At 46.3% G+C, this 141,596-nt stretch overlaps 7 protein-coding genes across 10 annotated transcripts in view; 5 read left to right on the top strand and 2 right to left on the bottom strand.

The window, feature by feature from the left end:
* LOC149358545 (medium-chain acyl-CoA ligase ACSF2, mitochondrial-like) overlaps positions 1-18,893 on the top strand; it is a 22,225-nt gene extending 3,332 nt beyond the window's left edge. Inside the window, exons 2-16 of the mRNA XM_089568853.1 lie at positions 1,928-2,096; positions 2,891-3,019; positions 3,844-3,897; positions 4,276-4,394; positions 4,845-4,892; positions 5,911-6,028; positions 6,105-6,200; positions 6,536-6,684; positions 9,081-9,172; positions 9,934-10,010; positions 10,825-10,932; positions 15,875-16,020; positions 16,677-16,818; positions 17,906-18,016; positions 18,725-18,893. Coding sequence (XP_089424979.1) covers positions 1,928-2,096; positions 2,891-3,019; positions 3,844-3,897; positions 4,276-4,394; positions 4,845-4,892; positions 5,911-6,028; positions 6,105-6,200; positions 6,536-6,684; positions 9,081-9,172; positions 9,934-10,010; positions 10,825-10,932; positions 15,875-16,020; positions 16,677-16,818; positions 17,906-18,016; positions 18,725-18,844 — 1,678 coding nt within the window. The 3' untranslated portion in view covers positions 18,845-18,893. The remainder of the gene's footprint in view (positions 1-1,927; positions 2,097-2,890; positions 3,020-3,843; positions 3,898-4,275; positions 4,395-4,844; positions 4,893-5,910; positions 6,029-6,104; positions 6,201-6,535; positions 6,685-9,080; positions 9,173-9,933; positions 10,011-10,824; positions 10,933-15,874; positions 16,021-16,676; positions 16,819-17,905; positions 18,017-18,724) is intronic.
* A 12,785-nt stretch (positions 18,894-31,678) lies between these two features.
* LOC149358544 (medium-chain acyl-CoA ligase ACSF2, mitochondrial-like) lies at positions 31,679-62,963 on the top strand. Of its 3 annotated transcripts, XM_089570638.1 has the most exons (16): positions 31,681-31,915; positions 38,466-38,634; positions 41,123-41,251; positions 41,999-42,052; positions 44,484-44,602; positions 45,049-45,096; positions 46,290-46,407; positions 47,410-47,505; positions 48,817-48,965; positions 52,740-52,831; positions 55,857-55,933; positions 56,332-56,439; positions 57,974-58,119; positions 61,022-61,163; positions 61,269-61,379; positions 62,231-62,963. In XM_089570638.1, exons 1-16 carry the CDS (start codon positions 31,821-31,823, stop codon positions 62,348-62,350), a joined length of 1,773 nt encoding a protein of 590 aa, XP_089426764.1. In that variant the 5' UTR covers positions 31,681-31,820; the 3' UTR covers positions 62,351-62,963. The 3 variants fall into 3 exon arrangements, with proteins under 3 accessions (XP_089426766.1, XP_089426765.1, XP_089426764.1); XM_089570640.1 differs by lacking the exon at positions 41,123-41,251 and having other exon boundaries at positions 31,679-31,915; XM_089570639.1 differs by lacking the exon at positions 45,049-45,096 and having other exon boundaries at positions 31,679-31,915.
* Positions 62,964-64,967: 2,004 nt separating this feature from the next.
* Positions 64,968-68,270, top strand: LOC149358543 (neprilysin-2-like). The gene has a single exon (XM_089570634.1). It carries the CDS (start codon positions 65,063-65,065, stop codon positions 67,364-67,366), a length of 2,304 nt encoding a protein of 767 aa, XP_089426760.1. The 5' UTR covers positions 64,968-65,062; the 3' UTR covers positions 67,367-68,270.
* A 1,775-nt stretch (positions 68,271-70,045) lies between these two features.
* LOC149358542 (ras association domain-containing protein 1-like) lies at positions 70,046-83,531 on the top strand. Of its 2 annotated transcripts, none has more exons than XM_089570636.1 (9): positions 70,046-70,236; positions 70,740-70,911; positions 71,234-71,486; positions 72,658-72,779; positions 75,550-75,651; positions 77,627-77,811; positions 79,379-79,491; positions 81,835-81,944; positions 83,274-83,531. In XM_089570636.1, the coding sequence occupies exons 2-9, from the start codon at positions 70,741-70,743 to the stop codon at positions 83,508-83,510; spliced, it is 1,293 nt and encodes a 430-aa protein (XP_089426762.1). In that variant the 5' UTR covers positions 70,046-70,236; position 70,740; the 3' UTR covers positions 83,511-83,531. The 2 variants fall into 2 exon arrangements, with proteins under 2 accessions (XP_089426762.1, XP_089426761.1); XM_089570635.1 differs by having other exon boundaries at positions 70,046-70,370.
* Positions 83,532-89,262: 5,731 nt separating this feature from the next.
* Arf4 (ADP-ribosylation factor 2) lies at positions 89,263-99,414 on the top strand. Its single transcript, XM_089570633.1, has 4 exons — positions 89,263-89,475; positions 89,822-90,012; positions 93,302-93,499; positions 98,290-99,414. Exons 1-4 carry the CDS (start codon positions 89,409-89,411, stop codon positions 98,377-98,379), a joined length of 546 nt encoding a protein of 181 aa, XP_089426759.1. The 5' UTR covers positions 89,263-89,408; the 3' UTR covers positions 98,380-99,414.
* A 57-nt stretch (positions 99,415-99,471) lies between these two features.
* On the bottom strand, positions 99,472-111,837 carry LOC149358540 (interleukin-1 receptor-associated kinase 4-like). The gene is made up of 9 exons (XM_089570632.1): positions 111,025-111,837; positions 110,805-110,968; positions 110,635-110,727; positions 109,148-109,376; positions 108,970-109,084; positions 108,779-108,888; positions 108,020-108,257; positions 99,722-99,874; positions 99,472-99,641 (listed from the first exon to the last, which is right to left on the bottom strand). The coding sequence occupies exons 1-9, from the start codon at positions 111,225-111,227 to the stop codon at positions 99,579-99,581; spliced, it is 1,368 nt and encodes a 455-aa protein (XP_089426758.1). The 5' UTR covers positions 111,228-111,837; the 3' UTR covers positions 99,472-99,578.
* A 9,286-nt stretch (positions 111,838-121,123) lies between these two features.
* On the bottom strand, positions 121,124-136,770 carry LOC149358539 (zinc metalloproteinase nas-27-like). Its single transcript, XM_089570631.1, has 12 exons — positions 136,573-136,770; positions 132,383-132,474; positions 130,776-130,883; positions 130,477-130,651; positions 129,598-129,736; positions 127,707-127,779; positions 126,943-127,161; positions 126,196-126,340; positions 125,149-125,277; positions 123,943-124,028; positions 122,976-123,100; positions 121,124-121,870 (listed from the first exon to the last, which is right to left on the bottom strand). The coding sequence occupies exons 2-12, from the start codon at positions 132,452-132,454 to the stop codon at positions 121,744-121,746; spliced, it is 1,398 nt and encodes a 465-aa protein (XP_089426757.1). The 5' UTR covers positions 132,455-132,474; positions 136,573-136,770; the 3' UTR covers positions 121,124-121,743.
* Between the last annotated feature and the right edge of the window lie 4,826 nt (positions 136,771-141,596).

Genomic DNA, 141,596 nt, shown 5'->3' with positions numbered 1-141,596 from the left:
TCTGTTAACTTTTTAATTATGTCAGTTGGATGTTTGGTTTTGGTGAGGATATTGTAAGGGACCGTCAATGCATCCCCCGTTTTTCTCTGGCTCGAGCGATGGCAAGAGCGCGCTGTGCCACCGTCTGATGCAACCTTCTCGCCTACCGATATATGACGTCATCACAAGCGCCGAGTGACGCTGCGACCCGCGAAGCGTTTTGCTGCGCTTTGTAATTGGAGTGTTTCCTTTTTTTTTTTTTTTTGCAACGAGCAGCTACTCCTTTTCTCTGAGGAAGTGGCATCCGACACTTGATAAGTGTTTGACTAAACGCCGCAAACTATTTTTTCTTTTCTTTAAAGTTGACAATGTTCCTATTTTCTCTAGTCAGCTGATGCCCAATAGCAGTGTCGATTAGCAAACTGACGCCACCGTTAGCTTTGCTACAAACTGCATTGGAACGTTAATTATGAAAAGCTTTTGAGTTACATACTGCGGAATTTATGCACTGATTTCGCAGAACGCAAGCAAATTGAGCACTATGGTATAGTCGTGAAACTACATTATGAACGATGAGGAACGATGAGTGGCTCACAGCACATGCTCAACATCTCCCAATTTTTTGTATCATTTCTGCAATAATGAACAATCAGGGACGAAATCCTTGAGGTTCATAACTTTTATAAGTCATTTTCAGTGCATTACAAGGTTAATGTAATACTGACTGAACACGCCATTTCATTAATGTCAGGACAGCGCGTGGGTCCATTACAGCAGGTTTTTTTTTTTTATTAGGGTTTAACGTCCCAAAGCAGCTCAGGCTATGAGGGACGCCGTAGTGAAGGGCTGCGGAAATTTCGACCACATGGGGTTCTTTAACGTGCACTGACATCGCACAGTATACGGGCCTCTAGAATTTCGCCTTCATCGAAATTCGGTCGCCGCGGCCGGGATCGAACCCGCGTCTTCCGCGGCCAGCAGCCGAGCGCCGTAACCACTGAGCCACCGCGGCGAGTACAGCAGGTGTGGGTGCGCCTTTAATTCCACTGATGGACATTCTGCTGAGTTACGTACTGTGAACTTTGCAAGAGACTGCGGAGACCTATCGTAGTTTGAAAAGAAAGCGGTCATGTTTAAACCAGCCTTTCCTGGCATCCACACAGATTAAATCTAGCTCTTGAAACGTGATGGAAAAAATTCTTCTGGCGGATGAGCACGGATACCAAGGTACCGTTTTGTTAATGACCGGCCCTTCTACACCGGCTGGTCAGCGCGACGTACATACACCCTTCCAATTTTTTAGCGGTATCACGCGAGCATCGACCGTACGCTTGATCAGCGCCCTAAGACGGAACGAATCGGCAAACTGGCCGAGAGTTGCTGCATGCGCACGAAGACCAGCTCGCAGTGGTCACCGTCTGCTAGGCTATTCCAGGAGCTGCGCGCTGCCGCGACACTTTCCTTCGATCGTAAGAGTGCTGGCATACGCGCCGTCGATATTCAGGAGAAGCCACGTGCCGCCCACCTGCGAACATCTTTGCTCAACGTTTCTCGAACGAACCTTGCGATCAATCTTCCGTTTGCTCTTGTTTTGTTTGCAGTTCTATGCGAATATGGCTGTGGCGCACGATTTTGTTAAGCGGGAGATAAAAAATGCCATGTAGTGCGGTAAGCGAAGACAAGGTTCGGGGGCAGCGCGCCGCTCCTGGCACAGCCTAGCAGACGACGGCCGCCGCGGCCTGGGCTTCGGGCGCATGCGGCCACTCTCGGCGAGTTTGCCGATTTGTTCCGTCATAGGGCGCTGATCAAGCGAACGGTCGATGCTCGCGGGTAACCGTTAAAAAATTGGAAGGGTGTACACCCAATCCTTGGTTAAAGGAATCTTTTAGACCACCCACCCCTCTCATGTATTGCTCTTGTTACGTCATCATCACTTACGCTCTTCCAGGAGGGCCCTGGGAGGTCTCAGCTACCACCACACACCAGGCAGGCAACCCCTACTACCCTTCACTCTCGGCGATGTGGTCGACCGGGTGGCCGACAAACACGGTGACAATGTGGCCGTCGTATCCTGCCACCAGTCCATCAGGAAAACATACACGGAGTTCAAAAAAGACGTGAGTAAAATGGTGCCCGTTTTGTTGGTGGCATTTTGGGGCACACGAATTGCGAGTTCCTTAAAGATGGAAGCCAACAGTCAGTGAAACCAAAGAAAGCCATGCAGGATTGAAATAGAGTGCTTTTAGTTTAAATGCAATTTAACGGAAAGAAGAAGAGAAGACAATACATGGGGTCCGTGAAATCCGAACCCACGACCTCCGTATGTCGTGAACGGTGCACTACCAACTAAGCTCTGGCGGCTGCCTAACATTCTACTTTCCAGTGGTTTCACGTAGAAAAACCCTCAGCGTTCATCAGCGTCGCGGTCGTCGGTGGGCCCAACCAGTAGTTCCTTGCAGCACTACCAAGCTTCAGTGAGTGCACAGATGATGTTCTGACTCTGCTGAGTGCAGTTCCAGTATAAAATGGGCATATGGGCATATGAGATAGCGTGCTTTAAAATGTGCATGCGTCGAACGCTATTTCAAATCGGGCCTTTACGTATACTCGCGTTACGTATGTTGTTTTCTGAGTTTTGTTTTGTTCATTGGGGTTTAACGTCCCAAAGTGACTCAGTCTATGAGGGACGCCGTAGTGAAGGGCTCCGGAAATTTCGACCACCTGGAGTTCTTTAACGTGCACTGACACCGCACAGTACACGGGCCTCTAAAATTTCGCCTTCATCGAAATTCGGTCACCGTGCCCGGGATCGAACCCGCGTCTCCCGGGTCAGCAGCGGGGCGCCGTAACCACTGAGCCACCGCGGCCGGGTCCTCCGGGAATTTATGGCGTGCGTTGTTTGCCTTCGCAGATCGACCGGTTGGCGGCCGCACTCGTGTCGCTGAATCTCGGCGTCGGCTCCAAGATCGCGATGATTGCACCGAACATGTACGAATGGAGCATCGTCCAGTTCGCGACTGCAAAGGCAGGGCTGGTACTGGTGAGGACGTCTTGTCAACTTCCAGCGATGCACGCTGACCTACTTAGCTTAATATGAACTGATCTATGGGCTATCTATGGATCTATGGACCTTAGTTGAAATCAAGAGGAAGAAATGGGCTTGGGCAGGGCATGTAATGCGAAGGCAAGATAACCGCTGGTCCTTAAGGGTAACGGAGTGGATTCCAAGAGAAAGCAAACGTAGCAGGGGACGGCAGAAAGTTAGGTGGGCGGATGAGATTAAGAAGTTTGCGGGCATACAGTGGCGGCAACTGACAAAGGACAGGGTTAATTGGAGAGACATGGGAGAGGCATTTGCCCTGCAGTGGGTGTAGTCAGGCTGATGATGATGATGATGATGGACTATATGCGACCATATGTAATTGTGTCCATCTATGACATTTCACTTTTCAAAGTAAAAATATCCTCATATTCGAAGAAAAGTTTATTTTTCATCAATTGAGATACGTCGAAAGTTTTATCAGTGCTCAGGAGCGTGAATCAATTGGTATAGTTTTCGGTTGTTCTACTTGTCCTCGGCAAAATCGAGAGGACACAGACGCAGTAAATCGATTAAATTTCAATTGTTTTTAACAATACGAAACCCTTGTTTACTGAGATTCTTTATGCACACTATATATATTTTACGTATACAGCTACGCAGTGTTTTGTGTACCAGTGTTTGCAAGAAGCATGCATTTGTTTTCAAATAGGTTTCTGTAAAAGGCCTTTTTTGAGTTATCTAAAAGCAGCACTGTGCGAAAAAGTCTTTACTTGAGATTAACTGCCGTTACTAAAGTTTTTGTGCTCCGTGTTTGCGCGTAGGTCAATATTAACACGGCATATCAAGTTCCTGAGCTCGAGTACTGCCTGAATCGGGTAAGTGGAACATTTTATGTCTTTTTAAAGGCTTCCTTTTGATTCAAAGTGCCTTTTTTGCAATTAGAACGCCGTAATCCATCGACACAGGCCGACTTTAATTTGTCGTTAGTATCCCTTAAAAGTTAAAGAGCATAAGGCAAAGTTCATTCACTGGAAGCTTTTAGGATGTTAACAGAGACGTCAACACTAAATGAGAAAGCTGCTTATTCACGCAATTAAAGACAGGAAGTAAGTCTTTCACGGGATTTGTAGGAGGAACATTTCGCCTTCCCAGTTAATCTGTTTACCTATAAATTGTGTTTCTGAGTACTTGTTTGCAGCTGGTTACTGTGATTCGCAGCGCCATTTGCTGATCGTCTTAACGTATTATTGCAGATAGACTGTGAAGCCGTTATTCTGTCGCAACGGTTTGCAAGGCAGGACTACTACAGGATGCTACTGGAAATAGCACCCGAGCTCGAATCTTCAGCCCCTGGGTGTTTGAAAAGCGCAAGGTGGGCGGAAACAAATAAAAACATGTACTCATATACAAAACACTGCTTGGACCGCGGGCATAAATTACTTATTGGCAAATAGCACTTTAGACCTTCAAAGCGCTGTCCAGAATTACAGTTCTGCTAATTGTTCATGCTATTGGATTGGATATGACATGCTCCCGCTCAAAAAATAACTTTTTACATTGTGTGCCCATCAACGGTAGCAGATTCATCACTGCTACTGCTTCAAGCTTTGAATTTAATACAGTACTAACACGACGGCAGCGCCAGTTCCTTTCCTTAACTTTGGAACTTGTAACGTACTAAGCGCATGAAGCGCTTGGAATGAAGAGTGCCAACATCATGCAGCAAGGATAACTCAGCGTGTGCTAGCTCATTTGTTCCCTCTCTTTTATTCGCGGGTTAGTTCATTCATGCACACGCTTGTTTACTTGTTTCCACTTCCAGGTTACCCAAACTGAGGCACATTATCTGCATTGGTGACGAACCAAGACAGTGAGTACGCATCCCTGAACCTCCTTGTGCTTATTTCTGTCCAAACAGTCCTAATCCTGAAAAATCTTCCATGCCTGCCGGAACGGTCGTTTTTTCGTCTTAATCTTTATCGTAGTCTTAGTTGGCGTATTCTGGTAGGTCTCTATACAGGATGGGAATAATGGAGGAAGAACTCGTGGATGCGTCTTTCCTACTTTCGAAGCTCTCGCTTTTCATCGGTGCCGTAGCTTAAACCGCGACTGTGTCCACCTGTCCCAGGGGACCAGTTAAGCACCTTTCCTTTCCTTTGTTTTATCTGAAGGTCAAATGAAGGTAAAATCTCCAGACACGGTGACCTTATTTTTACCTAGCGTAGTGAAGCTATCATTTCAAAAGAAATCGCACAACAAACGTCGCCGCTATACATGGCCCACTTTGCCTCAACAGCGGCTATCTACCATTAGAAAATGTGACTACTATACTTAAAAAATTCTGGTCTAAATTGTTCTGCTGTGTTTCTCTGCGGTACAGCTGGGTATTCGTTTATTCGAGAAATGACCTTTCGATTACCGCAAGAAAAATTGAGTCGATAAAAGTCAATAGACTGTCCCTTTAATACGGACTGCTGCAACGCTAAACGCGTACTGTAATATGCTTCTCTCGGTTAAACCGCACTCTTAATCGCGCTGGATATTTGACGCATAGGTGGTATACGACAGTCTTGCTTTTACAATACCAAGTTTGGAATATGTACTTTCCTGATCTGATCGGAATTAATTATAAATCCACGTCGTCTGCAGCATTGGCGACGCCCCATAACAAACAGCTTTCGCAAAGTGCGCGTTTAGCGTTGCCACAGTCTGTATCGGCTAGACGCTGTACTCCAATGGTTGTCATCCTACTGACAGAGGTACAAAGAGAAAGATGAAAAGGAAAGTGCACGGGCCTGCCGACTGGCTCCAGCCGAGCCACCACCGCTGCCACGTGCAGATAGAGGAGAGTTAAAAGATACGTCTACAGAAGCGCATGTTCCCTTCAGGGGCGCTGTCTTGTTTGCCGACCTCATGGAGTCTGTTACGAACGAGCACCTCAGAAACATGCAAGTGATTTCGTCAAAACTGCAATTCGACGATCCCATCAACTTGCAGTTCACATCTGTAAGTACACACGCCTTCTCAACAGCAGCAACATAATAGGCGCCTGCTATTTAGATGATTCTTATTATTCCTGCAGGGCACGACAGGAAAGCCTAAGGCCGCGCAGCTGTCTCACTTCAATCTCGTCAACAACGCCTACTTAATAGGCCAGAGATTTGAGCTGGACAAAGAGGTGAGGTCGGATCCCTGTGTTGCAATGTGTTATGTGAGCACTGTTCAGGCTTTAGCGCTAGCAGGACTGCAATAGCCTGATCGCACTTACCATGATGGCTTAATGGCTACGGCGTTTGGCTACTGAGTCCTGTGGATGTAATGGCGGCCCACCGTTGCCGCTACGTGGCCTATGTTCACTGTTTTCACTGTCCTGAAAGGATATAATGGTGTTCACGCATCGCAGAACATTCGTAACTGTCCTTTGCGTTGCAGGGTCAGGTGATCCGCTTGAGCGCGCCCGTTATTCACTGCGTACGCATCGCAGAGCATTCGTAACTGTCCTTTTCGTTGCAGAGTGAGGTGATCTGCTTGAACGTGCCCATGATTCACTGTTACGGATGCGTCGGCGGCACTTTGGCGGCGACCATTTTCGGATCCACCATCGTGATGCCAGCTCCGAGCTTCAAAGCGGAAGCCGCGTTGGACTGCATTCACAGCGAGAAGTACGTCTGGTGACAGGGGCACGTCAAATGGCATAACAGGGTCTCGGAAATAGGTGCGGCTTTCTTTTCACACTTAGATTGGGCATGACGCGTTAGTTTCGTAAGGTAACGTTTAGCAATACGTGACGCGTAAGAGTACCAAGAATCCGATTCTGCCATAGCGCCCGATACGTTTAGAGGTTGGCCTAGGTGCTTAATGGTTATTAGCCTACGTAGTAAACCGTGCCGGCTGTGGCTTGTGATAACAGGCAGCTAACTTTCCTCGACAAGTCTTGCAGGAACGATGCAGCAGTGGTCCCTCAAATGAGGCCCTCCAGCCAGTGGCATCGACCGATTGTCGTGACCAGGAGTTTCCCCAGATATTAAAATATAAGGGGGGGGGGGGGGGGGGGGTTATAAATTTCGGCTGCCATTTTTAATATTTCATTTGCGTCTTTGATGTGTCGCGTATGACTAGCAATATTTATGACTCCAACACTCACGACAAAGGTTACAATTATTTTCTTTTACACAAGGATTAAAGTATTTACGAACAGATAAAACTAAACAGCTAGAGCTGCATAATATGTCTTGAGAAACTGCACGGCAGTTCATACTATTAGCAATAAACATCGAAAAAAAAACTAGCCATCCAACATCACTCTCAAAACGCAGTTGTGGATAACGCTGTTGTGGATAACGCTGTAAAAGAAGCGCACCTGTGAACTAGGCATAACAGGTCAACTCAACAATTAAACACATACACCAGGAAATCGAATTCATACGTACACCAAAAATACCAAATCTTCCGCTGGTCTTGAAAGCACGGGCGCGTTGAGAAATGGCAGAATTTCATCATTGGAGGGCACTTCTCGAAGTATCTGAGTATTCAACGATGCGACAATTCATGCGACACATCGCGAAATCGTTACGATTGCAAGCGCGCTGTACTATGCCGCCGCCAGGCAGCACGCCACAAGTTTCCGTTGGGTGTCACCACGCGGCGTCATCGTCTTTCTGCACGCTTCCCATGCTTGCACCCTGGCTTTGGCGCTTCGAAGCCCGGGCGGTCATCGTAATCGCCGCACCTTCTTTCGTGTGGAAGTCGTGGTTTCTTCCACCACTAGCCAGCTATGAACGACGTGTCCCTTCACTTACACGCCCTTCTTCCGGCGCTATTAAACAAAATTATCCGTGGTGTGTAAAAATAAAAAAAAAATGTTACGAATAAGGGGATATGTCTTTAGGAAGACAAAGGGATGTGACACCTGCCCCTAGGGGATGTGTAGAGAGAGCACTGGTCATGACGTCGGGGTTGATGCAGTTAACCCAGAGTTAATCTTCTTGAACATACCAGCCAGCTGCGATGTCAGGCTAGCAGATCCAAGGGGATAGACCACGACGTCATGATAGTCGGTCGACGCCATTGGCTGGACGGCGTTCTTCGAGGGCCATTTGTCGCTTCTTTCTAGTTGTATCAGACTATATACCTGTCGCGATTGATGTATTACAAGATGGCGTCAAAGAGCATTTAATTGAAAGTGGGTCTGCTTTGGTGCGAGTGAGCGGTAGTGACTCAAGAGCCCAGGAAAGGCAACTGGTTCTCCGCATCCATATTCTGTCGTTCCAGTGAGCGCTTCCATACGTGTCATCCGAGCCGCCGTTTGCCGCCGCCGGCATTGGAGCTCTGAGCTTTTAAAGCCCTAGCAAAGCTCAGCTTGATGCTGAGTCCTTGCCGGATATAATTTGTGAGGCTGCTCTCAGTGAACCCAGATCACGTGCGCAAAGCAACTTAACGTTCACCAGTAGTTCCCTACGAGGTGCGTTCACGTTTCTGTTATCCGACTGCTGCAGTTCTTACATTTTAATTTCTTGTACCTCATATTTGATTTCTTTTTTACATCGACAGTTCTGTGGTACTTCCCGTGACAACCGAGGCTTTGTCATGGAAAATTCTAGGTCGTCTGCTTGCCGATGTTTAATATTTAGCGCACAATGCTCATGCCATTTTTTTGGCCCATTCAATTCACAGATCTTACTCAGCATCTGTCAACATCGCAGTGTCGTGGCAGTGCGGAATCATCATGGCGATAAAACATATCGTAACAGTACCGCAGCATACTCCCTAAGCACGAATACGCCTATATGGGAGTAAAAAGGGACTAAGCTATCCTCTATACATACTCCCTCTTATTAAAGGGATTGCGCTAAAGGACAGTTTACTCCTTCCTGTTTAGAGACTACAGGCATCCGTTTCCGCAGACGCTCGATGGCATATAGCGTAACGGACCTGTATAGTTCGGATTTCGTATTCTCCTTTGCAAAATGAAACCTTTAATCGGCTTCGGCAGAGTCAAAAAGTTACTCTGTCAGCTTTATAAACGACAGTTCGGTACTATTTTTTTTATTCATTGCAGATGCACATTCATATTTGGAACGCCGACAATGTACATCGATATTTTGCATCATTTGCAAAATAGTCAGCACGACATTTCATCCGTGCGAAGAGGTAAACACTTTTAATCCTTAAATTACTGCTAGTTTGGTCCGTGTGCTTTCTCTACATTTACCTCTTATCAATGCTTCGCGCACTTGCGCGTGACATCACGCTTGCCGCGTGGAATTCCGGCCGGTTTTCCAATTCACGTTTGAAATCCTGGACCCAGATCTGAAGCTCCGGCTTCCATTCGGCCTACCACGACGTGAAGAAACTTTGCTGTGTCGCCTGTGGCTTGGTGTAGCTTTCACCAAACATTACATTATGGCGAGACTATAACCCACATTCTTTGTGACTGTCCTGCCTACAGCGCCGAAAGGCAGCCTCTCAGCTGTGCGCTGGAGCGTCTGGATCCACGCCCACTGACGAAAATGAAGATTTTCGGCCACTGGCCGCGACGATCGTCGGCGGCGAAGGCCTCCAAGGCACTGCTCCGCTTCTTGAGAACTTGTGGCCTGCACGATAGGCTGTGTCTAACGAACGCCGACTTTTCATAGTGACTTCAATTTTCTGCTACTCTCCTTTGTTTTTCATTTTTTTATCCTCTCACCCCTTTCCCCTCGTGTAGGGTAGCAGACCGATGTTTCTTCCGGTCAACCTCCCTGCCTTTCCTCCTCCTCCTCCTCCCCCTCCTCCTATCTACGTGCAGCTGTGTTAGGTGCCCAGTGCCGCTGCCTTGTTGTGTAATTTATTTATTTTTGTCACGTGCATTCAGTTCAAGTGGACAGTTTTCTGTGCCTTCTTTGCACTCGGAGTACAATTTCCTATCACAGCTGTCATGTCGGGATCACCATGCCCGCCGGAGGTCATCAGGAGGGTAATGACGGAGCTCAACGCTCGTCGTTTCCACGTAAGTATAGAACGCGGCAATGCAAATTGCGGTAGGCACTCATCTCTAATGGCGGAATACCGTTGAACGCACTCCAAAGAATTCTGACAAGACGAACCGGAAGCCGTCCTATGAATCAATGCCAGTTTGGCCGACTTTTTTTGGTGTGACAAAAACGCTCAGCGACGTCGAAAGCTGACCTTTGCGTTGTCATTTTACATTTTAATGCGTCGGCTTTAGAATTCCCATTATTGCAAAAAGTGTCCGGAGGTTACGTTGGCTTGTGAAACCTCGGTTGGCAGGAGGCAAAGTGAAGGGTTGCAGATTTCTGTTACAAAAAAACTGGAGGTTATATTTATACGATAGCGTTAATCGGCTGATACGCATATATGTGGTATTGGTCATTCTCTAGTTTGGAGAATTAGAGAAGACCACAGTCTTCTGTTTCAGCGCTCCATCTGTTCCATTACTGGCTACCTTAATAGCTGCAAAAGCGTAAAATGTGCTACTCATTAGAATTTTCGAGTTCTTGTTACCATAATCACTTTCTTTGTTTACGACTTCTGTGGTAGTACTTAGCAGTAACAAGAAATGTACAATTTGTTCTTCTCGCTCTGTGTATTTTTTTTTGTCGTTCATTTAATCACGTCAGACTTCTCGCGCTCCTATGCGAAGCATAAGCAGCGTTACTCAACGGTTGCTGCTTAGAGTGGCGACAAAAAAAAGCTTTCTTCAAACCGATGTTAACTATTGATCGTGATAGTCGTAAATAATACCATACGTGCTAACATCGCGTGTTTGTGGATGTTACAATTGTAGTGCTGGTTTCTTTCAGATACTCTACGGTACCACAGAGACCAGTCCGGTCATAACAGCAACAGATCCAAATGACCCTATAGACCAGTGGATGCATTCTGTCGGCAGACCTCTCCAACACACCGAGGTGAGCTGGGCATCCTGCTATGTTTCACGAAATTTACTTGCTTACAATCAGGAGGATGAAGAGATACTTTATTTCAAGCTACTCTCGTCCGACCAGCCGACGAAGCCTGCCGTGATGGAGTTTTGAGTCGTGTGTGTATCGCTTGAAAGGCATTTAATGGCGTATGCATTACGGGGCTGGTTATGTGTGCCATTGATCCCGGCCGCGGCGGTCGAATTTCGATGGTGGCGAAATTCTAGAGGCCCGTGTACTGTGCGATGTCAGCGCACGTTAAAGAGCCCCAGGTGGTAGAAATTTCCGGAGCCCTTCACTATTTCGTCCCTAATAGCCTAAGTCGTTTTGGAATGTTAAATACTCATAGACCATATGAAATACTCCTTTGTGCGATCAGCAATGCGTGGTAGTAGCATAGCAGTATTAAGAGCGCAAGGAGAGGACACATTGTCAGTGTTTATCCTTTATATGCTCTCCGCATACTTGGCACTATAGGTTTGAAGGCCGCCATTATGTGTAGTACAGTGTCACGTCAACGCAAGCGAATATTTGAGTTTGACCGATGTTTGCAAGTACGCTGTTCTGTACATCTTCATTCCAGAGCCGGCATATAGAACTATTGTAATCCGTTGTCTCAAACTTCTCTGTTCTGTGGAAATGTAGGATCGTTATGGAAGCGGCAGTTCGTATCACAAAATCAAGCGTCGCGCTGCAAAAGCTGTGCGCGCGTTAGGACTGACACTGGCTATTGACCGCTCGGTTATCGAACGCGAGGTTGTCGTGATTGCTAAGGTCAGGACCGGGGGCCACGAGCCGTCCTTTTGAATACGAGGTCTGTTAGAAAAGTATCCGACCTTTGGCCGAAGAAAAAAAACTGGCATAACTGGAGCGTTAGAAACCTAATAACCTTCAAAGTAGTCTCCTTGGGGCTCCATATGCATCTCCCAGCGGTGCTGCCATTGTTGGAAATATTCCGAAAAGACCCTTTTCGGAATAGAATTTAGCTCTGCTGTCGTTGCAGCCATAATGTCCTTTCTTTTCTGAAATCGCGCCCCTTTCAATGACCTCTTGATTTTAGGAAACAGCCAGAAGTCGTAGGGAGACATATCGGGAGAGTAAGGAGCCTGTTGAACTACAGGAGTCTGGTTTTTCGCCAGAAAAGTCTGAATCAAATGCGAGGAATGTGCAGGAGCAATGCCGCGAGGGATGCGCCAATTTCTTGTTGACCTCAATTCCGCTCTATTGCGCCGCACAGCACCACGTAGGCGATGGAGGACATCCCTGTAGTACTGTTTAGTCATTCTTTGACCCTGTGGGTGCGTACTCGTGGTGTGCCACACAGAGGGAGTCAAAAAAGCAGTCAGCATCACTTTGACATTGCTGCGCACTTGTCGGGCCTTCTTTCGTCTTGGTGACGTGGAATGCGTCCTCTGTGACGACTGGGATTTGGTTTCCGGGTCGTACCCGTACACCCAAAACTCGTCACTAGTGATTACGGCGTCGGTGAAGTCAGGGTAACTGTTTGTGGAATCCAGCATCTCCTGTGAGACTTCAACACGAAGCTGCTTTTTCTCCACCGTCAGCAGCTTCGGCACGAATTTCGCCGCAACTCTCTCCATGGCCAAATCTTCGGTGATAATGGAATGTGCAGAAAAATTGCTGATGTCCACCTCTTCCGCAATTTCTCGGATAGTACACAACAGTCCCGCGTCACCACAGCGTTCACTTCGGCAATTACCTGGTCATTTCGGCATGTTGGTGGCCGACCGGAGCGTGGCTATCTCTCCACGGATGCGCGGCCGTCTTTAAACCAGTTGCACCACTGCTTAATCTGTGTGCTGCTCATAGCGACATCACCGAAGCCGTCTGAACATTTCGAATAATTTCCACTTGGCTATAGCCAAGTTTCTGGCAAAATTTGAGGTAGTAGCGCTGCTCCTCTCGCTCCGCCATTTTCCTTGCAACAAAAAACCGACGAGAGCACTGCGCACTCCCTCACTCAAACGCTGCTTCCCAGCGACTGACGCTATCGGCAGGCAGGAAAAAATTCGTGCATGCGCACGAGGGTTCAAGGTCGGCTGCTGTAAGCGCGCTTGTTTCATATCCATCAGGTGTTCGCAAAAAAAAATAAAATAAATAAAGTCGGATACTTTTCTAACAGACCTCGTATATAGTTGCGAGTCCTCTTCCTCTGATTTCTTTACGTCGGCAATACCTTCAACAACTCTGAAAGGTTTGGTTTGGTTTATTGGGGTTTAACGTCCCAAAGCAACTCAGGCTATGATGGACGCCGTAGTGAAGGGCTCCGGAAATTTCGACCACCTGGGGTTCTTTAACGTGCACTGACATCGCACAGCACACGGGCCTCTAGAATTTCGCCTTCATCGAAATTCAGCCGCCGCGGCCGGGATCGAACCCGCGTCTGAAAGGATGGAAAGACACCACGTTACAGAAACGAATTGCATACTGAAAACCACCTCAATCGTTCGTGCAGTTAAAAACTGCTCTGGAACGGCGAAACACCGTAGAGGCATTTCATGGGTAGTATATGCGAACTAATACTATCGCTAGACTAATAAAAAAAAAAAGAGTAAAAATAACAGTCTCGTATGTAAATGAGATAAAGTTGACTGATGCGTCAGCTTATGGTCGGACTATTAAAAAAAGAGTAAAAATAAAAGGGTCCGTCTGTAAATGAGGTGAAGCTGGCTGATGCGTAAACTAGTACTATGATTGGACTAATAATAATAAAAAAAGATTTGGGGGCACTTTGGCTCTCTAAAGTGCTGCAAGGCGAAAGCGTTTCCTGGCGCACTGTTTGTTTTTTATTTATTGTTTATTTTTCATATTTTTCATTTTATTTTACTTTTGTTTCTTTTCTTATTCTTTTTAATTTTTCATTTGTCATACTTTGTCATTTATTTTTTATTTTATATTTTGTTTCTCTTCTTATTTTCATTGTTTATTTTATTTTTATTTTCCTATTTTTATTATTTCTTTTATTTTATTTATGAAGCCCATGCATTCACTAGATGCGCCTTTATTCATGGTCAAACCTTGAGCCTTCGTGGCGGAGTGGTAGCGTGGCTGTTTCAAACGCCAAAGGCCCTGGTTCGATTCCCAGCCTCGACGCAGTCTCTTTTTAAGTAGTGACGCCGAAACGCGGACAAATCTGCTGACACGGTTGCCGACACGGCTGCTAACGACAGTATGAGGCATTAAAGGCTTTCGTCTTAAAAAACAGCAAGAATAAAATGGTCCCATCTGTAAATGAGATAAAGTTGACTGATGCGTCAAGGGCTAGATAGAAGAGTTTGTGCGCTATGATGTCCGTTCGATGGAACACATGGCCTACTATTCGGTGAGAAACTTCCATAGCAGCCTTTCTTTACGGTTGGGTCTCATAGTTGCGCCAAACTGGAGCTAAAATATCAACACTGCCAGGATCGCGCTTCTTATCCCATGGCATTTGCTGAACAAGCAAACTGCCGCTGCTTCCGCAGTCCCTCACCGCAAGCGTGTTTCATTGTTTCAACGAAACCCAAATAAAGCGGACAGCTTTTGATGCCGCGCAAGAATTAGGAAAATGGTCTACAAATGCTAACATCTTTGACGGTAGTGCGACAATGTTTCGGGGCCAACTCGGTCCATTCTTCAGCGGCGACCAAATGGAAAGCACGCAGCAGTCAGCAGACCCCTCTCTTTCTCCGTGGTCACGTACCATTCACGTAGGCGGAGAACAGAGACGATGGACACCTGTTCACGCTTCCTTTTGTGTTTTAGATATGCCATTATTCGACATCGTCTGAAATGGGATATGCATTCATACGCGCAAACAGTCGCGACTGACGGCGGACACCCCAGCTGGTGTTCGCAGTGGACAGCACGATATATGTGGTGCGGGTGTCGTTGGTCCTGTCCTTACCGGCACAATCTTGTCGTTTTTTCGCTTTTTTTTTGTTTGTTTCAGTTCATCTGCAGTACCTAAAAAAAAAAAGAACCATTTTCAGCACTCTTCGTAACTGCTGCCCGCGTTTTAAAATCGAGATGCAACTTTCTTATGATTGAGGGAAAATAAGAGCTTGAGGCAGAGACTCAGGAACCCCCTATAACCTTAAAAAAGCTTGACCATTTGGCTCTCTTTCTTAAAATCGCCTGTTTCAAATTCTGTCAGTCTATTTGGAACTGCCTGTTCAGTGCCTTCCGCAGACGCGCTGTATAGCATGTCTTTTTTACGGTAAAAGGAACACAAAAGGTGACAGTTTTTACGGTAAAAGGAACACAAAAGGTGACAGGTTATTGACCTAACAGATACAGTCTGACAGCTGACCAAACAGATGCGATCAATCGCCTTATACCGTAGTCACTCTTTATAGGGTAGTTTGCAAAGGTCGCTGTCGCCGATGCATAGTTCGTCTTTGTCCAAAAGTTCTACCAATGAGTCGTTTCCATCGATGTCTTCTTCTGTTCGTCTGTACATCGTCACAGCCAAGTTAATCTTAAGACTACAGGCGCCAACAGAAGTCTTCAGAGCATGTAAGCTACGAGGAAATCTGATTTCCTGGCACACTAAGCGCGCATAGGCGAAAAAATTAACGGTCTATGCGGCACCTCCCTGCACGACCTGCTCCATGCATCCCTAAATGTACACTATAGACGGAAAGGACTAAAAAGGGAGTAAGAGGGCGCTAGATGACAGTTTGCTCTCTTTTTGCTTCCATATAGGCGTTTTGGTGTTTGGAGCGTATGGTTTGGGTTCGTTCATGTATTCGTTCATGAATTGCAAATAATAAATACTTCAGTTCATAGATGAAGGTTCACAATTAGTAGCATAGTTGTTAGATCGTAAGACAGCGGTTTCACCAATGCTATCGATCACATTCCTGAAGTGATGACTCTCGAGTTTATGCATGCGGAGTATGTTTTCATTTTCTTTTCTTTCACCAAGGTGAAAATCGTCGACAAAGAAAACCGGGTAGTGCCCACCAACGAGAGAGGCGAGCTTTGCGCTCGCGGCTATCTGGTCTTCATGGGCTACTACAAGGATGAGAAGAACACGCGAGAAGCTGTCCGCAACGGCTGGTACCACACGGGGTAAGTGGCACCGCCGCTAGGGTTCTTTAACGCGCACATGAGCAAGTGATGGTGCGAGAACTTATCATGCCTAGTGCCCGATATGCGACTGGCTACTCGTCGATGTCATTCCTTGGAATCCACTAATTTTGGTTCTCGATTACTCGATTAGTTTCACTTGTTCAGGTATAAGTGCATGCAGGTAGTACCCTCTGTATCAACGGAGGGTACTACCAAGTGGAAAATTGTGATAGGTGGCTGGGACGAAAGTTGCCCAGGCGGCGAGCGGAGAGTTGTGCACGTTTCTCTGCACTCTCGCCTGATGGCGCTACTGAAGCGGGGACCTTAAGGGGCCTAGTTTTTAAACGTACACGCTGCACGTGATACAGAAAGCTTCGATAAGTCACGCCGAGGCCATTCGCCATTCAAAAATTGCGCGACTCTGTTGCGCGCACAGTGACACCCACCAGTACGCGCAACTCCGTGGCGCGCCTGCCGCGTGACCATCTCTGCCCGGCCCAGGCTGGAGCAGCGAGGGCCGAGTGTTATCCCTGCGATGATTCCATCACTTGGAATCATTGCAGGGATAGCACAAGAGAGCACATGCACATTTAGCGCTTTGTGTTGGCGCTACGTGTGTGGTTGGGAAGGTGTAACTGACCGTACGACTGACACAGGGACGAGGCCGCCATGTCGGAGGACGGCCGAGTGACTATCATGGGGCGCATCAAGGACATGATCATCCGCGGAGGGGAGAATGTCTACCCGCAGGAGATCGAGGACTTTCTCTACTCTCACCCGGCGGTCGAAGAAGTGCAGGTGAGAGGCTACAGCGACGGAAATCTCAACTATTGGGACATAGTTAAGCGGGCTGACAAGGCAGGGGTGCTTATATGATCAGTCAACGACACCAGTGAGAGTTTCGGCAATCACTTGTCGGTACCTGCTATTTCGCTTTCGTGAAGTTAGCCCTCAAACCTTTGATTCACCAACGCAAGTTCATCCGTTCTATGCTGCGATCCAGGTGTGCGCCCTCGCACCACTGATTGCCTCTTACGAAGAAGGTGCGGGGTTTGAATCTTCCTATCGACAGGAATCCACGGAATCGCCAGGAATTTTTCGATCGGGTGATAGCGTATACCGTGGCCTGGTTCACCAGACGTTCATCTGGTCTTACGAGCCGAACCAACTCTGATCACTCGAAGACAGCAGGGTTTTAACTTATTGTCTGCCGCACATGAGACACATGATATGGTACTAGAACATCGCTGCAGCCTTCTTGAAGCCAGTTTCACAACCGCGAAAGCTTGCTAGCTGCAGTATTCACCACTCCGCCACCGGAAAAAACAAACGCAATCAATAAGTCACCAGTTGATGGCTATCTTATTGCGCACAGACTTTATGAGAAGTTTGTTGAGCTCAGTGACCGGCTATGAGTCGCTTTTACATAAAAATTCTGGTACCGTTCCACTCTGCATATCAATGAGTACGATCCGCAAACCGAGAAAACCCATCGCAGGTTGCCGCAGTAGGTGCTCGTTGATGTGGAATTCCGCTCATGAATAGCACAGCGTTCAAAAAGTATGCGATAAAGCCGCCGCGGTGGCTCAGTGGTTATGGTGCTCGGCTGCTGACCCAAAGGACGCGAGTTCGATCCCGGCCGCCGCGGTCGAATTCCGACGGAGGCAAAATTCTAGACGCCCATCTATTGTGCGATCTCAGTGCACGTTCCTCAGGTGGTCGAAATTTCCGGAGCCGTTCACTACGGCGTCTCTCGTAGCCTGAGTCTCTTTGGGACGTTAAACCCCATAAAACAAACCAAACTAATTCTTCGAGCTAATGTCGCTGCACTGTGGAAGCTGGTGGCTCTGTTTACAGAACCATTGCCCTTTTGCATTACCCTCAGGTCGTTGGCGTTCCTGATGAGAGGCTCGGCGAAGAAGCCTGCGCTTGGGTAATGCTGAAAGCGGGATGCAACGCGACCGATGAGGACATCAAAAATTTCTGCAAGGGAAAGGTGCGTTACCTGAATACCTAATCTTTCATGGGAAGAATTTTCTCTCCTATGCTTGGGTTATGCATCCTGCTGGAATCAGTCGTACCGGTGAAAAGTTAGAGGAAAAAATAACATAAAGGATAGCCAACTTCACATCTTAAGTTACCATACCAGTAATTGTTATCATCTAAAACCCGGGCACCATTACTTTCTACAAATTCTTGTAAGTAAATTTATTAATTTTACTGATGCGAAGGAGGAAGAGAAATGAAATAATCATTGCAATGATTTCAACTCGCTGTGCCACTGCTATTAAGCAGATAAATGAAGGTGCTCGTCACATGACGAAAGCAAACAACCACCGAAACCAAAGAGCGTAAGAGAATTTTATTAATTAAAGAATAATCGTGTAATTAAATTATTGGTTAAAGATAATTGATCAGAAAGCAGAAGAATAACGCCGTTGGTGGGATCCGAACCCACGACCTCTGAATTTCGCGTCCGATGCTGTGCTAAGGGTATAGTGGGGAAAATTGTTAAGACCTGCACCATTTCTCTAAAAAGCCTTTAGTTCTAGTTAGTTACAATTCAGACTATACGTGTCTGCGCGTAGATAACAGCAAACGTCGCAAGGAATTGCGCACTACTACTGCGTATCATCCCGCTGCGGCGTGTGACGATCGTGCATGCATATGACATGGTTATTAATTTATCTTTTCTCTCCTACAGCTCAGCCATTTTAAGGTTCCAAAGTACGTTTTGTTCGTCGACACATTCCCGAAGACCGTGTCGGGGAAAGTTCAAAAGTTCGTCATGAGGGAGGAAAGCCGCAAGATTCTCAACCTATGAGTGTTTACACCATGGACTCCTAAAGGTGTACGCTGTATAGTGCGCTTAAATAAACATAATTCCGCAGTATTTCACACTAGAACACTACACGAGGTACACTCTGGGACCCAAGCCCGGCGGCGCAGGCCTGCGGCTTCAAACCCAGGCCCAGCCCGGGACAGCAAGATTATTTCTACTGAGCTTGGGCCCATTTCCCCAGCAGCTCAAGAGGTAAATTTCTCATGATGTGCACGCAGTCTCTTGCTACATTATTAAGTTGCTGGCAAAGGCGCCCAAATCGCAATAACGCTTGAAAGAATGAGCCCCGCGGTGGCTCAGTGGTTATGGTGCTCGGCTGCTGACCCGAAAGACGCGGGTTCGATGCCGGCCGCGGCGGTCGCGTTTCATCATCATCATCATCATCATCATCATCATCAGCCTGACTACACCCACTGCAGGGCAAAGGCCTCTCCCATGTCTCTCCAATTAACCCTGTCCTTTGTCAGTTGCCGCCACTGTATCCCCGCAAACTTCTTAATCCCATCCGCCCACCTAACTTTCTGCCGTCCCCTGCTACGTTTGCTTTCTCTTGGAATCCACTCCGTTACCCTTAAGGACCAGCGGTTATCTTGCCTTCGCATTACATGCCCTGCCCAAGCGCCCATTTCTTCCTCTTGATTTCAACTAAGATGTCATTAACCCGCGTTTGTTCCCTCACCCACTCCGTCCTCTTCCGATCTCTTAACGTTACACCTATCATTTTCCTTTCCATAGCTCGCTGCGTTGTTCTTAACTTAAGCTGAACCCTCTTTGTTAGCCTCTACGTTTCTGCCCCATAGGTGCGTACCTGTAGGATACAGCTGTTGTATACTTTTCTCTTCAGGGATATTGGTAAGCTACCATTCATGACCTGAGAGAACCTGCCATATGCGCTCCACCCCATTCTTATTCTTCTAGTTATTTCCCTCTCATGATCAGGATCTGCGGTCACTACCTGCCCTAAGTAGACATATTGTCTTACTACTTCCAGCACCTCGCTACCAATTGCGAACTGCTGTTCCCTTGCTAGCGTTTCGATGGAGGTGAAACGCTAGAGGCCTGTGTACCGTGCGATGTCAGTGCACGTTGAAGTACCCCAAGTGGTCAAAATTACCCGGATCCCTCCACTACGGCGCCCTTCATACGCTGAGTCGCTTTGTAACGTTAAAACCCATAAAACAACAACAAAACAGGTTGCCACCTGTCACGGTGGACATGTTGTGATGTCACAAGGTCACGGCGGCAGGTGGGCCGACTGCTTTTTTGTTCACAAAGCCGCCGGCACCGGATTTTCTGCAGAGAGGAAGCTTTGACGCTATCGCGTGAAGTGTAAAGTATTTTTTTTTCACAGATAACACCGTGGTCATGTTTTATCCGTGTCGCTGTTAGAACGCCCATAGTGTACTTCAACCTGCTTTAATAAATCGAAAGCCGTATACAGCGCCTCTATATACGGCCCCCCGCTTGAGTCGGGCCCGCATCCCTTAGAAAAATGGTCAATAGACAGTCTGTATATTTCTTATAGACTCTATTGCCTTCCTATAGATATTTGTTTTTGTCTCTTCATAGTCTATAGACAAAGGTCTGCTAAAAGTGTATGGCCATAAATCTATAGATTGTCTATAGACTCTCTATAGCATTTTAATTGCCCATAGACTGTTCTCTAGGATTTGTCTATAGAGAGTCTATAGACGTTATAGACAGGAATCTATGTACAGTCTATAGACAGTCTATAAAATTTTGTAAGGGCAGCTTCAAGTCGGGTCCCGATCCAGGCTCGAGGAAACATTACATTTTCCGGCCTGAGCCCATGCGGTTTCCAGGTACTTCGGTTCTTTAATTTCGTAACTGTAATAAAACACAGACGGAAAATGTATTTTCTCGTAAAGTGCTTATATGAACGCCGTTGAATTCCCCAGCGCGGGTAGGGAGACGTAAAAGTGCTGCAAGTACCTAAATCTGATGTTTCAGGGTGTGTACACTTGTTAGTGTACGTGAGTGCCTGCCCTTAAGCGGGAGAATGCAGTACCTTATTACTAGTCCGGCACAAAATGGCGATGACCAAAGTGCATCAGTTGCGACAGTCTGCGTGGGGAGCGCATTGGCTTTGGGACTTCAAAGCTGAACAGTTGTCGCATGCGGTTGCAGTCCGAAGGCTTGTTAATAAAGAATTTCGCATTGAGTGCACGCCTGCTCGATAGCTCCGACCATGTGAACGACTTGTAAGTCCCTCGTGTGCGCACTAGGTATGGAGAGTGCATTCGATCATGTTACGTTTCTTCAATTCTGAAAGTGTTGCCTGGAGAAATTTTATGCGAAGCATACTACTTTAGCTACCACTTCAGCACTTCACCGTGGTTATGCGCCTCCAAATCACGTGATACATGACGTCACACCACGTGACACGATGACGTCACTACAGTAGAGAAACGGGGGCCCACCTCGCGCCGTCGCTGTGGTTGTGCGCCTCCAAATCACGTGATACATGACGTCACGACAGTGGAGAAACGGGGGCCCACCTCGCGCCGTCGCTGTGGTTGTGCGCCTCCAAATCACGTGATACATGACGTCACACCACGTGGCCCGATGACGTCACGACAGTGGAGAAACGGGGGCCCACCTCGCGCCGTCGCTGTGGTTGCGCGCCTCCAAATCACGTGACACGATGATGCCACACCACGTGACACGATGACGTCACGGCAGTGGAGAAATGGGGGCCCACCTCGCGCCGTCGCTGTGGTTGTGCGCCTCCAAATTACGCGACACGATGATGCTTCGCATTCTCCAGGCTTAACCAAGTTAAGCCTCAGACATTTTTTAACTTCATTAGCCGAAAACGAGTAAACAATTGTTTGATTACTTTTTAATCTAACAATTTTAGCTAACAATGTATGTGTAGTAGTCATGTTTGTACTTTGCCTGTTTAACTCCTGTTTGTTAAATTTCATTTTTTGTAACCACTCTTCTCTGTAATGCCGTAATGGCCTTTAGGGTATAATAAATAAATAAATAAATCCGTTAGTCTGGTTCAAACCATGACATACTTCACTTGAGCAACATTGCTTGTATGTTGCTGCCAGCCACCGGTCTGTGTCCTTCAAGCCTTCCCAAGCCAAACTCGCGTCATTGGAATTTTGGCTTTTTACCAAGTGCTAAAGGAAACATCAGAGGAGTACGCGTTTCGTGTTTGACTCAGAGGTCGCTAGTGCAATGCACCGTTGCGTTCACAACAGGAGCCCCCCCCTCCCCCCCCCCTGTTGTTAAAAGCGGTGTGCTGCGGTTACTCCCCCCTCCCCCTTCTCTCTCTCTCTCACGCGCACGCACACACACACACACACACGCACGCGCAAGCACACACGCACGCACGCACACGCGCACATACAAACACGCAGGCACGCACGCACATACAAACACGCACGCACGCACATGCAAACACAGGTGAGAAATTTCGCATAGGAAAACTATGCTGAACGCCTTTTTTTTCGACAAAATTATCGAAAAAATACGTGGTTCGAATGACCCCCCCCCCCCCCCCCCCCCTGTTCTCCCTCAAGTCACCCTACCAGAGACCGACCCATAAATCTGCCCCTGCAGTCACCCGCCTTTGCATGCACAGCCCTAACGCCACGAGGACATAATATGTTCCTAGAAATAATAACATTCCTTCATAAGAGTAATATGACGTCAAGGCGGCACTGTAAGTCAGTCCCATGCATTGGTGGGGCTGACTTACAGTAGTCAAAGTCACCGCTCTGAAGTCTCGATACACGCGCAATTACTCATTTTGCTTCCATTCAAAATGCAGCCTCGATACTGGGATTCGAACCCGCCACATCGGCCTCAGCAGTCGATAGCCATTATCAGTGAGCCATTGCTGCGAGTCGAAGCATGAGCTCATGACCGTAGCGCTGCACTGAAAGTTTCCGCAAGACCGAATGCAACAACGTCCAGTGGATCGATATATGAGCGGTGATTTGCTGTCTCCATAACAATGGACCAAAACGAAAAAGCACACAAGCTTGCATTCTGTTTTTCGTCTTTCCCCCCTTTTGATTATTAATGACATATGTGCGTCCCTCATAGTTTCATAGTACCGCATTTTGCCGATATTTTAAGCTTAAATAATAAATTTCCATGACCAATTACGATTCGTTCTGTCTTCCAGTTGGGGAAAACGATTATTCGACGTTATTACCATGAGACTACGAAGAAACGTCATTAGGTGCCTGCGCCCATTCGAAAAGCATATTCGTAGACGCAGACAACATCTACAGTGACGTGCGCCGATCCATTCGTATTTTCCCTTTGTAGTCGTACCGACCGGAATAAGTGCTTGGAAAAGAAAATGGCTAGATGTTTTTTGAATGAGTAGCACATTAGAAACCAGTCGTCATTATAAAGTTTTATTTAGTGGTATTAAGTCCAGGATTAGGTTCATGAGTACCGCATTAATGGCCGCTTCGACTACGAGACATTTTTCCAGAACCATTTACGGAAGGAAAGGAATTGACAAAGACACATTAGTGTAAAAAACGCTGAAACTCATACACTGTAAGTGAAGTGACTGTGATCCCGGCTGATAACTGGTGCGTTAATTTTGTTTTACAGTAGATATGTGGAACTCTTATCGATATGTTTGTTTACACTGATTTTTTGTCGAAGCTGTTTCTCGTTACCCAAGTAATTAAGGGATCTCTTTTGAGTACTTCTGAGCCTTCACGCCTAAGGCTGTGGAAGTGGTATATCTGTTCAGCTTTAGCTTCCGGGGATATTCTAGTTTTCTTTACGTAGTAATAGCAGACACAGCAACAACCGCCAGTCGTTGTATCGATCTGGGTATAAATTCTCTACTTCAAGAAACAAGGAAGAATAATGTAATTAAGTGACCGCAGGGAGCAGAATGTTTTTTTTTTTTGGCAGGCAATATTTATATGTTACAGCATTTCCGGGTAAACTCTGCGGAGTTTGCTTCAATTAAAACTGATAACCGCTGCTCTATCACTCAGAGAGTAAGGGGTGTAGAAGAGTAATAGGTGTAGAAAACAAGCCATGAAATAATTATTAGACGAGAAAAACAGGAGGCTGAGGGTGGTTTAGGGCGCGCCACCGAAAACGAATGTGTTCAGAGGGAAGGTTCGCCTAGCATAGTGAGGATTGCATGCCCACAGCCCCAGCTCTCGGCGCGGGCTTGCTCTGTATCTTTCAACACACTAAAAACATACATATTTCATATGAAAATGCTGGTTTGGTGTATACCCTATTTGTTTACATTTTTGTTGGTGTCTTTTACGTGCGCGGGTTACCTCGGTGGTGCAGACTGCGGCAGCTTCGCAGCCTCAGTTACTGCCTCTTGGATAGGACACTTTGTGCAGACGAAGAAACGCCCGCGTCTGAGGAAAGTGCACCAGCGTCGCTAGAGATATGCTGCATAACCAATGGCGCGTAAATGCAAACATTCCGCGTAAACAAAAGAATTTGTTGAACGAGGAAGTTGCCGGTGTAAGCGCGCCGGGGGTCATCCATCGACTACGACGAGCCAAGGAGACTTCGGAACGACCGGAATCTCGTTTGCGAACGCACACAGAGGCGGAATGTAGCCAGGCGGCTCGCAGAAAGGAGGAATAGCGGCTCCATTGAACTTTGCTTCATTGTCTAAGAACACTGGAGTGATCGTTCACCTTAGGAGGCATGACGTCACGTGGCACCCTGTGTCTTAAACGGAAGTAGGGAACAATGCAAGTGCGAAAAGCGTAGCCATGGAAACGTCGCTATGAGCACTAAGCGCTAGGAGCGCTAAATAATTTATAATTGAATTTATTCGCTCATGCTGCTTACGTTTGAGTGTCACCAGCCGAACGACGGATCCGACGTTAAGGTTTACCGTAAGTGATGCGAGGCATGCGAAATACTGCCGTACAATTGCTGCTTCGTCGTTTTGATTCACTACAACGTTATGGTAAAAGTTATGATGCAAGAGTTATGATAAAAGTTAATGAAGAATACGTAAGCGATCTCCGATTGGCCGATGATATTTGCCTTGCTAAGCAACTCAGGGGCCGAATCATAAAACATGATTGGGAAACTATTGGCAGGAAAAGCAGAACGTTGGATATAAAAATTAATCTGATAAAGTCTAAAGTTCGTCTGGGAAGGAAAAAAAAAACAGTTTACGATAGGCGGAAAAACATCGGAAGTTGACAGAAAATACATATATATATACTTAGGTAAGGTAGTGACCGCAGATCCTGGCCACGAGAGGGAAATAAGTAGGAGAATAAGAATAGGGGGCAGTGCATTTGGCAGGTACGCTGTATGAGTACAATGAATAACAGGCATGAATAAGAGTTTACCATTAGCTCTCAAGAAGAAAGCGTGTAACAGCGGCATTTGACAGGTGGGGTGGAAACTTGAAGACTAACGGAAAGGTTCAACTTAAATAAACGAAAGCGCCGCGAGCTATGAAAAGGAAAATGGTAGGTGCAACGTTAAGACTTTCTTGGGATGGCGTTGTGCACACGAACAAACATACACAAGAAGGGGCAGAAGACAGAAAGAGCGCTCTTTCTGTCTTCTGCTCCTTCCTGTGTATATGTTTGTTCGTGTGCGCAACGCCATCCCAAGAAAGCTATGCACCAACTCGCCCAGCAAGAAGTTCTTCTACATTGCGTAACGTTAAGAGACGGAAAGAGAGCGGAATTAGTCAGGGAAAAAACGATAGCTAGTGATATCCTAGTCGAAATCGAGAAGAAATGGGCATGGGCAGCTTGGGCATGGAAGTTTTCAGAGGTGAGATGGTCGCATCTGGCACAGGACGGAGTTAATTGGAGGGATGCGGGAGAGGCCTTTGTCGTGCAGTGCACGTAGTGTGGATGATGATGATTACGTTTCCAGAACGAAAAAAATACTGCTGATTAGGCCATGCGGCTCTCAACAGTACTCGTGTGGTTCAAAATAAATTTTGATCTATTTTTGACTAGAGCATCTGGTATAAACCCAGTGTAAAGGAAATCCGTTTGATCACAACATTTTAAAAATATATAGCATTATTGTTGTTGCACTGACGCTTTCTAAATTGTTCCTTTTTTTTTTCAAGGACCGTAAGCACGTGGAACAGAATTACAGCCAACGCTGCGGAATGACCTACCACCGAGTCACTCACAAAAGGTTCAAAAATGTACACGTCAGTGTTTTATGCGCCTATTTTTTTTTTTTGTTCTCTTGCCGTCTGTGTCAGCTGCAACCATTGAGCTTCTGGCCAAGTGGCCGGTGTTAGGAAGCTTTTTAGTGAGGACTAGTACTTGTGCTGTTCCTATCGGGGACTGCGACAGAACAACTGTCGGCGATAGGCGAAAAATGAAACGCGACTTTTCCACTAATTTCTCCCATTGGGTGAATCTGGATCAGGCCTTTGTCTTGTGATGAACTTAATTCAGCTGATGAGACTGTCAAAGTCACTTTTGAAGTTGGACCTTTGAGTTAATGAACCGGTGATTTGTTCCGTAAAAAAAAAAAAAAGCGCTCTGAAAGAATTACTTGGGCTGGAATTATTTCGTGGTTCTCCGTCCAAATACCCGAGCCAGCCGAACTTTGTTAGCGGCCATTAGAAGAAGTGGTATGTTGTTAGCAGCCTCGGTACTCGAACTTAGTACCTTCTGTATTGGATCCAGATTCCATACCGCAAAGGTTTTTTTAACAAGAGTCCTGTCTCAGACCCACCATGTGTGAGCGCCAGCGCAGGCCGCCTAAAATGAATTGGCGTTGAGCTAGATGGCCTGTCATTGTGTATACAAGGAGGCTAGTGCGAACGAGATATGCAAATGGAGAACAAGCGAAGCGGCAAACGCAGCTCGCAGCTTACTTAATTCGCTACTCCAGGCATCAAGTATGCACTGCACGCTGTTTGGGCGCACAAGGCAGTAAGCTGATCCTGTCATTATTACGCAGAACTTCATGTAAAAAAAAAAAAAAATTACGGAGTGCACTTAAGGCTACTTAAGTGCTTTGAATGCCAAATCATTGTTTTCTTGTATGTTTAAAATTATTTTTTCCCTCCTTCCTAACGACACACTTACTCATTGCACAGTCTCCTCATACTCCTCATAGCACATACTAATCCTGAGCAACACGTCTCCGATATTTGTATGCTCTAAGACCGCAAACAAGAATTCGCGACGAAGTTTGTCCAATACTCTTATGATTAAACTGCGCGAAAAAAAAAAAAAACACGGACCGAGACAGAAAACACGTCTCTGTCCGTGTTTTTTTTTTTTTTTTCGCGCAGTTTAATCATGAACGACAAGCACCAACTAGCCCGCCAGGAAACCCAATACCTTTGCAAGGTCAGTCTGAATAAGAACTACTTGGCTGGTCTTAGCTGATTCCGTCTCCAATACTGAAAGTGCAATATAAATATGGGTTTGAATCCCGCGACCTCTGATACCGCAGACCTGATTCGAGCCTATTAAGTGAGCGACAACTTGCCGCAGAGGGACACTAAAGAACCTGCAAAAAGTTTGTAATCTACATTACAGAGGGAAATGGGACGATATCCTTCAAGTGCCGCCGCGGTGGCTCAGTGGTTATGGTGCTCAGATGCTGACACGAAAGACGCGGGTTCGATCCCGGCCGCGGCGGTTGAATTTCTTTGGAGGAGAAATTCTAGAGGCCCGTGTACTGTGCGATGTCAGTGCACGTTAAAGAACCCCAGGTGGTCGAAATTTCCGGAGCCCTCCACTACGGCGTCTCTCATAGCCTTAGTCGCTTTGGGACGTTAAAACCCATAAACCAACCAACCATATCCTTCAAGTGAATTCAACAGATTAGTACCGCCGCAACCGAATACGCCTCGTGTTTAACTGCACCACACTCTCGCGCTGTGCTTTGAAGAGCATCGTCTACATCAGCTTCTATCTGCTCCGTCCCGCGGAACTGCCCGCTGATCGTCGTCTGCTACGTAGAATTAATCCGTGCTTTCGCACTGATTCGAATGTAGTAAACGTTCTCTGCAGTTCTCTCCTTTGCTGATGACGTCACCGGGCTTCTGGACGCCAATTTCTCTTATGGTCTACCGCTTTCGTGATGCCATACCCCGGCGACGTCATATGGTATTTTTGGGACCACTGCTGCCGATCAGCGGCGAAGCCAGGTTTAGTTGCCGATGCGCCATACAATAATGCTTTCGCATTAAAAGTCGTAAATAAGCAGCGAGTACCGCACCGGAACCAAAGCAGCCGTAACAAGAGCTTGGAATGGAAAAAGAGAGGATGGGTGAAACTGCCGCGTGTGATGGGCGCCCGTAACAGGGTACCCTTCCAGAGGCAAGGGTGAACTCGTGAACAGCAGAGCGAACTGTCCGTTAATTGCTCTAGCGCAGCTTAGTGGCGCTAAATGAGAGTGAACGTTGCACTCTCCTTGGCTGCCTGAAATTTGGGAAATTAATTTGAAAGAAAAAAATTGGAGGGACACTCAATTGGTTAATAAACGGATTCACAACAGCGCTACGGAACAAGGACACAAGGAACACGAAAAACACAGGACGGGCGCTGACTACCAACTCTTTATTGCGTGAAAAACCAGCACAGATTTATACTATTTCCTGGACCACGTGATGCACTGTCAGCCACGGGACACAGCGAAGGAACGCTTCACACGTTTGGGGAGTCATCACACAGCTCGACAGAACTCATAAAACGTGCATGCACTATCAAAAAATATAGCATTACCAAGCTAATGATAAAGGGACTAACAGATACAAAGATGTGCATGGACCAGCTACAGCCAATGACAACTGCAGCTCAGATAGACAAGACAATGAGTACTTCAAAGCAAAGCGGAATCTTTGGGCTACGTTAAAAACATTCAAGAGAGCGAGAAGGCGTAAAAACATGAGAAAAGCATGAGCAAAATGGCGATGAAAAAAGTAAAAGTTGCTGGGCAATAGGCACAGTCAGCAGGCTAAAAGCGAAAACAAGAAACCGACACCAACAAATAACACGGTAAAAGTAACAATCGTTAAAAAGGGAAACTAAAAGAAAGAACAAAAACATGAACCACCACCGGCCAAGCAATGAAGACGGTAAAACAACTAAAAGTCTTTAAAAGACAGAGGAGCAAAGTTCCGCATAAGGTCAACAAACAAAACAACGCAAAAATAAAACACTATAAGGTGAGATGCAGGAAAAACCGTTTGTCAGGATGTCTAGCAGTTAAAACGCAAGAATCGCGTCCGTTCAAGAAAGGACCTTTCTTTCTCCTGTAAACAGACAGATGAGCTGCTGATGCACTCGTCCCCAGCCTTTTCAATCAAAAAACCTTCAATAATCTCCCTTTCTACTCTACTCCTTGCGGTCGCCAGAAACTTGGTGTCTGAAAACATAGGTCGACAATCGTGACGGGGTTGGTTACAATGTAGTGCCATGTGGCTCCCAGACTTGTTTTTTACATTCAGGAAGTGTTCGCTTGCTCTGTCATTGAAGCAGCGTCCGGTCTGGCCGATGTATACTTTTCCACAAGTGAGGGGAATCTGGTAGACAACTGCGGATCGACATTCGGTGTACTGACGGGAATGTTTTACTGAGCAGGTCGCCCGCTTCTTCCGGTTTACCATCGGACACACTCTTGCCAACTTACATGGGGCAGAAAACACAACGTTCACATCGTACCTGGCTGCAACCTTCTTAACATTGTGCGATAGCTTATGGATATAAGGAATAACGGCAACACGTTTCCTTTCCCTGGGCTCTCTCCTTCCCTCTCCTAGCTTCATTTTCTGTAGTAAGGCTTCGCACAGGCCTGCTATGAGGAAAGGTGAGTAGCCAGCTAAAAGAAGGCGTTCAACCTGGTTATCAAAGCTGTAATCAGCCATGTGCTCGCAACTTTTTGTTAGTGATGCATGAAGTGCGCTAGTTGCGACTGCCCGCTTGACAAGTTTGGAATGCGCACTGTCGAAGGGGAGCAAACCTTTCTTCGATCTAACGTTGTACGACCAACACACTCGCTTACCACTAAAAACCAGCAACAGATCTAAAAACTGGATCCTGTTCTCTTTTGGCATTTCCCACGTGAAGTTCATTCCACCAGAATAGTCCTTGAACACTCCGACGATGTCCCTGACGGCTTGTGGCATGTCAATAGCAGCAGCACTGTCTAACACTATGAGGAAATCGTCCACGTACCGATAGATCTTGACGATGTGCTTGTCATGTAGACGTTCTTGAACTGCCCGGTCCATGGTGGACAAGAAAATATCCGAGAGCACCGGGGCAACGGAGGAACCAATACAGATTCCCGATTTTTGTATCAGGAGCTGGTCTTTGTACGACACTACTGTGGATTGCAGGTAAAACTGAAGTAGGGTGATGAACCTGTCTTGACCTATTCCGGTTGCATTCTGAAAGCTGATGGCTCCGATCTCGTCTATCCTTTGGATAACAGCTGTGAAAAGTCCTTCATGGGGAATGGAGTAAAAAAGGTCTTCTACGTCAATTGAAAAGGCCGTAGCAGCATCTTGCATTCCTTGGCGTAGGTCCTCGACAACTTCCAAAGAGCTGCGTACTTGAAATGGGTCAGCTCCAGTCAAAAGGTTCAAGCTGTCACGAAGGAAATGTCCAAGGTGTTCCTGCCAGGTGCCTTTTTCCGAAACTATACTTCGTAGCGGACAATCAGGCTTGTGGGTCTTGCCTGAGAAGAACATTTCAAGGCATCCACTTTTTGCTTTTTCCACTTTTTTTGCTACTGTTTCCAAATGACATTCTTTTAAAAGACGGATCGCGGCTGATTTCTTCCTTGCCTCTCGAGACTTTACGTTCTTAAAATTCTTTGCTATGGCAGCCAGTGCCTTGTCATTATAAACACCACTCGGCATTACAACAAATCCGCCTTCTTTGTCTGCCTGCATCACATTTAGGTTGTTGTCTTCCATAAATTTCGTGACTTTCACGAGAGGCGGACGTAGCTTCCGGCCGTGACTCACGTTTTTGATGACGCAATCCACACCGTCTCCGATGAGCCGTTCCTTGTCCTGGGTGTGCGTTCGGTTGTGAATCCGTTTATTAAGCATGAACCAACTAGCCCACACCAGAATCCTCTTAGAATCAATTGGTTAGTTCCTATACTCTACGTAATGGGCGAATTCCTATATATGCAGAATTGGTCGTTCTTTACATTCATAGATCCCTGGGAGTCTTCATACCACTCCTGGCGCAGTGGTGCAGCGGTTAAGCGATGCGCCACTGCCCTGCGATGGCAGGGGCTGCCAGCTGTGGGCCTTGTGCGATCCAGGTTGCTCTTCCCGAGCGGCCATTCATTAATTTAGCTGCAACCTGCCACGGTGGGCAGTTTTCTCACTATCCGGTGATGACGTCGCAAGGTCACGTGACCTAGGCGGCCCACCTGCCTCCTGGGTTGCTCTCTGGGCGCCACCTGCCAGAGCCGTGCTCGCGATTTTTCGCTAACAACGCCGACGTCAGATTTTCTAGACAACGGGGCCCTATCGCGTTAAAGGTTTGCGGAGGGAGGCGAAACAGCGGCAGCGAAGGATTAAGTGATCCAACGTTTCAGGTTCGTTGCGAAACATTTGAGCGAAGATGGAAAAAAAGAAGACCGAAGGGGTGTCCTCCTCTGATATCGGAAACCTAGCCTTGTGACGACACCCTTTAGCCGCCGTCTCCGTTCGAAACGCAAGAAGAAACAAAATCAGCTGCATAAAAATACGGAGCGACGTCGCTGGCATTGCACAATCTGCGAAGAGGAAAGCCGTCGAGCTCCGAGGGCGGCAGCAGCTGCTCTTGGCGCGTACAAGCAAGCCGCCTGGCCTCGCATGAACCTGCGTTGGCGGCGGTGGCGAGGGCAGCGAGGCGTCACTCTTCACTCGCGCCACCGCCGCCGTCGTCGTCGCTGCAGCGACCGGAGTGCGCCGACTATCCGTCAACGACGCGGCGAGCCGACGTCCGATTTCGCGATGCTTCAGCGGTGTTGGCGGCGAGCTGCCGCGCCGATCTCGATCGCTGTTGCACGGACGCCCAAGGAGCAGACGAGAGTACGTCACCTTTCACGGTAAGATTCCCCTTTTATCGCAATCGTAATCGGCGACGGGGTCGTTTGGGAGCTTTTGATACAGCGATGGTTGCTGACTCACGTCAGGCTGTTGGCGTATAGCGCGGTGAATGATACGTTTATGAGGAAGGGAACACGTTTCCGGGAGGTTTCAGAGCAATTAGTCAACTCTCCCATCCGCGCCTGCAACATGCTACGTCACGCGCAGTTGCAGGGAGTGAAAGAACGGGGTTCAGGTGATGTACGATGCTGAAGCTGTCGTTCGGAATGTGTCTCAGAATATTTTTAATTCCGCTTATTTAGTTAATTAGGTAAGAAAAAATTACGCAGTTTTCTAATAGCCAATTTAGGGTCACGCGTTTCGTTAAGTTGCAGAGGGTCCCTCAGTAAAACCAATCCAGTTTTTTGCAGCTACTTGTCTTAGTCGAATAATTCGTTTCTGAGCTAGTTGGTGGCATATGACCACAAATACAGCCGACAAATAAACGTCACACAGGAAGAAAGGACATTGGTCCTTTTTTTCCAGCGTTTAAAGGAAGCCCCCGAAATAAGAAGAAAAAAAAAGAAACAGCGATTGAGCTCTTGCGCTACCGTATTCTAGCGCTACCAAACACGTTCTCCAAACAGTCTCAAAGTGAGCGGCCGAAGCCTCTCTCGGTGTGCATGGCCGTTAAAGTGCGTCAGCATGCACATTCTTTCGTAGCATGGAAAGCTTGCGGCGCGACCTGCAGCAAGTGGCAAGTGGGCCACCGACAGCCAATTCCGACGGAGCTTTTACTGAGCCGTCACGCAGACAAAAAAAAAAAAAAAAAAAGGAAAGCAGCGAAGTCGCGTATTTGAATGTAGCCTCCGTTTTCTTTATGTGTATTATAGTGAAACCCGTCAAACTGGGCAACGGCCGCTCTCTTGGTCACGGTCAGCGCGCGCGTTTAATTCGTTCAAAAAAGGGTTGGGAGAGCTCGAATGTGGTAGCGCACGAGCGCAGTCTTGCGGATTGTTTCATATCTCGCTTCTTCAAATGGCGGAAAAAAGGACCACGTAGGAGGTACGTTGCCCCCCAAAACTGGATTGGCTGTTTCTTCACCTCCTCTGTAACTTAACACGATTCTTGTGACCGTAAAGTGAACATTAAAAATTTTGCTTAATTAATCTGAGCTAATTGACTAAAAAAGTGGAATTGGAAAAATATGCCGAGGAGCGCCACACGATAGGAAACAGTATGCCGAGTTTTCAACCAGCTCCAATGCGCTTCTTTCTTTTATTCCTTGTTTTAAATTACATGAAACACGCTGTATAAGCGGCATTTGCAACTTCAATTTCCACTTTCGGGCCTCAGCCTCCCCGTCAGTGTCGCTGCCAGCTGTTTCTGTCTCGCTTATGCGGTGTCGTCATGGTTGTAGCGCATTGTGAAAGTTGTTGATGTTTAGCCAAACCTTTAATGCATGAAACTGTGCTGGGCGTGTATGGCTTGCAACGTTGTGATCTGAGCACTTAGCAGGCGCTGGCGGGGATGATTTCGACGACATGCGTTTTTTACTCATGCCATGCTAGCTACTGTTAAATGCAAGTGGGGCCACTTTCAAGTGCACCTGTTCCATAAACCAATGTCTCCGCTCATCAAAAATTGTCTGGTGAGCCATCACAGCGGCTCATGGCTTTGGCATTCGGCCGCTGATTCCAAGGTCGCGGGTTGAATCCCCGGCTGCGGCGCCCGCATTTCGATAGAGGAGATATGCAAATGTTCTGTACAATATCAGTGCACGTTAAAGAACGCCAGGTGGCATATATTTATGCGAAGCCCACTACTATGATGTCCTTACAGCCCATGTGTCACCTTAAGACGTTTGTTCAAGCCACGGCCGTAGCGGCCGCGTTTCGGTGGAGGTGAAACGCAAAAGGCGGCCGTGTGCTGTGGCGGACAGATTCCCAGGTGGTCGAAATTATTCCGGAGCCCTCCACTATGGCACCTCGTTCATCTTTCACTCCCACTTTCCTCCTTTTCCTCACGTCGTGGTTGAGGTTTCCACCGAGAAGCGAGAAAGTCACTGCGCCTTTCATTCTCTCAGCCCCCCTAACTGTTAAACCCAACATAACGTTAAGCTTATCATGGTCAGACTACGTCCTTATACCTAAGCGTAAAATATTAAGGCGTTATCTGCCCGCCTTCTCATTTCAAACCGTGTTTCTTCCCTTTGACAAATCTGCTATTAATTTGTTCTGAGAGATGCTGTTTAAGAAAGATACCGCGTCTGCGTCGTGAGCTACAACTGCAATAGGTACGCGCACGACGCGACCGTTGCGCCCTCAGCGGAGCCCGCGGCGCGCGCGCGCGCTGGAATCTCACAACCGTTATGAGGTCAATCACAGCCTCTAGACAGGTTTTGGCTGCTGCATGTCTGGACGGCGGAGGCATGCGCGAGCAATTTGCACGTATCCCGTTTTCGTAAGTCGACCGCTGCCGCTCCTACCGTGCTTCGATATGTGGGTAAGGTAAAATAGAGACCTTTATAATAGGGGGACCCTATCGTTTAGGGGTATACAGGGGAATAGCCGGGCGCTATGTGCGCAGGCGCAGTACGGTAGCGCCCCTAGGGTAATTGTTCTGCGCCTGCGCACTGGCCGCTCCGCTATTCCCCTATATTTATACCCCTATTCTAAATGTTTCTAATGGGATGGTCTCACGGGGTTCCTTTGACGACGACATGAACGTTCTGGAAGTAACACTTGGTATCCTAAAGCCACGCTTTTAGAACGCCGAAAAGTAATTTAACCCTGCCGTTCGTAGGCGAGGGTGGCGAGCGAAAGAATTTAGCAAGCACGCGACGCGTTGCTAGCGACTGTCAACACGGGCACGTAGGCGCGATGGCCGGCAGTCGAACTGTCTTCATCGAGCGCGCGCCGCCGCTCCTGCCGCCGCTGAGGGCGCTAAGGTCGCGTCGTGCGCATACCTCTTCCGGTTTAAGATCACGACGTCGTGCGCAGAGAATGAGTCTTTAAATTAAGGTGCAGATTGTCGAGCTGCTTATAAGCAGGAAGGAGGATACGATGGGGGTATGGAGGGAGGGGTACTGTCTTACGCTTGCTCGCGGATTTTCTGACAAGGTGTATAAGCCGCTGCAGGGTTGTTTGTTTCAGGCGCAATGCTTTATTTCAATTTTTTAAGCAGTCTCATTTCATCTGTTTTCTCTTGGGACACGTCCCAGGTTACGAGACATAAGGCAGCATGATGCGTACCGATGCAGCGGCTCCTCGTTCATCTATTGACGAGGATCAGCTCGAACTCTCGACGTTCGACAAGCGGGAGTCCTAAAGTCGATGAACCGTTCTGACGTGCACAGTGCAAAAGCATATTGACGAAGTCGCAGTTTACGAAATGACGCTGAAATTGATGGCTGAGGTCATTAGTTTGCTTTATGGGGCTTTGACGTCCTAAAGCGACTCAGGCTATGCGTAATGGACGACTCCGCAAATTTCGACCGAATCCGTGCCTTTCGGGTCAACAGCCGAGCGCCATAACCACTGAGCCACCGCGGCGGCTCGTTGAGGTCGTTAGAGACACTGTTGGAGAACACACACTTCGCATTAATGCAAGAAAAAAAAAGGAGAAATTTCGAACACTACATCGATTCGCGAAGTTTTTATAACGAAGTTGTAAATGCACGTATTCGCTTTCAAAGTTAGAACTCTTTCAAATAAAGCAGCAGAAAGAGCACTTCCGCCGATCTGAAGAGTGCGCAGACCCCATATTGGGTTATTTGTAGCTGATATAAGCCCCAGCCTTTTGTCGGACAACAACGTGTCAGCCTGCGCTCATGCTTGTGGGATTTTGTGCCAAGGACTGCTAGGAAGGAAGCAGCCTAGGTTGACGCCACGCCATTAAAACGCTTCGGTACCGGGCCGATGCGTAATGCGCACCTAACGGGGTCACCGGCAGGTCGCCATCTGCAGTCGCTATCCTGCAGTCGTCAGGCTTACTGCAGCGTACCTACGGAGTTTGCCACCGACAGCGCTCATAGGCTGTTGGAGCGGCAAAAAAACAAGGATGTTCGTTCACATTCAAAACAAATTTTCTTGACCGATACGAGGGCTGACACGGATGTAAACGGGACGAGGTATGGCTGTGGTGAGCTGGGATAACTAGATATCTAAGGCATAATTACGCTAACATTCAAAGAAGAGGATTGGGATGCACCAGTGCTAGAGATATAAAGAAAAAAATTTAAAAATCGCTGAACAGCCGACACCCATTTACTGATTATAGTTAATCCGTATTCTGGCAAGTATTATTTTGTAGAACATGAATCTCTTTTCAGTAATTGTATGAAAACTTTCCTGCTGAAATCAGCCCGAAACACTTTTCTGGCTCTGAATTTCGCAGCAAAGCAATCGCAAACATTCTTCATAAAGTATGCATTCTAATAAGGGCGCTTTGCAGAACGATAATGTAACAATAAGGAGCAAGAACTTGAGGATACAAATTTTCCCCAGTATGCCTGGCTCCTTTCTACTCGTCATGGAAAACTTGTACTATACTAATAATCAAAAATGAAAAACACTAGTTTTTCACGCGCTTTGCCACATAAACCAATTCGACACGGAGATCCGCTATTTTGCTACGACATGTCTGACGATGTGCATGACGCTTTGTACACGTCGTTTATACTCTTTTGTCCCTGTCTTGTTTGCCTAAGTACGTATCTTTGTTGAAATGAACCAACTCGCCTGAACTAAAATGCTCATGTATCACGAGTCGGTACATGCGTGTCTGGCTCTGCCTAAATTAAGGCACGCCAGCAAAACATGTCCACCTGTATGCCAATGCATGTAATTAAATAGTTATCTCGATGCTGGATACATTTTGTCGGCAGACTTTGTCGTGTAGGATCATCACAGCCCTAAAACGCTGTATACATAAGGTACGAGAGCATCAGTGCGATAATGTGCTCTGCCAAGAAATATCTCGCGTAAAGCAAATCTAGAAAGTAATACTGTCGAGTTGTACCTGAGCCTATATTGACTTACCATTTAAAAGTCATTATGGAATGTGCAGCGCTGGCAGACATACATAGACGGACATAGATAAGGACTCATAACTGCGCAGCTGTATGTCCTTCTTATCATATCCGTCGTATGTTAGCGTTGTACATCCCATATTGATAGAACCTAAGCACTTAGCCCAGCAACGTACTATTCTCAGTTAAAAGTGCATTTTCACATCCAACAGTTGAGATTCACATGCGGAAAACTCGTTGTCTTAAAACGGGTATACAATAATTTACAAACGCGGGTTAATGACATCCTAGTCGAAATCAAGAGGAAGGCATTGGCTTGAGCAGGGCATGTAATGCGAAGGCAAGATAACCGCTGGTCCTTAAGGGTGACGGAGTGGATTCCAAGAGAAGGCAAACGTAGCAGAGAGCAGCTGAAAGTTAGGTGGGTGGATGAGATTAAGAAGTTTGCGGGGATACAGTGGCCGCAACTGGCAAAGGACAGGGTTAATTGGAGAGACAGGGATACTGTGGCCGCAACTGGCAAAGGACCGGGTTAAATGGAGAGACATGAGAGAGGCCTTTGCCCTGCAATGGTCGTAGTCAGGCTGATGATGATGATGACGACAATACTTTCTTGTGGAGTCTGCGCTATGATATAAAATTGATATAGACAACAATAAATTAACAATTTGTATTTCAAACAACACTAAAATTATAAACATTAAAATGACGTTAGAACGTTTAGCAGATAAGTTAGGAAAAAAACATTGGTGGGCACTCTTAAGCTTAGCTTTAAGGGTATGACACGATAGCGTAATGGTTTGATTCCAATATATGCTGAAGTTCATTCCATACTTTACATCCATATATCCCTGGGTGAGCCGCAAGGTCACGTGACCTGAGTTGCCCACCTAAGTTGCTTCTCTGGGGCTGGCTGCCTAGGCCACCCTAGATCAATCACAACGCCGACAGCGCCGACGCCGGATTTTCTGATTAATGGGGCCTTTAACGCTACCGTTTAATAGGGGCTCATAATTGCATATATATCAAGCAGCCCACAGAAACCAAGGAAAACATAGGGGAATGTTATTATTATTTTTGAAATTGCTGTTGATAAATGGGAAATTAGTAATAATTTTATGGCTTAAAGCTAACTGATTAGAGAGTACAAGAAAAAAGAACCTCATGCTGCCAGAGCGTTCAGTAGCGCCATCATCGTCCACATTGTCGTACATAAAACTCCTCTATTATCATGAATGTCACGTGGAACGTGACCGAACGAACCGAACGGTGAGGGCGGCAGCTTTGCGAGAACCCTCGCTCGCGTGCTACCTATGGCATCTGTCTGTCTATAGGTTTGCGCTGCAGTCTTCAAAATTGAAAGGTCAGCTTGCCCACTTCTCCATAGGCACAAGTCGTGTTAGCTCGAAATACTATGCATAGTCTATTTTCTTTAGAACCTAGCTGCTGCGCACGGTGAACAGAAGGTCGTTATTTTTTTTTTTGTACCTCTTTCTTTCTTGTTCCCTTCGTATTACAACGCTGCCTGTCCATCGCAGGCGCGAAGCGAGCCGCCTCAGTTACTACCACGGGACAAGCCATGTTCCTCTGTTGCCACTGGTCGCCGGCGAGGTGGTCGACGGGACAGCCGACATCAAGGGGGACAACGTGGCCGTGGTGTCCTGCCACCAGGGCATCTCGAAGACCTACGTGCAGTTCAAGCTCGACGTACGTGCTCACGACGCAGTCTGACGGGCTATACAGACCCCGATGCTTGCTCAACCCTGATGACGGGGCCGAAACCTTTAGACTAAACGAAAGGTTTGAAAGTAATCGAAAGGAGTGCAGCTAACTATGGCGAGAAATATGACAGGCGTTACCTTAAGCGGCAAAGAAGAAAGCAGCATGAATTGGAGAACTAACTTGTGTTTGTTAATGTTGCTTTAGACTAAATAAAGGGAACTAAGTGAACTCGGGTGGCGCGCGTAATGTGGAGAGCACATCACCGATGGTTTCTTGCGATAAAGAGAGTGGATTACAAGGGAAAGGGAGCGTTGTCGGGGCCAGCAGAAGAGTTAAGTGGGCAGTTACTATAAAACGGTCTGATTAGATAAGAAGGCCGGGGTTGGCACGGAACGGGGCTAAATGGAGATAAAGGGGGAGGCCTTTGCCCTGTAGTGGGCATGACTGAGGCTGATGATGATGATGGTGGTGGTGGTGGAGTTGATGCCCGTTCGACTACTCATTAAAAAGGCGCCCGAAAGAAATGATGTGGGTTCTGAATTCGTCAAGAATTTCACGTGCGTCAGTCAGTCAGATGGAATCTGATGTCATTTGGTTATGGTCTTCAGTTATAATGTGTTGCCTGCGCTTATTATGTCATTTGATTAATCGTTATGTTCTTCAAACAAATGACCGGTGTTGTTCATATATTCTGCTACATAAGGGCAGCGATGAGGGTTGGTCGATTTCTTAGCGTCAATGGGATGAAAAACCTCCGTGTTTCCTGGACGGGTGTGTGTGTGCTGTGTGATTTGAAATCAGGCTATATTTACGTAAAGGCTCAAGCTACTGCTGACTTGGACTAAGGACTAAAAAAAAAAAGCCCCAACTAGGCACCTTGTAGCAGAACGTTAAGGCACAGGTTATAGAAAAGGGCGCATTTAAGGATGCAGAAGTAGAAATTAGTGCTTGCTCTGAATTTCGTGCTAAAAAGCGATATCGCTTGTACAAAGCAACGAAAGCCTTACTTAAGGTAAGTAAGTGGCATTTCTGAGTGACTTCGAAGTAAGGGCTCTTTCGGTAATGGCATACTTTGCTCGGCGAGAAAAAGAAAGATAATAAAAAAATTTAAGGGGAATGGCAGGAAAACACGGCGTCATAGCAATGTACCTTTAATACAGACACACCTGTACATTGTGTCTGCGCAAAAGATCAACGCGAACAGGATGCACAGACGCATCCCTTACATAATTCAACCTCTCCTGGCTTCAGAGGAAGCAGCTGCGATTTCAGCGTAATTTTCCTCTTGACAGCTGCTCAGGCAGGATGTTAACATTCAGCTGCTCCAATTTGTGCTGACTGAGTTCCATTTTAATTTTTACTTTTTGTCATTGGCGTACGATTTATAGAGCAGTTAGCCGTTCATTCACTTTTCAGTTCGCCGTGCATTCACTTTTCAGTTCACCGGAACGTTGCAACAAGACCAGCAATTAGTGGCAGTCATTCCCCTTGGGTGAATACCTTGTTAGCGAACTTAGGTACTCGCCCTAATCATAAATTGTCCACAGGACTTCCCACGGGACTTCTCAAAAACCTGTGCACTAGTGGATAAGGACGACGTTGACTGCTGACTGACAATCTCTGACGACAGCCGAACGCGCATTTTTTTTTGTGCTGACTGTTTATTTATAGTCTGTTGTTTTCGATAGAAACATTGTGAAATAAGCTATAAGGATTGGCCATAAGTTCCAAAGCGCCCTTTAGAAGTAACAGAGCCACCTCTCATCTAACCCAAACAGCGGCTAACCAGCGGTGCGATGCATCGGCTACGGTGCCGGCTCTTTAGGGGCTGAAACTGACATGTTATGCGTAGTTTTTAATAAAATAGAATTGCTATAGTTCTGTAACATTGTTGGAATGTTCCGTACTATTTTGTGAAAATTTCAGTCGCTATGCATATACGTCTTTTCTATCTTGCACTGTACCGTGGAACGTGTCAGTAGTCATTAACAGCCATCGAGCAGAATTTTCTGGAAACAAAATGGATCGAATAGAATTCGAACTGTGAGAGCATCAGTCCTGGTTATGCTACGGAGTCATCTAGAACTGCTTAGAATGCTATAGGTTGTTTTAGGCCGTCAGACTTTTTTTTTTTCGCGAGTAGTTTTACAGAACAAAACAAATCGTTGAAGTGAGTGTTTAGAGCTTTATTGAACATCGCAACCCTTCTTAGGGTGCCTTGCTCTTGTAGCTACCGCACTTTTTTTTTTTCATGCAACAATATTGGCCTTTCTTAATAAGCAATGTAGCGCAGACGTCTTTTGAGTACTTGTTTTATTGACTGAGCTGGCTCACAGAATTGTTATTGTTCACATCGAACTACCGGCACGATTGAGATATTGACCAAACGCAGGAGCATCGTATTCCGAGCAGCTAGGTATTTTTCTTATTTTTTTTTTTTTCATTTAACTTGGGCGTCACCCGCGTTTCCCAGATTGACCAGCTGGCAGCTGCCTTGGTCTCCATTGGACTGCCGCTGGGTTCCAAGATCGGCGTCGTATCGACGAACATCTACGAGTGGCCAGTCATGCAGTTTGCGACTGCCAAGGCTGGCCTAGTCCTCGTGAGTTCTTTCATGACCTTCCTCGACGAAAGAGAGGAAAGAAATTAATGCTCATGCGCGCACGCTACACAATCCACTTATTCGCTCATTTTGCCACTCATCTTCCATTTCGTTCTTTTCGTGCGTCTCTGTGCTTTGGCTGCAACAATAGACTCAACGTAGCGTCGTGTGCGAAATGTATGTGGGAAGCCGTACTTTGTTGTCATTTTTTTCCCTTCCATAATTTTGCCTCGTTGCCTTTGTTCAGCTTCGCTTTTTGAACCAGAGCCGGCTGACGACATTCGTAATGTGAACAAAAAGCGCGACAACGACGGAATACAGGGACCTGACATCAACAAAACAAGTATTGTAACGGCACTGCTTGCTGGCCATAGGCTTTGGAGTCGCAGGGGTCAGCTGTCGTTAGTACAAACAGAAAATAATGACTCGGGAAATGAATGGTTATCAAAGTGCGGTCCCAGTTATCAGCTTTAGAGTGTCGCAAGCACGGTTGATTCTCACCTTGGTGAAGACACGAAAAATTAAACTGAAATCTTCAGTGGGCAATGCTGAATCGTTTCTGTTTGCGGAAAATGACCAGTTGCATACTTTTCTGCAATTATCAATTACGAATGCTGAAAGAATATTAATAACAACGCGCCCTAGAGAAAGGTTATTATTAAACTACACATTCATAGGTAGTTGCGAATTAGAGATTTCTCGAGGTCCTTCCTTCTGCTTAAAATCCTGTCGGGCTGTTTCATGCAGGTCAACGTCAACACAGCGTATCAAGTACCAGAGATGGAGTACTGCCTGAAACTCGTGAGTCTGAAAGCATTTCAACGGACGTCTTTTTACAACCGGTCCTTTTTATAAACGGGCACGTAGCCTCAATATTAAATGGAACATGTGAGCACTGAACCAATTATTGCGCTAAATTTATGAGTCACAATTTCTTTTCTAGAGAAGTAATTCAACGCTACTATTTTATTTTTCAGACGAGTGCACAGAGACATGACAATGCAGCACCCATCCTGTCACGTATGTCTGTGTGCTCATCTGAAAAAAGAGTAGTGCTAAATTAATTTTCTAGAAAAAATGCTCCACCAACTAGCTCGAAGTTTGTTCTGTTATGAGAGCGACAGTTTTTTTTTTCTTTTCTAAGTACTTCTCTCCTGGATGTGTATAATCATAAAACATTTCAAAATTAAGAGCACAAATTATAACATCAATCATTATCTTCTTTCATATGGCAGCTCTTTGTACTTCATATGTTGCGAGTTATCTTTTGCCTGCTGTAAATTTTCGTGGCGAGCAGGACAACATTGTTCGGAACGCTGTGTGTCAAGTGAATCTAAGCAACTGTTTCAAAACCTCAAGTTCAGCAGCAACCACACTCGAGGATTTAATTACGCAAGACTAGTTATTCCCTGCTTGCTAACCTAGCATTATCGACATTGAAGCCCTTCAGATGACGGTGCAGTTGACGGTGCCTAAGACATGCACACTTCCACGGGCTGTAACCAACGCATTTAGAGTCATCTAAAGTGCAGATGAGCGGCAGGTCCTGTTGACAGAGAAGAAATGTTGTAGGGAACCTAATCCGAGCAAGGCTTCAGCGTAGGCTATGCAAAGGCCGCAGCTATAGGCCGCAGAGGGCGCTGCGCCGCCCGTGCGCTAGCGCCCTCTGTGGAAAGCACCGAAAAACTTTAGCCCCGCGCAACCGCGTCGTCTGCTCCGTGCTTGAGTTGTCTGGCCCCTTGTCCGTGCCTGGACCGCCCACGGAGCCGGCAGCGGGGACAGCTTTTTGTTGAATGGTTCGCGTTAGATAATACCTTAGCCTTTTAGTTTGTTTATTCTTATTTTTTTTTTCCTTTTTGCTCAAGATGATCGACGTCACTCCACTTTAATCTCTACCGAAAGTGCGCAAGCCAAATCGTCATAGTGCTGAGAAGTCTCTTAAGCCTTTCAGTCTATGAAAGTGAAATGTATTCTCTAGCAGCCTTTAAATAATATGATCACTTTTACGAAGACTGCGACAGCAGGATGCCGCAGGAGCCGAATGCTGCTATAATATAAAGATCATATTCCTTCGATTAAATTCCAGTGTTATCGCCACCAGCTTCTATCGGCAGATCCAGGTGATAACGGGGTCGTTGTTACGCTCCAAGCAGTGCCCCCGTTCAAAAGGGTGGCAGAATGCGAGCGTACCCCCCCACCGTAGCCACCAGTAGTAGTAGTGCTGGGCCGACTACGTAGACCGGAAGGAATCAGAATGAAATAGAATCAGTGGCATAGTTATATTATCTCGGTGCAAGTGTTAAAAAAAAAAATGTCAGGCCCTCAGCTTAACGAGGTGCCTCGAAGCCCACTTTATTGCTCTGAATTCTAACAAATACTCTTAATGCGTCTAAGAGCACTTGCTGCTGGGCTAGTTGGTTTTGGTTCACAATTAAATAGTTTGGTTTTGGTTCTTGGCGAGGCCAAGACCTAGTCAGGAGACCAATAGTCTCCTTTTGTCTTGCCTCGTGGGCAATACTTGTATTGCCTAAAAAATGAATAAAAAAAAATAAATAAATTAAATAGTTTTAGTTCCAACTGATTTTACTGAGTAAAATCAGTTGGAAGTTGGCGCTTCGTCCTTTCACCTACCTATGCGTCTTGTCTGTTTTTTGCGCCTTAAAACTATTTAATTGTGAACTCTTAATGCGATAGCACCAGAAACCTCATCGGGAAGAAAATGTGTCGTGGAAAGCTAAATTCGCTTATTGGCTGTAAGGAAGTGACGTCATGAGACCAGATCATTTTCATTGGCTGGAGGGAAGGACGGCTCCCGACAGGAGTATTCCCATTGGCTGCAGGGAATTGACGTCACTCCATGGCAGGGCATCAACAGCTTCTGGTGGTGTTGCATTGCCAGCGACATAATGTAATTAGGTGTCCGTGTGAATTTTAGTGTGTGTGTCTGCTTGTCTGAAGCCTGGTCTTATAGCAGGCAGAAACCTCACCATCGGCTGCAATATGTGCGGCCTAGGTCGGCTGTAACATTTGCTGGCGCACATATTCGTATTTGACCTAACTACGCAAATCGCCAGCTATATTTTTTTGTCTGCGTCGGTTCTTCTGGGCCGTTTTTATGCGGATAAGGATAACTAGCGGATAAGCAAATTTGTTGTTTACATTAAATATAAATTTGCGGGCGCGCTTCGTAGCCGTCCAGTGTGGAGGCCTACTCTAAGCGACTACGACGCAGGTGGACTGCGAGGCCCTGATCCTGTCGGAGAAGTTTGCTCGTCAGGACTACTACTCGATGCTTCTGAAGATTGCTCCCGAGCTCGAACACTGCGATCCCGGTAACCTAAAGTGCCAGAGGTGGGTACTATAGCAGTAATCGCCTCTCGCCTAACTTGTCATTTAAGTGAGAAATTTATTCATGTCGCTCCAACTGACCATGTGTGTGCCTTGCGTCTTTTCTTTATCGGACATAGATTTCGGTGCGTCTCTGTCACGGTTCAGACAACTGCGGTCCGCGCAAAGCATATTTCCTGGTTGAGCTTGCATCACTTGCTGTCGGGTATAGCTGTGAATAATGTAAGACTGTCGCTGTTTCGGATTCAGATATATTCATAGCCACACGAGAATGTTGCCATTTTCATTTTTATCGGTTCGATCCCATATTTTTTTTCTACATCATATTTACTAATGCGCACCTAAACGGGCAGTGAGTGAAGTGGTAGGCTAATTCGGTTGTTTTGACTCCACAGCACATACGTGTCTTGTTAATGCCGCTTTTGTTTCCGCGTGTTTATTTCTTTCAGGCTACCACGTTTGAAGCATGTTATCTTGCTTGGAGATGAAGCGAAACCGTAAGTATGATGCGATATATTATGCCTCTAGCTTCCATATATTACACTCTCCTGTAATGGCTCTTGGCTGTTACATCCATCAACTATAATTGCGTCTGAGGGGTGTCGGCTTGCTTGGCAACCGTTATTGTCAAATAGGAGTCAAACATAACGAAACTGCGTGAAAATCGCTTGAGTACGCTTTCCTAAAATCCAAAGGAATGTTAACCCAATTTAAATAAAACGCTTCCATTGGCGGTTACCGAAAAAAAAAATAAATGCAAGGCGCGGGGAGAAATCTCGAAGTCTTGCGAAGAACATCGTTGTGCAGCGCAGATTTTGCTTTATTAGAAATTCGATTTGAAAGCGCTTACAAATGAGCTCACAACCGGAGTCTTTTGGCTCTTGTGCATATTTCCATGTTAAGCACGCTAGAAACGCCATCGCTCTTGGCGAGCTTTCAGCAAAACTGCGTCCGCATGCACGGCGTGGGTGCATCTGTATGCTTCTGGGATTACGTTTATACGTGATTTTTACAATGCCGCAGCCAAGGTTTAGCGCTCAAAAACATCTGGAGAGAAAGGCGATTTAATCTTGTGCACGTAACTTTTGCGCTGCATATTGTGCTGAATGAAATGAAGAGGTATAGTGCGTGGTTTTAATACTTATCGTCCAGTGCCCGAGGGAATGCTAACGCGAGCGGGACACATCTCTCGGCACAGATCTCTGTACTTTTTCAAGCAGTGTTCTATCCCACTCCTACGTACAGTCGTGAGCAAAATGCACTGAAACAATGTTCGAGCAGAAGGGTTGAAATGCGGGCCAGTTGGTACATTGTAAACGGAGAAAAAACCAGTCACACAAGACGCAGTGATTAGTGATGATGCTGTTGCGCATGCTCTGCTGGCCTTCCTCGGACCATGTATTTTCCAATAAACTTCAGTTGTTAGTCCAGTCGTTGTGGTGTGTACACTCTTCTTGTCCGTCGTCTTGTGTGACTAATGTTCGAGCATTCATTCATTGATTACTCCATAATTATATTTGACAGGCACAGTTTTTTTCTCTGATTTCTAGCTATAGTTGTCCTCTTGGCGTATGTGATCCAGAAGCGCACTTTAGTTTAATGTAGAAATGTCTACAAAATTCGCAACTTTGCGCTAAATGTTTGTTCCCTCTAGTATTGCTGACGAATGTATGTTCTCTTATTCGTCCAGGGGCACAATAACCTACGACGAGCTGCTGACCCTGCCAACGAGAAACGATTATGCTGCTGTCGACCTGAGAGCCTCTCAGATTCGCTTCGACGCACCTGTTAACGTACAGTTTACTTCAGTGAGTATAGCGTTTTTACAGCACGGGTTGTTGTGCAGAAAAAAAAGTAGCCTCGTGGTGTAAATGGTTGTTTGCTTGTCGGAAACTCGACCAAGAACGAAAGCACGACAGAAAGGGAGCGCCGGTTCCATCATGTCTTCGTTCTTCGTCCGTACTAAGACTAGTTTTTTTTTTGGGAGCTGTAGGAGAGATTTTCTGCATGGTGAGCGGTGTCAGCTTTGTGCTATGACGTCACATCCGCGTTTGCGCGCTATTCGATGAGGTAGTTTGGAGAGAAGGCCTTCTGAAGAGCTTGCCTTGAAGTTCTGGCAGATCTATAGAATGGGGATGTTTCATGGGAAAACCGCGCCAAGGGGAAAGCCAAAGAGAGAGAGAGAAAGAGGCAGCGCAGTGGAGGGCTCTGGATTAGCTTTCGAACACCTGGCGTTCTTTAACGTGCACCGACTTCGTAACTGCATGCTGTGCGAAGTTAGGTTGCGTTCAAGAACTCCAGGCAGCGTTTCCATGCTTGTTCCTCATCAGTGCAAGGCCCAGGCGGATATGCCGCTTTCAAACATGATGACTGGACCCGGCTGACCCCCGGGTTCTCTCTTGAAGGTCTATTAGGTCTTGGAAACTATCTTCGTCTTGGCAGAGCTGCGCTGGCTGCTTTCAGGGGAGGCTTGCTGTCGCCGCTGCCGTGTCTACGCCGGACTAGAGTGCGCGTTTTAATCCACTCAGGCTGGACGGCATCCCAGGCATACCAATGGATATGGTAGAGGCCTTTATCCTGCAGTGGGCTTAGTTACACTGCTACTGATGATGATAATGATCGCTTCATGATGTTGCGAACTAAAGCATAAGAACGAGAGTTATGTCTTGCGACAGCCACTCTTCGCTGCTTATTCCATTAGCAAACACGCCGTCCTTTTGTCATTCGATTGTGGTTACGCTGTTCGCTTCTTTGTGATGATGTTTTCAACGCACTTTTATTGATTTGGATCTGTTTCAACCTTTTCGCAGGGTACGACGGGAAAGCCTAAAGGTGCCTTGCTGTCGCATTTCAACATTGTAAATAACGCGAACTCTCTCGGACACAATATGGGACTCCATGAGCAGGTAAGAATTCGGGAGGCAAATGTTGACATAAAAAGAGCTTTCGAGAGGCCGTGTTCAGGCGATCCATTGAGAACCAGTGAGAAGCGTTTTCTTTTTTCAGATGTATTTCCTAATCACATAGCGGCGAAGCACAGAGCTCATTGCTAATGCTTGACACCAAACTTTGCACACAGCTCTTCGTTTCATCCGGGGAGACAAATGAAAGATACTCACGCAGACTTACGCTACGTGGTGTTTCAATACCTAGCGCAGCAGGACGTATGAGACAGGTTTTGTTGAGAGGTACTTGGGAACTTCTCGTCCAAGCAGGTTATTCAGCAGAGTAAAAAATGCAGCATTGAAACACTTGGTTACCAGTAGCGCTGTGTGTTTGTGTACCCTGCTTTCCTGCTTTGCGCGGTGTGTTCTACTTCTTAGCTTGATGCGCCGATCGGCTCGAACTAGATTTTTCAATCCGGAAGATGTTCTTGTGAGAATCTCCGAAGAGACGGAAGGCACCTATTGGCGGTTATGATATCTAGATCGTATCGGGTGCGCTTAGTAGTATACGCTTCGCACTGGGAAGCGGAGTGCAGTGAAGACACGAGGAGTATGCGAGCCCGAGAGAAGCAGTATGCATTTGATGCTACCGTTGGTCGTACGTCGCGGTCAGTTTGCAGCAAGACATAACAGCAGATCACCCCAGACCGGGAGAGCGGAGCCGAGGCGCACTTGACCGGACGTTGACCGGCTGCGTAGGTGACTCATCAGTGGACTTATGACGTCAGTAGCACTGCCGCATATGCTACCACGGCGGAAGGCGACAAAAACAACGTTTTTAGAACTCTCACTCCGAAGTAATCGTTAATCGTGACGTCGTGAAATTCCGCACGGTTCTGCAGCGATCAAACAATGTATAATGTGCTTACCTTTTTGAAATGAATATTTTAAAAGAAAATAACAGCCGGCTTTCGGGAACATACCGCGTGAAAAAGAAAAAAAAAAAAAAACGACCCGCATCATTGCTGAAACTCGGCTGCATAGATTGGCTCGCAGTAACACCCAGAGGCTCCGAAGTTCGGAAACCGAAACTATGAAAAAAAAGTGCACTCTTAGCAAGCATGCGTTTCATAATTAATTTACACTCTTGTTCTATAGGAGTGATGTCTTTCAGCTTAAATATCACGCTTTCTAGGCGTTGCTGTTCGCTCATTCAAAGTGTTTCGTTTGCGTTGTTTCGTTCTCCTTAGAGGCTAAACCACCTAGTTGCCACGTGCGCTGAGCGCTCGCTGGTCAGTTTGAGATCATTGGTGATTGTGCCATTTTTACCAGGACGAGGTAATCTGCCTGAACGTTCCGATGATCCACTGCTTTGGCTGCGTCATCGGCACCTTGACGGCTGCATTGTTCGGCTCTACCATTGTGATGGCGGCACCCGGATTCAACGCACTAGCGAGCCTTGAAGCCATCCAGAAACAAAGGTGAAGGTAGTGGCCGCGTAAGTTATGCGGTCACAAACACGTGACCTGTGCCTGCCACTTTTGCGTTTTCTTCGACTCCGCTTGGGGTGCTTACAAAGCCGCCGGCTTCTTATAAAGGTTCGCCGACGTTCATGCCGTAACTTTGAGCAAGGAAATGTCACCACTTTTGAAGAAAGCGAGAAGACGAGAAAGAAGAGGTGGGGAATGTCAATTTTAAACGTTTACAGCGATAGCTTGCAAGGCCACTTTTCCCGTTTCTGCGGCGTCGGTTTCGCCGGCGTAACACACCAGGTTCAACTCGTCACGTCGATTGGTCAGAATAAAGTGACGTCGCACATGACGTCATGACAATGCTCCACACTGATTGACCAGAATGCCTTCACGCTGATTGGTCAGAATAAAGTGACGTCGCGCATGACGTCATGACAACGTGCCACACTGTTTGGCCAGAATACCTTCACGTTGGTTGGTCAGAATGAATTGACGTTGCACATGACAAAGTGCCAAATTTTTTGGCCAGAATGCCAATGACTGATTGATTCGAACACGCAGCAGCAGCAAGAGGCTCTCCTTACCCAGCTTTAGTAAACACTCCAACCGGCATTGACATTTCGCGCTACTCTAGGTGTCGCTGAAGTTATCATTGCCACAACGGTAAATGTCCGATAAAATTCGTTTTCTTTTCGCGCCACCTCTAGAGAGAATACGATGGAACAAGAAAACTCTAAATTTAATGGGCATGTCGAAAACAGGATGGCTGCTCGAGAAGAGGAGAAAAGAAAAGAGGAGAAAAAGAGTTTCTTTTAGATCCATGACTCTCTCTACCGAAGCCTGCTTCTCCTCCATCGGTTAAATGTTGTGTATGCGCTGAGGCACAGCACCTCGTATTGGTTATAGAGACGCTTGCGGAACGCGCTTACTTCGTTAAGCGGTTCTCGCACTCGCTGTTTTGCTGTAGATTAGAGTAAAAAGCAGCCATTGTTCGTGTAACGGGCCGAGACTCGAAACACTAGAGAGCGCAAATGTCAGGAAATATCCTGTTAAGAAATGTCAAAATTTCTATTATATTTTTGCTCGTGAACATGAAGTTGCTGGAACCTGAAGGGTTCGCAGCAGGTGATTCTGAAATGCCATACCAATCCCGTTCGAGGGTTTCATCTCTTCTCGAATTTTAGCCGCCACAGTGGCTCAGTGGTTATTGTGCTCGGTTGCTGACCCGAAAGACGTGATTTTCATGCTGCGTACGGAAGACAATACACTGTCGCAGAAAAAAAAAAGAGTACCAACATGCGCATTGGCTAGCATAAAATATGTCGCGAACGAACTGAATTTTCAGACAGAAATGGTATGGTGTCTCTAAATGACTTCCAGTAATATGCTCACGCACTTTCGTGAAGTCATAAAATGTCTGACGCGTTTCTACGGACAAACTTTCGTTGGAAGACTTTATTTGCTTGCAACCTTTCGTGCAGTGCATGAACAGAAGTATATCTGTCGCAAAAAAAAATAAAAGATGAAAGGCGCATCCGACCATACAAACGGTCGCAAGCGAATTACACGCCCCTTCGAAAATGGCACGGCGCTTCTAAACAATTTCCAGTAATCTGTACAGCCACTTTCACAAAACTTCCGTCTCTAGTTTTATTGCTTGAGACCATATGTGCTGTTAATTTAGGCCAGAACTTGCTTCACGGGGAGAAAAAAAATGAAACGGCTCATTCACCTGTGCAAAATATTGCGAAGAAATTAAATGGTTATCAGAAGTAGCGCTCCCTGCATGGAATGAAATGAACGTTTTTCGTAGCTGAGCTGCTCTTTGACGGTTTTATTCACTGGCGACTTTTTGTGTAGCGAATGAACGGCAGCGCCTTTGGCATGAAAAAATATTCACTCACCTTAATTCAGTAAGATCATTAAGGATAGTTTGGTTTTTCCTGCGCTGAGTTAGAACTAAACTAGAAGGATGCGACGAAGAAGGAAAAGCGTACAAGGACATGGTCACAATAGTGTTGCGGTCATAACGAATTTGTGATCGTGGTACAAGGTCAGTCACACTTAGTGGGAACATCTGAGCGCGTAGTCCTGCGGCTCACACAGCGCCACCTTCGGGCGCTTTGAGCAGGTGTCGCACTGTCACATTGTCCTTATCACATTGCATTGTCACACTGTCCATGCGAGGCGCGCGCAGCTGGTGCTTCACTAACTGCAAAGACAAGCACTCAATCGTTCCCGCTATGAGTGATCGACCCTGTACATTTTTTGTACTACGGGCTCTGCAGTAGCTACTACAAGTACAAATGCAGCAGTCACAAGTTTCGGTTGCACCTTCCCGAGTTATAAGGGAGTAATTACTCATTAGCATCCACCCGAGCGCAGCCTTACGGCTACTAAGGAAAGCTATACAGCTTCATCTTGTGTTGTATCGGTTTCTCCTTCGTTGGTGTTCTCTTTCACGCAAATAGGCTTCACTGAAGCAATTGAGAGGTGCTGCCATCCGTGTAAAGCTCAGTGAAGCCATTAAATGTCCAATCAGAAACGGTGTGGTGTTTCTAAATGGCTTTCAGGCCCGAGATTAGGCACCTCACTAAAGTAATTGCAAAATTTACATTTCATCCGCTGGTAAACAGCTGCGGGCGCTTTTCATGGTGAACAACGACGTAATCACTTTAAATTCGTCTAGAATTTTATTCCCGCATTTCCACTAGATTTCGAATATATCTCATTGGCAGCATGATCGAGTAGAACCAATTACAGATCGTCTTAGATTAGCGTAACAAAACTCTGCAGAAATTTATGAACGCGGTGTTTTGCTTTCAGTTCACGTATAGCTACCAGGATAACTCTGGGCTCTATGGTTTGACAGTGAGTTTCACACAGAACCTTGTACTGGTGTGCGGTTGGCTCAGTATAACTTAATCGTGCCAAAAAAGCTGACAGTGAGAAGCGACAGTTTTGGCCGATTGCTCAGAAGCCATCGCATTATTTCTCTTCGCAAAAAAACATTTCATAAATCGACTGTTTTGAAAGGTTTATTCATGCTGTTATCAATTTGCAGCAAAATTTATTTACAACGTGACTGAGCAGTTTGTCTGCACAACTATTCTTCCCTGCAATAGTTCATGGTTTAGGTCAAAGTTTAGGGGAATCCCCCAAGGTGGAGAAGATTTGTAAGAAGGGAGTAATTAATCATTAGCATCCACACAAGCGCAGCCATACGGCCACAAAGGAAAACTTTAATGCTTTCACACACTTCGTAGTTCAAGAAAAATTTGTCCTGGTCCGGGATTCGAACCCGGCACCACCGCCTCACCGGAGCAATCGCTGTACCAATGGAGTTGACCGGGACGGCTAGCATACGGTAGGCCGAGAGCGAATTGATCAGCATTTAGGAGTGGGAACGGTGTTGGTCCGATGTTAAGGGGAATCCCCCAAGGTGGGAAGATTTGTAATAAGGCAATGATTGCGTGTTAGCATCCACAGGATGAATCTTTCTTCAGCTACGAAGTCCCTGTGAAAGCTGCATAGCTTTCCTTTGTAGCCGTATGGCTGCTCTTCGCTTTATGCTGATAAGTAATTACTTCTTTATCGTAACTACATTTTTTTGGCAATTTTAACCAAGCTCACAATATCCCGCTCATATGTGTTCACTTCGTTCTACATCGGCTATCATCTGTTTAGCCTTCGATTGCTGCTACAACCTGAGCTGCTACCTGTGCGAACTGGGGTCGCTGCTGCAATTACCAAATTCTGTTCTCGCCTTCTCGAACGCTGTAGGTGTACTATGGTGTACGGAACCCCGACAATGTTCATCGACATGATGCACCACTTGGAGCAGTCAAATTTCGATGTTTCTTCAGTGCGCAAAGGTGAGAGGTCGTCTCGGTAACGCCTAAGCTCTCGGGGCTGCCGGCTCCAAATACGACGCAATTGTATACACCTATGGCAAGTGCCTAAATATACCGCGTGTACGCGACATTCCCTGCCGCCTCTCTTTCCCTCGAGAGAACGACCTCGGCCTGGCGTAGGAGCAATCTCTGGTCAGCTACGTCCTGTTATCTACCGTCCGTCTGTAAAACTGTGCACGGTACTCTGTATACGTAAAGCAAGCTGCATTAGTAGACACCTTTAGCATGCCGTGTACCGTGCTACCGTTACCGGAGTACCGCGAGCCCGCCCACCGCCGGTGAGCGTGCGCTGATTGGTCCCGATGCTGCAGGCGCGCGCGCAGCTCCTGGGTACCTGGCGCCATCTGGTGCCGTCAAGGTGATTTGCGCATGCGCATTGGCTGCGCGCGGGCTCCCGGTACTCCCATAGCGGTAACGGTAACACGGTACACGGTGTGCTAAAGGTGTCTAATTTCGTCCAAGCTCACTCCTTCACTTGCACTACACGTGGCAGCTAGCGGCAGTTAAAATTAAACCTGTTGGATTAAATCAAAACATTATGGGTCACTTGAGCTATTGCTTCACAAGCAAGACAGGAGCAACTGTAGGTACTGCTGAGCGTGAAATTGTCGTGAAATCAGCGTGGAGAGGCGCGAACTTTAGTACCGTTTTGCACTCTAAAGAGGAAGGAGTAATAAAAAGGGAGTAATTTGTCGTCCTCTAGTGGACTCTCTTTTATAAACGCATATGCGCTATAGTAGGATACAACTTAAAAAAACAGCAGTTGCTAACACTGGGCCACGGTCCGCGGCGTCTTGTATTACTCCGCTGGCCAATCGCTAGTGTAAACGAAATCAGCTTTTTAATGTTTGACTATATCAAACAATTAGTGAATAAAAATTCTAGAGCTCATAACTTTTTTCTTGTCATAAGCTTCTTGTTAACGTAACAAGAAGCGTTTAAGCAGCGGACTACTTTTTCGTCGTGGAGGAATTCTGTGCGCGAAGGCTGAATATGGGCGGAGCTTCACTGCAGACTTAAGTTGTATCCGACTATAGAGGACAGCTTACTTCCTGTTTTACTTCCGCGTGGGGAATAAAAAGCTACTCCCTTTTTACTCCATATTTGCTCCTATATTTGTGTTTAGAGTGTGCGCGTAACGTCGCTTGCCGAGAGAGACGATCGCTCGCACGGTATTCCCGCACCCCGTCCACTTTGGACGTAATTAAAAAAAAGCTGATGCGCGTGCGTGCGAGAAATTTTCAGTAATAGGCAATTTATAAATGCCTATAGCTGCCGTCGCTTCCGTTCAAGAGCCCCTTTTTGCTTGTGCTCTGATTGGTCATAAGTGGTGTGAACGGTCCGTGGCAGCGCCGCTCTATTGGTAATCTGGCGTATGTCATATACCAGAATGACTACATAATGGCGCTTGTGAAAACGCGACTACCGCTATGAGCGTGACCGCGGACGCCGCGGAATTCACGGGCAGAATCACTAACAGCTATTGCAATAGAAATTTAAAGTTCGGTGTAAATAGCGCTTTGGTTCAGACTTTTATGAATATACGGTTTAGTTCCTAATTTTTATGCATTGTGGCCAATGTTGTCTTGTACGCGTTTTTGTGGATGTTTGTACTAAGCCATTCGTCGGCAGCGACCAAGGTCTTAAACTTGCTCTGAAGGCATCGGTTAAGGCTTTTTGGCGTATTAGTCGACATTAATTTACATTTAATTTACATAGCATCTAACATATCATCTAACGTGCGACTATTCGCTGACGACTGCGTAATCTATAGAAGGATAGTTGCCCCCCTTGATGCAGTTATTCTACAGACCGACTTAGTGCGCCTAAATGAATGGTGCCAGCTATGTCAGATGGAAATTAATATTAAAAAAACAAAGTTGATGACCTTTTCCACGCGCACTAATACACCTTCTAATGTCTACACAATTAATTAGAATATAGTTGAAAGAACGGATTGTTTTAAGTACCTTGGTGTTCATATCAGTGCTGATTTAAGCTGGAACGCCCACATAAATCACATCACAAACAAAGCATTTAAGAAACTGGGACTCATCAAACGCCGTTTATATCTTGCCAATCCCGAAACAAAGCTTCGCGCGTATACTACTCTCATAAAGTCAGCTTTAGAATACGCGTCTTCAATATGGAGTCCAAGCAGCGTTTCATTAATTAACCGTCTTGAGTCTGTGCAAAATAAAGCTGTGAGGTTCATCCTTTCTTCATACTCACCGTATGAAAGTGTGTCATTACTGAAGCAAACTATCAATATTCCCGACCTTATCACTCGACTCAAGTCTCTCATAGCCTGAGTCGCTTTGGGACGTTAAACCCCATAAACCAAACCAACCATCAAGTTCTCTCGTTTATCGTTCTTTCATTCTTTGTACTACGATGACTCCCCGTTCACAGCTGATCGCATCGCCCCTGCCCATCATGTTTCATCCCGGTCTGATCATTCCCACAAAGTTCAACCCATCTTCGCACGAACACTGAAATATCAAACATCACCCTTACTATTATCTATAGCAGAGTGGAACTCGTTACCGGCTGACATAAATGCTGAAACTGAATTATCACATTTCCAAACAAAACTTTCAGCGCACCTTGGCCTACAAAACTCACTGTGATATTTTCAGTATCGTCGAAGCATTAAGTCTTATACGCTCAACCTATGTATCCTTCAGTGACTGCAGTGCTGTGTACTTGCAATTTGTATATATAGTTATTCTTTGTATTTGTTGACTGCTGTGTGCCAATAATCTGTATTGTGTTGTTTTCATGCCCTCCCCCCCTATGTAATGCCCACTTGGGCCTTTAGGGTATTGAAATAAATAAATAAATAAATAAATAAATAAATAAATAAATAAATAAATAAATAAATAAATAAATAAATAAATAAATAAATAAATAAATAAATAAATAAAAAACTCGTGCTTGCGTCGATGGATGACGAACGCTGAAATTTGACCCCGTTCTATTGCAGGTGTGATGGCTGGCGCTCCTTGTCCGCCTGAAATTATTAAGCATACCATTGAGCGAATGAACACCAAACGATTGCACGTACGTATAACATAACTGTTGTGGTTTAGATGCTATACGTAACGATTTGTTGTTCAGCAGAAACAACTGCTTTGTACTTGGTACTGGAAAAACTGCGAAGCACTATATGGAAGCGAAGGTGGAGGTCAACTAATCCGGGCCTGACGCCACACAACATTTCTCACGTAGGAATGATCGGTGATCGCCCTAAGTCCACTACCAATCACGACCGCCAGATATTCAAGAGCCACTGTATTGATAAATAACTAACCGTTCATCTTAGAGGCAAGCAGATTTAGTAAATTCGTCCACGGGTTTACTGATGACAGCCATATAGCTTCCATATAGCTACGCGGTTTTAAGGAGAGTTCGCACACTATCGCCCGAAACGTCACTTCAATCGGGACCTATTGCTGCAGATATTTTACGGCTCGACGGAATGCAGTCCTGTCGTTACGGCCTCTGATCCCGACGAACCAATGGAGAAGTGGATCCACACAGTCGGGAGGCCTTTAGACCACGTTGAGGTAACACCTCTACTTGCCTTTGTGTCATGGAGTCTATTGACTGTTTAGCTATTGGAGTCTATTGACTATTTAGCACAAAACATTAGAATACAAAATACAGTGTAATGCAATACAACAGAATAAGGTACAACACAGTGTTTATTGTGCGTATCGTTAGCGGATACAAATTGCAGGTCTGCCGAAGTCTCAAAGGACTTGGCTTGCAGTGTCTGGCAGTCAGGTAATAGAAAACTGCATATAACTATTATCGGAATATTTAGTTGCGTTTACTGGCTGCTTTGGAGTGTGTGAGAGAGAAGTTAGGGCAACAAAATTCAAGGATCTTTCTTCTGCGGTCCTTTCGTGCTATGCTATGTTCGTTCAAGGCGAATCAATTACAGTGAGCAGCAAATTCTTATGACGACCAGCGACCAAAATAAATTGACACTAGCCACAATAAAAGCTAGCTGTCTCTTTTCCATGTCTCGAAGGCATAATAAATGGTAGGGCCTGATGAACCTTCTATAAAGGAAACAGTAGGATGGGGTTAACGTAAAAATGAGAACTACTGCAGCTTATGCCAGGGCGTATCTGAATTAGAACGGGAGCTCACAAAAAAGCCAGTGTCTTCTATTGAGCGCACTTTATTTTCCTCTACACCAGCATCATTTTGAGGGGTCTCTTACAGACACCTACGTGTTTACCGAGGCTATTTTATTCTTTTTCGTCCACTTTTGCAAGCTCATCCTGATAGCATTGCCTGCTATTGCTGCCATACTGGGCACCACAAAAGCATTACTGGTTGAGCCTATCAATTCTTCGCATCTAAAAATAACGGACGTTCTTGTTGCCTCGCATAAGCCTTAAGCTAGGGATTCTGTTAGGGACCTACGGAAGGCTAACTTCTTTCTCCTCGAGGTTGGCATTGTTGTACCTTGCCGCCATGGCCTGTGCCAGCCACGGCTCCACGACTCCCTTTATTCATAAATTTCTTCACGCTGTTAGGAAAACGATTCTGTACAACGTACGTGTGGGGACGATCTATGAAATGCACCCTTATGGTGCATCTGGTTCAAGTTTAGTGTAGCTGCGTTCGCATATGAAACTTAGTTGCACGGTTGATGAAGTTCACTGACCATGTTCGTAAAAAGAATGAAGTTTCGGGAGCGCTACAGATCCCTTGTTCACTAATCATCAACCATGATTCCTGACCAGACGGTATACCGTCAAACCATTAACTACACTTGTGTGGTTGTACCTTGTAGCTTGTAACTACAGGACCTGTTGACAGTTTTTGTCCTTGAGACTTATACCCTATTTGTCAAAAGTAACCGGGCCCCTTATTGCACCTCTCAAGCCCTAAATGACTTCAGGGGTAACGAAAACCCTCGCTTTTAGCTTTTGACATCCTTTATTCCCTTTTGGGTGACTTAAAGGCTCCATAAAACGCCTGAGAAGCAAACCATGCAGCCTGATTACTTTTGTCAAAGATGATAGCTTACAGATGGTGCACCACTTCCTACAAGGAGACACACAGGCTGCATCTTCCATGCAGGTGAAGATAGTGGACGACAAAAACAACATCGTACCTACGGGTACCCGCGGAGAGCTGTGCGCCCGGGGCTACCTCGTCTTCCTCGAGTACTACAGTGAGCCCGACAGGACCAAGGAGGTTGTGCGCGATAAGTGGTACCACACGGGGTAAGCATCGTTCAGTCATTGCTAGAAATAAAAAAATAAATGCCCGTACACATTCGAAATGCGCATTAGTCCCCACTGGTTGCCTCCGGAAGTCCATGTATCTTATCGAGGGTACGTTGTTGTTAGCCTTTCAAAAGATGGCACATAGCAACACTGGGGGATCGGTCAAGAATCGAGAGGCATAGGTTGCTATACACCTGTACATAATAAAGGGAAAAGAAACGCACGCGGGAGAGCAACACCACTAATTCTACTTCAAGTAGGGCAGGGACTGGAAAGGGATAAGAGTTTGGATGAAAAAGAGAAAAAAAGAAGATTAATTAAGACAAAATGTAATAATGCATCTTCTTCGCTTACGGCTTCTTTCTCGTCTTCACATTCCACTTTTTCGTATCTGGAGTGTTAGCCCTGGGCGGGCCGAGTGACGGGAGTTGAGACTCCATGGTTTGAAGAACATGAAAGAGCCCCTTTAATCACAAGAGACGTGGATATTCATAGGAGAGATAATTTAATGCACATACGCGTTAGATGAGGACATAGAAGAAGCTGAATTTAGCTAAATTAGAAACAAATTAAAACTAAACAAAACAACAGTATCATTATACCTGTGCTGTCATGTATATAGTATACAGTCGGAACCAGTGATCAGGTGAGGGCAAACCAGCTCGAATAGAGGGTCCTGCGGCAGTTCATATTTGGGAGGAGGCCAGAAAAAATGCGTCATAATAGCTGGCTCCGCCCTCCTTGTCTCCGTCACCGTCTCTTTTCTCAGAGACCGAGGGATCGTCTCAGAAAATTTTACAGACGATCAATGCTCTTGATGCGGCAAAGTATGCGTTAGCATTGCTGTTCCCTCCCCTGGCAGAGCAGCCGCTACCGCTGATTGGTTCAGATCGTGCGAGTGGGTGGCGTGATCCATTCGACCAATCGCCGTGTGACAGCCGTAATCCCTTTCCACTCTCCGCAACCCCCCGTTTCTTATCGGCTACCGCGGCGTCCCTCTTGCCACCCGTCGCCTCTAACCCTCTCTTCTTCTTCCCTCCTTCCTCCTCACCTCGTTGTCTTTTGCCATCCGAGGCTTCAGACGCCAACGTCGGACAGTATTTTGCGATAATGAGCGTTCTAATGCTAACACATTAGAGATTATTCGATAACCCTCATAATGGGCTAATGAAGACGTACTCTACTGAAAAAGGCTGTATGATGAAGTAATTAACAGCATACAGGCTTTGTCGTACAAATGTGCAATTGATATGTTATCGTATGACATTTGTATGAAAAATGTATAATTCTTTACCAATGATGGACACCTGTATGATAATTGAACGGTATTTGTATGACAACCTATGTGAGGTTACTGCATCATACGGCTTTTTTCAGTAGGGGGGGTGCTCGTAATTTTTATCTAGGTAGGCTTATCCCTGGACCGATCGTCATCTAGGTCAGCTAAGTAGTGCCGGCACGAAAGTGTGTGCACTGAAAAGTGGGCAGAAAGTACGTGAAAACAGGGCGTGCATGACCTGGAATGCATTTTTGCATTTAAGCGCAAAAAGGGGTCTCAGACCGGAAACAACGTTTCTACATGGTTGCCCTTGGCCTGTTCCCGTTACCGTGAAACAGATGCGCAAAGTTCCTAAAATGCACTGTAGGGGGCACTGGGGCTCCATTTTAGTTCAAGGATTGTCGCAGTGAACCCCATTTTCTGTGTCCTTGTACTCTTTACGCGTTGTGGGCCGCCGTCATGAGAGGTGGCTGATTTCATTCACCTATTGATGCTATGCCTGCTGTTTTCTCGATTCCGTACAAAACTGTTCTACAGCCAGATAGCCCGAAACATTGAAAAAAGCCTTGAAAAAATCTGTGCTCTGATGACTTCCAAATGCACGAAAAGGAAAATTTTTGTCAGCAAGAGGAAGACGCAGTAACTGTCGCACTTTCGGTGAACTGTTGAACGGCGTCATGAGGGAAAAATGGAGGAAGGAGGGAAAGAAGGCAGAGAAAATTAGACGAATTTGCTCTCCACAGCCTCGTTTCACTCAGATGTTTCGTTGACCTATTGATGCGAAGGCATTAAATTTCCAGGATCGAAAGTGACGTCACCAGTACGGAAGTGACATTTGTACGTTTCAATGTATCTTGATTGCATCTGTGTTGGCACCTGTAGACACCTTCGGGAGAACCTCTAATCACCAGTTAGATGATCCGAAGAGATGTTCGGTTATGTGCATACGGGCGGCGTGTAGGTGTCCGCATAACAACCATGAAAGAATGACACGAAACTCGATCCTCTATGATGGACAAAGTTTTATGGGTGCAGTAAAACACTGCGATGCGTATTTTATTCCCACAGTGTGTAAAAGAACAAACAGAAGAACCTTGCTTAACGTGCAGTATCATCAGCTTAAAAAGAAAACTGCAAAGGAAAAGAAAAAATTGTGGATGCTGACTCAGTTGGTTAAGTTGAAACTAAAATTAGTTCACGTTTCCATGAGTAGGTCTGCCTGTGATCATTTTCTGTTCCGTGCATTTGCGCATTTGTATGTTTTTTTTTTGCTGTTGTTGTTGGTCACCATCGAATCGTTTACATCTGCGCTATTCGCTGTTGCCTTTTTCACGATAGCGTTATCCGCTTTGCGCTGTCTTCTTTGCGCTCTTTGTTCTGCTTGCTGGGTGCCTTGTTCGTCAAGCGCCTGGTCTCTGCCGCACCCCTTCTTGCAACCCCGTGAGAGGGCCCTTCTTCGTTGCGTCACCACACTGGGCATATATTCAAGAGTATCCACTTAAGGCTTTTAAAGGCCTCATCTTCTGTATACATACTCTGTGGGTTCGTCTATCAGGAGCGCCCATTACGAACCTATGTTGAGGTAGATAGTGATGTTTGTCTGCTGTAACGATCATGCAGGGACGAGGCGATCATGACCGATGATGGCCACGTGATCATCAGCGGTCGCATCAAGGACATGATCTGCCGCGGAGGCGAGAACGTTTACCCGCCCGAAGTGGAGGAGTTCCTCTACACGCACCCAGACATCGAAGAGGTTCAGGTACCGGTGGCGACGTCGCGAACGGGCACACAAAACTTTCTGATGTCACGAAAACTTGTGAACACGTAAAACAGCCTTTCTTTTCCTTACGTTCTTTGTACATAGGTTGTCGGTGTCCCCGACAAAAGGCTTGGAGAAGAAATCTGCGCCTGGGTCAAGTTGAAAGAGGGAAAAAGGCTGACCGAAGAAGAAATCAAAACATTCTGCGATGGAAAGGTATTTTGCATGACGGCTTTTCTTAAAGCTGCCATTTTCCAACATGGAGTGCTTGGTGGTGTTGTCACAGTTTTTATGCGAAGCATACTAGCCGCACAACCGAGCTCTTCCTTGCTGCGCCGCGCGCGGCCGCGTAGCTACCACTTGACCTACATCGGCGCACCACGTGATATGACGTCACAACAGCTGTGAAAGCTGGGGCGCAACTCGTGCGCTCGCTTGCGGACGCGCAGCCTCCGCCGGCGGTATGCTTCGCATCCTAGGCTTAACCATAAGCTAAGCCAGGCCATTTATTTCTCCAGTGAACACTTCTCACGTGAGCTCAAAATGTGCCGCGTTACACCATGTGCTAATGAAGATTCCGAACACCACTTTCGGAACGGCTGGCTAGGTTGTTTAACACGGAGCATTGGACGACTAGGTCATGGAAATACTCTCTAGAATAGTTGCCTTTAATAGGAACACTACAGCAACGACGTAATATGAAAGGCGGCTACGTTTTCTTTCCATTTGCGTTAGAGGGCGCTCAGCTGATCACCGCAAACATTGTTTGCTTCCAAATCCACTCCTACACAAAATCGATAGCTAGGAAATCGAACTTAGGAAGTGTAGGGTTCAAATCACTGTTGGTTTTTGCGATTGGTAAAACGCAGCATTGCCTGGTGTCCGGCGGTCTAATAAGCGTTCAGCTGCATAAGGAACTTTGCTGTTGTTTTTTGTGGTGTCTTTTATTTGCATTATCTGTTCAAAAGCGCTTTTTATTAGAGATACCCAGAGACACTCTTGTTAGTTTCACAGTTCTGTTTATTGGATGTGTGACGTCGTTAATTCTTGTTTCCTTTTTTTTTCAGATCAGCTATTTCAAGACGCCAAAGTATGTTCTGTTTGTCGACTCGTTTCCGAAGACTCTTTCTGGCAAAATCCAGAAGTTCAAGATCAGGGAGCAGAGTCGGAAATTGTTAAACCTGTGAACACTCCATGTGCATATGCTATATCGATCTCAAGACTATACCGCATGGAAGCGAATGACTTCAGGCGAAATGATACGCTAATGATTCTAACGTTACTTTGATGGTATTGCTGCTTTGACTTGGAGGAAAAAGATGGGTTTCAATTTAGTGTGTTCGCTGCAGGATGCACTCGTTTTACGAGCACGTTAAACGGTCGTAAATGTGAATGGTTATGCTGGCGGCGAACTCTTCGGCGTACGAGAACTATTTACGTTTGCGCATTGTGTAGTAAATTATCTGGAAGACGCGGACTGGCGAAGGGCATGTGGTGGGGTATAGCGAATTAAGCCTGTTCTAACGGCGTTTAGGAGAATAGATAACTAGGGATGAAAAACAAGACCGAAGACGTGCAGAGAATTAGATGAAGTGATGGCGTCAGGAAATAGTAACTATAAGGTTCGGGAAGGACAATGGAGACTGTGGTCTTCACTCGGCTCAATACCATGACGATTATTGTGTCAGCGCTTGCGGAGCGGATGTCTCCTTTCGTCAGAGCAAAGTAGTCTGGAAGACGGCGCATGCCCAGACGTGCTGCATTTGTGGCGTTGAATAAATCTATTTTGGTGCTTTTGTCCGCCTGTTTGGACGTTCTTGAGTTGACGTTATCAAAGACAGCATGCTGCCGCAAGCAACATCACTTGTCTGTAGTGCTGCAAGAATCGTACTTTTTGGTGAGGGAGGCTCCTGATCAGTAGTGCTTGTTTAATATACAACATAATGAAAGTGGTGTGCTATGAATAACCACAATAACGTCGTAGCAGGTATGATGCCAGAGTTATCCATTTCGGCCAGGGAGCATTTTCAGCGGTTTGGTCGGTTGGCGTCGTCAGGCAGCCGTACAGATTTATTACGTCAAGTAGTGCGTGGTTCATCAGCGCGCCGTCACTCATTCAGTATAGCGCGCTGTGGCACAGATCGGTCGCCCAAATCGGTACTTTCGAGAACTTTGCGAACGTTGCGGCGAACGCAAGTGCAAGGGAATACTAAGAGAAGATCCAGAGTTGCACGCCCATAAAGCGGAGCCAAAGCTTCACCGGAGGGAGGATCGTGATGCAGAGAGGATCAAACAATGCACGCCCAACAAGTGCACGCCCTCGGTGCGGCAGTCGGCGGACTCTCGACGCAGGCGAAGTAGGAAGATGCCATTGGGGCGTTTGTTCGTCAATTGATCGTCAACCCGTTTCGCTTTGCGTGTTGGGTCAGCGACAGACTCTCAAAGATGCTGCTGATTCGAACGACAGCAGAAAGCTTAATCACCATATTCACTAGTGACGTCATAGGGAGGCCACGTTAAGCTATCAGCTAGCGCGGCAGTTGGCCGAGTCTTTGAAGGTCACCAGGTAATCTTTTTAACACGTGCATTGGAACGTATGGAGCCCGCGAAGAAAACACGTTTAAGTGTCAGTAACAGCTCTGGTGTGCTCAAAGGCATGGGTTTAGGATATCGCTGGGTTGCGACTATTCGGATTGTATACGCACATTCACCATCCAATGAAAGCGGAAGAAAAATATAATGAAGATGATTGCTACACATTTGTGACGGTCAAGCCGCGGGGAATACCGCGCGATGATGGTTTTGGTGATGATCATGCTATCGTGCCTTTGGAAATAAGAGGAGACAAGTTCTGTTCCCTTAATGAAAACAACAAGGAAGTTGGAGAAAAACTAAAGCAAGAAAAAAGAACAAGGTAAGTGATAACAAGAAAACAACTGCAGTCAGACAACTGTTTTCGTACGGAGCACCGTGGCGTGTGTCAAAATGGTGACGATAATAGTATCAATGGTTTTGCGCTTTGAATCTGACAGGAACCGTTTGTGTGGCACGTGGCCACAGAAGAAGAGCACACAATAGTTCTCACTTTCTGCACAGCCCATCTGCAGTTTTTGTCAAAAGTATGCAGCCTAAGGGGTCTGCTTCTGAGACCCGCAGCGCGGCTCCTCTTGCAAATTCAGAGACCTTAATCTCACGAAGGCGGTAGTAACTTCAAACCTCAAACCTCCCAAGCATAGTACTATCAAAAGTCCTAAAGAGCCGCTTTACATAGCTTGAAAGCAAGCCCAGTAGGCTGTATATTTTTGACAATGACTGTGCATACACTTATGCACACGCACACGCACAACAGAAATGCAAGTTGTACACAAATAAAGGAAGCAGCGACGTGCGCCATGTTGTTGTTGCCTTAGTGGCATCGTACACATCCACGACGGGGGATAGGCCAGGGTTTAGTGAGGAGAGCCAAAATAAGGTAAATAGGAGCCAAGCTAATGATTTAACTTTGATTGCCATGGTTACTCATTTGTGGCAGAAATAAGACACCGGTGGGTGCTGTTTGTTATTTTACTTTAAATATTTTTGTGTAGTTTTTTATCGATAAACTTTTTCAAAATTCACGCTTGGCGCTAATATGTTGTCGTAATCGCCTATGGGAATTTCCTTGTTTATGCCACTACACCTTGGCCAATCCCCCCTCCCCCCATCCCACCTGCGGGTATGTGCCATGTTTTAAGAAGAAGAAGAAGTAGAAGAAGCGCGTGCCTTGCTCGAGCACCGTCTACTGTTCTTGTCTGGGGCAGTGTCAGTGGACGCCATTACGTGCTGCCCCGTCTTCAGGTTCCGGCGTTCTGCGCGAAAACACAGGTGCCTTCCAGTTGCTCACTGCGTCGTCTCTTGACATGCCAAGCACGCTCATTCTAGCGTCCGACAGCATGGTGCTGCTAAACCGCGGCACGAAGCGCATCAGCGCGATACTGAACAAGAGAGGCTACTGGATCGGCATCTCGGCGTTGACAGCCGCCGTCTTTGTCCTGCTGGGTGTCATCGCGCTGCCGCAGCTGGAAGCATTCTTCGCGCCGATGCGGCTCGCCGTGAACGTCACCGACGACTTACAAGCCGAGGAGCAGCGGGCGAATTGGAGCGACTCCATCGGAGAAGAAATGGCTTCTTTGGCTGCAAAGTCACGCCCCCAGCCCCGCCCCTACGTCTGCAGCACGACCGCCTGTGTCAGAGAAGGCCAGAAGGTTCTCAAGGCCGTCGACAACACGACGAGCCCATGCGACGATTTCTATCAGTATGCCTGCGCCAACTGGATGGCATTCAACAAACCCGGCCCCAAAGATGCCAGAGCATCCGTGGACGACCGCCTTCTCTACAGCTACGCGGAGTTAATGGCTCGTGTCCTTACTAAGAAGCACAGTGTCGTGCCGTCGGTAAAGGTCCTCTTCGACAACTGCGTCAACCCTACCGAGGAACTCTTTGAACACATCCGCAGCGTCTATTTCTACCTGCTCGGGTTTCAAGACTGGCCCTACCTCAGCACCAGCTCTTCGCGAATCGGGGCGGACGAAGTGTCTTCCAAGATGGGCGACCTCCACCGCCACTTGGGCATCGACAGCCTCTTTCATTTCTCACTCGTCGAAGAGTTCGAGAACAATGGCACGCTCTCTCCAGTAGTCGGAGAGCCCCGTCTGCTCATCGGCAAGCTGCAGGGCCCTTTAAGGGACTACCGCTTTCTCAGCGACGCCTTTGCAGCTCTGATGCAGTCAATGGGCAAGTTCGCCGACACCGACGTCGCTCAGTTGGAACTGGACCTCGCCCAGAGGAAGGCTTCGCACACGCACGATTGCATGCTCTTTCCCAAGCACTGCGGCGCTATGAGCCTGTCCAACCTGCCCGGCAGTAGGATTTTCAACTGGCGCATCTTGATGGATCGGGCCTTTGGTGATCGCATTTTATCTCTCGCCGGGCATAAGGTCAAGTTGACCAGTTTGGAGTACCTTTCCAGCTTTGCAAACCAGGGAGCGCTGCCGCGAAAGGCAGACGTGCTTAATTACATCGTGTTCCGTGTCGCCATGGCTCTCTCGCCGTTCATCAAGGACGTTGAGCTGCGGCACAAACTGGCCTCCATCGCATACGCCGACCAACCAGAATTCGCGAAGCACCTGCCCACAACCCATTACTGCGTCAGGCTACTAGATCGCATGGAGCCGTACGTTCCGATGATACTGGCCTACAGCGGCTCTGTCAAACTCCTCGGCTACGAGACTCTCAGGGACCTGCTGCTGAAGCGCCTCAACAACAGCTTCTATGAGTTCGTCCGCAACGATTCCCGCTTTTTTGGCGCTTTCAAGGAGAGCTTGCTGAGGAAACTTCGAGCCCTTTCCTGGGAGCCGCTAGTTCCGCGCAGCTTCTTCGATAAGGCGTTTCGCAACAAGTACTTCAGCAACATGTACAGCAGCAACCCTACGGCGCCGCTAAATGCGTTTTTCTATTACTGGTTGAAGAACGCCATGATGAGGAGAAACTGGCTCTCGTCAGACTGGTACAGGCAGTACAAGACGGGCTGGAAGGGAGGCTTTCTGCGGGCGTACCCGTCTCTGGAGGCACCATACAAGAATCTGGAGATACCACTCCCCGTGTTCGACTTTGTGATGTCCAGTCACGACTCGATCCAGCTCTTGCACGTGCCCAGAGTCGCCAGTCGCGTCTATCGCAGCCTGTACCGATTTATATATTACTGGGCGTACACATTCTATTTTCACACAACGGCTACGGACCCAGTGTCTGTTTTGGAGAACATCCGAGGCTGCCTGCAGCTCGACTATGCGTCCTTGAAGCCCCCGTTTTCCAATACCACGTTGAACAGCGAGCAGACTTCGCTGTCGGACCTGTTCGACGTTTTGGCTATTCCTGCGGCATTCGGTGCTTTCCTCGCCGAAGCTTTACAAGGCTCTAGCGCTTTTCGGCTGGCTGGAGCGCTGTCATATACCCACGAACAGCTATTTTTCCTGTATTACGCCTTTGGACACTGCGAAAACAATAACCCTGACTTTCTCGCCAAATGGATGAGCCAAGGCTCGGATAGTCCCGCTTGGTACAGGGTCAACGGGCCACTCCGTCACTTCAAACCATTTGCAAACGCTTTCAACTGTCCAGAAGGGAGCTTTATGAACCCTGTCAAGAAGTGCATCCACTCGTGATTCTAATTAACTTCCTGCTACGAATAAACATCTTAATATGTTGTGCAGAGTATGCACAATGACGTTGGCTGGGTACTTAATTCCTTGTTGTTATTGGCCTCTTCAGACATGGCATGTACCCACGAGAGGGTACTGGCCAGGTTGTGGAGATGAATACCATCATGTGCTCTTCTTCTCTTAGGTGTCCAACACCTACATTTTTTTCTAGTGGTTTTCGCTGCTTTAAATTCTGAGAGGGCAAACCAACTATACTCAGAAACTGCAATCGTCTGTTAATCATGCTAGTTAGTCCTAATGTGTGCTTACCATGCGCCAGTGGATATGCCTTTTTCAAAGGAAGGAGCAACATTGAGGATTATAATGCATTTTTTTTATAGTGAAATTGTTCGTTTCCGTTCTCGACAAACTCGAACGTTGTCCGGGAACCACTGACAACCGGAGGGAGAGTATGATGACGGATAGGGAGAACGTGCGACCTGGTCAATCGCAATGCTAGAGGTACATCAGTGATGTCCCATTCGGAGAATTTTACCTTCTTTAGGGATCTTAGGGGTAAATTTGGCGAAAAGAAAATTTTTACGAAGCTTCAGGGAATTTTAAGAATCGAAATTGACTCACCTTTTCCAAATTTACAGTTTTCAAGCTGCATGATATAGGGAGAAAGGGGCTGAAATAGGGATTTCTGGGTATAGTTCAGGGAACTTTCAGTTACGGCACGGAACATCACCGACTCTGTTCCTGCAAGATGTCGGGAAAGGACATTACCAGTGCTCACGTGATCAGCCAGATGATTGTGTGTGAACTGCGGCGCGCGTTAACTCAGGAATTTGCCCGCCGGAGTTGCAATCAGAGCTTATTTCGCCGGCGTTTTCCAGTTCTCCCAAGCTCACATACACCAGCTTCAAGGTGAGCAGTTACCGCGAATTCGCATTTCCACCCTCACTGCTCTCTGCGCATGCTCGGCGTTGCTATAGCAACGGAGAGTACGACGCCTCTCAGCCTCACCGGTTTTAAGCGGCAGTATTTTGTGCAGTGACGTTTTTTCGTGATAGTGTTGTGTCCATTCATAGTGTGATCGCGCTTCCATACTATGGGATCTCGTGTGTCCAAAGAGCTGTTGTGGAAAAAGGTTTTACTGCGAAAGCAGTAATCGCAGATTATACTTATTCTTAATTAACTCTTATTACACGCTATAAACCCGGATTTCATCAAATGAAAATGCAAATTTTGCGGGGAGAACGCAGATCAGTACCATATGGCACGGGCCTGCCAATTAAAAAAACCAAGTGATTGATACAACTCAGCCAACGCGGGAGGGGTGGGAGGTGGCACTGTCTAGCTCGGACGAAGAACGTTAACGTCAGCTTATCGAACGATCAAGGGCAGCAGCTTACGCCAATGGAGTCCTTCCCAGACTAAGGACCCCGCCCTTCTCTTCCCCGACCTCTAACTGTGCTGCAATAAATATTTTCATCATCTCCCTTCCCTCACGGCGCGGTTGAGGTGTCCACCACGATGTGAGACAGTTACTGCGCCATTTTCTTTCCTCTAAACCCGCAATTTTTTTTCCTCCGCCAGCCCCACCCACTCGACCCCTCCGCCGAGTGCCGATGCGCGCGGGAGTTCCCCGATGAGGGGGCGGAGCTTCCTGACCCCTCTGAAAGTGCACTTAGATAGTATTTAGTTGATACTAAAAGGGAGGGCGGTTTGTTTATTTGCACAGCTGGTCAAAATTTGTTATGCAGTGGATATACCTAGCTTCTGATCCTGTGCACTGCCTGTGTACTTTATTTTAATTATTTTTATGCCCTGTACGTGCTATGTACCTATGCACACTCCTCTACTAGGGCCCCTACCGCACCTAGATCTATTGATGGTTTTTAGAGACCAAAAAATTGTCCGCTTAAGCTAACATGTGCGTCTACTCTAGTCTGCATATTTTCTTAAGTATAAGGAATTTTTGTGAGCTACTACTTTTCTTCCAGCATTCGGACAGATTTTAGGGCAATGCCGCAGCCACTAATTAAAAACTACAGGGAATATTTACTACATTCGAATCGGAGCGAAAACACGGATTTGTGCTACGTAGAAGACGACGGTGAGCAGGCAGTGCCGTGGGACGGAGCAGATGGAAGTTAATGAAGACGACGCTCTCCAATGCATTGCGCGAGAGTGTGGTTCTTGGCCGATCCCTCAGTGTGGGTACGTGCCACCTTTTCAAAGTTTTTCAAAGGTTTCAAAGGTTTCTGTTTTTCATGGTTTGGCCTATAACTCAGCTGAAGGTCAAATTTACACGGTCTGCGATTGAAGCCCGAGGTCCCGTAGTGAAACTTTCGCTTCGAAAGACCGAAACCGAAAGCTTGATTAGTCAAGTTGAGTCCAAGTCAACTGATCCAAGTTGAAACTGGCTTTCGTGCTTCGAACATATGAAATCCGATACGAATCCGGTCAGCTGTTCTTGTGAAAATGTGAAAACTGCCGCACAGCCTAGGATTCTGATCTCCAGCTGACGGAAGTCCATCAAAATTGCATAGAATCTCTCAAGTTAAAAGTTGGTGTGAGTTACAATTTGTCTCTTATGTTCATTTGACTCATTTTGCAGAAAAATGCAGAGCTGCTCGGGCTACGCTTCTCTGGGAAGAAGGTTTCTTTTTCTACCTGTTGATATATAACAAGCAGGTGGCGCTACCTGCGAGGTAATGCAGTGCGTCTGTTTGGTGCGTGTAATGCGTAGCGTACGCTCGTAACGCTGGCTCTTCTTCTTCTCCTCGCAACGCTTTTAATGAGATTTACTTTTTTCCCCTCTCAAAATGTTGGGTGCTCGAAACGCTTCCTGGTTGGCCACGCACGGGCTTTCCCGGCTCTATCAGGTACTGTTGATAAGACTTCGAAACCCTCTTTAATCTGTGCCCTGTGTCGGTTTACTATTGCATTTGTCCACGCTTCGTGCGGAAACACGCGAGCTGCGCAGAGACTCTGTCCCTACGTTTGGCGAGTATTACAGGTAAGGATCGTCTTTCGCGATCCCGTGCCGCGCTGCATCCCGAGTTGGAAGTGCACTTGCGGTCGTCCGAAACCTGATCACGCTTCGTGGGTTGTTGCTTTCGACGCCCGTTCGCTGCGTCAGCATGTTTTGCTGGGGGCGACGTGTATGCACAGAATGGTGGTGGAAAAAAAAGAATACATATGCACGGCTGAGCACAACTTGTCACCCTTTTAAGGAGCTTGCATCGTGTCTTGTTGCGATGCTGCGAACTGCCTGCGGCACGTGTATGACTTGTAAGCGAAACCGCCTTGCTCGATGTGGCTTGGTTGTTTGTCGCTTTCGTTTTGCTTTAATTAATTACAATTTGTTGTTTTTGTTGTTGCGCAGCATGTCGAGAGCCGAGAGCCAAAGGGAACACGTTCCTAAGTTTCTGACACCACCTGCGACACCTAAAAGGGTCGTTGCGTACCAAGAGAAGCTGAAACAAACCTTCAACCCAAGCTTATTTTTGCAAAATTTCAACTTTCCAATACCGTTTCGGAGAAAACCAAAACCCAAGGTAAGCTTATTTACTGTACAGTAATGGATGTGTGCTATATTATGTTTGGTAGTTCTAAGGCGAAAAAACAAAAAGTGTGTTCAAGGCACCTGATCTTTGCATTTCAAACACATGTATAGAGTCTAAATGCTTGCAGTGCCACTGGTATTCAATAACTTTCACACGTTACTGAATGCTACAAGTCACAAGGCCAGCGGACAGTCTATTTTTTTGTTTACTGTCGAACTTGACAATGATGAGGTTTCGCTGGTGTTTTAAATCTGAGCCTTGAAAACTTGGTGCTTGCATTGATTGTGTATGTGTGTTCAATGCTGATTTTCAGGCAAGGGAAGACACCACAGTCTTTCCTACTCCGTACAAGACTCTGTACCACCCGAGGGCGGCCAGACACCAAGCGTTTCGAAGGTCCGAGTTCATCGAGCTTGCCAACTTTGGAGTTGTTGAAATTGACCCTACGGAAAGTGGCGTGGGCCACGATTTTGAACCGGTGGTGTTTAAAAACCCAACGTGGTGTGATCTGTGTGGTGACTTTGTGTGGGGAGCCTGCAGCTTGCAACAGGGGCTTCAGTGCCAGAGTAAGTGACCAATTAATTGTTTGACGAAGCAGCTTTCAAATCACGAGCTCTTTGAGTTTGAACTTTTGCTTTTAGAGTTACTCGCGGCTAAGCATCCTCGCTTGAGCATTGAATGGATTCTTATTTAAACTTGTTTTGAGTTGGTGAAAATTGAAGGAAAGCTTCATTTCTTCATTTGTGAGCAATTTTAGTGGTAACTGAACAAGGTGACTTGTCAAAACAGAAACTTGATTGGTGCGGTCACTAAAGAGTGGAAGGTCACAAACTGATGTTTAGAAGCATTGCGTGTGTTGGCTACCAAAAGGTTTAACTTGATCCACAGCTATTGGTACTAGTCTTTGTGCATTTTCTTCTAATAATAACGCTTTTGACCCCTTACGCGTTCATGATGACCTCAGCTCATCATGAGCAATCGCCACTTTTTCGCTCACCTCGTCATGGGCATTTTTCTACTGTCTAAACGGCTTTTAATGAACTGTGCTTGTCAAATGGTGTTTTTACATTTAAAACATAGATGGCAGCGCCTGTTCTTCCATTCGTGCTTTTATTAAGCGAGAGTTTTCACAGTAGATGGCAGAAAGTATTCCTTTTGCTTTCCCTTTTAGCATGACACTTTCTCACGCTTTCAAACACGGCATCATCTGTGGGGCATTATAAATGTGTGGAAAAGTGTTATTTGATGGATGGTGAAAGCACGAGCAATGAAGATATTGACTTCCGAGTTTTATTCTTGAAGTGAAGAATATAGCGACAATACTCCAGTAGTTTGGAGGGAATCAGTGGACAAATAGTGCGTTTTGTGTATTGCTACTCTAAACCAATCCTGAAGTTCCATGAGTGGAGAGTACATAATGGCTAGTAAAACATTATTCTCTGTAGTAAAATGTTTTCGCATATATGTTTGTTTTTTTAAATGTGTTGTTGAAGCATAAAAAAATGAGCCATTTTGGTACCTTTTTTTTTTATTAATGAACCCCTAAGGGGTTAAAAAGGATATTTATTGTCTCGGGGCATAATGGGAGGTGATTCACATTGTAAAGTTTTTAGTCAACCAATTGCTCAGTGGTGATTACACCTTCAAATCTATTCTACATCTTGGCAGCATTGCATGCTGTTACTCTTCGAAAACTGCTTTTTATGTACAAACGCTTCTTTTTCCTTGCCTTTTCAGACTGCAATTTTACTTGCCACCTAAGGTGTCGAAGCCTTGTTGCATTGGACTGTAAAGGCAAGGGAGAAATGGAGACTGCCGACTTAAGTGGTCAGAAGAAGGACGAAAAGAATGAGGAAAATGTGAGGTTTATTACATGAATATTCTTGGCATCTTTTGGGTGAATGTCAGGATACAGTGGAGCCCACTTGTAACAAACCTGATGGTTGCGAGGATATCGTTCGTTTTCTTCTGAGGTTCGTAGTCAGTGGACTTCGCATGTTATATTTGTATATTGCGTATATATGTAGATACATGCATGCATACATACATAAGTGTATACAAGATACAATACAAAATGAACAAAGCATAGGTGTTAATGACATTCAATGGCAGCCAAAAATTGCGGAAGTGCAAATGAACGAATTTCGCCAGGTATGAAGTTCCAGCTTTCGATGGTACTTGGGAAGAAACTGTATTTATTCGTATCAGTGCGTGCGTAAAGTGGAGAAATATTTAAGCCGTGATGGCGTCTAGGGGATAATGGAGTAAAAATTTGGACAGTATAAGTCCTTTATGCGCATCTGCTTATTCAAATTATACTCTTTTACGGCACTCTCCTAGCTGTCCAGCACAGTCACATGCTTCTCGCCGATTCCCTTGCCACCAACAAGCTTGCTTAGGGACACAATTATCTAATCGCAGTGGAAGTGCTCACGGTAGCAGATGGCAGGACGGCCGCCTCGTCATCATTTTCATCAGATTCCTTGTGGTGCAAAAGTTGTACTTTGCGTACTGTTATTTTCGTCATTGATGGCTTACCGATGTCGGCGTCGTCATCCGCACCAACGAAGTTGTGCCAGGTGACATCAGGTCGGGCCAGCTCCGCATTCATGACGCGTTGCCACAAATCGACATGCCTCCTGTAGCTTGGGTGTTTGACAGCGTCCTCCATTGTCCGTGGAATCGTAAACTCTTCTCTACGGAGGTAATTTTGGATGTACTCTGCAGTGGTGCCTGGTCTGTCAATTGCGGTCAGTCTTTGCTGGTGACGCACCGTTGGCAGGGCACCTTGAGCCCATGAGTTATGCCCATGTCAAGTTACCGGTCTTGCTTGTCGGGTTCAGTGGTAGCAGAGCGTAGTCACTGCTGCGAGGGAAGGCAGCATAGGTGTGATATGTGTGGTTATCGAGCACGAGAAGGACCTTCCTATTTTTTTTCGCTATGTCATTCATGGTCGAACTCATCAAGCCACTCGGCGAACAAGTCGCCTGTAATCCCCATGTCTTCTCAGAACTTATGCCGAGTAGAACACTCATCTAATATAAAACAAGGTCACGCATCATTCTGCCTGTGGCTTACGAGAACATAGCTTCCAAAGCACTCTGCCATGCGGTCTTTCCGATGACAAACGGTGACCATTGGTGTCTGCTGTTCACGCTCATGCACATGTGGCCACTAATGCTAAGCTTACTGTGCTTTCTACCAGTGCTAGGCGTTGCCTTTCAAGGCATGCATTTTTGACGGCCACATCTGGGAAGAACTTTTGTCAGCATCCTATACATCCTATATTTCTTATTTAAATTTATTGTTTTTGCTTTTTTGGGCTGCCACGTTATTTCTGTGGGAAAGGGGGAGAAGGTGACATCAAGGCTATGGACGCTCTTCGCTCCAGTGCGAAGCGGTGATTTTCAACTGCAGGGCAAAGTTTATAGCTCCTCCTCGTTCGCTGTAACTGAGTTGTGCAGCTGCTGTTATAAGTGGGCTTGACTGTACTTACAGTGGTAGTTTTTAAGTGCATCACTCGGCAGATAAAAATGAGGTGGGAGGGCTCCTGTAACTAGAGATGTTTATCTAGTCATAGAGCTGCAGAGTTTAAGGGGACAGTTAAGCCATGTGAAGCTTGTTACAATCATACTACCACTATTGCAGTCGCTTTCAAACTATGAGCATGTATTTTCAAGGCATGTTTTCTGAGGGCTGTGCATTATGGATGTGAGTATAATTAACGATGCTTAGTTACTGAGCTTTGCTTCTTCTATGCTTTATCACAGTCACTCAGCCCCTGCATTTTTGGCAAATTTTCACTTGCGGCTTCGTGCAAAACTCTGTATCAATGGTGTGCTGCAGTGTGGTGTCGTAACTTAAAACTGAGTAGTCCCGTTGTGCATCTTAGTTGCCCTATGATTTATTACAAGCGCACAAAATCACTACGAATTTAGGTGTCCATAGTGTTCCTCATAACATTGTGGCAACATTGTTGTTGAGCCTCCATCTTTTATGCAGCAGGTGCAGGGTTTGATCCGCCCCTTCCACAACCTGAAGAGTTTGACTGGTACCCACCAGTTTCTCAGAGGGTGGATTCTTTTCCCTAGTCTGGAGTTCCTCTTATGTAGAGTCAGGTGCATGGTCTGTGTAAATTGGCGTAAATGACACCACCTCATGCAGACCAAACACGTTAGCCTGGCACTATTTGGCTAAGCTGCCCTTGTGTCTTCAAAAATCGGATCACTGTTAGTAGTGCTGACCATCATCTCACTAGGAGATGCAATGCTGGGAGAACAAGCAAATAAGAGAAGGTGATAAAGCCAGAGGTGGTAGCATCTTGACATATGTCAGTCTGTTTCATGTTACATTTGAATGGTAACTTCTGAATTTCTTAGGTTATCATATTTGTCATGTTTTGTTTACATATGACTCACCTGGTAAGCTATTTGCGTTATGGGAGTTTAAATTTGAGCTGCATATACTCTGCACTTTAGAGAATGGATGCTAAAGGATTGTGAGTTTCTTGCAAACGTGCAACTACGTATAACATTTGTTATTCTTTGTAGCAGTGTTACACTAATCGCCGTGCCTTTTAAACTATATGCTTCTCTAATGGTGTGTTTTTGCCATCCCTTCTGGGAACAGGGCCGTGTCTCACCTTTATTTCTCGAGGACCTGCCCAAGGACGAACTTTTGTCACGAATAGAATCCTACAATCACCAAGAACCAGGGCTTGACATGGTTCTGGTAAGGGAACACATTGATGAAACTGTATCAATAAATTTTTCATTGCCATTTGTCGGTGAGCAGAAGCCAGCGTTTTATCTTTTGCTAGTGAACTGCCATGGTTACCTTGATCTATGAAATGTAGTAGCAGCCATGCAGAGCACCCAGCTCGGGTGCAGGTTGCAATCGGTTTTTATTATGATACTACCGGTAACACACTGATTTTCTGACAAGTACGACTGAGTGCTGGCCTTCGTGGGCTCTGACTGGAACTGCGGGCATAGTATTGCCCAGCAGAGATTTCACTTTAAGCTAATCCGCTATAAACATGTGAAAAGGGAACAACCTTGGGCGTTTCAGTTCTGCACATTAAAATAACGAATTTTTTAAAACCTCATCAGCTTAGCCAAAGCCATCATCTTAAAAGACTTCCTGAAGTAGTTTGTCTACTTCAGGAGCTTTCAGAACAAGCACGCCCCCTAAGGACTTGATGTTGAGGTCTCTACTGCACGCAGTACTTACTGGCACACATACAATTATTTTTTCTCTATTGAAGCCTGGGCTTGCGTATTTGTTGTGGAGACCAAGGGCCGTGTTTCATTGGCCCATATGGCAGCTCATTAATTTAGCTGGCTGAATCAGTTGAACAGTCGCACTGAACTGTTCGCGCTGAACAATCCGATTATGATGAGCTCACAGTGAACATGGGAAAAACCTCTTGTGAAAATGGAGGAAAAAAGCATAGCAAAGGCTGCGCAATTACCAAGTGCAGTGATGTGCAAAAAAATGTATATATGGTTCACCAATGAAACTTTTGAAAAATAAAAATGCAGCAATACATACCGTAGGTTGTCATTTCATGCCATGTAGCCGCTAACAAGATGTTGTAAACATGCACAGCTTTGTTTCACATCTGGCGATCATAGAAAAGAAGAAAAGCTACTGGTATTAGTTGACAACTGAGGCAGGCAGCATGATTGAGCATGGGCCGTGGTAAGCAAATAAAAACAAACTTCATGGAGTTTTTTATCACACTTTGGCTGTGAGTGATTGTAATGGTTGGGGGTGCTACATTTTCCTTGTGATTACTTTCTTAATGTCTTCTCGTTTGCACTTTCACTCATGATAACAAAATGGAATCCGTCTACTGAAACAAAATGAACGAGAACATGCGCTAATGTGTGCTGTAATGTTATAAAACCACTGTGTGGCTAGATTGAGTACTTAACTCGAATTTGGCACACACCTAATATATAGCTGTTGGTGAAAACTAAATCTTGAAGGCCTTCCCCCCTTCCTCAGAAATCACACACATGTTGCATGCTTATTTGGCTATTTTTAGCAGCGTCAGTTTTCGTTACTTCTTTGTCTTCTTTGTTGATACTGTCAGCCCTGTTGAAGGGCCATTACAGGAGTGGAAACATAGCACAAAACAAGCAGTTCCAACAAATCTGATAGGGCCAACACGCAGTACATGCATAATAACTGATTACACTAGACAACAGAAGTATATGTGGTAATAAATATAAATTAACTACTGATTACCCTGAATGTACGCAGTTGATACAGTACATTGTAGAAAAAAAAAAAAAGAATAGTGCCAAACTCAAGCATACTTAAATACATGTATGAAGGATAACAATATACACAGATACAAATAACAAAAGAAATGTGCAAATTGGTTAGTACACAGCACTCCTAGAATATATACCAATGTGTAAATTAATCGAAAAAGCATTTAGGGAAGAAGAATGAACTAGTGAATCAGGAAGCATGTTCTATTCCTTTATTATTCTGGGAAAGAAGCTAGACATAAATGCACAGTGACAGGTAACCGGAAGTGTAATATACGTGCTGTGGCAGTGTCTAGAGGATTCTCTAGTAAGAATATCAAAATAGTTGCTCCTGAAAATGAGGAGGGCATACAGGGAGCTGATATTCGTGAGTGCCAAGTGCTAAACTGCAGCTTTGTTCTGTTCATTTCTCGTGACTGCAGCAAGAAGATGGGTCTGTGCGGGGCTTTGTGCGAGTTCGCATGAACCTGATGCGCCCCATCAATGTGGTGGCAGGAACGAGGCCTCCGTCCATTTACAACATCCTCAAAGATGAAGACAGTGATCGCAAGACACTTACCTCCTTTTACCTACCCAGGGACACCATAAAAGCTCTTCACATTACTAGGTGAGTGCAGGCTGTGTTTGAAGCAATACAGGCACCGAAGTTGGGTTGTATGTTCTTTGTTTGACATGCACAAGACATTGATAATAAATGCAAATTGCCATGTGGAATTCACCTGTGCCCAATAAATAATTTATAATTGAATTTCTGCTTCCAATTGCTTTAGTTTCAACAACTAAATGGCTGCTGTGACATCAGAATTGAGGTGGTAATGTAGTATGTGAAGTTTTATACCCTGAATCAAAATATGGGCTGCGTAAGAGATACCTTAGTGGAGGGCTGTGGATTAATTTCGATCACCTGAGCATCTTTAATGGGCACTGATATTGCACAGCGCACGTGCTCCTTTTCCATTTCGCCTTTATCGAAATGCAGCCATCAATGTCAGCATTATGAAGAAAATGGTAATATAATCCTAAAACGGATTTTACATTGAGATTAAAGTGAAAAATTCAAACAGTAGAATACATGCACTTCGTTCATCAGCATAATTTTTCGTTACAAAAGCAAAAAAAGAAGTTAATAAATATTATAGAACTGCTCTTGACTGAAACCTTTTATCATGTATTTATTGCACTTTTTGTCACTCTGCTGCAATGAGTTCTTGCAAACAAAGGCGAATTTAGACATAATGAATAGAATTGCTGTATTCTGTTGCTGGCCTAATGGTTTTAGCTCCGATCCTGTACTGTGGGTTCTGTGTTTATAGGTCTTGGTCGCAAAAAGAATTCTCCCAAACTACTGGCCTTTTGCACTCAAACATGGACCACAAGGTAGCTAGTGTTGGTTGTTGTTTTTTGATAAGTAATTTAGGTAACATTGGAACTTGCCTGGATTTTCCAGAATCGGCGGAAAACTGCAGCTGCGACAGAGTTTTAGCCGAGGTGAACAGAGCAGCCGATTTGACAGGCTGCTGCACCTAGCGAATTACGAGGCCCACCACCGCTTCAAGCCGGGACATTGTTGTCTCACAGTTGGCCAGATGGCGCAGCCTGTCAAATCAGCTGCTCCGCTCACCATGACAAAAATCCTGCCGCAGCTGACTGCAGTTTTTCGCCAATTCAAGAAAATCCAGGCAAGTTATGATGTTATATTACTTATCAAAAAACAGATCATCTTAAGCTACCTTGTGGTCGGTGTTTGGGTGCAAATAGCCCAGTTATTTGAGCAGGAGAATTTTGTTAGTACCCGGACCGATAAATGCGGAACTCGCAGTGTGTGAGAAGGTAGCTACCGGTTTTGTGATGAGTGCAAGCTTTTCCCGGGCTTGGTGCTTGTCTTTGGGGCTAAATGTTTGAAAGAATGGGTCTCTTGCCCAACCTCGAGCAGAACAAAACACTTCAGCCATGGCACTGTTTGTCCAAGTTGCCCTTGTGCCATTGAAAATCAAATCATCATCATCATCATCGTCACAAGTGCTGCAACAAGCACAGTTTGCACTAGTTGGGTCCCTGCGGTGCATACCTTATAGTGCAAAGAAATATGTGGGTGAGAATTCCCGAGCAGATTCAGCTACAAGGCATTTGCATCCAAGTGCTCTGATGGTGTGAATTGCATGTCTTCTGTGCAGTGAGTATTCTGTACGAGAGCTGATAGTGGCCCTCCTGAAGAAGTTCAAAGTAGCAGACAATCCTCGTAAGTTTGCGCTTTACGAGAGCTGCGTCGATGAAAGCACCGGTGAAGGTGGGTCGTTTTCTCTGGCTATATCTCGTTCTGGTGTGCAGTGCCTGCTTTGTTCTTGCAGAAGTGCTGTAAGCACAAATTAACAGCTATAAATCATACATTTTCAACCTTGGATTTTGAAACTGCTCTCCGCCCGAAAGGGGTACAGAAATTTTAGACGAGCTCCGAGAGGTTGAAGGTATCAAACTTGCAGATAAAGCTTGCGAAGTTTTTTTTGTGCTAGCTTTTGAAATGCTGACATTATCAACAAATAAAACTGCGATGGTGTTCATGCTTGTCTTTAGCGCACAGTGCGAGGTAGGGTGCCATTTGATGATGCCAATAATGGTGGCGGTAGATTTCCAGCGCAGTAAAGCCTACTCAAAAGCAGAAAACAAATGCCACCAAAGACGGAGTTCTTGGAGCGCGTTTTATCCAATCCTACCCTATCCTTATCCTATCCTAATCCTAATCCCACCCTACCCTAATCCTACCCTAATCCCATCCTAATCCTATCCATAATCCTAATCCTGTCCTAATCCTATCCTATCCTTGTTCATCTCTCTTTGGTGGCAAATTTTGTCCATGTCCATCCAGGCTGCCCTTTAGGACCTGCAGAAGTGCATTAGGTGCTGCTTAAACGAGGTTCAAAAATCCTCATTTCCTGTTGCTTATAAGTGTTGGTTCATGATGTTGTCAATGTGAGTTGCGCCAAAAACGCAGGGTTTTAAATTATTGCCTACAATGACGACAGTGTCAACAAGGGGAAGCTTTGGGCCAGTTGGTCAGACATGTTGGGGAGGAGGGATAACCGCAAACTTGACAGGACTGAAGATCGAGAAGAGGACAGGACAAGTGGTGTAGAGGACAGTGTGTAGGCAGATATGGGCAGCATCACGAAGGGGATTGTTGAAACATTAAAGGGACACTGAGGAGAAATTGAAGTTCGCTTGTATCAACAGAATACCAGCTCCTGATTACAAAAACGCCACTAATACTGATAACAAAGCTCTTGTAACGTAGAAAAGAGCAAGAACCAAAATACAGGTATCGCCGCCACAGGCCAAACTCGCAAGTACAAGCGTGATGACGTCATAGGACAAAGCAGTGTTGCTAGAACCAATGGTTCTAGCAACTCTAGGACCCGATAAGCCACGAATCACTGAGGCGCTGCCAATGCACGCGCAAATCTCCTTGACGTCGCCAGATGGCGCCACGTGCCCGGCAGCTACGCGCGCCTGAAGCATCGGGAGCAATCAGCGCCTGCTCGCCGGCGGCAGGCGGGCTCCCGGTATTCCGCTAGTGGTAACAAGGTACACGGTATGCTAAAGGTGTCTATTTGCGAGAACTTCTCTGACGACTTCGAGAACAAGATCCATCGTAACGCTGGCAAAACGCCAGTGCAAACGTAAGCGAAGCGACTGTAGCGACGACCGCACTAGCCGATAGATGCCTTCAACGTGCGGCCGGCGGTAGCTTTCTTTTCGGCTGCTGCTGGGCCGCTATGCTGGTGCCAGAAATCACGGAGTCTGCGTTACTTCATGTTCACGTCATGTTTCTCGTCACTTAGTCCTGTGTCGTCATAGGAGAATCGCAAGTTTGAATCAGAGCGGCGGGAAAAACTTTTTCAACTTCGAATCCAAATTTCTTGGAAATAAATGCATCTTTCGCTGCCGGCCAAGTGGCAACAAAGCCATGAAATGCCGAACTATTGGATTTTCCTACAAAAAAAATATCAATAGTGCTCTCCTCACTGTCCCTTTAAGCAGTGGCATTGTAGAAGCTACCCAGCTGTGAATGCAAGAATTGCCAACTGTGAATGCAAGAATTGCCAACTGTGAATGCAAGAATTGCCGTGATGGTGCCAGATTGGGACATGTGCTGGCAAGGTGGGCGCCTGCCGCCTTGGGACAAATCAGTGTGTGCGCACTGATGGTGTGAAAGTCTCTGCCACCCTGTTCTGGAAGGGGGACATTGTTTGTTTATGGCAGCAGAACATGGGTCAGCACTCATGCATTTGTGCAGTGGGGCAGCCTAGGCATTGCACAGATTACACTGCTACCTTTTTAAATGTAGCGCATAGACACTTGGCATGATTTACCTTCAAGCCTCATTGATTCAAATCCTTTTAATTTCCTTGAACAGTAAAAAAATAGAGCACTGCGGCCTTCCTTTAATTGCTGCAAGTTTTGAGCTGCTGAAAGAGTTGATATTTGTTGATCACACTTGTGCGCAAATGCTGTTATTAATGACATTCACACAATTTGAAATGTTGAGTTTCTAGAATAGCAATGATTGTACTATATTTTGTTTGTGGAATTTGCTTTGGTGCAAGAGCTAATCTTTTCTTTTCTGGTTTTTTAGTGAAACTTAGGAAACTTCAGGATTCCGACAAGCCCCTTTGGCTAGCACTAGATTGGAATAGTCGAACAAGACAGTTTGTTCTTCAAGAAAACGATAATAGTGATATTGAGGTAAGGGTGCAATTCTTGTTATTTATTTTGTGTTTGTATTTCCTGTCAAAGCTACCAAATGACAGAACGTGTTTGCTGTAAAAGCAACCTAGGGGATCCGTAAGGCTGTAGCAGTCAGCAAATCACCATTGAGGACTCCACCGTAGTGGAGAATTTCATGTCAAGAATGGTCACTTACAGAGTTTTGATGTAAAGGAAAGTTCTGTTGCGTTCGCCTCAAATGCAACTGTTGTTGATTGAAACTTGGTGCAGTTGATATCGGGAAAGTTTGTATAGGGTCCAAAGAAGTTGGCCTGCTGTCAGAGACTTGCAGTTTTAATCCATTCTTCAGCAAACTGCGATATCCGTCTCATGGCTCTCCTATGCCTGTTGCTTCCATTGTTTGACTATGTTTGAAAAAAAAGAGAAAGTGGCCATGCTGGATGTTATTGAAAGAAAACTTTTTATGAAGGGAGCTTCATTATGTGGCACAGCATGATAAAGCTACTGCTCTTCCAATTGCCTCAAGCTGCTCAGAGCCAGTGACATGCTGGTTGCATTTTGTAGCTAGAAATGCAGCCATCCTCTCAAGGTTTGTGCGTGCCGTCTGTTGCAGGTTTCTGCTGCTGATCATTTAAAGGCACCCTGATTAATGATTGGCCCCTTTAAATTATGCCCAGTGGTTTTTATTGCTGCTGCTGCCATTGCTAACTACTGTGCTCAAAGCTTGTACTTGACCATAGTAAGTGCTGCTAGCACACATTCTTCCACAGTGACCTCTTTTCATATGTGATGCTATTTGGTCAGCTGCTGGAACTTGCATGTCTGCACATATTTGTACTTGGATCAGAAGTAATGACATCATAGTACACGTTCTGCATTGACCCATGCTCTAAAGTGTGTCATACTTGTTGTAGTGCGGGCTTTTTGGATTAGCTTACACGGCAAGATTTCAGGAGCCGATTTTGTGATGAGACAGTTCTTTGTAGAATGTGTGCCACGTGTCACATTAAACTGGCAAATGCCTCGGGCAGAACATAATCACATTAAGAATTTAGCACCTTGATGGGTCTAGAAATGTGACAGTGATTAGTCTGGAGTCTCAAAGGACAGTGGCTAGGCTCAGAAATGGCATGGTTTCTCTCGTTTCTCGTGCTGACAGCCTTTTGATATTTTTTGATGGTGTACACTTTGCGCACACTACGGTATGCACTGTGTCAGTACTGTTGATCATGTGTCCTGTTTATCTTTGCCCTGTGTTGCACTACCAGTATTCTTCACACTTGTAGGGCAGGAACCTGCGCAGCACTGACCATTTCCGTCCTTTTTTACCTTTTTCCATCTCAAAAGTGGGAAGACTTTGCAATACCAGAGCTGCAGAACTTTTTGAAGATCCTAGAACTTGAAGAAGAAGAGTACCTGACCCAGCTGAAGTTGAAGTACGACCTCGTGCGATCCAAAATACAAGAGGCAATGGATTCTTTTTCAAAGCACGAAGCAACTGGGGATTTCCGGGCTCAAGCTCTTGAAAGCCAAACACCTGAGGCTGTTGCCCCCGAGCAACCGGGGAGCACCTCAAGCTCTTGATTTTGGCATCGAAGCTAGGGACGTTGCTAGGGACGTTGCCGGTGTAGTTTTTTGTTATGTGTAGCAGGCCAGTGGACCTTGTACCTGTGCTTTTCCCAGAGCTAGATGCCTCTTTCACTGTGCACTTTCCAGACACTTGAGTTGATAGAGTCGAACTTGGGGTTTGAAGGCCATTTTAGTTTTGTCCAAGAAATGCAGCAACGTTCATGTTTCTGCTGCCAGGCTCGCTGCTTTTGTTGTCACTTTGTGACGCCCTAAGGGATGTGTTTCAGGACACCCGGAAGTAGTGGAATTGTCTTGCAGTCCTGTTTGGCCTGCACCAATATGTCAAGGCCGTGCAGCCAATGGCAGCAGTGCGAAGATGCTTTTCATTAGCAGGCCAGTGTTTTCAACACGGGTGCACTGATGGTGGAACACTATCGTGCAAACTTAGTCTATTTACCACCAACCTCTCCCTTTTTCACCACTGACAGTGCAAAATGTTGAACTTTGGGTGCTCGGGCATATTTTCTACCAAACCTTTGTTTTACACCGATGCCAAATACTAGAAGCGGTGCCATGCTAGAATTCTTGCAACTTTTTATTTTTTCACCTTTGTCTGCTTTCTTTTTTTGCTCAATCATTTTTAGTCTTTCTTAGCATTGAAGGGCCTTCTGTATGTGCACCGCAGTCACTTGTTTTTTTTTTTTTCAGCACAGTAATGCAGTGACGAATGCTGTACAGCACGAGAACACAAGCAGTATTTGTTTCAGTACACAACCTACATGAATGAATGTTGTTGGTTATGCATTGTTCATCTGACCCATATAGCAGCCCTGCTGTACTGTGGAACAAAATTATTGCGCTGCATGTGCCATGGTACTGTGCTGTGAGGCTATCTTGTGTGCTGCTCTAATATAATTGCAGAGAGATTTCCATCGCTGCATCACATCCAGTCATTACTGCATGCTAAATGCATGAGGCATTGCTGACGAGGCAGATCTTATCCATTAATCGCGGTACTACAGTGAAGTCCACTGAAATGTTAAGTTGCTGAAATTAGTGGTTTTTCTTTTCTTTTTTTTTTGCAGAGGATACTGCTAGGCAAAATGCTACAGCCTTTGCAGATCGTTATCGATCCTTCAAAAAATTTTTCAAAATTGTTGTGGTCTGGGATTAGAGCCCCAGACTACAATAACTTTTCATTGGCTTTAAAAACTTTAGAAGTTTATATCTTCCTTATGGATGCTAATGGCAATTATTTTCTTGTGTAAGAATGGTTAAATTTGTTTACTTCTCAGGTATTTTGTTTAAGAAGTGTACATGTTATTGTTGAAGCATAACTTAAAAAAAAGAAAAGTGTACATCTCTTGTGCATCATGAAGGTAGTTGATGTGAAAGCATACTAGTGCCCTTACATTCACAATGCATTCATGACCGTATGTGTGCTTGTATTGTTGTTGCTGCAAGCAGTATAAAAGTATAAGCTGCCTGGTAATGCCGAAACACAGCCGAGGAGACTGGAGCAAGTCCTTTGTTTCAATTAATTGTATCTCCGAGCATTTGCAGCAAACCTAACACACCTCTTCATTATAACTACAAGCTCTTCAAGGCTGCATCGACATAGATGGTCTTTTAGTGCACAACAAATGGGGCAACTGCAACTCATTTTTTCTGTGCACAAACACCTTGAACTGAGGCTGTTTGAGAATAAACTCAACTTTGTATCTTGCTGCAGCAGAACAGTTGGGCGTACACAAAAATTTTGATGCGAAGAGAGAATGAATCAAACCTTAGGAGCAAATAATAAGCCACGAGGACATTTGGAGCCAACTATTGTTATAATATTTTGTGCTTTAGCAACATGGAGCCGACTCTTCTTGAGACTTGTGTACTTGTAGTCAGACTGTCCGTGGTTAAGGTAGTGTCAGACTGTCTTGAAAGGATTTTTGATGACACTTTAGGGTGGAGGCCTTCATTGGTTCTTCACTGCCTTTTGTGCTGCAGGGTTTAGCTTATTCTGTTCTTCATTGGCACCAAGAGTAGTTCATATTTGTCACATTAAACTGGTGGTGGAGATGTTCAGTGGCAATGCGCTGTATATAAGGATTTAATGTATTGACTAGGTCATCTCTAGCATGCTTAGTGGTTAGGATACCTAGCTTGATTCCCGGTGTGAGAGTGTTGTTTACATTGTGTTTTGTGCCGTTTTCACTTGCAAAAGGTCATCTACATGTCTCTTAGCCCTTGAATTGTTGGTTCCACGTTAGAACTATCAGGTGCTGTTGACGCGAGTGAGTCAAAGGAACATCAAGAATGGAAAACATAACATTTACATTTCTTTTTCCTGCACCATATCTTGTGAATGAATTAGAAATGGTACAGATATGTTAACCTGCTGAAAATTCATCCAGTCTAGCTAACTTTTGCTGGTGTAACACATCCATGCCGTGGCCTTTCTAGCCTTTCCTGCCCAGGCTGGTTTATTGATTAGGAAATCAGCTTTTTAAAACAGAATATTTCTGCATCGCCGTTTGCAAATGTGATTGGGGTGCAGCAAAGTTGATGAGCTTGACACAGTTTTATTGCTTTCCATCCTTTATTTTTGATGTTGATGTAATTAATTCTAGGACACCAGACATTTTATTGTTTGAAGCCTGTTAGTTAAACAGGCAAGGCAATAGTGGTGAACGAAATTTTTCCAGTTAACATTTAAGAAGCTAAACTTGGCAGTTAGGGGTGTAAATACTGCTATACACCTGAGTGCAGCCTTACAGCTACAAAGGAAAACTTCACAATTTCGTCCCAGTTATGGACTTGAACTTTGCACCATCACCTGCTCGGGGCATGCGTTCTACCAACTAAGCTAACCAGGACAGCTGTCATATGTGACAAATTTCTGAAGAGCTGTGTAACTGTCCATGTCCATGTGTATAGCTGGGTAACTTTCATTTGTGGCCGTTAATTTGGCTGTACTCTGGTGGATGCAAATAAGCATTTACTCCCCAAATAGAAATCTACTAGTACACCTTTGGGGATTCGTCTAAACACATTTGACTAATCGCAGCATACATTAGCCTTTAGCGAAAACTGCATGCTCAGTTTAATTTCCTTGGGTTACCATGCATGCAAGCAACATTGTAGCTGCATTGCAAGCTCAGAGATGCACTCTTAGCATTTTTAAAACACTCTTGTTTTGGTTTATTGTATTTGTTCCTTCTTAGTAATTTTACCAGACCCCTTGAGATAAAGGTGAGCCTGCTGATCCAACTGCCATAGCAAGTTTTTTTTTGCTAAGCTCTAAATGGTGCCTAGCTATGCACTGTAAATAGCCACCCCCATAGACAAGATACTAGGGTAATTTTTTACTATTCTTGAGGAAACTGCTGCACGGGGCTATTGAATGGACATTTTTGGAAGTGCTTTGCAACTCAGATTATTGCATCTTCAGCAAACCACAGTGCAAGCAGGAAGCGGCTCTTTATCAGCGTGGTCAGAGAAAAGACATGCTTTGCAAAAAAAAGTTTTGTTTTCCGCGGCTGTGCTGTACCAGATATACCCGGTAGAAGTGCATGTAGACCTTGGGAATGTACTAGCAAGTAGATGGATTGCACCGTCTGACAATGAAGCCAGGCCGTGTTAGAAATGTGCATAATGGGAATTGAAGATCGCTTTAATGCACATATGGCTGTTGCAACTAGATTTGTAGCTGGGTAATTGGACATAAAAACAATTGTTTATTTTGTCCTGTCCTGAACGTAGGTGCAATTATGAATTACCCTGACCGTTAAGGATTTGAAGTATGCTGCTTGCCAACGGTGAAAGTGCACCTTTATAATTGTCCCTTGGTGCCTTAATAAGCACTTTTGCTGGCAATATCAGTGTGTAATTGTTGCCTTGGCAAATGAAAGCTGTTCTGCATTCATTCACACGATGCATTACACTATGCAGCCAGCAAGGGGAAACGGAAACAACATATTTTTGGCTTAGTATGCCTTGCAGTCTTCCCACCTTCCGATTTTATTTACTGTGCCATCCAGTACCGTGACTGGCCTTTAGCGGGTTTGTATTACGGACCAGGACTTTCTGCAGTACAGCTCATTGTCACATTTAATAATTTAAAGTATTCATAGCTGGGATACTGGACAGGTCCCATTATAGTGACTGTCAATTTCAGTTAAAATATGCTTCTCATCAAATTTGGTGTCACCACTGCATCTAAAGGCCAAGTTCAATAGCAAACGTTCACTGCCTTCATGAAATATGCTCCTCCATGTAGCCTGGTGCATTGCAGTGAGATTAGGCCTGGCTATTCGAGAACTGTGTATGGGGCAAGCTGCACCTAATGAGGAAATGGACTGTAGTGCCGTGATGGTGTTGATATTGATGCAGTGTGAGTATGTGAGCAAGATACGTCCACATAATTAGCTTTCTTGCTAATCCACTCTGTTATGATTGCAGACAGTTTGCATTATTTTGCAGCATAATGTTCATCATTTCTTTCTATGGAACTGCATGGTTTCACATTTATTCCTTCTAATTCATTTCTTCATTGTGATATGTTGTGTGATTGCCCTGCTTAGAGGCGCTGGACTGGGCCAACGATGTTTAGGGTCTCCATTGAAATCCATTAATGCACTTCCTTGAAATGCAATTTCCTTGAGTCTTGTGTAAGGGGCTGCTCAGCGTGTGTTAGATCTTTACGGTTTCACCTGCTGTTGGCTTGCTGGCGTCCTCAGTATGCATCAAAGCCTTCATGTTTCTGTTCTAGTCAGGAGCCTGCATTTCGCATTTGCTAATTTGTAACCACTGTTTTTGTGAAGGTGTTATGCTGTTCCTCCAAGAGTCGTTTTACCCCTGTGATGTGCAACTCTGGTGATCATTTGTTTTATGCTGGAGGCAGTGTTTCGTGTGGGAACTGCTCATGTGGTGTTGGTTGTGGGCTGCCTTGTTTCTTGAAAGACAAATGTTCAGTGCATGTACACGGACTGACTGCTGGCTTGTGCTGGTGATTTCTTTGATGCAAAACCTTGCCTGTAACAGTTGTTGTTGCCATGGGGCCATGTCCATGTGCAAAAGAAACATTGCTTCCTACAAGTAGTAAAACGCCTAATGCAAGCATGTGGGAAATATAATAGTGGTGGTATTGCACAGAAGACAGTGTGAATTGTCACAAATGCTTTTATTTAATTAGCCAAGAAAACTCATCCTTTTCTTTTGAAAGGGTTAGGAATTTGACTATGAAAAAAAAGCAATAAACAAAGTATTCATACGGTGTGTCTGTCCTTGTCATTTGTGTCTTTCATGAGTAAAATAGAAAATAGTTTGTAACGTTGCAGAACGCTGTTTGTACCTCGTACTGACGGTCGAAGAACGGCAGATGTAACATTTGGTTGGCTGCATGATTTCAATAAACTGTGACCTTCATAAATTCCTGTTGAAGCTAATAAATGCGCAAGTGACGAGACAATGGCTTTGTATTTATCTGTATCTGTGTGCAACGTCATCAGCGGATACGCGAGAGTTAGTCAGAGATCGAATTTCGATCAAATATGCTTTTGTTTCGGTAATTAAAGAAGTTTTGATCTCAAACGAAACTGCATGAGGAGCATATTGAGAAATGATAAAACCACAACCGAACTTAAGCAGTTTTCATAGCGAATAATTATTTCTTTAGTCTATTATTGCGAATTAATATTACCGGTGTACTGACATGCAGCGCCGCTAAAACGTTGAGGTTGGTTTTATTCTAGAGAAAGTTGAAGGCTTTTTCGCACATGACGTCACACTTGCGTCGTTCGCTTGCCCGACAGAGACGTGGCAACGAACGATTTGCATCAAAACCTCGAGCGATTGCCTTATTAATTGTGGTGTTTATTGTGTGAAGTGCACACGGTCAGCCAGGATTTGCGAACAGCCATGGGACTTACGATATCATCTCTGTTTACGCGTCTTTTCGGCAAGAGGCAAGTTCGTATACTGATGGGTGAGTACCATTCGTGGGATAGGCCTAAGGGATTCAGTGTTTTTCTAAGCTCTTGGTTTTGGCTAGCACTTCTACAATGTTGGTAGTGCTGTTCCTCAAGGCATTTATTAGTAGCTCGCGTTCGGCAAAGCAGCTTGCTGTGGAAGCGTGCTTGCTAGTCGAACCATCGCGATACTGCGTGTGCCGGTGCAAGCTCTTCTAGCTCACTGAATGAATGTAATTTATGATAGTCTAGTGTCCTGTCAGTGTGTTCTATCTTCACTGCAGTGCTTTAGAACTAAGTAGAATATGTACGTGCTTTGAGGAACAGCGTTTGACTCTCGTTACTTGAATCACTGTTTCGCAGTCGGTCTCGATGCCGCGGGGAAGACGACCATCTTGTACAAGCTCAAGCTTGGTGAAATAGTGACAACCATTCCAACCATCGGGTTCAATGTTGAGACTGTAGAGTACAAAAACATCTGCTTCACCGTCTGGGATGTCGGAGGACAAGACAAGATCAGGCCGCTGTGGAGACACTACTTCCAAAACACGCAGGTGAGTTGCAGGAGTGCTTGCAACACTTTTCGTCAGTGCGCCTGCAATCTGAGTTTGGGTTGTGTTTCGAGGCGGTAGTTTGGTTTCGAGTGATTGACCCTAACGCTCGACACACAGTAACTGCCCTCAGTTGTCCAGGTGAATGGTTGCTCATGCTCGTTACGTAAAAGCAGGGCGGCGGTGTGGGAGTGGCCAGACGGGGAAGCCGTGTTTCAGAACTCACAAACTGTCACCGTGAACCACGTTTGATGACTACGCCGTAGGCACCACATTTTTGCCCGGCCGCGGCGGCTAGAATTTCTTTGGAGGAGAAATTCTAGAGGCCCGTGTACTGTGCGATGTCAGTGCACGTTAAAGATCCCCAGGTGGTCGAAATTTCCGGAGCCCTCCACTACGGCGTCTCTCATAGCCTTAGTCGCTTTGGGACGTTAAACTCCATAAACCAAAACCAAACCACATTTTTGCCGTTTCCTTTAGTGCAGTGTCACAGACAGGGGTCGTGCGGTGCAGGATGTTGTGAATGCTGCGTGTTAATCTTTGTGCACATTTAAACTTGATTTTTTTTATTGCATTGCTTCTAATCGGTGTTCATTCAAGGGGTGCTGGTTCTGAACTTTGTGTGTTTACATTTCGATTTGACTAAATCTTCTATTTGTAACCATGTGACTGTGTGCCACTCATCTTAGCTGTCGGTATGTTGAATGAGGTTGTGGGCTGACAAGCTGCTTGTTTGTGGCTTTTATGTCAGCCCCTCATTTCTTGCATATGAGAACAAGAAAGAGAGCAAGCAAGCCTTCAGCTGCTAAACTAGCTCAGTCTTGTCTCAGGCTTTTTTGGTAATGCATTCAATGCAAGGTGCAGCTGTGTCCTTTAGTGTAGTGTAGAAGTAAGCACACTTGTTTAAAGCACCCGAGTGGTTTGCTGTGGAGAAAAGGAAGTAAAATCTGAAAACATTTACTGAGCTTCGGAGACGCGGGTTCAGTCCCGGCTGTGGCGGTGGCATTTCGATGGAGGTGAAATCCTGTGTACTGTGCGATGTTGGTGCACGTTGAAGAACACCAGGTGGTCCGATATTTTCGCTCTCCACTACGGCGTCTTTCATAGCCTGTGCCGCTTTAGGATTTTATACCCCACAAAGCCAAATTAGAGAATACTCTCGAGCACTACTGGATGACGTACGAACCATACAGGCACAAGTACCTTGAGCTCAGCACACCAACTGCATTAAAATTTCACTTCAGCACCACGACAAGCATTCTCACATCTGTACTCGACGTCCAAGCCTGCATCACTAGTTTGCACTCTTAATCTTTGCATGTGTAGAGTCTGCAATAAGCAAAAAGTAATTGATTACTGTAGTAAATTTTTTGCGTTCTGAAGCTTGCAACAAGTTTTGAGGTGCATTGCAGCACTATGGAATTATGTTTCTGTGTCATCTTGATGCATGAGAAAGAGGAGTACTTAGTGAAGCATTGCTGCTGTTGATGGCAGATGCCTTTGCCTTTTTATTTGTTAAATGTTACAAGCAAATTTAAATCTTATACTGCCACTGCTTTGCTAATTGAATGCAAGTATGCCACATCATAATCTGGTTCGCTCGAGCCATAAGAGTGACTGTAAAATGCAATGCTACCCCTAGCTGGAACCTTCTTGAGAGGATGCTTGAAATTGACCTGTGGTCCTAGTTACGCATTTACACAGTACTTTTGGCATAGCTTGAAACTTGCAGTTTTACATACCTTAAGTGCTATCACACGGACAGTTTCAGCTCCTCAGCTGAATTGTAGTTGGCTGCATTTACATTGAAATTACCCTGAAATTTTCATGGACCTTGGTTCAACTTCTCAGCCACGTGATCATGTCATGTGCAGCTTAATATGTGAAAAAATAAGTGCTTGTAGTTTGGTATTTTTCATTTAAGAGATTCTTTTTATTTTGATGACCATAATATGTATGAGCTTCGTGCTTTCTGTGTGCCACAGCTAAACGCTGCACAGAGGCAGAACAGCCCAGTTTGGGCATGCTTGACTTTAGAGCTTGACCACAGTTTATCTTGTGTTGCTTGGTGTTTATGAAATCACCTTCACTTTAGTGAACGCTATAGGCTACTGCCTTTCCTAGCCAGAACAGCATGTTTTGTGTGATATGAGAATGTGTAGCAACTGGACATGTCTCAGACTCGGCCCGTACGGTGGGTTTTTGCAGCCACCATCTATCACTTTACCTGTTCCACTAAGACCACCAACGTGGGTTGGATTGCACTGCCTTGTCGCGTCTTCCAGCAGCTGTTAAACCAACTGCTGTCGGAAATGCTGCTGCAGTAGTGGTATTAGATACCGTAAGGGCAGAGAAGGTGACCTAAATGTATTGTGCATATGTAGAATATTGTGAACTTTTAACAGTAAAGCATGAGCAGAAATAAGTATGCTTCGATGTAAAAAAGTTGCAACACAGTCTGACTCAAAGCACGGTGTAAAGTGTCTGCAACTGTGGCGTGCCAAGTGGCCAACAGTACAGCAGCTCTTAGCAGGGCTAGGGGTAGGAAACTTCTATATAGATCATTGTCCAGCCAATACAGATGTCGGTGCCGTTTTCTCCCATGGCAGCAGGAAGAAAGCCAACCGCAGCGTGTATCGTTACCATGGCAACTGCATCCAGCATAAAAAGTCGCCGCGGTGGCTGAGTGGTTATGGTGCTCGGCTGCTGAACCGAAAGACACGGGTTCGATCCCGGCCGCGGCGGTTGAATTTCTTTGAAGGAGAAATTCTAGAGGCCCGTGTGCTGTGCGATGTCAGTGCATGTTAAAGAACCCCAGGTGGTCGAAATTTCCGAAGCCCTCCACTACGGCATCTCTCATAGCCTTACTCGCTTTGGGACGTTAAAGCCCATAAACCAAACAAAACCATAAAAAAACTTGACCACCGTTGGTGAAAATTGAGTGGCTTCGTATCCCGGTGCCCTTAGACAACTCGGTCACTGTTACTGCATATCGCGCTGCTTGCGTGCGCAGGAATCATTCTATTTTAAGCATCAGTTCTCTTTGTCACAACCCCTGGCGGGGCTGAAGTACAGAGTGGTGCATGGTCTACTTGCAACCACCGGTGGCACCGCTGTTCTAGTTAGTTATGTCTGATATCGCAAGCATCGGCACAACCCAGATTTGGTACTTGAGCAGGTGCTTTTTGTGCGTGTGTTGACTGGTAGAGATGGGCAGTGCAGGCCATAGCGAAGGGCTGCATATGTCCTTTCTTTATGGAAATTGATTTCTGCCTGTCCTTTCTTCTTGCAGGGCCTCATTTTTGTTGTGGACAGCAATGACCGGGAACGGATTCAGGAGGCACAGGATGAACTCCAGAAAATGCTGGGCGAAGACGAGCTACGAGATGCTGTCCTCCTGGTGTTTGCCAACAAGCAAGATCTGCCGAATGCCATGGCTGCTGCTGAACTCACTGACAAACTGTGCCTGAACCAGCTGAGGAACCGAAGGGTGGGTGTCTCTGCATTGCTTTACTGTACAGACCTCCTTGACAGAAAGCATTTGTATGCAGCTTGCTTGGTATTGTGTAGTGGGCTACGAGCCTCTGAGCTGCAATTATGTGTGCCTCCTGACCCAGTGGCTTTTATCATTGGGTGTGAAATCCTTTCTGGCAGTTGTTCTGAACCATGAGATATGCCAGAGGGTAAAAAAAGGCAGCAAAATCTGCACATTGCTCAAGGGCAGCCAAAAGAATCCACAAGTATTCTGTCCTCATATTTATAGCGTTAGCATGTAAGTCAGTTGCAAGTAACTTCTAGAATATGTGAGAACATATTGTTCTAGTAACTGAGTGAGTAAACGTGTTCTTAAGTTCAGTGATGCTTTAATGTGTGCAGACAGTGTGTCAAAGGCCATAATCCAGATTCCTATTCTGGTGGCCATATATCTGCTGTTACAGAATATCCCAGCCTGTGAGGGCACTGCTCGTTAGGAATTCTTGCAGACTGCATTTATTGACGCCAAAAGTGGTGTTCGAAACTAATACTACAGTTGAATCGCATCATAATGAAGTTGAAGGACCCGTGATCTCTTTGTTGCAGCTGTGAATGGCCTTGGCTGCAACTGGCGGATACAAACAGGCTTATGTGCCACTCTTTGGATTGAGCACAACTTACCTAGCTTTCAGTGTGCTGCCAGTGTGTATTCAAGGAGAGCCCCAGACATGGCCCAGTATAGGTGCACCAACTGAATGTCAGCTTCACCAGCGCATACCAGATTTTTCTGCCTCCCGCATTGGCTTTAGCGTCTAGAAAACGAGTCTTGGAGGAATAGTATAGAAGATAGGGGAAGACCTATTCAGTGTATTTAGCTCCGCTCCCAAGACTTTGAAGCCAATGCTGGCTGCTGTGAAAAGGTGCATGGCAAAGATTTGGTGTTAGTACCCATTTTTGGTTTCGCTGCACAATGCACAAGCATACTGGCTACAACTGCATGACACAGCAACATCTTGTGGAGAATGGGCACGTCGGACCGAAGGTTAAGGATAAATTATTTGAAAAGGACTCTCAGATGCTTATGAGGACAAAGGTTCTCAGCTGATTCATAGTTCTTTTCACACCGTGAGCAGTGACTTTAGTTACTGCTTCTTTGAGGCCGAGGGCTGTAGACAGTGTGCAGAGCTCCGTCAAAAACCTTTGCTGTCTAAGATTTTTTTGTACCCGATACAGTTGTTTTGATTATGGCCGCTTTCTGGTCAACGGAAATTGTTTTGCATTTTCATTATCAACCGCTGTCCCTAATCTTGGCCTTGTGAAACCAGTGAAATGTTGACTCCACCAATCACATCAATTGCACTGTTAAATGGCAAACTGTGTGACCACGCTGCGAAAACTGAGACCATCTATACTACCGGACATGGCACCAGAGACTGGTAGCGTGCTCACGACGGGCTATGCATAGCAAGGAAGTTGGAGAAAAGGGAAATCCGATGAGCTTGGCAACCCTCGAGGCACAGTGGCTGACATGATTCAGTAGGCTATGTACCGTAGTATCGGCAAAAATGGGTGTGCTGACGTCAGTTTTGTAGCGTCGAAGCCGATGATGAATGTATGGATGAATGTGAAAATGTGAAAGGGTGTACCCTTTGCAACAGTAGTGGCAGTGGTACCCGCCCCCACCAGAAACTCGCCATGTGAGCCCTGCTAGAGCAGGCAAAAGTTCTCAATGTGTTCTCTGCAATGTTCGGTAGAGCGGGTTATGAGTGGTAATTTCAGTTCGCCACTCTGAATAGGTAAGGAAATGTTGAATACCATTTGAAATTGATGTACTTGGCACGAAACTGCTGCTGGTGTTTGCTTGGGATTCTTCACACACCTTTGTAGGAACATGAGAAATATCAAGTACAGTTTAACCTATTTATAGCAAGACAATTAAAAAAATCAGCATAGTTCAACAGACAAAAGTCTTGTCAGACACATCCAAGAGCAGCAACATTTAGTCAGTGAAGGGGCAGCTGCGCAGCGATCCTTACTAAAGAAAAAGGAGACCTTCTATGAAGTTTTAGCATTTTGACTGCACTAGTTCCGGTCTCAAAGGCCACAAGAAACCCGAGTGTCAGTTAGGTTGGCTTCCCCACACACCACTGTCATGACACAGTGATGGCAAGTCAAGCACCAGTGGGGGTAGTTCCCCCGCATTGCAGTTGTGTCGCATGGAGAATGGTACGTCAGACCAAAAGCCATCTCCGTGTCCGTTTGAGAGCGGACATGAGTGCAGGGTGGTTCCTGGAAGGTTAGAGCAGTTTGCTTCCAGGGCATCATTGTCAGTGGGTACAAGAGGCATGAACGTGTGCTGACTGCCTTGCTATCAAACCTACACACCGCTTTATCTTCCGTGAAGCTGATAAGAACAAGTGCGAGATAAAATCGTGAACTTTGGCGCAAACACTTGCTGCACCACCACCAGTCACTTGTGTGCGCGGCGAAGCCTGATGCCTGCTGTCTGAGCTGGCATTGCTTTGCACTGGGTAGTTTGGTGTACAGGGTCAATGGCACTTTGAGGTAACATGGCTCTGTGTGGCCACGTACCTGCGGAGTGCCGTTGCACCTAACGTGTTCATGAATCAATGCACAGCGGTGCACGAGAAGAGACTTCGATGTGATGCTTCGTGTCATCTGCCCCTTTGCGTGGGTTTGGCTTGGTTGCAATGGTGCTCCGCGTGTGTGCAGCCATGCAGGGCCGTGTTCATGCTTAGTGTGGTTGACCCTGTACTACCGTTTCATAGTCAACCCCATTCTATACAGTTCAGCGCGGATATACTGAACCCAGTTATTATCGGCTGTATCGAACACACTGATTATCCCCTTGAAAATCCTGCGAAAAAGTATAGGAAAGTGGATTTGATGGGAATTCGAACTGCTGGCTGGTCCCAGCCAGTGCCCATGCAAGTTTTAGGCGTCCTACGCTCGCTTATTTGGATGGTACAGGTCTCGCTCTGGTTAATTCAAATGGGCTCCCTAAGGGATGCTGCGTCCAGATATGACCAATGCGGCAAGATAGTGTCGAAATATTCCTGCTTGAAACCTGAATTCCATGCTGCAGAGTCAGTCGCTCACGGTCTGCACACATCTGACAACAGTGCGCAGTGGCAGATATGATGAACGGGCAGCCGCGCCTCTGGGCACGAGTCTGACTGCCCAGTTTCAGTACTATATCACTTTTCCGAGCGTCATGCCAGCCAGCGTCGGCCAACATGCATTTTGGATGCTGATAGGCGCGTCGCTCGATGTTTGAGTCACAGTGCCCGAAAACCCATTTTAAGCAATGTTGGATGCTGCAGGACTAAAGCCCTGTGGGCTGCAGTACATGCATGCTGGACTGTTGTGGAATTCTCTTGCAAATAATGTTCAAGTGCAGGACATTGCTTTAAATATTGTGATGTCATGCATTATTTCATATCCTAAACAGTTTCAGGCAGTTAAATGAGATATGGTAGTTTTGCAGTACTTTTATCTCTGGATTTCCCTGTTGCACATCACATTCAAGAGAAATCATCCCCTTTGTATAAAATCATCCCCTTTGTTCATAAAGGCATATACCCTTGAGTTTCCAAGAGATGTTCGGTGCATTAGATGTTCATTGTTGAATGGTAAAAAGTGTTTCGATAGTCCACATTATTGTAAGCATACTTGTGGCTTATAGCTTCCTGTATTTTTCCAAAGTGCAGATCTATCTCTCCACATATCTCTCCACACAATGCACCATTCGTACTCGTTGCTGTGTGCTCATGGTAAGATAGTAGCATTGGTGCGGCACAAGTTGAATGTCACACTTGTTGTTTGGTCGTGTGAGTGCTAGTCTGAGTTCACCATGTGCACTGGCTGCACACTTCAGGAGTTGTTCACTTCTGTAATTGAGGTATATGAATGAAAGCCAACATGCGATAGCTCGCATGGAAGGGAAGTGCTGAATGCGCTATGTAGGCCTGGGCAGTGCTTTTGCAACTGGTATTATGCTGCGAGTGTTGCTTACAATGAAAACGTAAAACAACCTTCTTCTTGTTTAAGGGGGAACACTGGCCTTGAAATGAAAATTTTATTAATTTAGTCATAGTTATGAAATTTTCAGGGCACATGTATTTTTGTGCGCTGATTCTAGATATGTCATTTAATTTCATGTAAAACAATTCCTTGAGCACTTATGCACTTTTTATGCAAGTATTTTGCGGAGAGTTTTGAATAAAATTTGCTGCAGGAAACTCGCTGAAATGTATGCCATTGAGATCTCTTGACACCAAGGAATACAATAATGGTAAAATTATCATCCTGGCTCTCATAGAACTTGAGCAATAGGGTACTGAAGCTGCCACTTCAGAAACAGGAATACACACTTTCCTTCTCATTTCTGAAGCGACAACTTCAAAACTCTATAACTCAAGTTCTATGATAGCCAGGATGATAATTTTACCCTTATTGCATTCCTTGGTGTCAAGAGAACCCAATGGCATACACTTCAGCGAGTTTCCCACAGCAAATTTTCTTCAAAACTCTCCACAAAATAGTTGCATAAACTGTGCATAAGTGCTCAAGGAATTGTTTTACATTAAATTAAATGACACATTTAAAATCAGCACACAAAAATACATATTCCCTGGAGATTTCGTAACTGTGACTTCATTAATAAAAATTTTTTTTTCAAGACCAGTGTCCCCCCCTTAAAGCTGTTCTTCATTATGTTGGTAGCTGTGAGGTGATGCTTTGCACTGCAATGACTGATGTCAGTGTTATCCATCTGCTTTCCAGTGGTACATCCAGTCAACCTGTGCAACGCAAGGAAACGGCCTGTACGAAGGTCTCGACTGGCTCTCCTCGGAGCTCTCCAAAGCAAAGTAACTGCAAGTCATCTGTGGCAAGCGAAGAGCGTCTGGGGCAGCCACTGTTTTTCTTGGAAGAGGATGAGAAACAGTTCGCAAGGGGAGGGGAAAAAAAGCGCTGCCATCGGAGCAGAGCCTACCACACACTACGACCTGGAGAGGGCAAACATCTGGGAGGCCTGCAAGGCCAGCAGTTTTAAAAGCGGTGCTGCCTGTGGACATTTTTTTTTTCCTTTTCATTATTTATGCTTGGAACAGGCAGCACTGACCTGGGCTGTGCTTGAGCACGTGCTATTTTTCCATGGATGGCGTCCCTTTCTCTCCCAATTTTCATTGTGCGTGGGCAGGAATAAATTATCGCTCTTCTCTTAATTTTTCACAGGGGTACCAAGTCCGGAAAAAAAAAATTGTTCCGAAGGGGGGTGGGAGGGGTTCGCGCACTAACAGTGACACAGATGGGTGCAAATCTGTTGCAACGCTGCTTTCGAACCGTTGCGTGCCCAAACCTGTAGCATCAGTTGCAATGATGTGCAATTTTGCGTTTGTCTTTTGTACGTGGTATGGGCGCGCGAGGGGAAGCAAACCAAAAAGTTAGTCATGTTAAGAAATTCTAGTTTACTCTTTCCGGTGCTGTTTTTTGATGGCATTGAACCTCCACCTAGATTGTGCGTGTGTGTCCTATTTGTGTGTGCGTGTTCCTACTACTTGTACATACTTCTTGGCGGGGGATGCATTTTGGTTTGTACTTGATCTGTCGGGCATTTGTGGGACCAACCTGACTTGACTGTTGTGGGCATTGGAATGAATGTCACACTGTGGCATATCAAAACTTCACATGCCTGCACGAAGACGAAAAAAAGATAAAATTTAGGAAGGGCGTGGTCTTAGACAGGTTTCTGAATTTCTGCCGTGTTGAACGTGGCGATGCAAAAAAAAAGTCTTTGGCACCTGTGATAATTGCACTTTTCTTTGGTTGATTTGAGGTGTTTTAATTTGATGAAGTCATGTTGCCTAGGCCTGACAAGTCATGTAATAAAGTATAGGCTGAAAATGAGTCTTGCCTTTTTGTGAGATGTTTGCTTCAAAAATTCACACACCTGCAGACCATACATGAAAGTAAAAATGTGCATTTATAAATAACAATGCCACTGCACTGAAGTCTTGCTTTCACAGTCACCAGCACCAGAAGAAACTGGACTCTTCCTCACTAACTTGTTTTCAAGCTTGGCTTTCTTCTAGGCCATTTAATTCATCATTCAGCTCCAGCAGTTCTCTGTAAACCTGAAAAGAAATATTTCAGTTAGCGCTGTGGCAAAGCTGATCCAGGGGTCTTGAATTTGATGTGGAAGCTTGGTTCTTACTGGTTCCATAGTTGGACGTTGTCTCCTGTCGTACACTACGCATTTTTCACCGATCTTGTACACCTTTTGTGCCAGCTCTGTATCCCACACACCAGCTGAGGTGTCCAGAACTGGGGTGATGTCACCAGGATATTTCTCCATCAGGTAAGTTTGCTGAAAAGAGATACGCAGTTTTTGATTACTACTTTATGGGAAACAGACGGAGGTGACATCATGCCAGCAGAACATTTTTTGTGGGATAGTTAAACGGTGAAGCAATAGTAGGCTATGACGACTTCATATTTTAAGGGGGGACACTGGTCTTAGACCTATTTTCCTTATTTTTAGTCCAATCCTAGTGAAACTGTGCCACCTTGCTCAATTTTTTATACTTATTTCATCAATGTAATTACGTTTATCATTAATTGTCTGTTCCCAATATAATTAATTTCAATTAGTCATTCATTAGTACCTCGGTGCAAAAAAAAACTGCTCAATAAAACATTTTTAATTCATGGCTACATAGTATGGTGAGTAGAGAGTGCAATAATCGAAACCATTTTTCCATTTTACCCTCATTGGTAATTTTACAGCACTTGGAATATCAATATTCAAAGTGTGTATGTAATGCATCGATAAACATTGCGAAATTATAAATTTTTGAAGTGCGATTGAACAAATCTGCTTCGATTACTGCACACACTGTGCCTTCAGCTTCCCTTACCAAACAATATGACATCTCTGTCTGTCCTATATGGTGAGATTTCGACATACTAGACAGCCAAAGGTCCAAAATTTCCATTCTGTTAAACTATTCTCCTGCATAAATTAAGCCCACACGATGATTTGAATTTATTATTATGGTTAAAGTGCTGATTTCTTGAAGGAAAAAACTAGTACAGTTGAAAAATAATGGCTGTTGATTCCACAAATGTCAGTTTTTGAAAATCTATTTTTTTGTCACTTTTTGGTCTCAAAGACCAGTGTCCCCCCTTAAACACTAGTTACTCTCCATCACGTGAGGTGAGGCTAAAATAAGCACAAAACAATGTTCCAATAGTGCAATAACATATTACGGCACAAGTATTTGCATGCAGTGTTCGCAAAAACCAGGGAGGCGACTTCGTGCTTGCTCCAATACAGTACACTAGAATTCTAAAGTACCATCCAGCCCACACGGCTTGCCACACACCTCTATGAATGCTCTCGCATTAACAGGAACATTTTTGGTGTGTACAGCAATGTCGCTGTGGTTCAACTCTCCCCAAGAAAAGCTTTACATGAGAAAATGGAACAAAATCCTGACATTTGCTACTTGTTGTAATGGATACTAACAAGTTCAGAGAAGGCGTCGCACGAAAGAGAAGGCATTAACAAAGGGTCATTACCGTATTTTCCGGTGTATAAGACGCACCTGCCATACATGCAGGCTGTTATTGAAAAAGTTGGCATATAAGACGCACCCGTGTATAAGATGCATCCCAATTTACCCAGTTAGGCTAGTGAAGCTTAATTAAATATGCTTGTGTGACCATCGTGAAATGCACCGTACCTGTGAGTTCTTAAGCAACGCTAAGTGATCGATAAGGCGACACTCATGCCATACCCGCCCACGTTTTAGCAAAAAAAAATGAAAGAACTCTCCTTATGTCCATAACAACACTTTATTTTCACTTAAAACCTTTGAAGTCTTCATCTTCGGATGCGCTATCAAAAAGTTTGCCCCTTTCTGGAGGCAATGCAGCTGAAACATTCTCTTGGCACAATGGACGTACTACGTACAAAGAGCAAACAAAGTTGCAAAGGGAGACTAAAAAAAATGCCGGCTTGTCTTGACAATGGCGAAAAGCGCGATTGTCGCCATCTTTTTGGCATTTCACATTACTTTTGCTTGGGGCCTCCGAAACAGCCGCGTGTTTATGATCCCGGAAGTCATCATCCCCGCCGTTTCATGATAAAGTTCACCTAAAAAAGTTGAGCATGGCGGTCCCCATATTATAGCCATGTTACAACCGCGTTATTGGTAGCGATATTTTTCCGGTGAAAAAAGCTTCAGCATGAACCTGAGTAATTTCTGAACTCACAAAAAAAGCCGAAAAATTTGCATATAAGACGCACCCTTGTATAGGATGCACCAGCAAGATTCTTGAAAAAAAGCCGCGTCTTATACACCAGAAAATATGGTAAGCACTTGTGGTGCCCATCTCTTGTGCTTGCTTCCTTCATTTCCTTATATTTTTCACCTTTTCTGCATGACGGCATTGCAGATTCTAACAGCTGGCCACGAATGCCAGCCACTCGCTCTGAGCAGAAGAAAACAGCGGCCAGAAAATGGATTGCACCCATGCTTGTGCACTTGCATTGCATAGTGCACGGGCCTCTAGCATTTCATTCTCTAATATTTGCAGTGCAATGCAATGCAGCAAAAGGACAACAAACACTTGTGGTTGCTATCTGCGTGTTTGCTGCCTTTACTACATTGTGTTGTTTTCAGCATGAAATTAAAATGAGAAATTGGCTATGGGGAAAGAAAAGGTGCAGTAATTATATCCCTCCTCCATCTCAAGGGAAGGGATGAAGTGATGGAGGTGTAGTAGTGGCTCCAGGTTAATTTCGGCCTTCTAAAGGTTCTTTCATGTGTTTTGTAATGTTTTCAGGCCTCTTTGTATTTCCAGTGCACTAAAGGAACCCCAGGTGGTCCAAGTTAATCTTGAGCCCTTCACTAAGGCACTTCACCTTGTGGTCAAGTACACACACAACATGGATATCAAACACTATTAAGGGGAGAGATTCCTGGGGTTAGGCATGCTGCCTGCAAATGTAAGCACCCTTCAATATTGTTATGAACAGGGGGTGTATTCAGACCACGACGGGTGACTGAAAACCAGCTGTGTCCACTTGCCGAGCACGAGACACACATCCACCTCGTTCTCCTCATCTCCTGCGTAGTCAGCAATGCCCATCAAATAGAATAGGCATCGCCTCTTCATGGGCGTCACACTTCCCCCAAGGCAGCCGAAGCCCGCTGGGCAAGTTAAAAAACACTGCACGAATGGTAGGGCTTCAGCCGGGCAACATGGCTCACTTCAGTTCGTGCAGAACGACGGCTGCTTGCAGTGAGACGCGCTATGTGGTAATTGAGCTCGCTAATTTGCTCAATAATAACATAGGGTCCATCGTAGTGGCATAGCAGCTTCTGGGACAATCCGCGCTTTCAGACAGGCCGCCACAACAAGACTAAATTACCAGGGCTGTAAGTGACGTGACGGCAGTGGGCATCGTATCGCGCTTTAGACCGATCTTGGGAGGCGAGAATACGAAGGCAGGCAAGGCGCCGGGCCTCTTCGGTGAGACAAAGTGTCTCGGTGATGGAGGGATCTTCATGAGGCTCGGCAGAAAATGGTAGTATGGTGTCCAGGGTGTAGCGTGGGGGGCGAGCATATAGTAAAAAGAAGGGGCTGAAGCCAGTAGTCTCATGGTGCACAGCATTAAAAGCGTCGGTGATGAATGACAGGACGCTGTCCCAGTTCTTGTGCTTTGAGTCAATGTACATTGACAGCATGTTAGCGATCGTTCGGTTCGTGCGCTCAGTGAGCCCATTTGTCTGGGAATGGTAAGGCGAGGAATGGCGAAAATGTGATGCGCAGGAACTGAGAAGTTGCTCCACGACGTCAGCGGTGAACTGCCAACCACAGTCACTGATAATAACTTTTGGGGACCCATGGCGGAGAACTATGGAGTGCAGCATAAAAGAGGACACATGATACGCTGTAGACGAGGGTAGGGCTGCTGTTTCGCAATACCGAGTAAGGTAGTCAATGCAAACCACTATCCAGCGGTTCCCATGATAGGATTTGGGAAATGGGCTCAGGAGATCTATGCCCACTTGCTCGAACGGTGCGGCAGGTGGTGTCACAGGGTGAAGCTGAATAGAAGCGTGCCTGGATACGGTGGAGCGTGTGTGCCGACCCAAGATGTCCAGATGTAGGGTCGTCATGCATGGCCTGCAAGACAGAGGTGTACAGACTCTTCAGAACTACCAGGAGGAAGTGCTGGCCTGTAGAAGAATAGTTTTTCTTCCATAGAAGACCATCTCGCACACAGAAGTGGTTTGCACCAGAGGTGTCTTCAGCCTCCGCGAGGAGAGACCACCGCAGTGTTGAATCTTTCTGCTGTTCCGCTTTGAATGTGGTGAAATCAGGAAAAACCGGTGACACGGATGCGACGCAGTGGTCGAAAGTATCGATGTTAGACTCCGACTCCAGAAGGGGTAGCCTCGAAAGACAGTCCGCGTCAGCGTGACGGCGACCACTCTTGTAGACGACTGTGTAGTCAAACTCTTCTAGCCGGAGAGCCCACCGGGCAAGGCGCCCACACGGGTCACGATGGTTAACGAGCCAGCAGAGGGCATGTTGGTCGGTGACGATGGTGAACGGGCGTCCATACAGATATGACCGGAAATGCTGCGTGACGAAGACGACGGCGAGGCATTCGGTGACCGTATAATTGTGCTCCAGCTTACTAAGCGAGCGACTTGCATATGCAACAACGTGCTCTTTGTTGTCGCAGCGCTGGACGAGCACAGCGCCGAGACCAACACTGCTGGCATCGGTATGAATCTCTGTGGGAGCGGAGGGATCGAAGTGACGAAGTACAGGGTGGGACATGAGAAGGAATTTTAGTTGGCGGAAGGCAGAGTCACACTCGGGGGTCCACTTGAAAGCCACACCTTTCTGAAGCAGATCTATCAGGGGGTATGCGATGTCTGTCTGCAAAGCGATGAATAAAGCAGCAAAAGTATGAACATAAGCCCAAGAAACTTTGCAGCTCTTTGACAGACTGTGGTGGCTTGAATGACTTGACAGCTGCAGTCTTGGCTGGATCAGGTCTGACGCCGTTTTTGTCAACTAGGTGTCCAAGCACTAACGTTTGACACGCACCAAAGAGGCATTTTTTAGAATTAAGCACAAGGCCAGCTTTGCGCAAACAGTCCAGGATGAGAGCTAAAAGGGCATCGTGCTCACTGAACGTCTTTCTGAAAATGACAACATCGTCTAGGTAGCACATGCATATTTCCCATTTCATTCAACGGAGTATAGTGTCCATAAATCTCTCAAAGGTGGCGGGCGCATTACAAAGGCCGAATGGCATTACATTAAATTCATAAAGGCAGTCAGGTGTAATAAACGCTGCTTTCTCCTCGTCCGCGGGATGCATAGGAATTTGCCAATACCCCAACCGGAGATCAATAGAAGAGAAGTAGGAGGCTGAAAAAAGACAGTCGATGGCATCGTTGATTTGAGGGAGGAGGTATACGTCTTTTCTTGTGACGGCAATTAGACAACGGTAATCCACGCAGAAATGCCATGATCCAACCTTCTTTCGAACAAGGATTACTGGAGCAGCCCAGGGACTCGAGGACTCTTGTATTACACCTTTTGGTTAACATCTCCTGCACTTGTTTATTGATAACCTTGCGTTCAGACGGTGACACCCGGTAGGGCTTTTGGCGGATCGGATGTGAGGCACTAGTGTCAACCCTGTGCAGGGTCCGAGACGAGGGGATGGAAGATAGGCCGCCGGGCTGTGAAAAGTCAAACACAGTGGAGTGTCCCAGGAGGATGACCAACAGTGCACAGCGCTCATGCGTGGAAAGCGAGTTGTCAATCATGCGAAGTAACTGCGACTCGTCGTAAAGCTCTGGTGCTGCTGCGCCTGAGGCGTTGGTAACCAGGGCAACGGATACCGGCGTGTCGTGGCTACATGACGCAAGCTTCAGGCCTTCAGGCAGAATGACAGATTTTGTCGAACAATTCATTGTCCACAGTTCAGTGCTTCCATTGATGACGGAAACCATGGCTTGAGGAACCAAGATGTTCTTCATGCAGTTCAAGTGGTTCAGCTCCACAGTCGCATCAAACACATCGAGAGGGGTATCGGTGCAGGAAACCGGTACGCATACAGCCGAAGAAGGAGGCACGACATTATCTCGTGTAACAAAGAACGCACTCTCTCCAGTACACGAGCCTTCCACAAGGCCAGTGGCGGAACATTTGCCGACGCTGAGTTCACTGCTGTGACAGTCAATGTTAGCGGCACACATCTGCAAAAAGTCAACGCCAAGAATAACGTCGTGCGTCGACCGGGCGAGCACCGCCATTTTCGTGCTGAACACTTTACCACTCAAGGAAACCTTAACACTACAAACTCCAACTGCTGGCAACGGTTCGCCGCTCACACCACAGAACTTGACATTTTTGTCCCATCGAAACAAAACTTTACGTCCACTTAAACGCTGCACTCATAACTGAAACAGTAGCACCGGTATCCACTAAAGCCACCACAGGTACACCGTCCACTAGCACATGCACTTTGTTCCGTAACATAACTACAGGCAGGGGTATCACTTCCGGCGGCAGACTTCCAGCGACCTCACCCCCATCGGTTGGGCCAACTAGTTTTCCGGTGGAGGCGAGGAGGAACGGCGTCGGGGATCGACGAGCGCGGAAAGCTGGATGGAGGCGGTGTCACATTTCTATCCGATGCCGGTGAACGATTCCGCATTTGTGCAGGCCATAGGTTGCCAGAATCAGGCGGGTAGGATGGGTACGGAGAAGGAACGGGTTAGTAATCGGATGCGGAAGATAGGTAGAGGATCCGTAACAGGATGGTTATCGGCGAGGGCAAAATCGGGAGATATGACCTTGTTGACCGCAGCGGTAACACACAAGGAAGGGACCGGGAGCAGGCTGCGCCTGTAAGTCGTCATCATATAAAGGACTGGGCCGAAAGTTCTCGTCGTATAAGGCCGGCGTAGGCTGGTAAAAGCGGGGCCTGCGCTCTGGGAGCAATCACGATATGTTGCTCGGCCGTAGTGCTCGGGGTACCCGGTGCTCCTCAAAGTTCGCTGTGTTAACGGCGGCTGGCGTAGTAGGGGGCGTGAGATACATCAGAGGGAGCGCTGAGGAATTCCGAGTGAGTTCCAGCGACCTGCTCAACTCTTTGCGAACGATCTGGCGGATTGTGGAAGCCAGATCACATGACGATGGTGTGTCTACAGCTGCCAACGTTGTCACCCCAGCCAAACGTCCAAATTTCGGTGTGATGCGAAGCATTTTCAATGTCTCAAAAGTGCGGCAGTGCTGGATGACGTCAGACACGGACTCGAGACTTTCTTTTCCGATAAGAAAATTGTAGACGTCTTCGGCGAATTCTTTAAGTAAATGGCCAACTTTGTCTTCCTCTGTCATGGCAGGAGAGACGACCTTACATAACAGTGTTTTCTTGCAGTGGGACTGCAAATAATGAAATTAAAGATGACGTTAAATTTCACATAGTTGTCCCAGTTGTATAAGGCCAGCCAGACTTCAACATTCTGCTTGTTGTTTCTACTGAAAACAGTGGGGTCTCGATGCCATATGGCACCAGAGAGGTGATAGGCTGCAATGGGGCTGCTTGCTGTTAACCTGGCTTGTGTGTTGCCTTTGGGATTGTGCGGCTGTGGAGCTCCACGGTGAGGATCTCCAAGTCGAACTTTGCAGCTCCACCAAATGACCGGTGGTTTATTCAGACACTGGAAGCGGTGAAGGAGGGAACCTAGGCGCAAGCAGACCGAGTCGCGGAATGTAAGACCGGGCCCCAGGAAGCAGCTTGAGCTCCAGCGCACACACCACCAGGCACTTCAGACAGCCCATACAGCTTTGTTGTCCTCGGCATGGGTGCATTATCATCTTCACTGCAAATCCTTCACACTGCTACGCACGCAAACTCGCAGCTTCTTCCATGAGTGCACGACACCCAGCAGTGATTTCTTTAAGGCAAATTTAGCATCCTTTATTATCGCAAACGTGGCACCTTTTTATGCCAAGTAGCAAACACAGTAAGTAATATTTCTCGAAACAGTAAACTTCGTAGCACTTCCTCCACCATTCTTTTATGTGAAAAAGCCTAGCAGTCCAAGGGGAATTTTTTTTTTACTGTTGATGGCCTCGCTGATACACACTTGATGAAAACAGCTGCACCTTGATTCTCCACCTATTTCAGAACTTCAATAAAAACTGCTTCAATGCCCATTACACTGTTTAAGCGAGCAAAGTATACTTTGTAATGCTCCATTGGGGCCGGAGAACAACTGTAATGATGATGGCGATGTTTTTTTATGCCGCAAGAGCATCTTCTGGCCAAAGAGCACCATGGCACAAAGGTATTTTTGTCTACAACCTGCACCTCCCGCATGTACAACAGAAGCTCACACCACTAGGCTACCACTGTGGTCAACTGCAATGAACAGTGCAAGTGCAAAATGCAATGTAGACTTACTATGTCTCCCCTTGCAGATGTATACGGCGGCAGACCAGTCAACACCTCCATGATCACCACGCCAAAGCTGAACGTGTCCATCTTGGTCGAGATGGTACCGCTGAAGGCCTCTGGTGCCATGTAGATGGTTGTCCCGACGATAATCTTTGTTCTTGTCGTATTATTCCCAGACAATGGCCGTATCAGCCCAAAGTCACCCAGCTTGGCTGTCCAGTTCCTGTCCAGAAGTATGTTTGCACTGAAAAAGAAATAAAAATAATAACGCTAGACCTCGCACTGATATATATACTCATGGTTCCCACATATCTTGCTGAGTGCATGTCACAACCACACTAAAGTGCTAATGGTTGTGCAAGGAGCCCTGAAACACACCAGTTTGCCCCCTTAAATATGAACTCCTCATCACCATCCATTATGTCTGCTCTTATGGGCATGGAATGAGTGCACTATCTTCAGAACAAAGCAAAGTTGGCATGCTATTGGCTGTTTACGTTTGCAAAAAGACCTATAACCAGAAAACTCTTGGTATGCAAAAATTGACAACAAACGCCCACACACAACGCACACTGTTCAACAGATGAAGTGCCACGCCACTGAAGTGATGTTGTAGTTCGCATAGCTTAAAAAAAAACAAAAAAAACTTGCTTAATGCTGCATCGAACATCTTTGGGGGTACATTCATGTACGTATAAAATCTGTGGTTTCCACCTCACAGCTTTGTGCGCACATCCAGCACATGATCAAAACTGCACAGCTTACCTTTTTATGTCTCTGTGAATCAGACATGGTGTGCGAGTGTGAAGAAAATGGATAGCTGCGGCAACCTCTGTCAGTATGCTTATACGCCTTTTCCAGTACATGGGACAGTTCTGTAAATGGTGCATGTGACAGTTATGTAAATGATATGCAAGACAGTAGATGGAAGACACTTCCTGAAGGAGGGAACATACCGCTCTCGCAAGGCACGACTGCAGGGAACCCAGCTCCATGAACTCGTACACTAAGCAGCTGTTGGCTGCGTCGTAGCAAATTCCAATGAGAGGCAGCAAGTTTGGATGAGAATGCCTGGAAACGAAAACAACTGCTTTGTCATGACTGCCAAGGAAGCAAAGAAGCCCAACCTCTCACCTTTGTAGCAATCTCACTTCTGCGAGGAACTGTTCTGGAAGTGATTCTTTCATGCGTTTCACGGCGACCACAGTCCCATTTGGTAATGTGCCTTTGTAGACCACTCCAAAGGCTCCTTCCCCCACCTTGGAGCCCCCTTCAGAGAGTGGCACATCGGAGAAGTTGCTAGTAGCTCGTGCCAGATAGTCATACCTGTACCGGGGTGCCTCGAATTCATCTGCCCCATCATCTGAAAAATGTGCAAACAAACGCAACATAAGAGTCTCAGCAGTGAAAACAATTCAAAGATAGGAAGACGGACTAGTTATGTCCAACAGCATCTAATGATGTGTAGAGGACACAGTCAACAAGTTGTAAGGATTGATGCATATGAGCACTGGCCAGTGGTATAGTCTGAAAGGCGACTAGAATGAAGTGCGTTCAGCTCTTAGCAGAAGAGATGAATTGACAGAAAAGCTGTTCGCACCCAAGATGTAGTCAGTCCTGACTCCATATCTTTGATGTGAAAAATGCATCGGATGTGCTCTGTGGATCGACTGCATTCATTGACCACATCCTGAATTCACCCAGTTGGCACCTTTTAACCCATTACTGTGCCCCCGATATGATATTGGACCTTGAAATTAGATCAAATGAAGCAAACAAATATGAACATGAAAAGTGTGGTGTGGCCAGACAGTATAACAGCTCACAGGCAAGCTGAATGGACAGAAGTAAGGGACATCCAACTACTCCCACACCTTTCAAGAGCATGGACTTAATATTGTACTTCAGCAACACAAATGTGCAACAGGCAGAGAAATCTACGAGTCCTTGTGAAGAAAAGGGCAGACTAATTATGACAGTAAGCTGTGAGCTAGCATAAAAAAATATGTACCGTCTTCACCACAACTAGAAAACTGGGCTTGCTTCTCAGTGGTATAGAAGTCCTTATGGTACCCCTTGAGATCAACAGGTCTCAAAAGGTCAGGACAAGGGCCTCCTTACCTTACCCAGATTTAGAGTTTAAGGTACGTGCCATAAATGCTCCACTGTGCTCCACTACAAGTCTAAGAAACAAACATTGTTGCATGGTTCATCATACACTTCTACTGCTGTAGACAAAATAGGTATATGGTTCAAGAACAAGCACTGTACTCAGTTCTGAAGTTAAAAACAGCAATAAGGCCCATTCTACCTAAATGAAAATAAGCGTATCATCTGATACCTTACTGCACTGCACAAATGTCTTAAGCATGAAAGAGTGCATTTCCCGGATGCCATCAGGCAAATAAAAATGCATAGGATAGGAAACTGTCTTGCGTGTAACCTTTCTCTTTGAAATCATGTTTTTTTTTTCTTTCACTGTACAAGTGTACACCTGCCGTGGGAGATAATCTCGCACCACTTCTCTGCGACAGCCTAGGTTATTTTTTTTCACAGTCACCGATTTTCCTCAGCATTAGCTTACACAGACGATCCTGCAGCGGGGCGGCTCTCACACTTACCATTGCCTTCTTCGGGAGGAAAGGGAGGTGGAGGCTCTCGGTTAGGCTCATCCAGGAGGTGATCGACGTCGCCTTCATCATCGTCCGGCGGCCCTGTAAATTTCGATTGACACCTCTGCGGGCGTTTGCTTCGGTTGACAGATAAGTTCGAAAAGCTGGACGATGCTTACGTTGCAGTAGTACGCCTTCTTCGACGATTGAGGCTGCTCTGTGGAGCTCTGCCTGCTTCAGCAAGTCTACCAGGTCCGATATTTTTGGCCGATTGCGCCCCGTTGTGCTCCAAGTTTTCAGTATTTCGCCGCTGCGACTGCCTCTCTGGTAGTTTTCGAGCTGCCTATGCGCATATCAGATCAGTAAGCACGGTGAAAAGTTACGCACAAAAATACTTACCTTGCGTGATCGGCGTTGAACAGCATTCTGCCGGTGTCATCCGGATGGGCGATCAGGGGCAGAATTTTTCTCCACCCATCTCCAGCATCTAGCAGACTTGTCAAACGCAGACGTGCATGGTCCGGCAAAAACCGCAGCTCAGTACTTGAGTTGACATCACATATTGTTTCGGTAAACTGATGAGCCACTTCTTGCAACAACATGCCTGTGATGTCCCACTGCCGGCCGCAGTTCACTTTCGCCGCTGAAACATGACTCTTATGTTGTTTGTTTACTATTATTGTTCAGATCATAACAGTACGCAAGAAGTTCTTGCTCTGCTCAGCAGTGTTTCTGCAGTTTCAAAGAATGCTGAGAGAACTCGAATCGCATCTGCTAACGTCAGCTGGGTTGCTGAGGGGCGCTACTCACTTTCGGAATTCCCGTACTTGACTTCAAGCGGCCAGTGCAGCGGACTGCCCTGTTGCGCGATCACTACGTCATGGGCGGGAAGTTCTGGCCACGTGACAGATGAGAGGAAAAAAAAAAAAAAAAACGACTGGACATACGGGAACTTCGACATACCGGCTTCTAACAATAATGCGCGCATAATGCTAAGTACTACACATACTAATGCTTTTTAGATTCGTAGGCAACGGGTTCAGAGAACTCACAAAACGCCCACTTCCCAAGTTTCATTCGTTACTAGTGGCTAGTCTCATGCCTCTCGCATGGCTCTATCACAAGATTTTTCGCAAGAATTTACATGGCGTATGAAACATGTTTACTGAGCCGGCTGAGCTCGCAACAGAAAAAAAAAAAAAAATGTTGAAGTCGTGACAAAATTCAATGGCGCTGCCATCAAGAGCGATCTCCAACATGCGCGCGCGAGTTTGAAACTGTAAGGTGAAAAACGTAGCGCAAAGAGACGAGGACACAGAAAGACGGACAACACACGGCGCTAACTTCCAACAATGGTATTTCAGAAAGAAAGGTGGTTTTATAACGACATCACAACCAACACGCCGTCAAACCATGTGCTATCAAAGCGTATCAGCCAGATATGCGAGCTCTCTGAAATAAACCATTGTTGGAAGTTAGCGCCGTGTGTTGTCCGTATTTCTGTGTCCTCGTCTCTTTGCGCTACGTTTTTCACCTTTCAGTTATGAACCAACAAGCCCAAGCATATACCCTTTTGAAACTGTACCTGTGCCACGGCTGGGCCAAAGTACTCTGGCTCTGGCTGTGCTTTAAAGGAACTATGCAACGAATTAGAAGTCGCTTGTAAATGTTTTCAATGCTTACAAATGCTGATAAGAAGCATTCACACCAAGAATGAGTCTTCGGAACTGAGCTGACAATTTATTATGAATTTTTTAAAACAGTGTTTTTTAAAATTCGCGGGCCGATTGGTGTGCTCGTAGTGACCGATTTTGCAACTAAAATCGAGAAATAGAGCTCACTCTTGGAGGAAGGAAAAAAAAATTACCGACGATTACGTTACTTCCTAATGCGAAATTTGAGCGCAGCAAATAAGCTGTTTCACCTTTTCGATAGATTGAGGCAAAGAAATCGAGCAACACATGTATGCGCTATCACAGAATTTTTTTTTTATTTTTCACACGTATTCCTTTAAAAAGACTCCACTAACAGTTCTTGACAGTCATGAAGGAAGCTTTGTGGTCGGAGAAATAGAGTGATATATGTTCGAATTGGTACACCAATGCTTGATTCTCAAAGACGAGATCTATACAAGTGCCTCGCGAGGTTGTCACAGCCGTGGGACGCGTTACGAGCGAGAGGAACGGGATGTTCTCCCGCATAAGTGTTAGGAAATTGCTGTTTGTCTTTATGTCAACATTAAAGTCCCCCACTACTAACATCGGTGTGGATCGATGGACGGTTAATGCGAGTTGCAGGAAGTGCACGACGTCTTTCGTGAGTGCGGTAGGGGCGAAGTAGGCAGCTACTACCAGCAAGCCGTTGGGCAACTTTGCGGCGCACAGTTCGCCAAGTTCATGTGACGTGCCAAACATTTCGACTGGTATTGCAGAGAGACCTGTGCGCAAGTAGATAGCGACTCCCGCCGCTGTGTTGTGGTCTCTGCGAGCACCACAGCAGTATAGGAAATCTATGATTTCGAGAGGCTCTTCGGGATCCATCCAGGTTTCAGCAAAGCAAAGTACAGAGGAATGGCGCAGAATGTGATCGTGGTGTACGTCCTTGGCATGTGCGGCAAGGGAGCGTACGTTAAGAATGTGGTTGTGAATGATGAATCAAGTGCTGCCAGCGAATGACGCGTCCATTGGCTGTCTGCGTGTGTTACTGATGTGTGGTTAACATGTTAAGCTTCGCCTGTAAGAGTGGAACGCGACAGCGTCTTGCAACGCTGCCAGGGAGTCCACAGAACGCCATCGCCAATTCGGCTGTACGCCTTGCTGGACGGTAAATTTATTTTTTGAGGAAAGGAAATGTATCTCTCTCGCATATCTGGGTGGACACCTGCACCTCGCCGTAAGGGGAAGGGGGAAGATGGGAGTGAACGAAGACGCCGTATTAGCTAGACGCGCCTTTGTTCATTCCAAACCATTCAGCTGGCATTACGGAGTGGCTAGCGTGCTCGTATCGCACTCCGGAGACCCTGGTTCGATTCCCCAACTCAACCAATTTCGTTCTCGGTTTTATAGATTTATGCGGTCTAACTAGAAAGGTTAATTAGGCTATTTCATATTTACATTACATTATTGCATTTCTATCCATCGTGTTCTGTCATTAACCTGTCAATTTTTGGAACTGTCTAGGATGTTCGACACAACGTATATGAAACGAGCAACGTCTTACTGAGTGGGGATGTGCGTGGTGGTGGAGGGAACGCGGCTTCGTACTTATCTGTTTTTTTTTTTTTAGCAGCGTCTCCTTCCGCGGACGCTGTTGTCGCTGCGGCGCGCGTCTTTCTTTTCTTTTTTTCTGACCTCTTCATTCGGTTTTGGTTTGGTTTGGTTTTGTGGGGTTTAACGTCCCAAAGCGACTAAGGCTATGAGAGACGCCGTAGTGAAGGGCTCCGGAAATTTCGACCACCTGGGGTTCTTTAACGTGCACTGACATCGCACAGCACACGGGCCTCTAGAATCTCTCCTCCAAAGAAATTCTAGCCGCCGCGGCTGGGATCGAACCCGCGTCTTTTGGGACCTCTTCATTCTCCTCTATATTAATTAGGCTAATTGATTAATTAAGCAATTAACTATACTCAGTCCAACTTAGTTGCAGCATCACTGTACGATCCCTTTGATTGGTTGCATGGTTACTAGCCAAAGTACAATTGGCCCCATTTGAAATTCGCGCACTGTGACGTCACGAGCATTTCGACCAATTGAAAAGCATGACATTGGGGGCGGAGCTGGTTACGAGGCCGACGCCGACGCCGACGACGACGCGAAACCCAGGAACGGACGCCAAAGAACTGCGCTCTAAAATGCCATGACGTCGGTAGGCCACCAAACGCTGTCATTCGCTGGAACCACGGAAGCCATGACGTCACGGGCTCACACCGGGTAGCCGTGAAAATCGTCTGCTCCACTGATCTCCACTAGGGCCATAACTAGGGGGCTGGATGGCGCATCGGGCGCCCGAAAGTGAAGCCACCGAAAGTATGCGGCCTTATCCCGGAAGTCAGCCTTGGACCTCAGCACGGTTTTTCAGTTTTGTTTTTTTACTTAGCATTTCGTCTTTTCGCCGTTCTCGTCTTTTTCCATAACAATGCCTACCTGTTGCGCCGTCAACTGAGCGAGGAGACCAACAAAGCCTTCGGGATCGACTCTAGCAGACGACAGGACGGCGCTACGCACAGCTCGTATGGAGCCTCGTCTGCTCTACTCTGTGTCGTCCCGTTGCGCTAGCGTCGCCAACTCTGCTCTTTACTGTGATGTACGTTCCCGCGCTCAAGACCAAATTATGCTATCGATGGGGGATAAATTCAAGAAAGAATAGGTGGAAGCTTTCACCAGGCAGCCGACTTTGCAGTGACCATATTACCGAATTATTTTTAGATCGAACCGGAGTGAGGGCGAGGCTACTCTCTGGCGAGTTGCCGGCGGTGTTCGGTTGGTTCACATTAGCGCCTCAAAAAGGCGTGGCACTGCTTTTTCGACGGAGTGTGTCATGTACTGTTTCGTACTGTAGCAAGTTATGCTTGAATGGGCTTTTATTCGTGATGCTTGGTGCAGTTGACTTCTAACACCGTTTCTCACGCGTGCTGCAGCATTCGTCTTTCCTGTCAGTCATTTCTCTCGTGTTGTGCAGCTGAAATGTGGCTGTGCTTTGGAGTTAGGTTAAAAGCAAGTCTGAGAGATAAATGACACCCTAAAGCGATAAACATCCCCTGCCATCGACGAGAAGAGTCATCGTCCGCCACAAACTCGAAACTGAACAGCGGCAGCTTGTATAACGAGTAGCTATTCGAGTGTAAGGATATTCGAGCCATCTTTCGCCGTTTCTTTGCTACACGAAAATTCGGTTTTAAGATGACCAAGCCACACTGTCATTACACTACTTCTCCTTTACGCTCGGAAGACAAGAACCAGATAAGAACATACATGGTCTGTTCTGAAAGTAGTAGGACTCATTTTTTAAAACAAAATTTATTCAAGAGAATAGTACAGACGATTACAATTTTTCAAGGTAGCACCCTTCCGCACCTACACGCTGCTGCCAATGAGTTTTCCAGTTTTCGTACGCCTCCAAGAACTCCTGAACCGGAATGCTGTTTAGCTCCCTCGTCACGGCCTGTTGAACCACCTCTACCGATCCGTGATGTTTCCCCTCGAGCGTCGATTTTATTCTCGGGAATATAAAAAAGTCTGGCGGGGCCAAGTCGAGGCTGTAGGGGGGCTGAGGCAGCGTTGCCGCCTTGTGCTGGGGAAAAAATCGGGGTCCTCATTCACATGATGAAGAAGATCCTACCGGTTGGCCTTTTCCTCCTCTGACAACACTCCCGGCACCAACTTCGCGCACGCTTTCCTAATTGATAAGTTTTCTGTCACGATCTCAAAAACTTGGGTTTGAGGAATGCTCAAATCATCAGCAATCTTCTGATACTCATTCTACGATCACTGTTAAGTAAATTTTTCACTCGCTACACATTTTCGTTGGTCTTGCTGGTCGAAGGGCCTCTGGAGCGGTCGTCTTCCTCCACTCTTTCCTTACCTTCTCGGAGAAGCTTGTGCCACTCAAAAAACACCTGATCTACCCATGGAAGCGTCACCGTAGGCCTCCTTAATCATGTTGTGAGTCTCTTTGCCCTTTTTACCAAGAGTTACTCAAAATTTGATCGCGTATCGCTGATCCAGTAAACGCTCGACGATTCTGCGTGACGAGACGTTTCGACAGGGGTTCACAGTACAAGCGACCTCCTCTCTTGAACGGCCGAGAGCCGACTGCCGATTTTCCCCAGCATTCCCAATATCCCCCTTCAACGATCCTGCACGCGCAGACCACCTCTCGTACGCCCGTTCGCCCAGGAAAAAACCAGTCCTACTACTTTCAGAACAGACCCTGTATACCTGTAGTATAGTGTACTAGAATTCTAGTACACTATACCTGTAGTGTTGAATGCACGTGCCCCTTTGCCGCGGCAGGGTGAGACCTGCATGCCTGTTTTCTTCGGTGTCTCAGAAATTACAGGATTCTGCACACAGTGCTCACATTTCGCGCGTTCAGCTTGCTTGTTACTTTCATACAACAGCAGACATTAAACGAGAACAACGCAAAAAACTGAGAATGAAAGGGCGAAAAACGCGACTTTTTTCATTGAAATACACAGCAGACACCCGACTTCCGGGACAAGCCGTCCAACTTACGGTGGCTTCACTCACGCTCGTCTCGGAAAACGGGAATGCGTATAAAGTATTCTAGTTCACTATAGGAATGCGGCATCCAGCCACCTAGTGGAGATCAGTCGTCTGCTCGTGCCGCCGCGCGACCCGCTCGGGCAAGCGTGAGCCAGGGCATTGCCTTCGCGCGTATGGTTTCAATTTACCTCTGCCGCCTCTTTCTGAGGCAGCCCACAATAAAGCCCGAGGTTTCGTAGACCGGGCAGTGGATGAGTCTGGCTCCCTGAATTTCACGAAGGACTCCATGATCACATATCATGATCTCACCAATCATTTTAAATTAGAGAGGAGAATTTTCCCCCCTCCAGACAAAAGACTTACTAAAGAACAAGAGGTTACGTGGCGTCGTCTACAGACGGGATCGATACGCACCCCATCACTCCTCGCGCACATTTATCCAGATCTCTACAACCCAAACTGCAAACACTGTGGCCAACGTGCTACCTACGATCACATCCTGTGGGACTGCAAAATAGAGCCACCTCCGGGTGATCTAGTTACAGCTCCTTCTCTCGAGCGGTGGGAGACCGTGCTGGCTAGCTCTGACCCCAGAACGCAAGTTTTGGCGGTGGAGTGGGCTGACAAAGTCGTCGAGGGCTATGTACTCTCGACCACTTAACGCGACCTCTTGCCAAGCTCTTCCCGGCGAATAAAATGTTTTACAATCAATCTAGGGAATTCCGGAGCCACTCGCACTGTATTTGTCGCAGTGACAAGCAAAGAAATCCGACGCACGCCGCAATCCAGGAAGGCGAAGAGAGACAGGAGAGACCGGAAGTCGCAAACCGAACGTCCGCGAATGACGTGTTCATGGGCAGGACCAGTCCCAGAGCTGTTTTCTTTATTTTTTTTTTTCTGGTGCCCCGCGTGTACGAGTTACGAGTGAGGGCGGGGAGGGGGGGGGGGGGTGGAGGAGCGTAATTTTAATCGTATATATATGCGTTGTTATTGATGCTAGCTCAAAAATTCTTGCGCTGGGGTGACGAGTGGTGGAATGCCTATTTCTCGTCTGCTTTACATAATCTCAATTAATTTATTTTATTTGATTTGATTTATTGGGTTTTAACATCCCAAAGCGACTCAGGCTATGACGGACGACGTGGTGGAGGGCTCCGAAAATTTCGGCCACCTGGGGCTCTTTAACGTGCACTGACATCGCACAGTACACGGACCCCTAGAATTTCTCCTCCAAAGAAATTCAACCGCCGCGGCCGGGATCGAATTCGCGTCTTCCGGGTCAGCAGCCGAGCACCATAACCACTGAGCCACCGCGGCGGCCGCACCTCCTAAAAAACAAACAAAAAAAAACACGCGGTATCTGCTACCTGGTGCGAGTGAAGGCACTCCGCGCACAACCGGTCGTGAAGACACCGATCTGCGCGATTTTGAAGGCGAAAACCTTTAATGCCTCATCGTTGTCGACAGAAGGCTGTCAGCGGAGGTGTCACGCTTTTGACGGGTGTCCACCGAGGTATGTGAGACAGTTACTGCGTAATTTCCGTTCCTCAAATACAATTTTCATTTTCTTCATTACGACTTCTCTTTCTTCTTTCACTCCCACTTCCTCCCTTCCTGTACGGTACGGTTCAGGTGTCCACCGAGATGACAGACAATTGGTTTATTTATTCCTTTCCTCAAAAAGCGTTACGTTCAAAGGGCAAGGCATCGCACCGAGCGGGTGGTGGCGTTCCATGGACCCTGGCAGCGCTACAACACGCTGTCGCGTTCCACTCCTAAAGGCGAAGCTTAAGCGTCATTAAGCAATAATTAGCCATTAATTAGTAATTTGTCATTACTTACTAATTAGTCGATAATTATGTGTAACGTCATTCAGTGGTGACGTCACCAGTGCCACATAGGCATTCAAAGTGGTGCGGAAAACGCTTCGCCTCCTCGCACTTTACGCAGTCAAAGTGCCCCCCGGATTTTTTTAGAGCACTTGTGCGACCCAGGTCGCTCTTGACTAGTTCCTGTGAGGCTCTTGAGGAGCGCCATACTGGGCAGGTGGCAATTGCATTGAATTTATTTGAATTGATTTCATTGCCACGGGAGGCAGACGGCCCACAAGCCGGTTGGCAGGTTGTTCGTATATTTCGTAATTTAAATGCTGTCAATAAACCCTTCATCGATCAATTTGGTTGTGCTGTCACGCATATAATGCGAACTACCTTGAACTGACCTGGCGTGAATATTGTCAAAAGGCAGGTAGAAAGGGTTCGGGTATGTTTGAGACTATCTTGATGAACTATGCAAGCGAAATAGCGACGGCGAATTGGGAAAACTGTGGCTTTGCGCCAGAAGCTACGGGTCTCATTTAGCCGTCACTGTTAGGCGCTACTGTAGAAGGAAGGAGTTCGCCTATTTTTTATGAACCGGAGTCTCCCACTTTCCCAATGCAGCAAGGACAGAGCGCGAGAGGCGTTCCTGGAGGTTATCGGAGGGGGTGGCTACGCTGCACTTCGAAATTTACGCTGTGTCCAGTGAAAGGACACTCTCCAACCTGTTGTAATATACATAGTTGTGTCAATTCTTCGCACTGAGGGAGTTTGGGACTTCGTCACCAAAACATCTGGGTACCCCTGAGTGAAAAAGCTCTTCACCCAGGGCCAGGGTGCCGGCCTTTAGGTCAAATGCGTTCCGTGGAAAGACCTTTAGACAGAAGGCCTTCATAGTGAAGGCCTTTGGCTCAAATACCTTTGCCACGTAAGGGCTTTAAGTGCCCACCGTATCTAGTGGTGCTGCACGATATTCTTAAATATTTTTTTTCCCTTGTGAGGCTCTACGGCCCTTTTTTATTCATTTAAACTGCGCCCGCTATATCCCAGTCATCGAGGTGCGTACGGGTGCAGCGAAACTGCGCATGATAGAACTGCTGCTCGCGAGATGCGGTATGCGATCACTGTGCGATGACTTGATAAGGCCGGCGAGAGCAGCTCGTCGGAAGGGGTTGCGTAGAGGGCGCTGCTGGTCATGCTTCAGGCGGCCAGCTTAAGCTGTCGCGATCGGCACGGACGGCAGGGCGGCGCCTTGCCAGAAAGACAGAAAATGGAAGCGGCATATCCGAAGATGGAATGGCTGTTTGGCGTGAGTGACTGCTACGCGAGCAGCCTGGTTTCTTATGCCGCTTCGTCCCATTCGCGCCTCGGTGTGTTTATTTTGTCGCGGTCAGGTCTTAGCGCCCGTTTTGTTGTAGTCCGAGCATTGCGCTCTCGAGAGCCTAGACCGAATGCTCTATCCCGTCGCTACGTTCGCGGTTGCTCCCCGTTGAAAACGCTGGTTTGGAATCGGTTTCTTTTATTCTTACTGTGGGTTCGTCACTCGTCGGGCGAGGTCATGGTTCGTGAACCCAGTTCCCTAGAAGGCTAGGCCTTCAGTCTTGAGGGCATCGATAGTAACTATAAAAAAGATTAAACAAAGCGCCACTAAACTGCACAGCATGAGCCTCGTTCATGAATGGAAACTGTTGTCTGGGAGCTGCCCCCAGAGGACAGAGCAAGAACCAGCCCGCATAAATTTTTCGCAAGAAAGGTTGCTGCTGTTTGGTTGGTTCATTCGCTACTATTATGCCAATATTATTTCTCTCCCTTCTTTTTCTAGCAGGCAGGTGTTAGCCACTTCTGGTGGCGATGGGCCTGCCATGTCCTTTCCAGTTTTTAGTTTCCTTGCGTCTGCATTCATGCTCTTAAAACGAATAGCAACAATACTGTAAAGCCTGCTCAAATACGCACTTTATAAATGTATACATTCGCCTCCGCAGAATGCTCCTGTAAGGCAAATGCAATGGCACTGCATTCAAGATTCTATGGAATGAACAACCGCGGGAAATCGCAGATTATGACCTATACGAGATGTTTACGATTTCTCTTGCCGGCAAAGTTGTATAACGCCGCTAATAACGTCGTAACCGAAAACTCCCGGGTTCATCTCGCAGCGCATTAGAATGTTATTGAGGCGTCACTGGACCACAAGACCGCTACAGTTCTGTGAATGGACACTCTTGAAAGAGGTGTAATACAGGTGTCGTGTCAATTCGCACAGAGGAGGTTTAAGAGTTCATCAGCTTTTGCGTTCAACCGTGCCTTTTAGCCGCATCTGACACAAATTGTTCAAGCTAACGTACTACTGAAGATATTTAATGAGTCACTGGCCTGATTAATTATATATGATCTCCTATATACGTGTGTTTAGGTGTATAGGTGCGCGATGTAGCTTCCATGAATAATCTGCATAAGTAATCTGTACAGTTTGGCTTTATTTGGCCAGAATCGTTCTTGCACCGAAAAACAAACAAAAACGACTTTTTGTAAAATCACAGCAACATAACAAAGCAAAAGGGGCTTCATCACTTTCACTGAGTGTGAGTAACCTACACAGCATGTTTACTTGGCGAAATTGCATTTTCGCCGACAAACACGCAAACAAACGGACACAGAGATATACAAACAAGCAAACGAACATTTCGCAGACTTACTTTTCCGCTCGCAAATACACAAATGGACATAGACAGAAACAAAAAAACAAACAGCTTTTCTGAAAGCAAAACATAACACAAAAGGGGCCTCGTGACGTGTTCGCTAGTCTCGGCAGACTAAATAAAATAAAAGCTCTCTCATTAAAGTTCCCTCGCCAATTGACGTGACACTAGCAGTCATGCAGCCGCATGAGGTATAATACCGTTTGATCTCTCTGCGTTCTGGATGATTGAGTGTGTAAAGAACATTGCTTCCAACAGCCTTTTTGACAACAGGCGCGCCCCCAGGGCTACGCCACCACTCTGACTTCACGACAAGTGGGAAGTGACAGCTCTTTGAAGTCCTGATGTCTTCCGAACACTCATTGGCGCTCGTCTTGTTCACTTGAACACCGTCGCTGTGAGAGTGAAGTTGAAGTTTGCGTCCTTGGAACCGAAGTAGTCTACAAGGAAGTCTTTCCCTTTTGCGTAGAGTGGCATGTCCAGCGGTAGCTCGTACCAGCAGTACCTGCCAAAAAATAATGAAAACAGTTAAGGTACGAAACACGAGGGAATGGTTTGCTTGCTCACGCTATAAAACATCGTCGAAGAAAGAACCTTCAGTAAACTGCTCAACAATTAAACAGAAAAAAAAATGCTGCAAAAAATTTTTGCGAGGCTTCGAATGGTACTTTCCAATTCTCTGAGGGAATGGAGCGTCATTAACTTCGAAGCTTTCCTAAAAAAAAAAAAAAGGCGACGAGAACGGGAAGTTGGCGATATCTTTTCGTTAAAATAGAAAACGATACATTTAGTCGTCGGGGCCTTTTAAATTTCGGGGCCTTCTAAATAAATAATAATTATTCGGCAGTTTTCTTCAGCCGGACACGTGGCCTTCTTCTATTCAGTATGAACACATGTGCACGCTACCCTCTATATAGACGAGTAGACATTAGCGGTCCTTAATATTTGTCTTAACAAGCTTCCTAAACGCCTATTAACTCTGTCGGAATGATGTGATTATACGCGCCATATACATCACTTCACGCGGCACTCATCATGTCGCAACGCACAACACCCGGTACACCACCAGACATGTGGCATGTCATATGGGCGCCACATCGGCAATGGACGACGCCTAAGTGGAGGACTCCGGTTTAATTTAGACCTCCTAGGGCTCTTCAACGTGCACTGATATCGCACAGTACACAGGCTCCTTGCATGTTACCTCCATTGAAATCGGCAGCCGCCGCCGCGGTGGCTCAGCGGTTATGGTGCTCGGCTGCTGACCCAAAAGACGCGGGTTCGATCCCGGCCGCGGCGGCTAGAATTTCTTTGGAGGAGAAATTCTAGAGGCCCGTGTACTGTGCGATGTCTGTGCACGTTAAAGAACCCCAGGTGGTCGAAATTTCTGGAGCCCTCCACTACGGCGTCTCTCATAGCCTTAGTCGCTTTGGGACGTTAAACCCCATAAACCAAACCAAACCAAATCGGCAGCCGCAGAAGGGATCGAACCCGCATCCTCGGGCTCAGAGGTCGAGCGCCCACTGAGCCACATCGGCGGTAACAATCTCCAATCTCTGCGCAAGCGTGGTCTCGCGCGAATTTCTGCTAGTGTTTGTCACTGTGCTCACCTTTCGCCCCTGTACAGGTCGCGGCTTCTCAGTTCGAAGTAGAGGTCGCAGCTGCCCACGCTGTGGGTAGAGTTGTCGGCGGAGAAGTCGGCGAAGGTGACGCTCACTCGGTGTCCCTGCGGTGCCTGTGGTCAAATGAACGCGCGTGAAAAACAGCGCTGCCGTTAGTTCACCGCAAGGGTGCTTGCATGCAAACGAAACTCAGCTTCGTATCTGTAACTGGAACAAACTGCACCGGTTGTTCATGTACGAAAGCTCACCTTGCATACCGAAAGACAGTGACTTTTGTTTGAGGTGGAGAAACGCGAACGGTCGCGAATGAGGGGGGGGGGGGGGGGGGGGGGGGGTGAACAGCACAGAGTCCGACACAGAGCAAGACGACAGACGGGTGGAGTGCTGACGCTTGTCTTCACCTGTGTCCCGTTCTTCTGCGCTGTCTGTCCCCTCTTACTTTCAAGTGTCAAATAGCCCAATTTAACACCCATCTGTTTAAATGCGAATGGGGCATCCATCAGTGACATTGTAGCGTGCTGCCAACTTACAAGCGCTGTGAATAGAGAAAGGCGCAGTCTTTGTCAAAACTGCACAGACCATGGGGCTTTCTTCTCAGCCGTGCTTCGACAGTACTCCCGCGAGCCTCAAGTTCACCCCAGAGGGATGAGGACAAGAGATCCTCTCTCCCTCGAGAGGTCTGGAACGCTGAGCATGTGTAACGAGCTATACTGCATGACCAAAAGGAAAACCTGACGGGCTGGACACTCTTGACGAAGGCTGCTTGGATCAACACCTTCACTACAAGAGTGTCTATACAGTTCTTCACAATGGGCGCCGAGAAAGCAAAAATTCTCAGTTAAAATGGTCTTGTCAAAGAAAACGGACGAAAGCTGTCAGCGGAAGCATCGATGTCGGGCAAAGAGTACATCTGATCTGTAGAGTGCAAGAATGACTGGGATTTTTTTTTTTTTACCCTGATCCACCAGGTGCAATGGTAGGCCGATGGCGCCGAGACAAAGTTGATGGTCTTGTTCTTTAGAACCACTCCGCCGCAGATACCTGAAAAGATACCGGAATACGTTAAGTTTAGACTGTGCGTCCCGTTTCAAGGGCTTCTATCTAGACACTAGCAATTATTGTCATATTTGGAATAAACTCCAGCTGATGATTAAGTGTGCTCCCCGCTGACCTTAACTTCTATGACAGCGCTCGGAAGCTGTCACGCGGCGAGTTAAGGCTATGAAAGGCAAACGAAGCTGTCCCTTCGGAAAATGGTGGAAAATGAGCTTTGCTTGTACCAAGCGTAAAATAATACAGGTGTCACATTACATTGATTTCGTAAAATGCAGAGCTGACTTATGTGCAAACCTCGGTGAATTAAAAAGCTAGATAAATCGCAGTTCACTTTTTACCGTCTAACCCATGTATACCACGCCGCGTGTGGCGGGTGTTGTAAGTGCCGTTTCTCAACGTGCACTAGAAAAAAAAAAAAAGCCCATGGTAACGTAGGTAAATCGGCTTAGCATATTGTCGTTGTAGCCGAAGATGAGTGATATCCTGTTATTATTGGCCGCATCGACTTTATATCATTCTGATTGCTCACATCACGAGGGCATCACTATCTGCATTCGCTTTGGGCCCGTATATATACCGGACGGCACGCAGTCACTGAATAGGCCGCCTGTTACGACAGTCGTGCGAGACGCACTTGGAGTGCCTCGCTCTTAGTTTATTTGCCTTAAAATCTGCACAATGAGTCCTCGTTTTTCTCACTCGTTCCCCCCATTTTTTTGCTTGCGCGTGAGGCACATTCGCTCTACTTATTCCATTCGTAATTACACTCTTCACCACTGCCCGCACCTTATCCCCACAATCACCCTCAATACCAACATAACCAGGCTCTAAGACCTTCATGTCGTTTTCCCCACACTCTAAGCAGCAAGGAATAAAAGAGCTTGCTCCCTTTTTACGCCCGTATAGGCGTATTCGTGTTGGAGTGTAGCTCGCAGCTCTCCGATCCTCACCGGCGTCACTCCATGTTTTAATCGCAAGGATGGCAATGGGCAAAGGCCCTTATCGTTCTTGCTGATTGCTTCACCTTCATGCTAACGACCCCCCCCCCCCCCTCCCCGCCGCTATGTTCCACTGCCGCCGACTTTCGGAAGCAGGTAGGACTCACCGCTTTTGGTAGCAGTCACCCTGTGCTCGCAGTGGTCGCCCACTGTTCCCGGCGGGCACATGCAGTCGCACTGGGGCCCCAGGTAGCCGCCATGCATGCACCGGCTGGAACTCACGTTGGGGCATCGCTCTGCGAGCATGCATGCACATGAGACAAAGGGGCCCATGGCCATTTCCGCAGTGGCATAGCGGAACTGTCGCTCTTAAAACGACGTAGCTAAGAGAGACAGGAGTAAAAAAACAAAAAACTTGTTGTTTGTCTAATTGGTGCTAAGGGCTGGGGGACTTAACGCAAAAGAAAAGACACACACACAAAGAAGACTTGACAGGACCGGCGCTAACACAGATAGTTGACTTGGAACTCGGAAAATGGAACGCTCAAAACAAAGCGCACCGTTGAGGAAACAGTTTAACAAAACTTGCTTTACTGTGCTAGTTCGTGCTCATTGCTCAGGGGCTTTGTAATATCATGTTGTCTTAGCTACACAGTAGTAAGTGATTGGAAGAGGGGACTAATAGCTTGAAAACGATTTTTTTTTGGGGGGGGGGGGGGCACAAATTGTCCTGATGCAGAATGGATTTATGAAAGGCATTAGAACTGATTTCATCATGCGGTACTTAAAAGATGGGGCTCTTGTAAGCTTCGCCAAATGATTTACACTGCTTCGCAAGTGCTTCTTCATTGCTCTTTATATCAAACACGTAGTTGACGGCTGTGCAGTAAAATAGAGAGTGTGACAGAGTCGGCGCCCAGTGGGCACGCGTGCATGTGACGTAGACTTGCCTTAGGAGCTGCTTCTACCCGAAAGACCCCCATCGTAAGCAATACTCAATATCCAGGTGTTCGTAAACCAGTGGCTCCTCTTTGCTAAGAGCAGAGTCCCGATCACTTCAAACAAACCGACGCAAAGCCAAATCTGAGTATTTGTTTTGTTTGATGGGACAAATTAATGTGCCAGAAAGAGCTTTATAGCACTGATTCTTAGCTGTAATAATAATAACGAACCTGAAGACGAAGATGAAGCGGGAAACAGCGAGAGCCTCATACCATTGCACTTGTAGAGCTGGTTGACCTTCTTGTATTCAAAGAAAGAGGCATGCTCCGTGGTCAATGTTCTGTAGAGGTAGAATGGGTCCGTCGGATACACCACCCGTCGGTCTTGCAACATGAAGTCCACGTCACCGTCGACGCTCTGCACGGAGCACAAAAAAATCTAAATAAAAATCTAGGCAACTGTTGCGCCGTTGGGAGTCTGTTCATAGGCCGCCTATTTACAATACGTTGTCGGCACAGCACGCAAATGTCGCGCCACCAGCGTCAGCGATAAGAACTGCATTGCCCGTATGGGCGGACCGACTTCGTGGAGCGCCCTCGTTCACCATCTGCCCACCTTCATGGGGAAGGCCATTTAGCTCTCGCCGCGATGAACGCGGACAGATATATGGGCCGTTATTTCTCTGTCTGTCACAAAGGCGAAGTCTGCGTCATGCACCGCGTAAGAAACCAATGCTAAGCAAGTCCTGTCTCACAACCTGGCGTTCGTACCACGCTGTTAACCTCAGTGATCACGGAAAATGAATAAACATTGCATTACAAAGTACACGGCAATGCACGGTGCTCAAGTGTAATTCTGAGTTTGCACAATGAATATGGAAGTTCCAGACACAGTAAGCGCGCACAGGGAAGAAAAGAAAATGGTAGAAACAGAGACATGTTTGTTCATAGGCTAACTATACGAACGAAATCTTGTAGTTGACATCACTGCCTTTACTTCTTGAACTGCTGAGCACGCACCTCACTCTCGTCGGCCATGACCGCGCTCCAGTCGAACCCGTACTCGGACTCAGGGGCCGCGATCCATGAGCGCGGACCGTAGGCAGGGCTTTCGTGGTCGAAGTTGTACCGGTACCGCTCCGGCACGGAGTCCCAGGCCACGTGGTACAGCGTGTCCCGGTTGCTCTCGGCGTGCGTGTGACGTAAGCCGAGGGTGTGACCAATCAGGTGAGCGTAATGCTGCGCAGGAATGATTCGAATTATGCCGTTATTCCCGTTCTGGCCTTAAGAGGCCAGAAGGGCACAGGCCAGAGGCGTATTAAGGCCTTTTATTCTGTCAAAGACGGGATTTGCGCTCAATGCGACCTTAAACTCGGAGAGCAACGGCGCGGGTACTCTTTACGATTCAAACCAGGAGCACCAAAGAGGCTGGAACACTGATGATTATACCGTCTCTATTAGTTATGACCTCTATACCTTGTTCTCAGGAAATGCCAGGAACGCAATACCGCTGATCCCAGCGTGTGCGTCGCAGGCTAGAATGGATGCGTCTTTATAGTTATGGACTGCAGTCATGGATTGAGAAAAAAAATTAATTTTTGCGTCGCATCGCTAGCCGGTCAGGCGTTGATTTTAAGCGGATGGAGCACGTTTGTCTCCTCATGGTTATAACCTGTTATTCAATTTGTTTTGCCTGATCGCGCAGAAATAATTTTTTTTACCTCGGAATCTCGAAAACTTTCGTCCACGACTATGCATACACCGGTTAGCACTTTTCAACTCACCGTGTCCGGAAAATAGACGCTGGGTATTCCGATCTTCTGCAGCCCCCCTTGTCTTCCGAGGTACGAGTAAGCCCTGAACAAATGACGAAACGACAAGACGACGAAATTCAGAATTTTTGTCAAAATATAGGGAGCATGCAAAAGTGGAACTATGGTGACAGACAAATGACCCGCTAGAAAGGTACGGTGACTAATAAAGGAACCACGCATGACAAATGCATGCGCATTTGTTCCTCGTGTGTGGGTTTCCTTTCTCCGACCAAGAAAATCTCGCGCAATTTTTTTTTTTCCCGCCATTATGCGCCAACTAGTGAGCGAACGGCTGCTGTTAGTATTGCAGTGCTTATGACAGTTTCCCGGAGGCATAAAACGTGAGAGTCAACAAGGCGTGCAGCAAGAAAAATAGTCTTCGGCGTGGAAAGTTGTCAGTGTAAAGTTGGTCCCTGTCTCTCACAACTTGCTCCTTCAAACTCAGCGCTTTCTAGAATATGCCGTCAAAGGGGGGACAAGCGATGGGCTAAGGAGGCTGACTAGTAGCCTTCCCGCCAATTTCCAAACACGTTATTTGAAACTTCAGGCTACACCTCTGCCGGCAAACTTCTATTGGTCTATGTCGTAGTGTCGAGTCGAAATCCTAGTCGAAATCCTAGTCGAAATCCTAGTCGAAATCCTAGTCGAAATCCTAGTCGAAATTTTAGTCGAAATCCTAGTTGAAGTTAAGAAGAAATGGGCATGGGCAGGGCATGTAATGCAAAGGCAAGATAACCGATGATCGTTAAGGAGTAACGGGCTCGATTCTGAGCGATTGTTATACTGAAATCTTACAATATATGAAAAAATCGTGCTCATAAACTCTATCCCGTTCAAAACCGCTTTTTTCCAGATTTGTTGGGTATGACAGGGAACATTTTCAGTCAGTTTTTTGAAATCGATGAATCGTCAACGGGATGTTTCTTTTTTATTCTTTCTGGTTGCATGCTATCTAATCAGACTGGAGTCACGCTTACACATCTGAGTGTAAAACTTACGATCGTAAGCTTCTGACACTACGAGATGGGAAGTGGGGTTTTCTTGTATAGGCTCAGCCCATTCCCCAGTTATTTTACCGGATGTCCGTTTCCTTTTCTTGCTCAGTTACAGTGTTCCCATTAACGGATGCCAAACAACTGGTGACTCAGGCACTGCGGAATTGTAAGAGCAAAGAAATCGTCTTCGCCAGTTACGCTTCGAGGAGACTTTAGTTCATGAGTTCTACCCGAATATTTCGATAACGTTGCTTAATTCTATAACACCAATGTTTATATAATTTCCTCTGAAACGAACATGCGGGGGCTTTGGCGAACGCTTACTCCAAATGCATATATGCGTCAATGTGAACTCGATTTTGTTTAGTTGAGCTTTGTAATTAGGATAGAAGGATGCGTACAACCCGAGCTAAAGATCAAAAATGCTTTGGCAGGACTGTTTGCACCTACTGCAAGAATATTTTTACACTTAATTGCATTTTATTTCCGTTCACACGGTGGGGTTTGACGTTAAAGGCTGAAGCAGCTTGAGGGCCCTCAACCCGAAGTCTAACAGTCGGCCCTAGTTGTTCTGCTGCATAATGCCACTACTTTCTCTCGTTTTCTCGAGTGGACGTTACTTATAAGTATACAACCCGTAATGCAATCAGAAATGCGACACATCATGCAGCGATGTCTCGCCGACCAAGAGCTCAACTATTCGGTTTGTCGAAAAGCTCTTGCATCGTCATTTGTCTTCGCAAAATTTGACAGCCGCCGTTATTAAAAAACCATTCAGGCATGAAGACAGTTGCTCCTGCGCCTTTCATTTATTGCTTCCTCGCTGTTGCCACTGTCGCATGCGTTGTTATTTACAAAACACTCACCACCGAGACTGCACAAAGCGTACGTGGTCCGCGTTCTTGTTCCCGTTCTTGTCCTCCGGCGATAGCTCGACGAAGCGGACGCATGTTTGCTCTTCCCACTGCCGCATGGCATCTCGGATTTCTTGCGCAAAGGCGAGCACTGAGAAAGAAAAAAAAAGCTTTTAGTATCCGTTATTTAACAATGCTATCATACCAAGTATTCACAAAACCATCTTCAAATGTTTCTGTCGCAGACGAGGCGCAACGTTGACCCTGGTAAGTTAGGGTCAGGGGGCATTCACGTGACATCAGCAGCTACGCTCGAGCGCCATATTGTCGTCGAGAGAAAGCAGGTTTGGGACCCTTGCAGCAGCAACGACCGGAAATCTGGCCGTGGGTGCGGCAGCGGCCTCCCGGCCCACAGCGAGCCACTCAGTGCCTTATCATCTTATCTACAGAGTGTCTTTCGCGCTCTCGCTCAACTTAAGTTTAGCGGGTGTTGAAGGCGCGGACGTTTTTCAAGGTTCTAGTACCCGCGCCGTTGCTCTCCGAGTTTAAGGTCGCGTTGAGCTTAAATCCAGTCTCTGACAGAAGAAAAGGCCTTAATACGCCCCTGGCCTGTGCCCTTCTGGCCTCCAGAACGGGAATAACGCCCAGCGTGTCCGGAAATGACGCGCAAAGGCTGGGCGTACCGGCGTACTCTGAGCGGCGAGCAGGGCTGAAACAGCGCTGTAGGACAATATAGATGGCGTCGTGAAGCAGGTGAACACCCCCTATAGCCAGCTCCAGCGCCAACCGGCGTGGTACTCTTATTGTAAGTGTTCCTACTTTGAGGAAAGATAAGTTCCTCCAGCAACTTGCCTTCCCAGGCTCAGCGGCGTTAAAAAGATTAAATCGTACCTTTCCTCCCAATGGAGTACGGCACCTTCGCGGCGGGCCAAACGTAGGACGTTTCATCCTTCGAAATGTCCACTCCGTAGATGTGCGCCAGTTGTGCCTTGGTGATTCGAATGTCCCGTTGGTAGACGTAGTCGCCATTCCACAGCTTCCTAGCGTTTTTGATGGCCTCTAAAAACTGCGCCCAGACGAGACAAGAAGAGTTACGTACAAGACAGCGCTCAGCGAATCTAAATTGTGCCTTCAGATATACGCAATGCAACGGCAGGAAGTCGTTCAGATCGACATGCGTGTTTTCTTACTTTTTCTTTGTCAGTTCTGTTGTCGATGCTGAAGATTGTGATCTCAGGCTGTTCTTGCACAGCGGTGTCGTTCGTAGCGTCGTCAGTAGCGTTCCAAACATCTGTGAACTGCAAGACTTAAGGTTACGCATGCCCCCGACTCCATATAATATATAGCAAGTTCGTATGCATGTTTCTTCAAAAGAAAAGGTTTGTTTTGCTTTTTAACAACAGCAAAAAATTTAGTACCGTACACTTCGTTGCCAAAAGGAAAGTTTTTGGTGATTGTAATGTATTAAGGCCTCCTTGAAGGTAATTTTTTAAAGGTATTCGGAACTGCTTATACACAGAAAAATGGTTTACGTCTGTTTCGCGACTTAGTTCTACCGTTTTCACAAGACAAAAACTCGACGCCTCCCTCTGTACGCTTAAAGGACTACAGACACCCAATTTTAGTTGCATGTTTTCTTCTTAGCAGTGATGTATATGACATTACAATACTTGCATTATTGGCCTACGACCGGTAAATAATTTATAATTTAACTTCTTCACTCACGCTGTTTCGGTTTCATCAAAGGAGTGATGTCCGTGACAAGTAAGGTCATGCTAGGCATGAAAGAAATTGCAGTGTAACCGTAAGCCAGCGTCAGGGAGGGGAAAAAAACAACTAAAGAGGGAGCGTTTGGCGAGAGCCTTGAAGCCTAGTCGTAAAAAATAAAAAGGACAGAGTATGTCCCCCTTGATCACTCCACATGATAGCCTGGGGTAATATTTAACCCCTCTAGGCGCGCGCATGCGCGGACGAGCGCGGCAAACGTACTGTAGATCAACCTCCTTGATGTAGGCACCCGTGCCATGAGCCGCGCAGGCGTGCGCACTGAAACATGCCGACGCCAAAACATTAGAGATTTACTGGGTAGGGAGATTGACTGGAGAGCGAAAAATGGGGTAGGGAGCGGCTTCACGAGCACTTGGCTTGCGACGACTGGCCGCACGGCCTCGCGTTCCATCCCGAGTTTTTTTTTTCCCCTCCATGTACAGCTTAAGTACACATGTTGGCAGCGCAATCGTGATAACGATACATAAAATCTCTGGCAGCTGCTCCTGCTCTATTCCGTGAGCAGTCGGTATGATATCACGGGTCGTGCTGTAAAAGCAGTATAGGCAGTATATTTCACGAAAAAAATTGGACATGCAAGCATTCTTAGCATGTCGTGCGACAAAGTGTACTGTGCTAGAAACAACTGCGAGATACGCAGCTATTTCTGACATTAAAGGTATAAATATTAGGCTGTTCATTGAAGGAGATAACTCCGAACAACGACAATTAAACTTATCGCGCGTTTTAAACTTCCTGTACAAAACTGTAGCAAGAAAATGCTGGCTAAACAATGCAGTTATGTTGGCCACTAACACAGAAAAGTTCACGAAGAGGTTTATATCACTTCATTTTTAGCAAACTTATAATTCTCGCATCACTGTGCCTCGAAAACCGCCAAGAAGACAATACTGTGATAATCGATAAGTTCGTTATTTTTATCGAAAAATGCGCCGCTCTGTACATTCAAAAAAGAAAAAAAAAGAAGGCGAACTCGACATCGACGGGAACTGCCAGAGTTCTGACTCACGTTTTCTTGCGTAAATCCGCTTGAAAGAAGGCTTAAGACCACGGTAGCAGCAAACGTGACAACCAGCGCCATCTTCTGACTGCGTCGAGGTTCTTGAAAAGAACGGCGACACTTAGTTGGCGCTTTAAGCGGTGAACCCAACGCAGGCACTACTCAGACAAGTCTAACAGCGTGTTCCGCATGAAGTCTGCGGGAGCCCCTGTCTTTCAACATAACGTCAAATGAGTTCCAGCTATACAGGATACCCACTGAATCACGCTCTGTAAAAACCCTTTTAAGGAGCAAGGTTCGATAAGGCCTCCGTCCGCTGTAATCTGAATGGAACGTACTGCCGGACTTGCACAAGCGAACCGCAACTGTCAAGGCGATAGCTTTATCCACCTCTTCACAATGAACCGAAGGTTCGAGATAGATTGACACCTTTTCTTGCTACTTTTTCGCGAAATGTATCCATTGTTGTCCAATTATTTACACTCTTTTCTCCTTGCGCCAATTATTTACATAAACGCTGATTTCCTACATGGATCGCCCATGAGAATTAAGTTGCGGAAATATCCTCTCTAAGTACATCATTGAGTACGACTGAGTTTTGTTTCAGCTCAAGGTATACATCATGAAAGCTCAGTACGCATCATGACAGGTCATAAACGAGCCATTGCAGTTCTGCTGTCACTGTTATGCACGATACTAGGAAAAGTATCGCCCGACAATGCCCCGCCATATTCTCTTGAATGTTCATTCTCACCCAAGGGACGACTTGTTCTTCAGGATGGTAAATTGCATTTGAAAACGAAGCACAGTTCGGTACTCATTTCGCTTTCTTATCAGGAAAAAAAAAAAATAAACGACGACCGCGGTCATTGAGGACACCAGATGAGGTCTAAATGCCAGGGTGGTTTTAAAATTTTGCTGCAGTTGCTTTTTGGCCAGTGTTAGGGCTCGCTCTTTCATTCTCAAGTGAAGATAGCTCTTCTGAAGGAATTGCTTTATAAGGGCGTGCTTACAAACGTGCTAGCTCTTTGTTTGAAACCTTTCGGCTTGCTAGAAGCCAACTTGATAAGGAGAATTAGCAACCGAAGGAACAGCCAAAGTTACACGCGATGCTTGCTAGGCTGATTCCAATCGCTGACAAGTGAGAAACCAGGGGGACATATGTGGGCTTCCCAGCGAAAGAGGAACCTTTTGGTATACGTTCGCTTCTCCGATGCTTGCTGGCTCTGGGCAATCGCCCAGAAGCCGCCAACGGAACTTGCACAGTTTCTCACACGTGGATTGTCAGATATCGAGTCGACAGGCGCAGCTAGAGTGTGTTTGCTCAAACACGCGCCCTTATTGCGTCCTCTCGTGTCGTCCGTAATTTTTTTTTTCTCAGCATCCTATACCCTGCAACGTTGCCTACCCGCCCGGGTCGGTGTGGGAGAAATGCAAAAGGCGCCCGTGCGCCTTTCGACGTCAGTGCGAGCTTAACAGCCCCATGTGGTCTAAATTGGTAAATTAGTCAGTAGCCATTTACTACGGCGTCTCTCACAGCTTGAGAGCAGCTTCGAGACGTTAAAATTGATCACTGTTTTCCAAAGAACACCCGTACTGAAATATTCGGTGCACAAGGGTAGCGGATCGGGCTAGTTGGGTGTTCCCTCATCGTCCTCGTTGTCTTAGCGCTTGAAAAATGTCAATTCGGTGCACGTTTAAGAACCCCATCCGGGTCAAAATTACATCAAAAACCTTTGCAACGGCGTGCCGTACAGCCTCTCCCTCGTCTGCGGCGTGCAAAAACTCGTTAACTATTCAACAATATCTGACTGACAGCTGCCACAAGTTCGCGTAGTCACGAAAGGCACAACTTTTGTCAGGGCGAATGATGCGCGATGAGCATTTTCTTTTTATTTTCAGGAGGTGGCTAAAGATCAAATGCAAAGGTTTTATAGGAAATGTTTTATATGCAAATGTTTTAAAGGCATTAATTCAATCCAGAACTTCTGCTTAGATACAGAACGCTAAGGTCGCGCGGCTACCACGGAGGGTATGGACGCATGCAAGCACAGATTACCTAGAGGAAAAGCAGACGACGCTCCACTTCATCCACACTGGAGAAGCGCGCAAGAGCAGACGAGGTTTCGTATTTGCCTCTATTGCACTGGTATTTTAATAAATCATTTCGTATTTAGCTTGGCTATTTCTGGACATGACACGTGGATTCAGCCGTAAAAATCCGACCCTTCTCGCGGAAAACCTCAAACAGATGCCCTGAAAGCTTCCACACAAGCCTAACACTTGCGTTGAGTTTATTAAAGAAGTGAAAAATGCGCTAACAAAATAATTTCGTCTGCGCGCAGACGAGACGCTCGCGGCGCAGCGGCCGATTAAGGCCGATTCACACGACGGACCGTTCGCCCGCGGCCCGCGCGCTACGTATTCATGCGTCAGCACTTTGAGAGGAGCGCTGCCGGCCGTGAGAGGCCACGGCCGGCAGCGCTCCTCTCAAAGTGCTGACGCATGAATACGTAGCGCGCGGGCCGCGGGCGAACGGTCCGTCGTGTGAATCGGCCTTTACGAGACAGATTCTACGTTTTCGGCCCGCGGTGGATGCAGGCCATGGAGGATGGAAACAACTCCGCGATGTCGGCGATGTAGGGCTCGCGTTGACGGTGATGTCAGCTATTACCATTGGTAATATGAGAAGCTTTAAGACCACTGCAGGTAGAGGGTGCGTGCCAGCGACTTCGTTTCCGACGACGCTCTTTCGGCCCTGTTTACAAAAGTGCAACGCACCGGTGATGAGAGGCGGGCAGAAGACTTCAGAAGCGAGGTATCTACAAGGCGGATTTGTGCCCACAAAAGGGGAGCTCTTCTTTGCTGGCGATAGCGGTATGCGCGGGCCGTTTTCCTGAGTCAAGAACTGATACGGTTCTCGGCCGCGCGCTTTTTAAGGAGTGCGAAGGTTCTCACAGATTAGCCATGTATGACACCGTGAGTGATCTCAAGCACCTTTACACTAGAGGCCAACGATCGCAACATTTCGCGAGCAGATCTAAATTACCTGTTCTGAGCTGTTAAACTATGACTCCGGAGGCAGTAAGAAAAGATGAGAAACAGATGAACAAAAGTGAACCTCGAGGCAATACATTTTTGCAGCTGCATTGAGAAAAAGACTAGTATCTGTCGAATGTTACTTCAGTTGTTCGATTTAGTGAAAATACCTTCCTTCCATTTTGAATAGAGAGGTGCTGGAGCACGGTAGTGCAGATCGCGCCATTAGACTCATAGGCTGCGTGCCTGGGTAAAGAGGAAGCAGATTTTTTTTTTTGTGCGCGGTATCCATCTGTGTAACTATCTTTGTGTGCGCTGTATGCTTCCTTTGATCTGTTTCTCATTCTTTTTCCTTTTAGCTGGGTATGAGGTCGCGGGTTCGACCCCTATTTTGGCGGTCGCATTAAGACAGCGGCGAATGCAACAACGCCCAGGTAGTGAAAATTTTAGAGCCCAGCAAGAACACAATAGGTGATTGAAATTATTCCGGAGCCCCCCGCCCCCCTTGCGGCGAGCCGCACAGTTCAATGGGTTGCTTTAATCAATACAACCAGCCACACTTGGCGCGCCACGTGATGATAATCACCTGCAATATGTCGGTTGGCTTAAGTTCATGCCCCGTGATGCGTTTGCCTGAGACAGGCAGATAACATGAGGGTCAATAAGAAAAACTCGAACGAGCATATTTGACTACTGACAAAAGGCCCCGCCTTCCTAACTCGGGGTTCGCTAAACCGTGATATCTTAACGCAATGCAAGTGGCACAAACCAGCCGCTCAGGGTGATGGGACAAATCAGCCAATGGCGAAGCGCTTCAATTTTTGTTGTCGTGAGCACCCTTTACGCCGTTCCTGAGAGTGGCGCAGCAAATTGAACGAGAAAAAGATAAGATAAGATAAAGATAAAGATAAAGATAAAAAGATAAGATAAAAAGAGCGAACGATACAAGCGCACCCTAGCTTCCAATCATTTTTCAAGCCTCACTACAAATCTAAGCGTGCGCTGTAGCATTCTTCGCGTGCTGACACTTCTCGTAACGTACTCGGTGGGCTTTAACTTTGATAAGGGTTCACAGAGCTGGAAAATTGCTAATCTCCTTCGACGGAGATGAAAAGTAACGAGATAGGAGGGTGTTTAAACTTTGAAAACACTCGGCTTACCTTACGGCACACTCAAGTCTGTCTTCTGTTTAGGTCAGGCGTCTGTGAAGCTGCCTCTGTTCGTTGTTTCAAAAGCGTACAGCTTGAGATACAGTCGGCGGCGGTTGAGCGGACGCGCGCAATGCTCGGCATATCCTCCGCGCACGAGGAAGTTATCCCACCGCGTTACGTGCGCCGGATGCCAAGAACGCTCCCAAAGGCTGTCGGCGCTTCAAAGTCGCTTGCAGCTCCGTTGCCAATGATGACGTCACCCAGTTCGCCTCGCTGCTGGCTTATCTGTTTGCGTGTGTATCGACGGCTTGCCACCGCCGCCGCGTCAGCATGATATTGCGGCTTGCGGGCTGGTTGTGAACCGTGGCCGACTATGCCAAAAATAGACTCGTCGGCTCTGACCTAGACTTACTTACTGCCTTCCACTCACAACCCCCAACAACTTCTTTTCCTTTTTTTTTTCGCTAGGTCCTTCTTCTGGCGAAATTGCCCTCAGACGGGCCAGGCGGGCGCATAAATAGGGTCGAAAAACGGAGGCTAGCCTGTTTTTCGATGCTTGGAGCGAGTTTCTTTCGAGCGGTGCCGCCGCGGCTCTTACAAGTATGTTCCGTGTATAGTTAGTCTCACTTGTACTTCGCTGTTACGATTTTTGCGGGCAATGTGTATAAGTGCGAACGCTTTGGGAAGAAAAGATAGACGCAGCAAATGTCCCACACGCGGGAGACATCTGAACCGCGTCGTGAGGAAAGGTGTGTAAATTGGAGGGACTGAAAGGAGCGCGACCGTAAAGGGAGGCCAGTGAAGGGAAGAATGTTAACACAGAGGCCAGTTGGTTGATTATCTTCCCAAACGTATGCGCTACTTAGATAACGCGAGAGAACAAAATGACATGCTACACAAGCGTAAATGACAAAATTGCGTACGACACATACGTCATCTTGTGTTTTCTAAGCAGCGAATTCGTTTGGGAAGGTGATCAACTAACTGGCCTCTGTGTTAGAATTGTTCGCTACTATTTCATCCACAACGGGCTTCTGTGTTTTTCGCTTGTGTCGTACGCCATTTCGTCCTCTTTTGTTTTCTAAGTAGCACATACGTTTTCCCAGTACATTGACGCGGGCGCTGTAAGACCACTCGAATCCACCGACAACGTTTCTGGGCGCCCGCCTGAGATAAAGAAAAATCTTCCTCGTATATACAGGGTGTCCAGGCTAACTTTAGCCAAGGGTTAAAAGGTAAAATATTTCAGGTAGGCCAGAAAAACCTCTTACATACACCTACCAACCGGCAAGCGCATCATAGGCAATTTATGTTTTGCAATTAATTAATTAGCAATTAAGATAATCTTTATAAACGCGTAAATATTAAGTTTAGATAGCAAATGTGAGTAGCAAAGTTGGAGAGCACCTTAAGAAACCCCCATTCTATTTATTTGCGATAAAGAAAGCCTCACGTGTATCGTTTTTCTGAGCTCCAAAGAAAGTGCGCGAAATACAAAAAATCACGTGACTAGCGCATTCGCGCGCCACGATTGTGCTGCGCTCAATCCTGGCTTGAGTGAACGAAATCAGCCGCTGGTATGGCGCGACGACCCCACTGCTCCGGCAGGCCGATATGTCGACGGTGGTTGCGACGCCCGCGCGAGCCAGTCTGCAAGCGTGACGGCGCAAGTTGCGCCTCAACCACCGTAAAAGAGATAAACGTGAGGCTTTCTTCATTGCGAATAAATGGAATGGGGGTTTCTGGAGGTGCTCTCCAACTTTGCTGTTCACATCTGCAGTCTAAAGTCAATATTTACGCATTTAGAAAAATTATCTTAATTACTCCTTAATGAATAGCAATACAAAATATTGCCTATGATGAGCAAGCCGGCTGGTAGCTGTATGCAAGTGGTTTCCCTGGCCAACCTCAAATATCTTATTTTTTAACCCTTGGCTAAAGTTAGCATGGACACCCTGTATACCCGGGGCAGTCGAAGCCGCTCGCGCGCTTCGGCCCTGGGCCCTGCTCCCCCTCTCCGAGAGGCCTTGACAGCGCACCCATACAATGCCACGGGAAGACTGGAGCGGAACAGTGGCACTTCTTCTCCCGTCGGCCCGAGCGGCGTCAAAGGTTTTACACGGTTCTCGCAAACTCTTTGCCTTTGCGTGTGTATTGAGACGTCCCCATTTCTTTCCTGCCTCTGGACTGGCGTCCCGAAGAAGGGGAGAGAGCGTAGCACACGCGTAGAAGCGAGTGTATTGCATTCCCGCCTTAGTTTTTAGCTTTTCTGCGGCAGAGTCGACGAATCCCAGCTTGTGCTTGCTGTGAGCATGAAGGGGTGATAAACGTGCTTTGAGCTCTGTCGCACCCAACATGGCAGTAAAAAGGGGCAAGCTGACCTCCAGTGCACACCCTTATAAGGTTGTGTGCTGTAGGACAACTTAGTAACTTTTTACTCCTTTCCTTCTAGAGCGGAGCTGTTGCAGACAGGTATTAGCTGTTAGTTCCGTACACACGCATTGTTATTACCGGTTTCGATAAGTTTATATACTAAGTGCTGCGGCAGAAGCACAACGTCTGGGCATATGATCTTAAGAGCGAGATTTGTGTGTCGTTAAGTCCGCACAAAGACGTCATCTCAACTTTTGTTCTCCGTCTTTTATCGCGTGATCCGATCACAATCGGAAGCTGCTAAGCTTGGATTTTAGCCAAAATTCCTCATGTGGGCCTTCCCACGCATTCCACGTGATGGGACCAAGACGGTCGACCATCTGCTTCGAACAGTCACAATGCGAAAGCGCGCGTTTTTTTTTTGTTTGTTCCTCCCATAATGAGTTACATAATTGACGTCCACACCCATGACACTCGGGCTGTCGCCTGCCTAACTTCTAGTGTGAGCTCGGCCACCTCAGTTTGGAGAGATGTTATATGCGGAAAAGCCCACTTGCGGAATTTCGTGTGGGTCTCCCGAAGGGGGGCCGAGTCGAGGTGTCCCCGGAACGGCAAGCGATCGAGTAATAATCTGCACTTTTGCGCGGTGCATTGCAACCCTCACTCCTCTGACATGAGCGTAACGGTAGGCGTGACGACGAAGGAAGGCCCCTGTAGTTGGGCCAAAAATAGCCTGACCACGTAGTTTCGGTTTCTGAACTTCGCCTCATTCTCCAGCCGTCAGAACCCAGCTGGGTGCCGCTTTTGCAGTCTCGCCGTTTCGATGTCATGCTTAGCCTCGCTAATATCCCCGTTGTTTTTCGGGCACGTCGAAATTGCGCGCTCGTCACGGGCTTTCACCTGCTTGTGCGGTGGAGCCTTCGCGAATAGCTTCACAGTATTTTGGGCAGTTTGTTCTTTTCGGTGGGTGTTGTGGGAGGGGGGCATTTTATCACTCTGCCTTCGGATAATACGAATAGTTAATCTGCTCCCTTGAAGTCCGAATTAATGAGATTTTTACTACACATCATGCTATTTTTAGTTCCCGGTTGAGGTGCCAATTCATGCATTTAATTTCGTTGCTCATTTTGCACGGCCGCATTACAGGTAGAATATTGTTATGCTGTTTGGCCAAGCAGACATTTCTGCGAATGTCGTGTTTTTTTTTTTCTGGCGCTGAGTCAGTATTGCCGGTATGCTTCAGTTGCAAAGACCGCACACTGTCAAAAAAAAAAAAAGAAACAAACAAACAAGGACAACAAGTTTTGCTTGTTCATATTTTGCTTCTGCCATAAGCTCGCACTCATCATGTTCCGTTTTATTCATCGTGATATTTTTATTGATGGCTTCAGCATTGCTTATCCTTCCAATGCTAATAATACCAGACTTTCTGAAAGCCCCAGCTTTCGTATTCGCATAAGATACGCATTAATTATGGGAAGTTCACTGCCTTGCTGGCTCGAATATTTTTACGGAATAGCATACCTTGTGAATTCGTCTTCTTGAACATATCTTCCTTTTCATTGCATTCTTGAAAATAATTTCCTTCGTAAGTTACCACAGTCACAGAAGAATAATGCTCAGCCCTCTGTTTCCTCTATTTTACCTTTCTTTGAATACTGACAATTAACCATGCACTGAAAGTTTCTTAATTTTGTATTGTAAAACTATACTGCGTCCTTTATAGCCCATTTTATGGACACGATCTGACACCAGAATTTATGTTTGAAAATTAAGAACTGGCGTAAACAATGCAAATGTGTAGAAAATATCACTGTTTCTTTGTTTAATGTTTGCTTCCTTTTTTCGGCTCTTTTTATTCCCAGTTTCACATTTTGTTTTTCTTTTGCAATATTGGACCTATTGCTGCTCTTCTTGCTGCATGTATTAAATTCAAAACATCAAATCGTTCCCCCACAGTGTTTCCCAACTTGCGAACCTCATAGGTACAACGTATAAAGTATCAAATTTGCATATACTAAGAGAAATAATAAGGGAGTAATTACTCATTGACATCCACCCAAGCGCAGCCAACGGCTACAAAGGAAAGCTATACAGCTTTCTCAGAAACTTTGCAGTTAAAGAAAAATTCGTCCTGGTCTGGGACTCGAACCCGGGACCACCGCTTCACCGGAGCAGTCGCTCTACCAGTTGAGCTAACCGGGACGGCAAGCTTTTGGTAGGGCGAGAGCGAATTGATCAATAACTCGAAGTGGGAACAGTGTTGGTCAAATGTTTAAGGGAATCCCCCAAGCTGGATTGGGGAATTCCCCTAAACATTTGACCGACTAAGAGAAATAGTAAACTTTGAGCTGAACATGCTGAAAATGTTTTTCATTTTTCATCTTTAACAGATATTCGTTGCGATATTCGCAAGCATTGTTTATTATTCATATTCGATTTCTATTCCAACATTTTAATATTAGCACAACCCTGGTCGCTAAAGGCCGATTCACACGACGGACCGTTCGCCCGCGGCCCGCGCACTACGTGAGCATGCCTCAGCACTTTGAGGGGCGCGCTGTCGGCCGCCATCCATCCATGCATCCAGCGCGCCCCTCAATGTGCTGACGCATGCACACGTAGTGCGCGGGCCGCGGGCGAACGGTCCGTCGTGTGAA

The sequence above is a fragment of the Amblyomma mixtum genome, chromosome 2 (assembly GCF_055824585.1).
Source record: "Amblyomma mixtum isolate Tamu chromosome 2, ASM5582458v1, whole genome shotgun sequence".
NCBI classification, from domain to species: domain Eukaryota; kingdom Metazoa; phylum Arthropoda; class Arachnida; order Ixodida; family Ixodidae; genus Amblyomma; species Amblyomma mixtum.
The sequence above is the reverse complement of the archived record's forward strand: the minus strand, read 5'-3'. Positions and strand labels throughout refer to the sequence as shown.

Coding starts and splice junctions, on each gene's coding strand:
- LOC149358544 (XM_089570639.1), top strand. CDS start 31,680: ATGAACCTGCGTTGGCGGCGGTGGCGAGGGCAGCGAGGCGTCACTCTT. Junction 41,252..41,998: donor CCAAGGCTGGCCTAGTCCTC/GTGAGTTCTTTC, acceptor TGTTTCATGCAG/GTCAACGTCAACACAGCGTA. Junction 58,120..61,021: donor GATAAGTGGTACCACACGGG/GTAAGCATCGTT, acceptor ACGATCATGCAG/GGACGAGGCGATCATGACCG.
- LOC149358543 (XM_089570634.1), top strand. CDS start 65,063: ATGCCAAGCACGCTCATTCTAGCGTCCGACAGCATGGTGCTGCTAAAC.
- LOC149358542 (XM_089570636.1), top strand. CDS start 70,741: ATGTCGAGAGCCGAGAGCCAAAGGGAACACGTTCCTAAGTTTCTGACA. Junction 79,492..81,834: donor CGATGAAAGCACCGGTGAAG/GTGGGTCGTTTT, acceptor CTGGTTTTTTAG/TGAAACTTAGGAAACTTCAG. Junction 81,945..83,273: donor ACGATAATAGTGATATTGAG/GTAAGGGTGCAA, acceptor CCATCTCAAAAG/TGGGAAGACTTTGCAATACC.
- Arf4 (XM_089570633.1), top strand. CDS start 89,409: ATGGGACTTACGATATCATCTCTGTTTACGCGTCTTTTCGGCAAGAGG. Junction 89,476..89,821: donor GCAAGTTCGTATACTGATGG/GTGAGTACCATT, acceptor ACTGTTTCGCAG/TCGGTCTCGATGCCGCGGGG. Junction 93,500..98,289: donor ACCAGCTGAGGAACCGAAGG/GTGGGTGTCTCT, acceptor TCTGCTTTCCAG/TGGTACATCCAGTCAACCTG.
- LOC149358540 (XM_089570632.1), bottom strand. CDS start 111,227: ATGTTGTTGCAAGAAGTGGCTCATCAGTTTACCGAAACAATATGTGAT. Junction 108,258..108,778: donor ATTCACAGAGACATAAAAAG/GTAAGCTGTGCA, acceptor TTTCTTTTTCAG/TGCAAACATACTTCTGGACA. Junction 99,642..99,721: donor AACGTCCAACTATGGAACCA/GTAAGAACCAAG, acceptor ATTTCTTTTCAG/GTTTACAGAGAACTGCTGGA.
- LOC149358539 (XM_089570631.1), bottom strand. CDS start 132,454: ATGGCGCTGGTTGTCACGTTTGCTGCTACCGTGGTCTTAAGCCTTCTT. Junction 130,652..130,775: donor ACAGAACTGACAAAGAAAAA/GTAAGAAAACAC, acceptor GTCTGGGCGCAG/TTTTTAGAGGCCATCAAAAA. Junction 125,278..126,195: donor CCAGCTCTACAAGTGCAATG/GTATGAGGCTCT, acceptor GCATGCTCGCAG/AGCGATGCCCCAACGTGAGT.